This window comes from Panthera leo, chromosome A2 (genome assembly GCF_018350215.1).
Source record: "Panthera leo isolate Ple1 chromosome A2, P.leo_Ple1_pat1.1, whole genome shotgun sequence".
Taxonomy (NCBI): Eukaryota; Metazoa; Chordata; class Mammalia; order Carnivora; family Felidae; genus Panthera; species Panthera leo.
This window is the reverse complement of record NC_056680.1, coordinates 9,689,115-9,811,010: the sequence shown is the minus strand read 5'-3', so window position 1 is coordinate 9,811,010 and position 121,896 is coordinate 9,689,115. Positions and strand designations below refer to the sequence as shown.

Here is a 121,896-nt window from a genome sequence, read left to right as displayed (position 1 = left end):
CAGACCTGTCTCCTGCCCTAGCCCTGAGGGACCCTGAGTGTCTCCTGTCATGAGTGCACGCCGTCCTGGGAAATGTGGGCAAATGATCACCTCCAAGCTTCTTCCTTTGTGGGAGGGGGATTACTAATGCAGATACCCTCTGTGTCCATCATTCCCCCACACTGGGCCCTTCCTCCCACTCCCCTGATGTACTGCCGTCTCTCCGTGGCTCAACCTCCCACTCTCCCTGGCAGGTGATGTCTGGAGCCTGCCAGGCGCCCCCAAGCCTCACCATCAGGCATTTATATCTATTTAGGGCTGGGGGCTGTTCTACCCAAAGTGCCAGGGAATTCAGATCCTGCAGCCTCAGCCCTCAACCAGTGCCTGAGGGAGGGAGTTGGAGAATCAATATCCCAGCTCCCTCACCCCTCAGGTAGGACGTGTGTCCTACAAAATCTGCCAGCACTCCCCAGCAGGACCGAGCCCTATGCCTCTGGTGGGAACTTGTTTGATAATAAGCATGACAAACTGTCCCAATTTGCCCAGGACTAAGGGTTTCCTGGGACACAGGGTTTTGAGTGCTGAAACTGGCGAGTTCTAGGCAAGTTGATTACCCCGGAGACAACTCGTCATTGACTACTTCTTTCCTTCCCTCTGTCATTTCCCTGCTCCCATACAGCTTCTTTGTCCAAGACAAATGCACTCAATCCTTGTCTCAAGCTCTGCTTCTGGGAAACCTTCCCCCCGCCCCAACCTTCAACCTCCTTCATGCCCTTCACACAGCCCATCGGCTCGGCCACTTCTGAGCTGAGCACTTGTAAGGGGCAGATGTGGTGCTTAGAATTTTCTGTCCAAAATCTGGTTTTGCCTTTGAGGAAGGAAGGGTATTCTGTCATCTCTGTCCTATGTGTGGGAAAACTGAAGTTTGGGCAGGAAAACGATTTGCCTGAAGACACCTTGCGGGTAAGTGGTGCATCCTGGGAGATGGGATCTGGGGCAGAGGTTGGCTTCTTCTCCCCACGCTACTGCTCTGGTGTAAAGGCCAAGGAATGTGCCGGGAACCTTCTCACCCACCTCAAATGCGTTATCTCATTTAATCCTTATACCACTCCTGGGAGATGAGACGACCACTCCCCACTTTGCAGAGTGGGAAACCAAGGCCCAGAGAGGTGCCAGAGCCCAGGTTCAAGCCCAGGCAGGCTGGCGCTGAGTGCATATCCTTAACCACCCTTAACCACCGGGCTCGTGCTTCAATACGTGTAATTTCCTTTCAGGCAGCTGCGGCTGTGGCCATTCAGGGAGGAGGAGGAGGGGCCCAAATGGCAGGCCTGGCTGAGAGCCCCCAGGCTGGCATCTGCGCTGGCAGGCTGAGCCCAGGCCTGCCCTGACCCCTTGCTGCCAGCCCCAGTTCCTTGGGGACCCTCCTGTGGCCTGAAGCATCTTCCGCTCCTCTGCCCCCACCCCTATTTCTGCGGTTGGCCCAAATACCAGACAGGGCGAATCTTAGCTTTCCCCCAAGCATTCCATGCTCCTGTGGCCCGGCCCAGGCTGGCCGAGGTTACGCAAGCTGAGCAGGGGTGGTTGGTGGGGGTGGGACCGAGGGGACGGGCTGGCCTGTCCTCGCCGCCCCATCCGGCAGCCCTCCCCAGGGCGGGGAAGGGGGTGGGCCGGCTAGTTCCCCACCCCCACCCCCCAGCCCCTGGGAGAACAAGCCGGGTGGAGGGTGGCCTGTGCCAAGAGATGGGGGGCGGTGGCGGCCACGGAAGAGGCTCCAGGAGGTGACCGCCTGGTTTCCATTAGGGAGCCCTGGTCGGCATTTCAGGCGAGACGGCAGAGCTGGGGCTGGCTATGGTAAGGTGGGGTGGGGGCGGGAGGGCAGGGGAGGGAGGGGAGCCTGCCTGCTCCCCCCTCCCCCCCCCACGCGGGGATGCTCCTGTCGCCATGGTGACCTGGTGCTGGGCCTGGGGCCACCGTGACCCATCAGTCCCTCTACTCCCAGCGGCTGAGCCTGCTGCTGCTGCTCCTGCTGCTGCCCGGCCCCCCACCCACCCCAGGCATGGAGGACGCCGCCTTCCCCCACCTGGGGGAGAGCTCGCAGCCCCCGCCCCGGGCCTGCCCCCTGCGCTGCTCCTGCCCCCGGGCAGACACAGTGGACTGCAATGGCCTGGACCTTCAGGTGTTCCCGGACAACATCACCCGGGCAGCTCAGCACCTCTCCCTGCAGGTGGGGCCCCCGGGGGCCGGGGTGAGCACGCCAAGTGCCGGGTTTCGGGGTGATAGGGTGATGGGGGCGTTGGGCGTGCAGGTCTTGGCAGCGATGGAAGCTGGCCTGGGTGAGAGCGTCGGGGTCTGGGCATTGGAGGCGAGGGCAGGTGGGGGGGGACAGACACTGGAACTTTTAGGAGGGGCTGAGCATTTGGCAGTGTTACAAGGTCAATGTCTTGGCAGTTACAGGTTTGGGGGGGTGATGGAATATCAGACATCTTTTTGGTTTATAGGGTTGTTTGGGGTCAGGGTGATGGGTGTCAGGGGTCAATTATGGGGGCAGATGGGGTGTCGGGGGGTCAACATCTTGGCGATCACAGGGTTGTTTGTGGTGACGGGGTTGTTTTGGTTGCAGGGTAATGGGGCTTTGGGGATCAAGTGTGGGGGTGAGGGGTGTCAAGGCTTACTTGCTTAAGGCGATGGGGAGCTGGGAATCGGGGCTCCGGCCACTTGCGGAGGGCTCAGGGGTGTGAATCCTCCCCCCCCAGAACAACCAGCTCCAGGAGCTCCCCTACAATGAGCTGTCACGCCTCAGCAGCCTCCGGACCCTCAACCTCCACAACAATCTCATCTCTTCCGAGGGTGAGGGGTGAGGGGACCTCGGGAGGCGGCCCCTTCCCTCCCCTGCTGGGTCTGTGGGTAGTTCTGCGGTAGTTCCCAGAACTGCCCTTTGCTGAGCAGGATGGAAACTCAGGCTGTGGCTTTGGAGGACGGGTGGGGAGGTGTGTGGGAGGGTGCCTGGAGGAGCCCCTGCCAGTCGCCAGCCAAGAGCCCTGGGGCAGCTGGGAGCACAGACTCCCCCACTGCCCCCTCCCTGGGCCCCGGGGCCGCGGGGGGGGGGGGGGGGTCCCCTCACTGCCCATCCCGCTCCCAGGCCTGCCCGATGAGGCCTTTGAGTCCCTCACGCAGCTGCAGCACATTTACGTGGCCCACAACAAGGTGAGCACCCCCACCTGACCCCTGCCCCGGCCCTGAGGCCTGGCCCCGCAGGGACATACAGCAGGGCGCGGAGGGCACGGCGGGGGTGGGGTGGAGGGCAGGGCTCCCTGACCAAGCATGGCCGCGTCCCCACAGCTCTCGGTGGCCCCCCAGTTTCTGCCCCGCTCCCTCCGAGTTGCGGATCTGGCTGCCAACCAAGTGACGGAGATCTTCCCGCTTACCTTTGGGGAGAAGCCCGCGCTCAGGTAGCCCCTGGCCCAGCCCGGACCTCTCCGACCTCAGATATGCCTGGGGTCACTCCCTACCCCTGGAGGCCTGAGGGGATCATGAGCCTGCCCTTGAGGGTCTGCAGGGGCAGAGTCCTACCCTGGGAGGGAGGTGCGGGGGGGGGGGGGGGGATCTGAGGCAGGTCACCCTGGATGCCGTCTGGAGAACCGCGACGCCAGGCGGAGACAGTGCGCGGACGCGTGCGCATCCTCACAGTGGAGGCCGCGCTGGGGTGCAGGGGGCGGGGGCGGGGGCCGGTGGGAGGGCCGGGGGCAGGCTGGTGGCCGGAGCCTGGCTCCCCTCAGGTCCGTGTACCTCCACAACAACCAGCTGAGCAACGCCGGCCTGCCCCCTGACGCCTTCCACGGCTCTGAAGCCGTGGTCATCCTCAGCCTCTCCAGCAACCGGCTCAGCTACTTGCCGCCCAGTCTGCCACCCTCGCTGGAGCGGCTCCACCTGCAGGTGCCCCTCCTCCACCCTGCCAGCCCCCTGCCCGCCCCCTTTCCCTCTCTCCTGGGGGAGTCCCCCCCCCCTCCCGAGAATGCCAGTAGTCACAAGTATCTTCGAGTCTTGCCCACTGGCGCGGGTCACTCACGCCCGCGCTCTCGGACCCGCGTTGCCAAAGCTAGCTCCCTGCTACTCCCTTACTCAGGAGCCTTCCATAGCTCCCTGCTGCTGTCTGTCCCCCGACCCCTGGTCTCACTGTCTCCTCCTTTCCCAGAACAACCTCATCTCCAAGGTGCCCCGAGGGGCACTGAGCCGCCAGACACACCTGCGGGAGCTCTACCTCCAGCACAACCAGCTGACGGACAGCGGCCTGGATGCCACCACCTTCAGGTGGGGCCTGAGACAGGGGAGGACACAGGTGCAGCCTCGTGCTGGCAGGAGGGGTTGAAGGTTCGGAGTCCAAGCCCCACCCCCCGCAACCCTCCAGCCCCCTCCGGGGTATGACCCCCAAACCGAGGCCTCATTTGCTGAGCACCTGCTGTGCACCAGGCTCATCGGAGCACCTAGCAGCCACCCTTTTGCTCCCAGCTCCTCTGTGCCTGGGTTCTATTATCCAAACGTCATCACCGCCGCATGCAGACTTGCACCCAGAACTCTGTCCTGGTCACCTCCACATCCAGCCCCGGGGCCGGACTCTGCCCTGATCTCAGCAGGTGCCCCTCCCACCCAGATCTCGCGACTCGCCCACCCCCAAGTTGGGGTCTCTGGCTTCTATCGCGGGAGCACTCCTCAACCCTCACCTCCAAGGTTCACCTGTTCCCCCCCCCCCCACCCCCCCCACCTCCCCCGCTCAGCACCCAGCCCCACGCCAGCCCTCTCTCCCACCAGCAAGCTGCACCACCTCGAGTACCTGGACCTGTCCCACAACCGGCTAGCCTCGGTGCCCGCGGGCCTGCCCCGCACCCTGGCCGTGCTGCACCTGGGCCGCAACCGCATCCGCAGGGTGGAGGCGGCCCGGCTGCGCGGGGCGCGGGGCCTGCGCTACCTCCTGCTGCAGCACAACCAGCTGGGGGCGACGGGGCTGCCCGCAGGGGCGCTGCGGCCGCTGCGGGGCCTGCACACGCTGCATCTCTATGGCAACGGGCTGGACCGCGTGCCCCTGGCGCTGCCCCGCCGCCTGCGGGCCCTGGTGCTGCCCCACAACCACGTGACCACGCTGGGCGCGCGGGACCTGGCTGGCACACCGGGCCTGGCCGAACTCAACCTGGCCTACAACCGCCTGGTCAGCGCCCGCGTGCACCGCCGGGCCTTCCGCCCGCTGCGTGCCCTGCGCAGCCTTGACCTGGCCGGCAACCTGCTGACCCGGCTGCCCGGCGGCCTGCCCGGCGGCCTGCACACCCTGCGGCTGCAGCGCAACCAGCTGCGGGCCCTCGAGCCGGAGCCGCTGGCCGGCCTGGACCAACTGCGGGAGCTCAGCCTGGCGCACAACCGGCTCCGGGTCGGAGACATCGGGCCCGGCACCTGGCACGAACTCCAGGCCCTCCAGGTCAGGCGCCGGCCGGTCAGCCACACTGCCCCCACCGCCCCTCCGTCCCCTCCATCCCCACGCCTTGCAGCGTCTTCCCACAAGGCCCCGAGATGCCTCAAAGAGAGCCCGGCAGACGGACCCGGGGTGGGTGAGGCAGAGCCGGCCTCCGGGCCTTGGGCCCTGCCGTCCCTGCCACCAGGTCCTCGGCAACCAGCCCCTCCGCCTCCCCGGGGAGCACGGCCCCCCTGGTTCCTCCTGAACGCGGCTGCTTCCACAGAGTTTAGAGCATCTGGGGGTGCAGGCGCGGTCCTAGGCGCTGGAGAGGTGGGCACAGAGCGACACAGCTCCGGGCCCGTGGCACCGACGCACTAGTTAGGGAGAAAGCGGTTGGTCAGTAGACGGTGTCGGGAGGGTGCCCGGTGAGGGAAGTGCCATCCTCGCGAACGACTGCTTCGATCTCTCCCGCGGCAGGCAGGTCCCCGTCTGTCTGGGACCCCAGCACCTAGAGGCCAGCCTGCCCCAGACGGAACTCACTGTACCTCTGTCGGGGCTGGAGGGAGTTTGGCAACGCGGAGGGGGTTGAGGGGAGGAGGCCCAGGCTGGTGTGGAGTGCCCGGGCAGAGAGGTTTGGGGCTCAAGGCCCCGGGGCCGCCGTGGCATCATCTCTGCCCAGGTGCTGGACCTCAGCCACAACGAGCTGTCCTTTGTGCCCCCTGACCTGCCTGAGGCCCTGGAGGAGCTGCACCTGCAGGGCAACCGCATCGGCCACGTGGGTCCTGAAGCCTTCCTCGGCACTCCCCGCCTGCGCGCCCTCTTTCTCAGGTGCCCCGGAGGCGGCTGGGGAGAGCGGGTCCTGGGGGCAGGGGGCCCTGAAGGGCTGTGGTGGGCTCCAGCAGGCCTGGGCGGGCCAGGACACGGTTGTGCCCCCCCCCCCCCTTCCTTTGCACCCACCCTCACGCCTGCCTCTCGGTTACAGGGCAAACAGGCTTCACATGACCAGCATCGCACCGGACGCCTTCCTGGGCCTCCTGCACCTGAGTGTGGTGGATACGGCGGGCAACCCCGAGCAGGTCCTGGTCCGGCTGCCACCCACAACTCCACGTCAGCCACGGGCAGGGAGCCCCCGAGCCCGGAGGGGTCCAGCAGTGTAGCCCAGACCCCTGGGGCTCCACTGGGTCACGGACCGAGGAGACGGTGCCCATCCGGGGCCTCAACCAGGCCCTCCCAGGCCTCGAGGGCCTGGCCAGGAAGCTGGGGACAGGGGCGCTGCGTCCACACACAGGGAGCCCCGGGAGAGACTCAAGCACGCAGCTCGCACGCCAGGCACGCAGACCACACCAGCCCTGCCGGACGCGGTCCCCACTCCCCGCACAAGTGGAGGCGGCAACAATAAAGCCTAATAACCCTGTCAAGTGCTCACCACCTGCCAGATGCCCTTCACCTTGCAGGAGGGGCTCTCACCATCCCAGCATCCAACGGAGGAAACTGACGCTGTGGGATGCTAAGAGGGTCAGGCAATCTGGTCCAAGTCCCGGGGCCAGTGAGCGGCCGGGCTGGATTTCGAGGGGTCAGCAAGAACCACCACGTGACAGCTGACCATACGTATACACCTGAACACACCCAAGGCCACCAGCTACAGAAACACACGGCACGGCAGACGCCCTCAAGCAGGCCACAGCCCTCACACATGTCCCCGGAGCAAGTGTGCGAATCGAACACATCCTTCACGGGCGCTCTCCCCCCACGGCCTGCCCCTCTTATGGGCACCTTGCCATCAACCCCCGGGGGACTGTGGGAGAGACCCAGCTGGCCACGGGGCGGGGGCAAGAAACATCAACAGGACAGAGTGAGCCAGGCGTGGCCCTGGCTGTTTATTCCCTGTGTCAGCCCTGGGGAGCCAGCTGGGCTCTGGCTGACCTCAGTGGCTTCTCTGGGGTGTGGGTGGGCTTCAGGGTTAAGGCTGGGGAGGGATAGGAAGTAAAGTGCTTGCAGGGGCCCTCGGGGCTTGGTCCTAGCTGCCCCCCCCCCCCCACCTCTGGGGCAGGCCGGGGGCCGGACACCCCAGGCTGTGCAAACGGGACTCTCCAGGGCCCACCCAGCCAGGCCGGGGCAAGGGGCACAGGCTGGCTGGTGGTGCCATCCTCAGGGCCCCCCGCCAGGAAGAACCCAGCGGAGGACACGTCCATCTGGAGCTGACGGTCTGCTGATTGTCTGCTTGTCTGGCCTCCGGCTGTGGCCTGGTCAGCTCCTCCCGGTGCCAGGGCCTTGGGCACTCTCCAGGGGCCGCCCATCCGGCCGACCCCTCACCTGCGGAGCCGCTGCAGCTAAGGGGGAGACCGCCAGGGTCAGGGAGGGGGTACTCATGGCCACAGCCGTGCCCCACACCCCCCGGCCTGGCCGCTCACCTCACTCTCCACCAGGTTCCGCCTGTAGAGTGCCTCCTTTGCAGCCTCCTGGGGGCCGAGAGGCGGTCAGCGGGCAGCCGCGGGCAGCCCCGGCCCCCCAGCGCCCACCCGGCCCTCGCCTGGCTCACCCTGCTGCCGTCGTTGCCCAGGCGCCGGGCCGCCTCTGTGTAGAACTGCAGCTGACGCTCCAGCTGGGCCGCGTACTCTGAGGGTGGGGAGGGGTGAGGATGGGGGGCTGCTGCCCTGCCCTGCCCCCCCCCCCCCACGCGCCCATCCCCGAGACCCTACCCCTCCGGATGCCCGGGCCCCCCTGCTCCAGCTGTGCCCTCTGCCACTGGCTGCGTTGCATGATGTCCTGGTACTGCTGGGCCACCTCCGGGGGCACCGGCCGCCGCGCCTGCCTCAGGGCCAGGATCTGGGGGGTGCAGAGTGGGGGACTGTGACGGCCCTGCCCGGGGCCTACCGAACCCCCAATCCTGCCCCAGCCAGCCTGTCAAAGCAGGCACCCACCTTCCGCTCCAGACGCTCTTGATCAAAGGCCAGCACGCTGAGGCTGTGCAGGGGCCGGGCCGATCTGTGGAGTTGGGGAGGGATGAAGGGCCGCAAGGACCCCCCAAGCCTGACCTCATTAATTCTCACAGACGCACTGGGCGCTGGGGAACGGCAGGAGATAAGCTAGGCCCACCCTGGTGTTGCAGAGCCCATGACCTAGTGGGGCTGAGGGCTCTACACTCAGGCAACTGCCGTGCCCGGTGGTCAGGGAAGGTTTCCCAGGGAAGAACGCAGCCAAGCTGGGAGCCAGAGGAGTCAGAGCCGGGCAGGGGAGTGGGGAGCAAGTGCTGGGTAGGGGGGCTCACGGCATCATCAGAAGACAGAAAAGCCCAGAGGCCAGTGAAAACGAGGTGTAGATAACCATGAACGAACAGGAGGAAGTGGGGTGGGGCGAGACTACTGGATATATTGATAATGGTCCAATCACAAAAGATCCTAAAAATCAGGCTGAGAAGTGTCAGGACGTTTCAGGAGACGGGGAGCCAGGAGACGTTTTGCAGCAGGGAAGGGATGCACTACAATTCGTGCCTGATGGGAAACTGTCCAGGAGGGGCTGAAACAGGAAGAAGGGACTTCTCTCCAGCATGGCTTGACCCAGCCTACCTGTTCCCTGGCTCCCTCGAAGGGGTGGGTACGGGAGGGGCCTTCCCTTTGGGCCCAGCAACCTGCTTCAGTGGACAGAACCAGTCTTGTGATTCCCGGCCCGCTTGAACCAAGCCTCCCTCCCTGGGGTTGCTGATGGGCAGGAGTCTCACTGTGGGCGCGGCTGCTGGCACGGGGTCAATGACCAGCCACCTCTCAGTTGTGGTCTCCAACTGCTGGGCGGTCAGTGGCTCCCGAATCCGGACCATCACCTCCAGCCGCCCCCCGGTGGGCCTGCGACCATCCAGGACCTGGGTGGAAATGAGGGGAGGCTACTGAGAAGCAGGCAGTGGCTGGAGGCCCAGGGCCGGGATCAGAGAGAACCAGGGTAATTTCCAAAATCTGAGCCCCTAGATAGATAGAGCTGAGACGCCAATTGGTCAAAATGGAGCAGGGTGCTGGGCATATTTAGGGCTGGGTAGTATGGAGGTCTGGGATCCCTGGGGGAGAAGCTGGGTCAGTAGAAGAGACCCCTAGGAGGCCCAGGTCCTGTAGGGAGCTTTTGAATAACGTTAACAAGTGACACAGCCACACCAGAGCCTGTGGGCAAATGTCCACATCTCACCTCAAGGATCTCCCGGACCTCACACGCGGTCTCCAGGGCGTCCAGCTTCAGCTGGGCTGTGCCCAGCACCCGGTCGGTCTTGAACAGCCCCCTGTGTGCGTGAGGGGGACAGGACGGTTGGCCCAGGGCAGCCCCCCCTCCCCCAGAGTCCGCCCAGCACCTGCACCCCCAGCTCACCCCTTGTGGACCACTTCAAATTTGATGCCTTTGGTCTGGATGGCCCTTCGGAAGCCGCGGTGGCTGCGGTTGATGCAGAGTTTGAACTGCTCCTTGAACTCTACTCAGGGAATGAGGACAGGCCCAGGAGGAAAGAGGGAGGGGTCAGGCTATGGTTTCAGGTTCTCTCTGCACGGGGCTGGGGTGCCTCCCAGCAGCCACGGCCTCCTCCCCCTCCTCCTCCGCTCACCGGGGGAGTCTGTGTTCTTAATCACACTGGTCTTGTCTTTCTGAGCTTCTTCCTAGAGCCAAATCAAATAGGAGGCAGGAAGGCTCAGGGGCTGGGGCCTGCCCTTGGACCCCTGCCGACCCACTCCCGCGGATGAGGCTTGAGCCCATCTTTCCTCTCCTGGGCTCTCTACATACCACGTTGGGATAGGGGAAGTCAAACCGAACAAAGACATCCAGGTCGCTGGGAGACAACCCTGTGGGCAGACAACGGTCAGAGCCGGGCAGTGACGCAGTCCCGCAGCCCTGACCCCTGCCTGGCGCCCCTCACCTGGGGGCGTGGGCAAGTTGATGCCCTTCACGATGAACAGGAGCATGTCGTTGCTGCTGAGGTCAGGGAAGATCCTTCCGGGAGGGCAGGTGGGGAGACAGAGGCACGTCAGCCCCAACGCCTGCCCGCCTTCTTTTCCCTTTGTGGATCCAGGGAACACACCCCATGCTGGCCTTTGTAGCTATATGGGCTCCTGGGCTCCAGTTTTAGGATCTGGACAGACTGGAATTCTTTGTCCAGATCTGCCAATGGCTTATTTTCGAGACTTTTCTTCAGTCTGGGACCCACTCTGCGCCAGCCAGTGGCTTCACTGCTGGGGGACCTTCCCTTCATTTAACGATACTTCTGGGGGGCGCTTGGGTGGCTCAGTCGGTCAAGAGTCCGATTTCAGGTCACGATCTCAGGGTTCGTGGGTTCGAGCCCCACGTCAGGCTCGGTGCTGACAGCTCAGAGCCTGGAGCCGGCTTCAGATTCTGTGTCTCCCTCGCTCTCTGCCCCTCCCCCGCTCGCACCCTGTCCCTCTCTCTCTCTCTCTTTCAAAAATAAATAAACATCTTAACAAATTTAAAAGAGCAATATTTCTGCAGCCCCTACTATGTGCCTGCTGGTGTCCTCACTGATGGGGATATAGTGAGACAGACCCCATCCCTGTGCTCATGGAGCCCAAGCTAGCTGAGTGAAGAGAAGACCAATGCATATATAAACAGAGAAAACAAAGCAATTCTGCAGAAAATTAAAATAGGGGAAGAGAGTGGAGCATGCTCAGGATGGGCTGTTGTAGACGGGAGTGGTCAAAGAGGGCCTCTCAAGGGAGGCGACATCATAGGTGATTCCGGATGCCAAGAAGGCGCTACTACACGGAGACCTGGGGAAGAGGGTCTGTGCAGAGGAAAGAGCCAGTGCAAAGGCCCTGAGGATGAACATGCTTGGTTTGTCTGAGGGACCAAAAACAGGCCTGTGTGGCAGGAGGCAAGCAACGTGGGGACAGTGGGTGGGGACGAGGTGATGGGGAGCCAGGCTGTGCAGATGTGGGAGAGCCAAGGTAAGGGGTGTGGGGTATCCTAGGTTATTGCAGTGGCTGTGCCTAACCCCATCTGTAAGTGGGGGAAATGATCCCAATTCCCCACGGTGTGGGAAGGCTTAAGAGGAGCAGGACCAACAACAACCACGCTGAGGGCTCGCCCGGGCCTTGGGACAAGGCACATCTCTGCACTCACTCGGTCTTCCCCATTTCTTAATGTGTCACTGGCAACTCCCCAACACCGTCTTTCACTTGCACCTCATGCCTGCCTCAGGACCCTTGCATATACTGTGCTTTCACCGTGCAACCAAACTCTCCCCCAGAGGCAAGTCCTCTGCTGGCTTCTGGGGAGTGCAAGCCCCTCTCCAAAGGGGCATCTGGGCCAAGGGGCATCAGGGCCTTACTTGATGACGCTGAAGGTTCTCTGCTCAAAGCGGGCAGTGGGCGTGGGGAGACCTCGGGCGAATGCCTGCTTCAGAATCTCCATGCTCCGCTTACAGTCCTCTGCCAATTTCTCAAATCTGCCAGCAAGAGAGCCCTGTTCAGGTCCCTGGTCCCAGGGATGGGATGGGGGTACAGACGTCTGGCAGAGGCAGGGACAGGGGTACTCACTTGCTGGTTTCGGCAATGTTGCCCAGGTGGGTGAACTGGTTAGAGTGGTTCAGGCACATCTGAAGAGCAGAAGGCAGTGAGGGGAGGGGTGGGGGGCCACGACCCTGAGGCCTGCTGATCTGGGCCAGGGGCCCACCTCACCTCATGCTGCTGCCTTATGAGCTTGGTGAGTTCACCGTAGCGCCGGGCAGACTCCTGAGACAGACCTGGGCCAGGCCGCTGGACCAGAGAGAAGTCGTCTTTGTTGACGGGGGCGGGTGGCACCTAGAGAAGACAAGCCTCATGGGGAGGGGCCTGCTGGTTAGCAACAAACAGACCCACGCATGGAAATGTCACCCCTTCTTGGAGAGGCCTTCCTGGACCACTGCTTTGCCCCAGCCCTGGTCTTTCTTCTTCCCCGAGGAGAAAAGTGGTGCTCAGAGAGAAGTGGATGGTTCCTCCCAAAGTGGCACACAGCCCAGGTACTACATGTCCCAGCATCCCTTGCAGCCGGGCACAGCCATGGGATTCAGCTGCGGCCAGTGGAAGGTGAGAAGTGATGGCATTCCATGTCACTTGCTTTAAATGGAACTGCTTGCCTTGCCCTTTCTTTCTCTCGCTGCTTCCCATGGACTGAAGGCAGGAAGGGCATCAGTCCACTCTGAGCACGTGGACAAAGATGACCTTCCAAGGTATGACAGAGCAACAAGATGGAAGGAACCTGGGCCCTGGAGGGCTCTGTCTTTTCCAGAGCCCAGACTGCCCCGAGTATTACATGCGAGAAATATATCTGTCTTCTTTCAGCCACTGAGTCGGGGGGGTACTTATCCGTTACAGAAGCTTAACCTGGATCCTGACTAATATACTCCAAGTTACGTGGCTGCTAAGTGGCCACAGCCCAACAGGTGGCTGCCTGGGGAGGTCCAGCAGGCCTAGAGGGTTCACCTTGGCGATATCCACAGGCAGCCCATTGCGTGAGGCCTCCAGCATGGGCTCCAGCCCCTTGGCCTGGCGCAGGTGCATTTTGGCACCCTCCACATCATTCTTCTGCTTGGCTCTCAGTGCGGCCTGTAGGAGCTGCTTCTTGCGGCCCTCCAGGAAGGCCAGTTGCTGCTGGGCTGTGGGTACAGGGGTGTCTGTGGATGCGGCCTGGCCCACAGCCAAGCAACAGGCAGCCCAGGAAGGGAGGGCATACCTACCTCTGGCGGATGTGCCCTTGGGGGCTGTTTTGGCTGCTGGGGTGGAGCCTGATTGGGGTGCCCTTGAGGGTGGGGCCTTGGGCTGGGCCGTGGGGGCCGGAGGGCTGGTGGGCTGCTGACAGACAGGGAGGGAATCAGAGCTCTCCCAGCGCTCGCAATGGTTCCACTCCCCAAGGGGCCGGGGCCCGAAACTGACAATGGTGACTGTCTTAGTTTCTGTTTCCTCAGCAACGAATGCCCCATATAGTCTCATTCTCGCTGAATCTTCGCAGAGACAAAGACAGCCCCTGTACCCACTTTGCAGATGAGGAGGCAGGATCAGAGAGCAAAATGGCTTGCCCACGGCTGCACAGCCAGGAAGTAAGTGGCCAGGCCGGGAGGGAGCCCAGCTCTTCCCAGGCTCTGTCAGGGCTTTGCTGCCACTCCCGTCTCACCCCAAGACCCCAGCCCCTCCCACCTTCTTAGGTTCCTCATCCTCTTCATCCTCTGCGCCTTCATCCTGGTTAGCCAGCTTCATGGCGGTCTCCAAGACCCCCACCAGGCTCTGCTGGGTGGGCTCGGTGGCCTCCAGGCCCTGGATGGGGGGAAAGCCTGGGCGGCCAGTCAGGGCCCAGTCAGGAGGGAGGGACCCATGCCGCGGTGGCGGAGACGTGGGTTCCTCCCCTTCCTAAGGAGCCTCGGGGCTTTGGATGTACTTTGAATCCAGGAAGGAGCTGCTGCTGGTTCTGTGTAGATGCCAGATTATTCCAACCTAATCTCCTGCTGCCTCTCACCTGACCCTGGGCCTTGAACCAGACGCCAACGGGCAAGCAGGGGGTGAGGCGGGCTACCAGGCACAAGAGGCGGTCACAGGCCTGGAGGGATTCCCAGGGGACCAAGGTATTGAGGAATAATTGCTCTCCCGGGGGTGCGCGGGCAGCTCTGACAACCCAGAGGAGGCCCCCAACCCACTGCGAGGCTGATGGAAGGCTGAGTAGAGTGTAAGGCCGAGAGCTGATGCGAAAGGAGGAGTCGAACACAGAAGAAATGGAGGAAATCAGACAGACGATGGTGGGCCGGTGAACAGGCTCTCCAAGTAAAACCCCCTGATTTTTAGCGTCTGCCGATTTCCGTGGTATAAACACTCCTATTGGGACCCAACTGTAAGGTACCAATTATCTAACAAGTTTGCAGAATTCCCGAACGCGGAGCACACAGCTCCCTGGGCCTGTGCGGTCAGGAGGAACAGCACCTACGGAGGCTCAGAGGCCGGGAGGGGCAGGGGTGGGGGCTGTGCCTACCTGGGGGCACCGGCAGCTCGGCCACGTCTACCGTTCGGCCCGCCTTGTGGGCTCGGATGGCATCTTGGTATTGCTGTAGTGGACACGGGATTAGGGCTACCTGGGCAAGGCCCCCGGGCGCCGTCTGCCTGCCCACTGGGCCCCCACACACCTTGACGATGCGCTCATGCATGCGAGCCTTCCGCTGGTCCCCTTTGGTCTTGGCCTGGGCCGCGGCCACGTGGTATCGCTCCATCCGCTGCTCCAGTGCCTCCAGGAGAGTCCGCGGAGGTGGGGGAACCTCTGGGCCAGACGGGGGCCGAGGGGGAGCAGAGGGGCAGGGTTAAGAGTCTTGGGAGGGAGAGACTTGTCGCCCTGGCCTGCCCACCACACAGGGTTCCAAGAGCCTACCTGGCGTGGAGGGCACCGTGCTGGGAGCCGGAGGCTGCGGTGATGGCGAGGGTGGCTCTGGGGGCAGCTGGTCTGAGGGCAGAGAGGTCCAGTCCAGTGAGGGGCTTGCTCGGGGACCCCCTACCCCACGCTGGTGTGGTCTGAGGGGGTCCCCAGGTGACCAGAGAGGGTGGCAGCACCAAGTCCTGGAGGCCGGGCAGGGTGGTGGGGTCCTCACCAGGGGGAGGTGGCAGGCGGGACAGGTCCACAGGCTCCCCCCGGCTCAGGGCCTCCAAGATGGCATCGAAGCTCTGAGAGAAAGGAGAAGAGGGGAAGAGGCTGCGGTTGGGGGCCAGGACCCTGTGGGGAGCCTCTGTCCATTCCTCTGCAGCATCTTGCTTAAGCCCCTTCCAATACTGACGCCCATTTCACAGGCAGGGTAAACCGGGGCTTTAAGAGATACGGAAAACTACACGTACAGAGTGACTAAGGGTCAGGAGTCAAACTGGGGTCCGTCTGACCACAGCGCTCCTGTTCTTTGCCACCACACAAAGTCGGAAGCATCGTGTCTTCTCCCACCGGTCTGGACGCACCTTGGCCACACGGAAACGTCTGGCAGCAGTGGCAGTATCTCCCTGCTGCTTGGCGTGGAGGGCGGCCAACTTATATTCGCGCTGGCGGCTCTGCAGCTGGGCCAGGAGGTCAGGGCTGCAGGGACCTGGAAGGGGGAACAGCGTACGAACCGCCTCTGTTTAACCGTCACAACGAAGCCTGTTCCTTAGGCCTGACCTACAGATGTGAGCACCGAGGCTGAGAGGCCATGCCGTCTCCCCAAGATGGTGTGGCGGGGATTCTACCCCGGGACCTGAGAAAGAGACAGAATCCGCAGCAGGCTCCAGGCTCCGAGCTGTCACCACAGAGCCCGACGTGGGGCTTGAACCCTCGAACCGTGAGGTCATAACCTGCACCAAAGTCGGACGCTTAACCGACTGAGCCACCCAGGCGGCCCTCATCTTAACTTTAAAAAGTGGCCACAGTTGTCATTCCCAGTGTCGTGCAAATACTGACATTCACAAAACAGAACTATCACATCACTCTTTAAAACTTAATGTACTTTAAGGGCGCCTGGGTGGCTCAGTCAGTTAAGTGTCCGACTTTAGCTCAGGTCATGATCTCACGGTCTGTGGGTTCGAGCCCTGCATCGGGCTCTGTGCTGACAGCTCAGAGCCTGGAGCCTGCTTTGGATTCTGTGTCTCCCTGTCTCTCTCTCTGCCCCTCCCTCACTTGTACTCTCTCTCTCTCTCTTAAAAATAAATAAACGTTAAAAATTTTTTTAACGTTTTTTAATCTAATGTACTTTAACTACCATGGTGATTTGAAACTCACCAGTATTCACTTATTTTTATTTTTTATTTTTTTGCAAGCTCAATGCCAACTGTGGGCCTCGAACTCATGACCCCGAGATCAAGAGTCACACGCTTTACCGAATGAGCTGGTGGTGCCCCTTGTTTTCTTTAATTGCGGCAAAATACACATGAAATTTACCCTCTTAACCCTTTTTAAGTGTACAATTCAGTACATCAAGTACAGTTGACCCTTGAACAATGAGGGTGTCAGGGGCACCAACACCCCCTGCCCCCGCCATGCAGTTGGAAATCTACTTTTGACTCCCCCCAAATTTGACTACTCATAGCTTGTTGTTGACCACAGGCATCACCAATAAAGACCACCGATCGACACGTTTCGTACGTTATGCGTGTTATATGCTGTTCTTATAATAAACGAAGCTGTAAGAAATGATACCAGGAAAGCCACAAGGAAGAGAGATACAGTGCTGCACTGTGTTTATCAAAGAAACAGGGGGCCTGCTCAGTTTAAAGCTGCCTTTTCTTTTTCTTTTTTTTTTTCATACTGGGTGGGGGGGGGGAGAGAGAGTATGAGTGGGGGAGGGGCAGAGGCAGAGAGAGACACAGAATCCGAAGCAGGCTCAAGGCTCTGAGCCGTCAGCCCAGAGCCCGACGCGGGGCTCGAACTCAAAGACCATGAGATCGTGACCTGAGCCAATGTCGGACACTCAACCGACTGAGCCACCCAGGCCCCCCTAAATTGCTTTTTTAAGCAGTATGCTAGTTACAGTATTAAATGACACGTTCGATAGGTTTTCAGGAGAAGTATCATTAAATTTAAGGCAACTGGTGCAATTTTTGACCTAAAAAACAAAGGGCTATTGCACTTACGACCACCGGGGTCCACAAATCCTAGAAACGCCTGGCAAGCTGCATGCATCGTACTTTTTCAGACTGACAACTGCACCTACAGCTTTAAGTTCAGGTGTATTTGCCTGAAAAGGTATCCGTGGGTGGAAGCAAAAGAGCGTTGACATTTGATCGGTTTTATCTCCGATCACAGTGAGTCTCTCAGAGTTAAGAAAATGTCCTTCCGGGGGCACCTGAGTGGCTGAGTCAGTTGAGCGTCCATCTGACTCTTGATTTGGGCTCAGCTCATTATCCCAGGGTTGTGAGATCCAGGCCACACTAACAGCTTAAGATTCTCTCTTTCCCTCTGCCCCTCCCCTGCTTGTGCTCCCTCTTGGGGGGGGGGGGCAGTGAAAACATTCTTCCAGGTTGAATCATTGGTATTATTAGCATAGCACTGAACAAAGCCTAAATATATCAGGCTTTTTGATAAAGAATTTTTATACGCCAAGAGCACAATTTTATCGCACTGGCACCTCTTGCTGACAGGGCTGGGGCTGGGTCCGCCTTCTACCAATTAACTCCCGTTTCCCTGTTCATTGTTTCCCAACTTCCCCTTTTTCTTTTTCAAAGCACCAGGAAACCTGCTTCATACCAACAAATAGACGGGAAGACACGGGGTCCTGTTATCACCATGTTGCGGGCTTCCCTGGACCCTACCCAAGTCGTATGCCAAAACCCCATCGTGAAAAAAGCTTTGGTGATTTTGGCTGAGCATTTCGGGTGACGATTTCCAACAACCTTCCCTGAACTTTGCCAAAACAATAGCTTAGAAACCAGCCGGGCTGTGGAAAGATTTAGACCTGGTGTTTACTTTCTCAACCGGGCCAGCCCAGTTTTAAGTGTCTCTTCGTATGTTTGGGGAGCGTTTGCCCCTGGGGCAGTGCCTGTGTTGATATTCTAGAAGGGACAGAGGCGGGCACTCCTTTCGGGTAGCGGGAGGAAGGCCACCGGAGAGGGAGAGGTTGGGAAGGAAAACCTCCCGCAGGTGAGGGTTTGTTTGGTTTTTTTTAATGTTTATTTTTGAGAGACAGAGAGACAGAGAGACAGAGACAGAGTGTGAGTGGGGGGGGGTCAGAGAGAGAGGGAGACACAGACTCCAAAGCAGGCTCCAGGCTCCGAGCTGTCAGCACAGAGCCTGACGTGGGGCTTGAACTCATAAGCCCGTAGGTAAGTTTTAGAAGACAGACATGCTGAGGGCTGGGGAATTTTCCACTTATAGCTCTTACGCGTTAGCCCTCAAAAGGGACTCCGACGCGTGCTGCAAGGTGACACTAAGTGAAAGAAGCTGGCACCTAAGGACAACTCGTGTGTCGTCCCACTTACGTGAAGTATCCGGGAGACGCAGACTCATAGAGCGTAGATGGCGGCTGTCAGGGGCCGGGGGAGCAGAAACGGGGAGCTAGTGTTTCGCGGGAAGAGAGTTTTTGTTTGATGAAACGGTCTTGGAAACAGAGGAGACCGGTGCACCACATGGTGAACGTGCTACTCAATTGCACACCGAAAAAGGGTTCAAAGGGCCAACGTCATGTTGTATGTATTAAACCACCACACGTACAAAAAACGGCATTCGTGAACTCCAGAGACATGAGGACCTGGGGAGGCGAGGGGCGTTAAGGATATCTGACAGTCAGTGCAGGGCCTGCACCCCCACAGAATGGCCAAGTGCTGAGTAAACCCCACGCCTGCAACATCCCATGTCAGCCCAGCCCTGCCCCCGGCCTACCTGGAGGAAGCTGGGGCTTAGCCAAGCCTATGGATGAGGCCGGGGCAGAGGAAGGCGGGCCTTCTACCGTGACCCTGGGCTCCGGGGCTGGCTGGCTCGTGGTGGAGGCCGGCTGGGAGGGTGCGGGCGTGTGGCTGGGGGTGGCTGCCGGACCCTTCCCCACTGCCACGGGCGGTGGGATGTCCCCTTCGTCGATGGCGTTACCTTTCCGGACCGAGGCCAGCAGGTTTTCAAGTGTCTGAGAGAAGGTGTGAAATGGGTTTCCGAGGAACCTGACAGCTGGGTGCGGTGGGCCGGCGATAGGGTGCCAGCACCCTCCCATCACCCGCCCGCCCGCTCACCTTAAGCCCCCGGTCGTAGCGCCGCATCTTGGCTCCATCTCCAGCTTGCCTAGCGCTTTCGATCGCCCTCTGGTAGAGGGCCAGCCTCTCCTGCAAGGTGGCCTCCACCCCGGGGCTGGGGGCTGCGGCTTTGGGCTGCTGGAGGGACCGGGGCATGGTCTGGGTGGTGACCCCACTTGGGCTCTCCCCAGGGGCTCCCCTGGGCGAGTGCCTACCACACACCAGGCATGGTGCCCCGGGGGCCAGCTGTCCCCGCCACCTCCCCCCCCCCCACCCCAGGTAGAAATCATCATCATTGTTCCGGGTGCAGGGAACTGGGTCTCAGAGGTGCCATGTCACCTGCCCAAGGTAACATGGCTGAGGGGCAAGGGAGGGCCTTGAACCCTGTATTACGGGGAGCAGGTTGTCGGGCTATACCTGAGCCACAGGAGGCTGGGACTCCAAAGACTTCTGCTCCTCCCCAAGGACCACATTTAGTTCTGCCTGCAGGGACACACGGCCATAGGCCAGGCATGAGGGCCTGCTGCACAGGGCAATGACAGCATGGGTGGCCCCCTGCCCTGCCCTGGGTGCTCACCAGCAGGTCGTCGTCAGCCTCCACATCCTCCTCGTCGTCGGTACCTTCCTCCTCATCCGGGTCTCTCATGCACAGGCTCGCCATCTTCTCAATGGCCTCCATGGGCAGGGGACCTGGTGGCAGTGACAGGCCCCAGATGGACTGGGATCCTTCAAGAGTCCCCATGGGGCGCCTGGGTGGCTCAGTCAATTGGGCGGCCGACGTCAGCTCAGGTCATGATCTCGCGATTGGTGGGTTCGAGCCCCACGTCCGGCTCTGTGCTGTCAGCCCAGAGCCTGGAGCCTGCTTCGGATTCTGTGTCTCCCTCTCTCTCTGCCCGCCCCCCCTCATGCTCTGTCTCCCTCTCTCTCTCAAAAATAAATAAACATTAAAAAAAAAAAAAAAGAGTCCCCAGCCTCCTGTCCCAGTTACCCATGGCCCTAAAGAATAGGGCAGCATGCCCCCCTACTGGCCCTTCCATGGCACCCCACTGCCCTCAGGCCCACCAGGTATGATCCCGCTAATCCTGCCGGCCTCCTCTCGTGCTTATCAAGCCGGACTTCCAACCCTGGCTCTGCAGCTTTCTTACTGTGGCGCCCTGGGCAAGTCATGTGACCTCCCTGGGCCTCAGCCTTCCCACCTATTAGACGAGGGCAAGTTTCTCCCTCACACATGCATCGTGAGGACTCAAGGTAAATGAGGTTCTAGAAAAGCACGTCATCAGCACTTTGTCATTCGAATTATTCTCATTATTTGCATTACCTACGTCCTATAAAAGCGCTTTCAACACTGACTTAGCAAGTACTGGACCACTGCCCCTAGAGGAAATACAAGGTTAGGATCCCATGAGCCTCTGGGCATAGTTTCGTCAACCAGCCGATGCATAACCTAGTTCAATGTGTGCCTCTATCTAACTATACCTTTTTAAATACATGTTGTTGGTTTGTTAACGTTGAACTCAAGGCTACTCGTGTCTGAATGAATGAAGCTTATCTGCTAGCATATTTCCTCCATAAGGCGCATCACAAACTTCTTGCCCTTGAAGACACGAGACATCTCTAAGCGCCACGCTTTAGTGCCATTCTCAACAGCAAAACGTACCACACAAAGAGTACCCACAAAGAGTGCCAAAATGAGCAAAATGCAGCCTTACACAGACTGTGAGAAGGACCCGTGTTTACTTGAAGCCCTGAGACATGAAGGCCGACGGTCATCTTGCTCTCTCTCAGCTGGGACCGCGCAAGGTGAGCGACTCAAACTTTCTGCAGCTCTGTGCACGCCCGCCAGGAATTGCCAAACCTCCCCGACTATTGATTTTGGTGTTACCAATAAAGTTTAGCCCGTTGGTGAATTCACAAATATGGAATCCGTTAATAATGAGAATGCACTGAATTAGCTAACAAGTATAAAGGTTCCGTCTCCCCTTGGAGCTCCAGCCCCAAACCCCACTGCAGTGTTGCTGACCCTGTTGCTGACCCTGTCGCCTCCCACGGGGCGAGGGGGGAGGGCTTTGCATGCGCTGGGCCCCCCAGCCGCACTTTCTAGCTCTCCTGCTGATCATCCTTATTGTGGGTGTCTCTTGCGGGCACCTGCCCCCAGCTCACAGGTCTCCCCCATCCTTCTGTGCTTCCCTCACCCCAACCTGATCATGGGACAGCGTGTTGGAGGAAATGTGAGACCCTGTGTGAAGTACTTTACACACACGAGAAGATGAACTACTGTGACTAAGGGCAATTATTATTCCCATTTTACAGACGGGGAAAACGAAGTCCACACAGGTGCTGGGACTCATCAGTCACACAGCCAGTAAGCAGCACGACTGGGATTTGAACCCTCACTCTGGGTCCAGAGTTGATCGCTTAACCTCTTAACCCAGGCTGCGGGTTCTAGGAGGGCAGAGACCTTCTCCGTCTCCTTTCCCCCTTCTCCCCAGGGCCCAGGGCTGAGTCCTGCCCACAGCAGGTGCTCAGAGAATGTTCAGGGGTGTGTTGAGAGTCTCACCTTTGCCTTTGAGCTTCTCCAGGACTTGGGGCTGGCCCCCCACCAAGGCCAAGAACTCGGCCTCCAGTTCCTCATTGTTAACTCCGTCCTCGGGGATCATAAGGCCGTCTGGGGAGAGGTCAACCAGCAGGCCCAGCTGAGGGAACAGTAAGGGTCCAGTCAGACCTTGGAATGCACCCCACCTGTCCAGAGGCAACCGGGACAGACCCAGGTTTCCCTCAGGAAGGAAACCCAGGTCTCGGAGGGAAAGCAATTTCCCCAGGGAAGTGCCAGGAGGCTGGAATGGGTTGAGAATGCAACAGGTGTTCCAAGATGGGCCAGGCCCTCTGGCCTAGATCAACCCGGGGCAAAGGGCAGGCAGAGAGACCCTGCTCCCTGCTCCGAGCCCACACCCACAATGTGCTGCTGACTGAGTTCAGTGGGAAAGACAGGCCCTACACCCTGCCCAAAGCTAAGCCACTCAGTACACCTGGGCTTCTCCTTCCAGCATACTCAGCAGAGGGGGCCACGCAGGAAGCCTGGAGTTATCAAGAGCACATAGAAGCCCGGACAACACAGAAACTGAAAGCGGGGTTTTCATTGTGTAACAGACCTGTCTTCCTATCCCGTCCCAGCTAATGACCAATCGTGATGTGATAATATTACACTGAACTACACAAAACGGCCTTTTCTGTCGGTCAGAATGGGCAAACACTGGCTATTATGTATGGCTCCTTTCAACAGTAATAAGTTACGCTTATTGGCTCAGTCGGTTGAGTGTCTGACTTCGGCCCAGGTCATGATCCCGTGCTTTGTGGGTCCGAGTCCCGCGTTGGGCTCTGTGCTGACAGCTCAGAGCCTGGAGCCTGCTTCAGATTCTGTGTCTCCTTCTCTCTATGCCCCTCCCCCACTCTGTCTCTCTGTCTCCCCAAAATAAATAAACATTAAAAAAAATAAGTTATGCTTATTGAGTGTTAGGTTCTAGCACTTTCCATAAACTATCCAGTGAATTTTCACAACTGTGCTGTGACATAGGGACTCTTAGGGCCTCCATTTTACAGACGAGGAAACAGGTGTAAGAGCTGTGAAGCTGAGTGTCCAACATGCAGAGGCCAGCAGGGAACTCCAGGTTGGCCAGATTCTAATGCCCGGGCACTAAACTATGGCCTGAGCTCCTTCCACCAAAGCTAAGAAAAATCAAACCTTCCAGGTGCCTGGGGCAGAGGAGACGGAAGAGGGAAAAGGACGACCAGACACAGTCCCGTGGGCTCATGGCAGCCGCTCTGGATTTTGCACTTAGCCCTGGCCAAGCTGTTAATCCCTATGACCTTGGGAAGCTGTCTTCACCTCTCTGGGCCTCAGTGTCCTCATCTGTACAGTGGGGATAGAAAGTCTGACTTGGCCTGGCTGATGCGAGGTTCCATGAGTGTCCAAACCAGGAGTACATTAACTATCCTTATCTCAGGTCGGAGGCCTTCCCCTCCCAAACCGGAGAGGCTTCGGCAACAGGTGGCTCTGAGCCCAGGGCGGGGCGCCAAGAGCTGAGGAGCTGGGGAGCCGGGGCCACTAGGCCCCACTTTGGGGGCAGAACCTCATCTGGAAGGCGGGGACCGGGGCTCACCTGGGGGTGGTGATCGGTTCCCCTGGTGGGTGGGGCCCTCCTCTGAACCTGTGATAGGGGTGAGAACGGTTCTCTAGGCGGGGCCGTGGGGTATAGACTCACCTGGCGGGCGGCGGCGGCACCTCGGCCGGGGGGCCCCGGGGGTCCCTTCCTCTTGTGCATCTTCCAGGCAGGATGCCCAGACCACTGGCCACCTCGCCTGGCCTTGCCCTGCCTCCTCCCCTGGGGCCTATCGCCGCGCACGCGCACTTCCTGAGCCCCGCGCCCCTGGTTGGCGCCCCGCGACCGCTGACCCCGCGCCCTCGACCCCGGGGGTGGCCGCCCCACTTCCGCCTCGGCCTCGGCGCCGCGGCACCGGAGCGCAGCCACTGGACTTGCTGGGCCCGCCGCACTGAAACTACAACTCCCGGCAGGCAGTGCGCGGGCACGCGTGCGCACTGCCGGGCGGTGGGCGGGCCGCGGGCCGCGCGGGAAAGAGGCGGGGCGTGCGCGCGTGTGCGGGGGCGGTGCTGCCATCGCGCCTGCGCACGGCGGTGCCGTGAATGCGCGGGAAAGAGGTGGAGCGCGCGCGCAGGTGTGAGGGGCGGTGTCGGCCGCGCGGTTCGCGGCGTCGCGCGGCCACCTGCGGGCTCTGGCCTCTCCTGGCGGCCCGGGTCTGGACATTCCATATTTTTAGGTGGCCGGGGTAGGGTTAGTGTGGGTCCGGCCCCCGGAAGTCGGGCCCACAGCGCTCGGGCTTCGGGCCTTCTCCGCCCTTCCCCGCCCCCGACAGTCAGCGCCAGACCCCCGGCCTCCGTGAGGGCCAACTTTTGCCCTTTATTTTCTCAGAAAATTCTAATGCAAGTAATTTAACCGAGTTGTTCCCCGACAGATCCAGGCAGACCTACCCAGTTCCTGATAAGGACAGAGTGACCTTGACAACTTCTGTGGCCCAGGTCGGTGTCGGCTTGTCTGGACGGCCCCAGGCATCCCCCACAGGGCTCCCTGACCCTTTGAAGGGCCCCAGGTGGCTCCTTCCAGGGTCCTCGGGTGTCCCTGGAAGGGCCTCCGACCAGAGCGGAGAGGGACGGGGCTTCCCATGTTCTGTCCCGACGTGGGGACTAGAGCCGTGTCCCCAGGGCTTCCCAGGCGGGCGGGCCGTGGCCTGAGGTGGCTGTGACTCCCCCCCCCCCCCCACCATGTTCCCTCGGGGCCCAGCTTGACCTCCCCGCCCCCCCCCCCGTCCCCCCCACCCCCTGCCCCCACCCCGCATCCCGGCAGCCTGATGGGCCAAGGTGCGGGGAGGGTGGCTTCTGCCCTCAGCCAAGGTCACTGGGGCTGTACCCAGGGGCAAGGACTGCTTACAACGATGGGATTCTGCTCATTTTCAGATTTCTCAAAGGAGGGATAAAATGACCAAGAGGAAAAAGCTTCGGACTTCAGGTATTTGGACACTCAAGTTGACACGTCTTTATTGCTGCTTCCGGTTACAGGAGGACGTGGGTCTGTTTGTTGTAGAAATGCTAACGCGACCCCGGCAAGCCCCTGGGCGGGGGGAGTGACTTCATACGAGCTGGTGAGAAAAGTATGAATTGTGGAAACTGCATATGGTAAAAAAAAGTGAAAGCTTTCTGGAGTTTCCTCCACCCTCGGGTGGGATCCCACAAGCTTAGGGCAGGGGTGCGCTCTCAGAGACAACCTGTGAATAGAGCTACAAGGTCTTTTTTTTTTTAACGTCTATTTTTTTTTAACTTTTTAATTTTTTTTAAGTTTATTTATTTTTGAGACAGAGGCAGAGCATGAACGGGGAAGGGGCAGAAAGAGAGGGAGACACAGAAATCGGAAGCAGGCTCCAGGCTCTGAGCTGTCAGCACAGAGCCCGACGCGGAGCTTGAACTCATAGACCGCGAGATCATGACCTGAGCCGAAGTTGGACGCTTAACCGACTGAGCCACCCAGGTGCCCCTTTCACATCTATTTATTTTTGAGAGAGAGAGACAAAGTGGGATCAGGGGAGGGGCAGAGAGAGAGGGAGACACAGAATCCGAAGCAGGCTCCAGGCTCTGAGCTGTCAGCACAGAGCCTGATGTGGGGCTGAAACTCATGAACCACAAGATCATGCCCTGAGCCACAGTCGGACGCTCAACCGACTGAGCCGCCCAGGTGCCCCCAACTACAAGGTCTTTGATATACTACAGGGTCATCGGTTGGTGGCTAAGTGTTTCACTCTGGAACCAAAACCCTGGGTTGAGGGCAGCCTGGGTGGCTCATTCTGTTGAGTGTCCAACTCTACATTTTGGCCCTGTGCTGGGATTTGCACGGAGCCTGCTTGGGGTTCTCTCTCCCCGTCTCCCTCTGCCCCTACTCTGATCGCGTTCTCTCTCTCTCTCTCTCTCTCTCAAGATAAACAAATAAACATAAAAGAAAAAAAACTGGGTTCATTCTAGCTCTCATGCTGGCCCTGTGATTGCAGATGACTTACTTTGTGCCTCAGTTTCCCCTTTCTGTAAATAGAAGATAATAAAGGCACCTACCCTGTCCATTCAAACAATGATTCTCAACCTGGTGGGAGGATTTTTTGCTCCTCGGAAGACACTGGAAATGTCTACAGACATTTTTGGTTTTCACAACTGATATATGTGGGGAAGGTGGCAGGGACTGGCATTTAGTGGGTTGAGGCCTGGGATGTGCTCAAAATCCTAGAATGCGCAGGACAGCCCCCCACAACACAGAATGATCTGGCCTCAAATGTCAACAGTACCAAGGTGGAGAACTCTGCCCTAGAGCTCACATGTGGATTAGTATTTGTAAAGCACAGAGGATAGACCCTAGGTATACACAAGTGTATGCTGCTGTTGTGATTCTCCCCCCAGACTTAAAAAAAAAAAAACAAAAACAAAAACAAAAACAACACACACACACAAAGAAAACAAACAAAAAAACACCTTCATTCTAAAGTAATTTTGGTCTTACAGAAAACTTGCAAAAATAGTTCAGGGTTCTGTCTACCCTACCTCCAGCTTCCCATGAGGTTAATGTCCAACAAAACCACAGGACAACGATCAATCATAATATTGCATATGAAGCCAAGAAATGAACCTCGCTACACTACTTGTTTCAAACTTTCCTATATATACACCAATATAGTGTTTTCACTGGAAAATAGAATCATCACACATATCGACCTATAATCTGTTTTTTGCTTTATGGGATATCACAATCCTCTTTATTTGTCAACCTACATGTACGTTTCTTCACTCGAAAAGAAAAATACCCAACATTACATAGTATAGCACCACCTCCTTGTCATTGTCTAAGATAACTTAAACCTCGTAGAAGTTTAGAAATGATCACTTACTGGCTAATGAACATAAGGAGTAGCACTCATTTCCCACCCCACCCCCCCAACTACGTGGGACAAAAATTAGCAATGGATTGAAAATGTTTTGTGTAGAAATGAGCAACAGGCTGCTTGGAAACACAGGAATTTCACTGACCTTGGAGGGGGAAGCTGGGGACAGCCAGGCCCACCCACAGCATGTCATTTGGGGCCTCTCTTGGCAGTGGCCTCCCTAGCTCGGTGGACCCCAGGCTGGCCCAGGACAGCTGTTTCTGTGTGTCCTGGAAGGGGTGGGGACAGAGGAAGATGATTCTGGCAGGTGGTGAAAGAAGCCCTTCCCTCCCAACGTCTTTGGCCTTTGGCGTTGAACATAAGGTTCTGCCTTAGTTTTTCTTAAATTAGTCCTGTGGGGATAGATCACAGGAAGGAAATGGGAGGCTCTTCACTTCTGTTGATATTTTTGTTTTTTATTTGGTACACATGTCCATTGGATGAGTAAAGCGAGCTGGTGTTTGGGCATCGTAAGAAACCAAATAAACAAAGCTGCTCGATTTTGCCTTTTTTGGCAGACCACAGGGTGGGAATATGCTTGTGTAAGAAGCATTCGTTGGAGCCTTGCTCTAAGTACAGCACTGGCGCGGGCACCTAAGCAGGGTGCACCGGCAGGCGGGGCAAGGATGAGATCCAAGGGTGCCGCAGACTCAGGTCCTGCCCTCATGACCCTCAGGGTCTAGGCAGGGGAGAAAGAAAATTGCTTCTCGCCGGGAGCACTAATTCAAATACATAGCAGTAAGGTAAAGTTCTAAAGGGGTACACGTGAACCATAACAGAATCAAAAAAATTACAGAAAAGTCACAGTGGTCTACTGGAGCACAAACAGCCAAGTGAATGCTAACGAGGACCCTAGTGATAGATGTTGGGGATGGGGGGCTCATTCAGTGGGTTTACTTCTAGCTGAGGTTGGAAAGGATCTACCTGACTGAACTCCAGAAAGACCACCTGGTTTGCCTTTTTGTTCTCACTGGTCAGAGGCACGGTACATAGTAGGTACTCAATAAATGCTCAAGTGCACTTAAGTATGCAGGCTCTGGAGTTGGACTGACTGGATCCCATTTCCAGATTCCTTGGCCTCCAGGTGCCTCAGCTTTCTTATCTGTAAGATGGGCAGAACAGTGGGATGCTGCCTCAAAGTTTTATTACATACCCAACTTCTCAGGATAGCGTCTGTCATGGAGTTGTCTAGGTTCAACCTTTATCATTTGTTTTTTGAATAAATGAGTAGGTCGGGGCCAGGTTTGGAGAGGTACTACAAGTCAGCCACTACTGGCAGTTTCCGTGTAAGGGTGTTCCCTTCATTCAGCAAATAGGTGTTAGGCGCTTAATTGCTTTCAGTGATGGGGAAGGTATTGCAGATATTGAAGGGGCCGAGGAGCAGCTGAGATGTCACCTCCCTAGCACTCGATAACTGTAGGTCCCAGTTTTCCCAGGATGGATATTCTGCAGGCATCACAGAAAACTAGAGTGGTACATAATTTAGTCCTATCAGTGTTTCCTGGTGGTGATCTCTGTTTTACACGTGTGTTTATTTAATCATGTACCAAGTATTTATTGAGCACCAGTGGTATACTAGATGATCTTCTAGGCACTTGAGACTCAGTAGAGAGTGAGATAGACCCCTCTTTGTATGGAGCAGGTTGTATTGAGGGAGACAGAAAATAACCAGTACATCAGATACTGGCAAAAAAAAAGCTGTGAAGTGAATGAAACAGACCGTGGGTCTCTATAGGGGGTGCCCTATAGAGAAGTCAGGGATGGCCCTCTGCAGGAATATTTGAGCTGAGACTCAAGGAAGCCAGTACACATCTCTCCCCACCTTCCCAGAGAGACAGGTGGCTGGACCAGGTTGTCTTATGTAGTTTGGTGCCAGGCCACATCAGGATTTGGTCTCAGTCATGACCAGTCCTTAGGTAAAAAGCCTTTGAATCCCATGGCCACCTAAGCTCCTAGACAAGGCTCCATCCCATCTCTCTCTCCAGGCTAGTGTCAGAGCAAGGGTTTCCTGCTCTTGGAACAAGCTTGTTCATGTTGCAACAGTGGCCCTGCCATGTTGGTTGTCAGCCATGGAAGTGCCTGCTCCTTGTACCTCCCATCCCTTCATTTTCCTTTCTCTCTAAACTAGGTGGAGAAGGAATCCGTCCTCCAAAACTCCCAAAGAACCCAAGGCTAGGAGACTCTGGCAGGCCCCCCCAGAGTTCTGAGTGGGGCTGTTTGTGTCTCCCTGAAGAGTCAGAAGGCAGATCAGGACCTGTTCCCTCTGCCGAACAGAGGACAGAGGAACCAGTACAGGCAGCCTCCAGGTAGGTGGCTTGGAACATTCCAGCAAGCCTTCCCACCAACAGTGGGCACAGCACAGCCGTCCAGTAGGCAGGATGCAAAAGCGTGGGGACAACCATGACCCATCCAGTGCCATGCCTCCCTCTGCGGGTTCAGGTCCCCTCAGGTTGCTTCTCAAAGCCATTCCTAGGAATCTCCTTTCCAGGGAGAAAGGTTGATATTTTAACCACGGGTAAGGAAAACCTTGAATGTTTCAAGGTCACTTGGTAATAGAATGCATCTTGTCCTCTGCTGGTCAAATCCATGTTTATCCCACATTCTTTCTTAACCAAGAAAGGATCGATGGAATTGTGGGTCTGCGAACTAAGAAGCCATGAAAGGGGATAGCAAATATTATGTGCCAGACAGTGTGCTAATAATAAACAGTTTATGTCTGTCTGTTCGTTTAATCCTCGTGGCTATGTGAGGTAAGTTTTTATCCCTGTGTCACAGGTGAGGACTCTGAAATTTCAAGATGTCAAGTGACTTACTTGCCCAAGGCTACTGAGCTGGTGCAGGGCAGGCTGGGGTCTGGCTGTGTCTGGCTCCTGTGTTCCTAACCACCATGGTTTCCCAGCTTCCTTGTTTTTATTTTCAGGAATATGTAATTAAGCACAATGGGGGAAAAAGAAAGATCTGGAGCATAGTCTATTCATGGAGTTAAACCACATGTAACTACAACAAAGTAGAAAGGGTTAGCAGGAGTTAAGAGGAGGATTCCTGCTACCAGAAGTCTTCAAAGAAAATATCATGGATCAGCGTACCAAATTTTCTGAGTAAACAATTGCGGCACATGGTCTGACCAACAGAGCTGTTTTTGGCAGTGGGGGCTGTGTGGTCGCAGGTCATTGCAATCTTAAGACTAAAGGCAGCCCTGTGGTGTGCGGGATATGAAGAGGGGCCGCATGTCACAACTAACCCGTTCTCCCAGACAGGTAGCATGATGTCACGGTGCTTCACGCTCCTGGAGAGGCCAGCAGGGCTCATGGGGTCCCAGGCACTGCCCACCCTACTGTCTAAGTCCATAAGAATAGTCAGAACCTACAGAAGTGGGTTCCCACTCTCTTTTTTCTGTTTTTGTTTTCAAAATGTTTAATTAAGAAATTCCATGTGCATAGAAGTACAACAGAAAAAAGCAAAGCCAACAAGCTTAACACATTTATGTTGAGAAATGAAATCTTTACCAGTACGCTAGCAGCCACCCAAATAATCCACTCCAATTAAAAATTTTCAAACTCTTGGGGCAGGGTGGCTCAGTCGGTTGAGCATCGAACTTCAACTTAGGTCGTGATCTCACAGTTCATGGGTTCGAGCCCCATGTTGGGCTCTGTGCTGACAGCTCAGATCCTGGAGCCTGCTTCAGATTCTGTGTCTCCCTCTCTCTTTCCCTCTCTTTCTCTCTCTCTCGCTCTCGCTCTCGCTCTCGCTCTCTCTGCCCCTCCCCCACTCTCACTCTGTTTCTGTCTCTCGAAAATAAATAAGCATTAAAAATTAAAAAAAATTTTTTCAAACTCTTGCTGTCAGTATCTAGATTTATTCTGTCTCCATAACCTCCTGACAAGGTTTAAACCTGTTACTGTATCTTCGTACTTTTTCCTGTTCCACTTATAAAGGTGAAATCGTGAAGGTTTAGTTCCAGATTTTGATTTTTTTTAACAACACATACATCCACATTTATTTAGATATAACCATAAGTCTCACAATCTTTTTAAAAAGACCTAATATTTGGGGGGCGCCTGGGTGGCTCAGTTGGTTACGTGTCTGACTTCGGCTCAGGTCATGGTCTCGCAGTTTGTGAGTTCAAGCCCCGTGTCGAGCTCTGCGCTGACATTGCAGAGCCTGGAGCCTGTTTTGGGTTCTGTGTCTCCCTCTCTCCCTCTGCCTCTCCCTTGCGCTCTGTCTCTCTCTCTCTCTCTCTCTCAAAAATAAATAAACATTAAAAAAAAAAGACCTAATTTTTTAAGGTCTTTGGGTTTATAATAAAATTGGAAAGAAGGTAATGGAGAGTTCCCATATAGACCCCTGCCCCCACACATGCATAGCCTTACCCATTGTCACGATCACTCATCAGAGCTGTGCATTTGTTACCCAGGATGAACCTGCACTGACACATAATAATCACCTGCAATCCACAGTTTACTTTAGAGGTCACTCTGTGTTGTATGTTCTGTGGGTTTGGGCAAACATAGAATGACATGTATCTACCATTAGAATCTCATGCACAGTATTTTCACTGCCTAAAAATTCTTTGCGTTCCACCTGTTCATCTCTCCTCTCTCCAACTCTGGCCCCACGGATCTTTTTATTGTCTTCATAGTTTTGCCTTTTCCAGAATGTCATAGCGTTTCCATCATACAATATGTAGCTTTTTCAGGTCACTTATTTCACTTAGTAACACGCGTTTAAGCTTCCTCTCTGTGTTCTCATGGCTTGATAGCTCATTTCTTTTAATGCCAAATAATATTCCATTGTCTGGATGCACCACAGTTATCCATTCACCCACTAAATGCAATCTCAGTTTCTGCATTTTGGCAATTAATGAATACACCTGTTTTTTCTGACATTGTGTCTTTTGCATCTACAACTTCCTTTCTCTGGAATTTGCAGAGTTGGGGGTTAGAGTGTCATTCCAAATGTGAAATCCTATTGTTATTTCAGGAGCCAATTCCTGGGATTCTAAGGGTAAAGTGCTGCCAGAGTAGGAAGCTTGGATTCTAGATGTGAGACTGCACCCTTCTTGGCAGTCACATGTCACCCTAGGCGCAGCTCCCCTTCTCCACCCCACCCTCTCCAAGCAGGTGCTCCAGGACCTCCCTTGTAGGAGACTGAGCACTACTTTGCCTTTGGATTTATTCTGTTTGTCTTACCACGCGCACGGACAGCTTTCCAGAACTTCAGAACCACCTCTGTTTTGCCTTTCTCCACCCAGCTCCCCTGCTGAGGAAGCACAAGCTCCCGCCAGTCTCCTCGGGGAACCAGAAAAGGAGCCAGCACCCCTTCCTCTTTCCCAGGTGAGCCTATTCTATGGCCTCATATATGTACTACAAACGCTGCCTCCCTTAAGCTGGAGTTCTTATCTCCATTCAGCGTCAACAGGCTGACAGGTTGGTGAGACTGTGTGCTGGGGATGGAGTGGAGGGCAAGGACTGCATTTGAAGCTGCAAGAAAGGAACTGGTTTGGCGTTTGTTTTCTGAGACCTCATTCTGCCCTTTATTGCTGCTTTGTTCTTGTATCTGGTTCACAGAATTCAGCCAGGAGGTTTGTCCCCCAGTTTGCAAAGTCCAGGAAGACAGTGACAAGACCAGCAGAGTTGAGGGAAGAGGACCTCAGGAGTGGAACCCCTAAAATCAGCCAGGTGAGCCCGTTTAGCTGCTTGGACCAGCCTTGGCTACTGAGTTCAACCTTGGTTTTCTTTGGCATCGGCTAGACCTGCATCTGTCTGCATGCCCTTTTTCAGTGCGTGATGCTACAGATGTGTGTGGAGTGTGTGCCACGCCTGTGTGAGGCGCTCAGGACAGCTGTGCCTGCACCCAAGTGGTCAAGGCCACAGCCCTTCTCCCCAGGTTGCATGATAGTAGTAAAAATGCAGAAAGACAATCCACATTCTGTCCCTGAACCCCTTTACTTCTTGGAAGCTTTTGTGTGGTTGGGGGCAGGGGATGGGTCTTACAGCGTACTTTCTTGTCCTTTCTACCATGAGCTCCCAGGGTGATGATGTCTCTGGCAACAGGGGCCCCTACAAAAGTGAGGGATGGGCATTCCCAGCAGCCACGTTTGTAATCATCCCCAGCGGAGAACACCCGATATCCTTTAATGGGCGAATGGCTGAACACACCATAGAGCACAACCCAGCAACGAAAGAGGAACAAACCAGTGATACACGCAACAATCTAGATGGATTTCTAGGGCGTTATGTGGAGTGAGAAAAGCCAGTCCCAAGAGGTTATATACCGTAGGGTTTCATTTGCATAACGTTATTGAAATGAGAAACTTATAGAGATGGGTTGGTTAGTGGTTGCAGGGAGTTGGACCAGGGTGGGGTGGGGAGGTGAGTGTGGCTACACGTGGCAGCACAAGGGACCCTGTGTTGGAGATTTCCCATATCTTATTTGTGTGGTGGATGCACAGCTTCCACCACTGAGAGAGCTTTGTAGAACTTCATACACACACACAAACAAGCATAAGTCAAGCTGGAAAGCCAAATAAGGTCGGTGGACTTGATCAGTGTTGGTATCTGGACTGTGATATTATACTCAGGTTATATAAGATGATACCACTGGGGGAAACTGGGTAAAGGGCATGACGAATCTTTTTCTGCCATTTCCTTATAACTACATACGAATCTACAATGATCTCACAAAAAGTGTAATTTAAAAACAAGAGGGGTCGGGGGGTGCCTGGGTGGCTCAGTCAGTTAAGTGTCTGACTCTTGGTTTCAGCTCAGGTCATGATCTTGCGGCTTTGTGAGTTCTAGTCCCATGTTGGGCTCTGTGCTGGCAGCGCAGAGTCTACTTGTGATTCTCCCTCTCTCTCTGTCCCTCCCCCGCCTCGTGCGATGTTTGTCTCTCTCAAATAAACTTAATAAATAAATATATACGTGCATACGTACATACAAACGAGAGGTCGGGTGCCTGGTTGGCTCAGTTGGTAGAGCATGAGACTCCTGATCTTGGGGTTGTGAGTTCAAGCTCCATGTTGGGTGTAGAACTTACTTAAAAAAATAATATTAAAGGGGCGCCTGGGTGGCTGGGTCGGTTAAGCGTCCGACTTCAGCTCGGGTCACGATCTCACGGTCCGTGGGTTCGAGCCCTGCGTCAGGCTCTGTGCTGACCGCTCAGAGCCTGGAGCCTGTTTCAGATTCTGTGTCTCCCTCTCTCTCTGCCCCTCCCCTGTTCATGCTCTGTCTCTCTCTGTCTCAAAAATAAATAAACGTTAAAAAAAAATTAAAAAAATAATAATATTAACTAACTAATAAGAGGGGTCTTAGCTTCACTGTCGACTGAAAATGTGCAGGAAATGCTATGTGTAACTCAGCGGCTGGTTGCCAGTGGCTTTACTGAAGCCAGACTGACAGGCCATGACCTTCAATACTCTGATATTTGCAACACACACCCTCCTAGAAAGGTTGGACTTGACTGATGTAGGGAGGTATCTGTGGAGGAGGCATCTCCCTCAGTGCTGATAACTGTATGGAAGAAGCATGGGAAGGGGGGGACAATCGCTGTCTATAGGGTGCCCTTGGGTACAGACCTCAGTCCCTACCTATCAGATGTAATTACTTGTAGTCCAGTTTGAAAGGAGAGTTGATGGCATGGTTGTGAGAGGAAGGAAGGTGATGGGTTGACTCCAGGGTTTGGGGCCTGAATAGCTTGAAGGATGGAGTTGCTGTAGTTGAAACAGGGAGCCTCTGAGGGCATACTCAGGAGCTGGTGTCGGTCATGTGACATTGGATGTCACCAGGAGATACCAGAGGGAGATTCCAGATACCAGTGTCTCGACTTGGGGGAGATCCAAGGGCTGCAGTGGTTCTGCAGGTTTAGGTCTGAATGCCTGGATTGAGCTGCCATCTACCTAGGGGACAATATCTATATACGTCCCAGTCAGAACCCTCTTTCCCACCCTGTTCTGGTCATCTCTGTCTCCATTAGGGACATTTCGCTTCTCCCTCTCTCTTTTAAGTTTTTTTTTTAGTGTTTGTTTATTTATTGTGAGAGAGAGAGCAGGAGAGGGGCAGAGAGAGGAGAGAGAAAGAATCCCAAGCAGGCTCTGTGCTGTCAGCATAGAGCCTGATGCAGGGCTTGAACCCACAAACCATGAGATCATGACCTGAGCCAAAACCCAAGAGTTGGATGCTTACCCGATTGAGCCACCCAGGCACCCCATCTCTCTTTTAAGTTTTTTTTTTAAATGTTTGTTTATTTTTGAGAGAGAGAGAGAGACAGAGACAGAAAGAGACAGAGTGCAAGTGGGGGAGGGGCACAGAGAAGAGATACAGAATCTGAAGCAGGCTCTAGGCTATGAGCTATCAGCACAGAGCCTGATGTGGGCTTGAACTCACGAACCCACAAGATCATAACCTGAGCCAAAGTCAGATGCTTAACTGACTGAGCCACCCAGGTGTCCCTTAAGTTTTTATGTTGAAATAATTATAGGCTCATAAAAAATTGCAAAAATACTATGGACCCAAGTGTCCACTGGTAGATGAATAAACAAAATGTTGCATATCCATACAATAGGATATTATTCAGCCTTAAAAAGCAAAAACATTCTGATAAAGACTACAACATAAATGAAACTGGGCAATATTATGCTGAGTGAAATAACCCAGCCACAAAAGGATAAATACTATAGGATTCCACTTACAGGAGGTCCCTAGAGGAGTCAAATCCGTGGAGGCAGAAAGTAGACGCTCAATGCTTGGATGCCTGGGGCTGGGAGACAGGGATTAATGGGGACAGAATTTCAGCTTGGGAAGATGAAAAGAGTCTTGGAGATGGAAGGTGGTGACGGTTGCACAACAGTGTACATGTATTTTATGCCACTAAACTGTATACTTACTGGTTAAGATGGTGAGTTTTATATAATGCGTATTAGACCACAATTGAAAACAAAAACAGTACAGGGGCGCCTGGGAGGCTCAGTCGGGTAAGCGTCCGACTTCGACTCATGTTATGATCTCACAGTTCGTGGGTTCGAGCCCCGCATCGGGCCCTGTGCTGACAGCTCAGAGCCTGGAGCCTGCTATGAATTCTATGTCTCCCTCTCTCTCTGCTCCTCCCCTGCTCATGCTTTGTCTCTCTCTCTCCTTCAAAAATAAATAAAAACATTTAAAAATTTAAAAAAAGAAAAGAAAACAGTACAGAGAGGTCCTTGTGTGCTCTCCTCCAGTTTCCTCCAGTGGTAACATCTTCTAACTAGCATCCATTGCCAACAACAGTCAGTTGACGTTGACACAATCCACAGGCCCCCTTGATTTTTATATCCTTGATCTGTCCAAGAGGCAGTGTTGGTGGGAAGAAGGAGCTGATGGAAAGAGGGATTCCTCTGCTTCTGGTCCCCACTCCAGCCCCTGGGTCTAACTATGCCCAGCACTGGTACTGAATGGTACTGGGTGCACCATGTGTAACATCTGAGACTTTGTACAGGTATAGTTACAACTAGAAAAAATTTTAGTTGATTATTGAAGGCTCAAGGCTGGGTCTTTTACTCTCCATAGGAAACACCGCCAGGGCCCAGTAGCCAACAGGCCAGAAGCCGACTGCAAGAGGAGTCACTAGGGCTTGCTTCCTGGGAGGCCAGGGAGCTGGGAGCCCAGACCCAGGTAGACAGCACTCACCCTGAACACAGAGACCAAAACGCCGTGACACCTGTGCCTGGAAGTGGGGATTCTCCGCCCTCGGCTTCCACCAATGTCTCTCCAGAACGGGGGATGGTACCCTTGGCCTCAGAGAGGGCCAGCCAGGACCACCTGTCGGAGCAAGGAACCAATACACTGGATGGTGAAAGCAGGAAGGGATGTTGGGTTCTAGGCTATCATGGCCAGAAAGGGCTCCTGCTGAGCAGTGATGCTGAAGAGAAGGAGCCAGACCAAGGAAGCCTCCAGGAAGCAGGTGTCCAAGGGGGAGCAGAGGCTGACCTGCCGGAGGGGCACAGAGAAAAAGGAGACAGTGTCCTGGGTCCCTCCTCCACTCAGGGCCCAGAGCCCGGATCTGCAGACCAGGCCCTCTCTGACCCCATGCAGATACCCAGCAAGACTAGCAGGGAAGAAGAACAGAGCTGTAGCGGCCCAAGTCACTCCTCCCTTGGGACCGTTGTCATCACAGACAGGAGGACAGACCCCACTGAGCCAGAACAGAGGGCTCCAGAGGTGGCCAAGCCAGATGAACAGGCCAACACCAGGGCACCTTCCTCTCCCAGTGGGAAGGCCCCTGATGGAGGCCACAGTGGGGCCCTGCTCAGCTGCACACTTCTCACTGGGGAGACAGGAGGCAGAAGGGAGGCCAGGTGGGAAGACAAGCCCCCTGGCAACATCCTGGGGGGCCCTTTAGGCTCCCTGGCTCTGGATCGCAGGATAAAAGAGCCCATAGTAGGTGCCGGAGATTCCAGTCTTCTAGCCTCAGAAATGGGCCCACCTGTTGATCAAACAAGGGCGCCTAGCCTGGATGAAGAGGGACTGGGGGGGATGTGTGCACTGCCTTTGCTGTTGCAGCCTGAAGGTGAAAAAGCAGCTGAGTTAAGGAGCCAGAGCCCTAAAGAAGACCTTGACTGGTTCAATCTGTCTCTTGGAGCCTTTGCTCCTCCAGTGCACAGAGAAGCAGTGGGTGGCCCTTCCCAGGAGACCAGGGCCTGCCACGACCGCCCAGATGCCCCTGAAGATCCCACAGGCTGGTCTGAACCCCCTCCTGGCTCTGCAGACCAGGCTCTCTTGGGGGAGTCTCTAGCCATGGAACCTCACTTCCTGCCAGACAGCCAGATACAGGATGCCCTAGAAGTCCCTGACCTTGCAGCCTCACCTGAGCAGGTAAGAGCTTCTCCACATGATAGCCAGACCATCCCGAGATAGGTGTCAAGTGGCCATGAGCCCTGTCACAAAGCACCCACCGGTGGGGAATTTGGGGTGTGTGGTCGTCTGTTTATACAGCACACGGGTCTAGGGGAATGAGGTTTAGCTTCAGTGTGTATGGAGTCTGTGATTTTCCAGATAGGACAGTCCTGCCTTTCTTTCTGTAAGGAATTTTTGTGGGAACTGCAGAGCCCCAGGCAGTGACACACATGCATTCCATCAGCCCAGGCAGAGTTGATGGAGGTCCTCCATTCCTTGACTGCAGCCCCCAGGTGTGCCCACCCTCGCCACGCTTCAGGGCCTGGCCCTGGCTGCAGGTGCCTGAAGGATATAAAGAGGATGCCTGAAGCCTTGAGGGGTACCTTTGAAAAAGCCAGTGTTGTCAAAGCTGGGCATGGGGGAGAGGACTTCAGTCTCCAACTGAAAAGAGCCTTTGCCCATCTTAAGGGTCGTTTCAGGGTCCTGATATGAATTTTTTTCCAAACATATACAAGAATTTTGCTTTCCTGCTGGAATTCGTAGGGACTTTCTTTCCTTCAGGGATCTGCCTGCCCAACAGGCAGTGGGAGAGCTGCCCCAAATCACCTTTCCTGGCTACTGAGCCTGCACCGGCCATTGGCATTCACCTGTCTGGGGCAGGTGGCAGCCTTGCTTTGGCCCCACCCCCAGGGAGGCACCACATCCCTGACCACTGGCACACCTGAATCTGGGCTAAGTGCTTTGTGGTCACACCCTGGAAGGTAGGTGGTTCTGTTTCCACACACTGGGTGTGGATAAGAGGCTGAAGGAGGTTGGGCACCTGCCCAAGGTGAAGCAGCTGAGTGAAGCAGGCTGGGTCTGTTCCCAGGTTGGCCTGATTCTGCAGCTGTGCCTGTCCTGGAACACAGAACCCAGCTTGCTTCACAAACATTGGCCTCTGTTTCTTCGGCTGTCCTGTTGAAATGTTTAAAAAGTTAATTCAGGGGGCGCCTGGGTGGCTCAGTCGGCTAAGCGTCCGACTTCAGCTCAGGTCACGATCTCACAGTTCGTGGGTTCGAGCCCTGCGTCGGGCTCTGTGCTGACAGCTCAGAACCTGGAGCCTGTTTCAGATTCTGTGTCTCCCTCTCTCTCTGACCCTCCCCCGATCATGCTCTATCTCTCTCTGTTTCAAAAATAAATAAACGTTAAAAAAAAATTTTTTTTTAAAACTAATTCAGTTACATGCTTATCAAGAGCCTGCTCTTCCAGGAGTCAGCACATCAGGCGTGGTCCCTGCCCCTGTGAGGTTTGTGGTTGTACTGTTCCCACCTGCCTCTCCCAGAGTAAACATTTTGTACCCTATCATTTCAGCACTTAGTTTTTTTATACAATATGGCCCCGAAACACAAGCCTAGTATTTCATCTGGTGCCTAGCTGAAGAAAGCCAGCTGTTCCAGCCACAGAGGGGAATGTGGTTGGGTTGAGCAAATGTGAGTCTCCAAGGTGCTGCCTTCCCAGGGGATGGCCAAGGGTCATCTTTGGCCCTTCACCATGTTTACCTGCAAGGTAGCTTCAGACCAGGCCCCAGGTGCCACATGTGGGCCCCCAGTACCTTGTGCCACCCATTTCTCAATCACCAGATGAGTAAGATCATGGAAAGCCAATCGCCGTGCAGTCCACTCGTAACGTTTGAAGACAAGTACCTGGGATAGATGGGCGTTCAGCTCCTGGCACAGCTGAAATTTTATAATTGAAGCCCCATCCCTTGAAAAATATAAACCCCTCCCTTGGACAGAAGAGCAGTCTAAGTTACCCCCAGTCTCTGGCTGCTGGGCAGTGGCTAAAGGAGCAGTTGGGCTATCTAGTGGCATCCAGCAGGCAAAGAACAAGCCCTTCCTGATCGGCCACCAGTGACTTTGGGCTTTGAAAACACCAAGGAATCCGCAGTGGTGGGACCCAGCAGACAGCCGGGGTGGTCAGACCTGACAGGCCCCCCAGGGGCGGAAGCGCTGCCCTGACAAGGCTGCTGACGCCTGGGCACGTTTTGTTTTGATAATGGGCGTTCCCAAACAAGTTGGGGCGACCCCGGCACAGGCAGGTTCCCACAGAAAGCTTCTGGATGGGGCCCAGCAGGAAGGCTGCGTGGACAGGCACACTTGGGAATAGAGTGCAGGTAGATGGAGAGAGTGGCAGCAGCGGCCTGTCCACTGTCCCTCAACGGTGGCACAGCCATGAGCACTGCTTCGAGGGAGGCAACTCGGGGTGTCCCAGAGGTTACACAGCAATGACAGAGCAGTTTCAAACCCAGGTCTCCTCACAGGAAACTATGGTGTTTTCTTCTCATAGTAGCTCCCTTAGGATGTAACACTCCCCACAGAGACACTGGGGCCTCTGTAGGCCACCGCCACGTAAGTCACTTAAAAAAAGCTGATTCCACGTCCCTCTTGGGTCCTAGAGTGGTGGCCTCCAGCACATTCTGGAGGAGAACTGCCCTCACTGTGTCAAACATTCACAGAACCCTGGTGGAGGCAGTAGTACCTGTCAGGAGGGAGAATATTCCTCATGGCCAAGAACAGCACAGGGAGTTGAGTGAACATGTGATGCCAAGTTGTATTTTAAGCCACAGAGTCACTTACATGAAAGTCAACCAGATGCCTGGGAGATAACTGGACAGGCTTCCCAACTCGGCACTGCTGGCATTTGGCCCCAGATAGTTCTGTGTGGTGGGGCTGTCCTGTGCACTGTAGGGTGCTGAGTGGCCCTCCTGACCTCTACCCACAGCACGCCTATAGCACCTTCCCCAGTACCAAAGTGTGCCGACCAGCGTGAAGTGCCTAGGGGTGATCCTCCCTGGTGAGAGCCGCTGGGCTACAAGCAGCTCTTCACGTCTGTTCCTTGGGATTCAGGGACGATTTGCAGCTGTAAGCTGTAGCTCAAGCCCTTCATCCCATCCCCCACTGCTGTCAGGAGAGAGGGGCTGGGTTCTGAAAGGATGTCTTTTGGAACGGGTCCTGTCTTAGGACTTTGGTCCCCCCAGAAGAGGCCCTGGGCAGGCCACTCTGCCCAGCCTCTTTGCCTCTTTTCAGAGGGACATATGTCACCTCCATGATTGAGCCTGACATTTTCCATGAAAGTTAGACCACCGTTGACATTTAGAAACTTAAGCTTCTCAGGGTTATCTGGCTTTCTCCCCTATTAATTATAAATTTCCCTTAAAATGTATTTGCAAAATCTCTCCCTGACATGAAACCTGGCTGACCTCTTCCCCTCAACACCAGATGCCCACCTCACCCCAGTCACCATTACTGGGGGTCTTCTCTGTATCTTTCCAGATACTGCAGGATGAGCAGGAGACAGTGCTACACCTCAGCCATCAGAGACAGAGCCATCTGCCAGCACAGATCAGCTCTTCAGAAAGCACAGGCCCGGCAGGGGACACCAGGGTCAGGCCCCACATTGCCCTGTCTGCTCTTTTGGAATGGGGAGGTGGGGAGAGCAGCCGGGGCTGGCGGCCCCAGGGTCTAGCTGTTACGGCATCCCGTCCCTTCCCTACACCACTGTTCTGCAGGATTCTCTGCCTCCGTGTCCCTGACATGGCCTGGAGGAACCGAGAGGTCCCCTGCATGACCCTTCCCTGTGCAGGGCTCACAGCTAGGTCATTCATATGTGTGCTCTCTCTTCACAGTTGTTTCCTCTGGGGAGCAGGCTGGACTCTTGTTGGCCTGGCACAAGCCCACATGCTGATGGAGGCCCCCTCACTGACTTCCAGCTGAGGTAGACATGATGGGGGGAGGCTGACCCAGGACCCTTGCCCCAGTACCGGTTGTCCCTAAGTGCCTGGGAGGGGAAAACGTCACTGCTTTCCTGGAACTGGCGCTTCCCACACTCTCCCTCACCATAGGCCTGCCTTGCCCTGGATGGGCCTCAGTAAGGGAGCCAAGCCCCATCTTTCAAACTGTGCGTGTCGCCTGATCCCCATGAGTGGAAAAATCGTGATCATCGATCTACAGACAAACCACAGTCTCTTCCCAGAACCCCTGGGATGGTGCCCCCAGGTCCATGGGTTGTTGTGACGTACCATGTACTTTTTGTGGAGAGAGGTTCTAGAGCTTTCCCTAAATCTCTAGAGGGGAAGAGGACCCAGACAGGGCTAAGAACCGTTGGCCCATGTGACCTTGGGGTCTGTCCCCACTCTGGCACCTTCTGGCCCTCCAGGGTCCCTGACTGGTCCCATCGCCTCACTTGGCTCTGTGCCCTAAGACAGGCCACTTTCTCCCTCCTGCAGGCCATGGAGCATGTGTGTGCGCACGCGTGTGTTGGGGGGTCCTCTGTCTCTACCCCAGAGCCTTTCACAGTCCCATCACCTCCCTTTGTGTCCTTTCTCCCCACCCTGCCAGGCGCTAACACTGAGCCAGTCCTCTCCTGTTACCTTGTACTTGAACTGGCCTCTCTGCAGAGGCTGCAGCTTATCGATTATTCATGGCCAAGTTTCTGTTTCTGGCTGGCAAGTGTGGAGGAGGGGTGAGAGACACAGCCCTTGGCAGAATTTGTCTCCTTCCTCTTTCTCCTCCTCCCCCTCATCCTCAGGATAGAGGTGGCCACGTTCCCACCTCTTACCCATGCATAACATCTGTAAATAGTACCTGTTGTACCACGTGTTGCCACACACACACACACACACACCGCAAGGGGATCGGTGGTGGTTTAGTCACAGTGGCCCTACTATTGCTTGAGCAAAGAGGAGAGAGATTCATGTTGTGAATCTCCAGTGGCCTCTGATATGACCCACATGGATGACTGGAAGCCCCAGGCAGGTCATGGGTCTGGTTCAGTGGCCTGTGGCTGAGTGGGACGTGCAGAGGCTAAGGCAAGCCAGCTCAGGGTGACCGAGGCGGGTGGGGCAGAACTGGAGTTCCCACAGTGACAGCCCGGCAGACGCTGCCAAGCTGGGGTGTGGGAGGATTTAGGAACAGCTGTTGGCTGGAGTCCAGGAGGGCAGCCCACTGCCCACACCCGCAGGCCACGTGTGTTAGTTACAGTGGGTGCTGTGGTGCATCTACCCTTCCATAGATACTAATGCCATCCAGTGCCAGCTCTTCCAGGAATTGCTCTGGGCATGGGGGAGGCCGTGTGGGACAAAACACAAAACTTCCATCTGGTGGGGGTGGGAGGGTGAGAGACCAGCAAATTAGTCAGATGGTGAAGTGTTGAGAAAAAGACTGTGAGGAAGGGGTTAAAAATTTACAGTGGTGATCAGGGAAGGCCCCCTCCCCCCACCAGGAGGAGATATTTGGGAAAGAACATTCCAGGGCCCTAAGAAGTGCTCAGGGAACAGCCAGGAATTCAGTGTGGCTGGAACAGGGGGGGAAGGGAATGAGAAGGAGGGGATGGGGTCTGGAGGTGCTGGCAGATGGTGCAGGGCTGCAGGGAGGGGCACTGGGCCCGACCCGGTTTCCATTTTCACAGCCCACCCCGCCCCAGCACTGAACGGGGGACAGGCTGTAGGGGCAGGAACTGGGGGCCAGGGAGGCTGTGGCAGCTGTCCAGACAAGGACCAAGGTGGTGGGGAGGCGGCTGGATTCTGAGTGTGCTTCTCATGGTACAGCTAGCCAGGTTGGCCATGAGGGCTCTGCCTGTGGTGGCTTCCTATCTGTAAAAGGTATTAACATCCAGAGAAGACCGCTCCAGGCCCAGCAAAAGCCCCCAGAACAGACTTTGACAGAGCTGTCCAGTGAGGTCAGGCTTCATGTCATCCCTCCCTTCCCCCCCCAGGACCTGTGTAGGGATCAAAGCTTGCGAAGCTGCCAGGATGGAGGACGCAACAGACACCGTGCGTGGCCTTGTCGTTGAGCTCTCCAACCTGAAGTAAGCATTGGGCAGGGATCCACGGATGAGTGGGGTGGGAGGGGTGGCAGAGGGGACAGGGCCTTGGAGGGTGGTGGGGAGGGCCCAGTGCCAGCATCTGCCTGTGTGCGTGTCCATGACCCGTGAGTGTGTAGGTGTGTGAGCTTGTGTGGGAGAGTGAGCAGCCACTTGTGCCCGAATGAGAGGTGGGGTCCTCGCACGGACGTCTGGTGGAGCACAGCTCCTGCTGGCACTTCCCTGCAGCCGGCTGATCATGAGCACCCACCGGGACCTGGAGGCTTTCAGGCGCCTCAACTACAGGAAGGCAAGGCCAGCAGGGAAAGCGCCGGCACCCTACACATCAAAGGGAGCTGGGAATCTCCCTCCAGGGGAGCGATCCTGGAGGGATTTGTAGATTACTTCCAGACCACCTCAGGAGCGCCCTGTGCGCACACTTGTGTGCAAGCTCACAGTGCCTATGCGTGTTTCCTCTGCGCTGGCCCCCAGAAGTGCCTGGTACTCCTGCCAAACAGCTGGAAACAATCCCTCGGCAGACCCCGGAAAGCCTGCAGGCCGTGTGTGCCCCCTGGTTTACCCTAGAAGATGCTCCAGCGTTTCCCCAGTGGGCCCCAGAAACCTTCCCTCAGCCTACCCAGAAGTCAGCTTTCCATGGGAAACACAGGAGGCCAGGCCTCAGTCAATAGCCTCCCTTGGGAGTTGGTTCGGGAGGGGACCTGCTCCTCCCTGGGGCTGCAGCAAAGGCCAGAGGCAGGAGGCTGGAGGCTGACTGGGCCCCCAACACTCAGGAAGCCAGCTGCTCTGAGCAGGGCCCATAGCTGCCCAGACGTTTATCTGGATTTGCAAATTTCAGTTCTTTAGCTCAGGTTATGGGAGGTTCAGAATTTGTTTCTTTCCTGGAGGAGAAAAGGGTTCCCTTTGTTGGCGGTACCTTTGTTTTTCTCCAGATTTCCATTTTATTTGTTCTGGTTAGAGCATTAATAAATGATTCCCTAGTGTGGATCTGGACCTGTTGTTTGGGGTTTGAGGCATTTTCAGTTCCTTATGTTTTGCCCACAAACCTCCCTAACCACCTCTTTCTCCTTTTACTTCTCATCCTCCCCAGGAAGGCAGGTTGGGCCACTGCCGGGCCCTGTGAATCAAGGGGTCCCCACAAGATGCTAAGTGTGTCAGTCTCCAGGAGTGGGTGGCTGTGTGTCCATGTGTGTGTACACATCCAAGCACACACACACACCCATATCTGTGGGGCAACAAGCCCACTGAGACATCATAGTTGATCACCCAACTGCAGAGTTGGCAGGTTTGCTTTGAGAGCTCAGATGGCCTTACCCATCCCCCAAGGAAAAAGCTGCTTCTAGGCCCCAGACTGGAAGGAGGCAGTCCTGGGGGATTGTTACTGATACAAACACAGCTAGTGGCTGCAGGTGCTGCTGTCCAACCCATTTTACAGAACACGATGCTTCAATTAAATTGGTCACCAAAACGTTGACCAGACTGGAGACTTCATTAGTCCTTTGACCTGTGACTCCTGCACCCATTTCCTATAGTCAAGGCAGAGATCCCCTCCTACTGCCTTCTTAGACCCCAGGAAACCCCATGCTGGAGGAGAACAAGGTGGGTCATGGTCCCCCTTCTCCTGGCTGGATGTGCAGCTTCTTCCTTGAACCTGCCTGGACATGCCCCTTCTCCTGGTACCCTGGGTCTCAAGTGCCAGCAGCTCTGGCCTATACAACGAGCACTTACAAGCAGCTGGGGGTGGCTGGGATGTTGTGTCCCCTAACCCAGTTTGAAACTCTTGGGGCTGCTAAGGAGCCTTCCTCTGGGTCTTCTTCCTCCTCCTTCCCTCCTCTCTCCAAGCAGAGGGACCAGGCTGTCCTCAAGGACTATCTCCCATCCCCAGCCCTCCTCTTGGGTGGCCTCGGGTCCTGGTCCACGTCCAAAAGCCAAGGGCCAGAGGGGACCTGCAAAATCCAAATCCCGCTTCCACCCAACTCTGGGAGGCCGTGTGAGCTAGGGATGGAACCCCAGACCCCAGGCCAGCCCTTGGCTTGGGGGAAGAACTTAGACAGACACTTGCCACCTGCTGCCCTCTGGAGGCCAGGGGAGCAGACAGGGAGTGGGGATTCCCACAAGCTCAGCCTTTGCCCCAGGAGAAATGGATCACACTACCTGGTAGGGACAGATCTCCCTCCCCTGCCCAAGCAGAGCCAAAGCCATGATGCCTTCTGCCCAAGGCCTTGGCTGGCCCAACCCCCCAGGACATATTCCCATTCTTTGCCAACCCCCTCAAGAAGTCCTTCCCTGTTCTGAAGGGTCTGGCATGTGACTTCATGGCCTTGGTTGCTGGGACATCTGTGATGACCTAAACATTCACTGAGGGCCTCCTTGGTCAGGATGATTTGGGGAGGAGGGGGAGGGACAGTCTCCTATCAAGCCCCCACCTCCAGGGTGGAGGATTCTGCCCATTTGGCATGTCAGTGTGTGAGAGATGGCTGGAAGGGAGTTCAAAAATACCAAACATCACAGAAATGGCTTCAGGGTGCTAACCGGGCAGCACGTGCCGTGCTCAGGTGCTGGACTGTCACCCTGTGGTGCCCACTCCCATTGAGAATAGAAAAGAGGTGCCCCATCCCCTCTGGAGCTGTTCACACTACCTTGTCCCAAGACCTGGCCTCTTCTGACGCTGATCCATTCATAAGCATTTATTGAGTGCTGAGTGGGTGGCCAGTGCTGGGGAGGGAGGGCCAGGGTGACCGACAGCCACCTCCTTCCTCATGGGGGGGCTCTTTCAGCTGTGCTCCCAGGCCCTGCTCTCTTAGCCAGGCCTCCAGGCTGGGGGAAGGGCCCAGGGGCAGGTCCTTGCAAAGTGGACCTTCCCCAAAATACATCTTCCATCGAGCTTGGGTCCCCACACCCAGGGGAGGGCAGCATCTCCATCCTCCCTGCACCAGTCTCCTAGGCAGAAGTGGAGGGACAGCAGGAAGAGGGTGAAGGTCCAGAAGACTTCCCAGCACCTTTGGAACCTGGATTTTAAAAAGCGGAGGGAAGGAGAAAAACGATAATAGGGTATGATTCAAGGCTCTCAAAGTCCTGGTTCAAACTTCAAGGCTGCCGGGGCTCTGGCGCCACCTGGGGGCCGCTCCTGGAATAGCATCCCTGTGACCGCCAGATCAGGACAGCCCAGGGTGGGACCCAGAGCTGGATACAAAGCCCAGAAACTCCCACTCTGGCTGGCTGCGCTGCCCCCTTGCGGCTGTAGGGCTCTGGGACTCCACATTTGTTACACCCAGAATGTTACAGGAGGCTGGCCTTTCTGCCAGTATTGTGGTGAGGGCTGCTCCACCCCACCCTCCAAACCTGGGGAGTTTTCCTATTCCCTCCCACTTAAGAGGGGAAAAAAAGCAAATTGTGAGGCCATCATTTCTATGTACCCTCGGCTTCCCCCATTTCCCAGTTGGACTTCACTGCATCTCTTGGGGAATATGGTCTTCTGCTGGAGGGACTCATCTCTTTGGACAAATGTTCCCAGCACAGCTTCTGGGGGTGAGGGTGAGACGGTCCCGCCCAGTCACTTCCCTCAAGGAGCTCACACTCTGATGGAAGAGGCTATACCCACATCGGGCACCCAAATGGGCAACAATATGGCCCAGTCGGACCTGCCTCTTCTGTTAGCCATCTTCCACAAAAGCAATTAAAGTTGCTAAAACGATTTGTTTTAAAACCCCACAGGAGCTGAGGCCTTTCGCATCTGTAATAACTGCTGCCACGTAAACTCGAACTACACCGAGCCTGCGGCCTGCCTGGTCCCTGGCCTTCCTGCCTGGCTGGGAGCTCGTTAGAAATGCAGGTGCTCAGGCCCCACCCAGACCTGCAGAAATGGAATCCACATTTGATGATCGCTATGGGGTGACCCATGGGGTGAGCCAGGCAGTGTGGGGCCAGTTTAGACCTCAGGGAGGCTTCAGCCAAAGCTCTCATAAACTTATGCCCCAGCTGCCCTCCTGAGCTGATCCACACACAACCTGACGTTTCCCTGGCTGCTGGGTCTCTCCCTCCTTGCTGCCTTGACACCTCGGCCTGGAGGACCAGCCTCCTTCCTGCCTTCTAACACTCTGAAATCTGTCCCGACAGTCCAGCCTACCACGGTCTAACATACTGTTAACATGCAGACCTGGTCTTGCCCCTTCCGTGGCTCCCTAGTACCCAAGTCCAAGATTTATAAGGCTTTTGTGCTGTCCCCCCCAAGTCTCTGACACCTCTTCCACCATACATGCACACACATTCTGTCCCAGATACGTTAACTTCACTGGGTTCCTGAACGAGCTCCGATGCCTGGGCCACACTTCTCAGCACTCCATCAAACTGAATTAGACTTTCAAAAGTCACTTCCCCCAGGAAGCCCTCCTGGACCCCTCCATCCGGATCCAGGTGCTTCCTCCGGACTCTCCCATTCAGCACTCATCACACTCTCTGAAATGCCGCTCTCCCATCTACATTTTCACATCACTGACCCAGCCCAGCACTCAGCACAAAACAGACACCCAAGCTGTTTGGCGAAAGAGTGAACAGAGGAGGAGCATGAAGAAGCCAGGGTTCAGAGACGCTGAGAACTTCTCTCAGGCCACACAGCTCCTAAGTGCCAAGCAGGACTGGAGCCCCTGCTATACCTAACTGCAGATCCCACTACTAGTCCCCACAGCCTCCCCGACAGATCCCCCCCATGCCTGGAAAAGAAGGCGTTTCCCACATGGGCCCAAAGAGGGAGAGTCTTGCCCAAGGCCACAAGTTAATCCCAGCCCCAGTTTACTCACTTTGGGCAACACTTATAGAATATTGCTCTAAAGTTTCTACACAGATCATCTCCCCCCACCCCTCTAAAGTGGGTGCTTGGGTTAACCCCACTTCATAGAGGCCCCGAAGGACTCAGCCACAGCCTGGGGCAGGTCCCCTCCACAGCGGGTCTCCCCAGCCACCTGCACAGGCTGCCGCCGCTGCTCCCGCGCCCGCTGCTCCCGCGCCTGCTGCTCCTCCTCTGCGATGCCCCGAGTCCTGCATCCTCGCCTTATCAGGCCGGGATACCCTCTTGCCAGCCGAGTTGCGGGTGGTATAGCTGTAGACGGAGGTGTAGCCCTGGCCAGTGAGCGGGCAGAAACGACGGGTGTGGGCACGCTCACGCGTAGCGCCGCACTGAGGGCACACGTAGTCACGAAGGATGGGACACAGCACCCGGCCGGCCTCGTCCTTGAGCACGTGGGACTGGTAGATGGCCCGGGACTCTCCGTTGTGTTTGCAGAAAGAGCACAGGCGTTCAGGAGCTGCTGAAGATTCCGGGCTGGGCCTCTGACCCCCTGGCCCTGGAGCTGGCTGTGGCTGGGGGTCCAGCCTGGTCTCAGGCTCCCCTTCCCCACGCAGAGCCCCGACCAGGCGTGCCAAACCCAGGTAATCCGTCCATAGGTTGAAGGTTCCCATAGCTGGGCAGCGTGTGTGCCAGGTAGAGGGGCAGAGAGAAGCAGCCTTGCCTGCCCAGAGCTCCGCTTTCTAACCCGTCCTCTGCCCCTCCCTTCCCCTCTGTGGAGCCTAGGAGTCTGGGCTGTCAGTTCCCTCCTTATACCTCCAAGGGAGTGTGAAGGGGGAGGAGCAGGCCATGGGAGGTTCCTCATTGTCACAGGGGGGCTTGCTGCCGCTCCCCCATAAAGGCACCTGCCAGGGGATACATGGTCTCTAGGTGGGCTGGGGGTGATGGGGAGTGACAGGACACAGGCTGCAGGGGGCACCCACAGTTGGGAGCCACCCCCCACACAGAGGGGCATGGGGAGGGCTACCCCTGCCTACCCCTCTTGGAGGCCTGTGAGGCCAGCCAGTCCTGCCCCACAGGGAGACGGGGAGGGGAGGGGGAAGCCCCACCCCAAAGACAAGCACTGATGTAGTCAGTAACTTAGTAACTTGTGTCTTCCTTCCCCTGGGCTGGGGGAGGGGCCGGGTGCCCCTGGGCTCTTTGGGGAAGGTGGGGAGCCACATGATGCACCGGCTGTCTCTGGAAGGGGGATGGTGCCTGGTTCATGGGGAAGGCCAAGGATCAAGACCCCCAGCTCAGGGGTCCCTCAGGGAGCTTTCACACCTATTTCAGCGGAACCACTTTCATGGACGAACACCCTGAGGTATGAGGCCACCCGCCCATACTTCACAAAGACAACACAAAAGCCAGTCTCCCCCATCCAGTTACCATAGCCCCTAAGGCTAGGTGCTGGCCCTGGGGTGGACAGGAAGTGAGAAAACATTATGGGGGCAGCAGAGGCACAGGCTGGGTTAACGGAGGGGGGACCCCCCCCCCGGCACCTCAATCCCCACCCACTCCCTCAAATGAGACCCTCAAGAGTTACCCAGGTGGGGCAGAGACTCGGCAGATGAAGGGATGAGCAGGCACTGAGGTGCTAAGTGGGCAACCAAAGGTAAAGCAGAGGTCTGTGGGTGCTGGGCCCAGGACCTAGACACAGAGAAGAGGGGCTCTGCTGCCTGCCCACCCCATTCATTGGTTGACTGACTCGTTCAAGAAATCCTAGTCCTGAGTCCTCTGGGAACAGGGCTCACTATCCCGTCAGGAAGGTTTTCCAGGTGCCTCCCAACTCCCCCCACTCCCCTGAATTTATTCCCCAAATCAGGCTTGTGTCCATAAGGATCCCAGATGCCAGCCCTCCCCAAGGGGTGAGGAGCTGAGGTCAGGGCGTCGCGTGAGTGGGTCTTATCCCCTAGTCCCTTCCCCTCAGGCTGTGTCCGGCCCAGCCACAGTGACATTCATCCCTCGGTGGGTCTGGCCTCCGTCCTCACAACCCACCGACAACAATGAATGTTGATTGTGACCTTCGCTGTGGCCTAAAGGAGGGGATGCCCAGGCTGGATCTGGGAGCTACCCCGGCCCTCCAGATATAGAAGGCAGGGGTCATGATGGGTGGATGGCAGTTCCAGGCCTCGGGGTCCACTCAACGGTCGATGGTTTGCCTGAGCTGCCCAAACTCACCGACAGGTTGAATGTTCCCCCAAACCCTTGGCAACTTCTCCGGGGGGGGGGGGGGGGCAGGACTGGACAGTGGGGTCGGGGCAGGAGAGACTGGAGGGGGTGAGGGACCTATTAACTCAGTAATTCAGCAAGCAGGACCTGTCTGCTCCAGGACCTGGAAAAAGCACAGGATAAATATAAATAACTGTAGATATTTACGTAGGCTTTGCTACATAGAGGCAGCAATACTGGGCGGTGGGCTTGTTTTCCTCAAATCATCCTCAAAACGGTCCTGGAAGGTGCAGAGGACTCCTATTTGTCAGTTGGGAGACTGAGGCCAAAGGGCACCCACTGCTAGTGAGAGGCAAAGGAGGGATTCCTAGTGGCCCCAAGAGGTCTGGCTGCCAGACGGTTATTGCCCCAGGACATTGATGCAACAGAGATAAACAAGTCATTTTAATACAATGTAATACCTTCTGTGAGCTTCACTGTGTTCCCCGCAAGGCAAGATTGTTTATGAATCACAACAACCCCAGGGGGTTGTTCCTCTTTGCAAATTCGGGGCTAGCAGTAGGGCCACTTGGTCCACCAGACAGCGGAGAATCCTGAGGACTACAGGAGAGACCCCCCCCCCGCCCCCCCCCCCGGCCATGTGCCCCCTTGATGTGGGGGTACAGGGTCGCTCACCCTGGGGCTTCAAAATAGGCATCAGTCAAATCCCTGCTCAGACTCCCAACTGCACCAAGATGCTGCCCCCTCCCCATTCCCAGTCCCTCCCTCCAGGGGCCCACAGATTTGGGCTCCCACCCCCTCAAGGTCCCCCACCCCAACCCTCCATGCGCAGTCTCAGGAAAAGCCACCTCCAACCGGGGTCTGGGGACTGCCTGGGGAGAGGCCTTCAAATGTCCAGTCCCTTCTCAGTTTACTCGGAAATACTGAGGGGGTTAGGGATCCCAAGTGTGCTGAGCTTAGGTTAACCCCAAAACGCCCCTTGTCAAAGGTGGACTGAGCCAGCACAACTCTCCAAGCCAGGTCCCCAGATCCCTACCCAGAGCCAGCCCCCAGAGACCTTTGCACCCACCCCGGCCCCTCCCTAAAGCCTGACTCTGAAAGCCCACACTCCTATGGCCAGTTCCCGGGACCTGTCCTCTAAAGCCCACCCCCAGAGTCATCCCTCATAAAACCACCTTCAAAGCCCATCTTCAAAAAGCCCACATCCTCTAAGCCCTGCCTCCACACCCCGCCCTCTGAACCCACCCCTTCTGGCACCCCCATATTCCAGCTTCAGGATCACCCAAGGCCACTAAGCCCCACCCCTCAGTCCCGCCTCTAAAGTCAGCCTGCCTAGACCCCCCATAACCCCCTCCCTACAGAGGCCCCAAGGCCACCCCCTTGAAGCCCACGGTCCTTAAGTTCTGCCCCTGTAGGACCTGTCCCCAAACAGGAAGCCCTGGGAGGGGATCCTGGAAATGCTCGCTCCTGTGAAATTCCCCTACTTCATGAAGCCCCTTCCCTAGAGCCTACATTCTTGACCTTGGCCAGGGATCCAGCCACGTTCCCACACCAGACTGGAGTTCAGAGTAGGGAGCCCTCCCCCACCACTCATCAATCCAGCCAAAAGGGCCCCATTCTGGGGATAGTTTGAGGGCCCCCCTTTACCAGGCTCAGGATATCTAGGCCCTTCTGAGAGAGCCATGTGGGGTCTCCTGCAGTGAAAATCAAGGTCCTAAAGAACAGAATGCCTAAAACTATGGGGGAGAAGCATGGTTCAGGAAGGGAAGTTTATAATAATAATGCTTTACCTACATCACTATTATTAGGATACCCATTTTATCGATGAGGATGGTGAGGCTCTAAGAGTTTGGAACAGAACTCACCCAGGTTCCTCAGAAGCTTTGTTTGTGACTATGACTATGGAGCTAGAATGAGGGGTCATCTGGCATAAGGTACTGGGCACAATGGTGGGGAGACTCCTCAAGACACCCTTTTCCTTCTGTGTCTCCTCTCTGACGTCATTCCTTGAGGGCTCTGACCTTGACCTACCAAAGAGGGAAGTCCCTAAAGGGGTTGTCTCCAAGACAAGGACCATCAGAGGGTGCCTGGTCCGGAGGGTCAGAGCCCAGGTAGGAAGGCAGGGTTTCCAGCCAAAGGAAGGGGTGGGAGGAAACCCAAAGCCCCTATAGGCCCTATGGAGGAGGGGTTGCCTGGGGCTTACCCTGGGTCTGCCTGTCTCTCTGTCTATGGTGGTCAGTGCAGGCTTCTGCCCTTGTCCTTGGTGTCTGTCTGGGTCTGACTGTGCCCCTCATGGGCCAGTATTTGGATCTCCTGCTCTGTGTGTTCTCCTGTCTGTTGCTGTCTGGGTCTGCCTGTGTGCGTCTGCCTCTTTACATCTGATCTGTTAGCCTATCCCCTCCAAGTCTGGGTCTGGCCCTTGGTGAGGGTTGGCTCTGCTCTGTCTGCATCTCACTCTCTGGACTTGGGGCCCTTGGGGAGGTGGGAGAGAGGAAGCTGACCGTTCCTCCCATCAAGCGTCCTACGGCTTTCTGAAGGGCCAACTGGGCTTCCATTTGACTTTTTTTTGTTGTTTTTTGTTTTTTGACAGAGAGAGAGAGAGAGAGAGAGCGAGCTTGCACGGGGGAGAGGGGCAGAGGGAGAAAGAGATAATCTTAAGCAGCCTCCACGCCCAGCACAGAGCCCAACACAGGGCTCCATCTCACAACCTTGGGATCATGACCTGAGCGGAAATCAAGAGTCAGATGCTCAGGGATGCCTGGGTGGCTCAGAAAGTTAAGTGTCTGACTTCAGCTGAGGTCATGATCTCATGGTTAGTGAGTTTGAGCCCCGTTGTCTGGCTCTGTGCTGACAGCTCAAAGCCTGGAGCCTGCTTCACAGCTTTTGTGTCCCCTGACCCCCTCCCTGCCCCCCGCCCCGCCCCCCTCCCTGCCCCCCCCGCCCCTCCCCCGCTCATATTCTGTCTCTCTCTCTTTCAAAAATAAGTAAAACGTTAAAAAAAAAGTCAGACGTTTAATGGACTGAGCCACCCAGGCATCCCCCTATCTGACTTTGAAGCCCAGCAGAGTGAAGATGGGGGGCTGTTTCCTACCCCAACCCCAGACCCTGATGCAAGGAAGGAGGACTTTTCAGGGCCATTTTAGCCCTCATTCTGCCTCTTCCTGTTCCTTAGTCCTTGGGAGAGCACCCCTCCCTGCCCCCCCCCCCCCCAGCTCCCATCCCAACTGGGAGGATCTGTCTAGGCAGGGGGTTGGGAGTGATGGGTGAGGGGAGCCATCCCAAAACCACACCGACCTGCCCCCACACCCACCCTCACCCTGAGCTCCAGAAGGGCAAGGCAGCAAGGCAAGGCAGCTGGCATGGGTCTGGGGGTCAGAGTTGGAGGTGAGAGGTCCCAACAGAACGTGATGGGTAGAGACGGAAGGAGGCAGGTCTGTCAAGCTGAAGAACAGGGGCCAGGGGCGCAAGGTCAGAGGTACAGGGCTTCCAGAGGGTGTCTGGCAGCCTGCACGTCTTTGTGCGCCCCTCTCTGTATGTCCACGCGAGTGTTCCTGGTTGCACGGCCCCGTAGTTGCTCCGGTGTGCACATGTCCCTGTGTGTGTGCCCTTGTGTGCGTGGATAGACCCTGGTGGGGCACGTGCAGGAGGAGCTGGTCAGGGCCTGGCCGACAGAGCCCATTATGGAGTGTGTAGCAAAAGTGCACTTGGAGGTCCCCAAGTGGAGTCCCATCGATGGCCCAGGCTGTGTAGACTGGGGGGAAGGGGACTCCTCATCTCCCTGATACCTCCATGACCTCTCAGGTTCCCACCTGCCCTCCCCATGGCTTCCTCTCCACCTGCCCGCCCTTTCACACAGGGTCCTCAGCCAAGGGGCTCATCTGTCCCATCAAGACCTGGGGGCAGCCGGTGGGCTGGGAAATCCCAAGGCTACCAGATACGGGGCCAGAGATGGAGGAGGCAGAAGGGTCCAGCTTCTCCGGGGCTACGGTGGGGGTGGGGGAGGGGGAGGGGGAGGGGCCTAGGGCAGGTAGATGGGAAATTCAGACACTTGTAGTGAGGTTCATGGTGCAGGGTGACCCTGGGTCTGGGTCAGGGTGGACTGTGCCTGCCAAAACTCGGGCAGCAGCTACCAGTGGACCTGTAACTGGGGGTCTGCAGTGGGCTTGGGCTCCTAGCTACTCTGCTGGGCTATTCGGGGGGTTCTGTGGGTGTCTGTATATCCAGGTGGGCGTGTGCTGTAGTGGGTGGCTGTCTATGCCAGTGGTGTCTTTGTGTCGGCACAAGTGTCGGCACTCCCGTGGGCTTCTGTTTGTGTGTGGATGTCAGTATGACTGTGGGTGTGTGTCAGGCTAATTGTGAGTAATTGCAGGTCGACGTGTGAGCCAGCGTGTGTGGGTGTCTGTCGTCTGTCAGTGTCACTGGGGGTGACTGTAGTCTGTGTGTCATCTGATCATGGTACCCCCCGACCGCCCTCACTAAAATGTCAGCTCCAGGAGGACAGGGATTTTGATCTCTTGCATCCCAGTGCTAGAACAGTGCCCGGTACATAACAGATGCTCAATAAACAAGTGTTGGCTTTACATCCAGGCGACTGTAGATTTCTGCTTGTCCCTCTGTCATTTTCCCGTGGGTCTGTGGGCCATTGCGCGTGTGTTACTCTGTGTGTTGGTATTGTAGGTGTCGAGGTGTCTAATCAAGTGTTAGGGTAGGTGACTATAGGTGTAGGTACTGCTGAAGGGTTCACATCTGTCTGTGGGTGACAGTGTCATAATGGGGGTCTAGGAGGTCAGTCTTACCATGGGCCACCGTGTGTCCTCACGTGCAGCTGTGTTACTGGGGATCTGAACGTGTGTACGTCACGATCATGATGACCTGATGTCAGTGTCCACACAGGCCTTATATCAGCTGTGTGTGTGTGTCCAGTCGTCTGGGGGACTACAGATCCTTGCTTGGGCCGGCACGTGGATGTCTACGATGTGTACGTGTGTCTGCCCCAGTTCTTATGGATGGTGGTATCTATCAGTACATGTGGGGGGGGGGTTAAATATTTGTGGTAGTCATGGCTACCCTGGGTGACAGCCTGCGGGTGCCCGTGCAACACTGAGCATCCGGGTGTGTGTGCGCGTGCAGTAGAGAACTATGTGAATGTCCACGTTTTAGGCAAGGCGGTGTCTACACTGCGGCCACTGTCGGCGATGGCTGCATTTTTCAGCGTAGCAATGTTTTCCAGCTGTCAGCCCTGCGCGTCCTCGTCATCGTGGGTGATGTGTGTGCCCACGTGGCAGTGTTATCGTGAGTGACTGTGTGTGCGAGCGTGCGGATGACTGTTCCCGCAGGTGATGGGAGTAACAATAGGGATGATGTATGTCCACGTATAACGTGTGGATTGGGAGACTTCATCTGGGATTTGGGAATATCTAACTGTGGCTCCGTAAATGTATCTGTGAGTAGTCCAGGGCAGGGGGATGGGTGGGAAAGGAGATGGGGGGCACTTCTGAGCTCCTATCAGCCAATAAGAGGTCTTCATCCCCCCACCCTCAGCATGCCCACCAGGGCGAAGTCCCTGTGAAAGGGGTCCTGTCGCTTTAAAAAGGCTCCCCGGCAGTGGGATTCTGGGCCATTTTTCCCTTCTTCGGCCAGTTTTGGAGGGCGTGTTCCTGTTAGTAAACCTTGGCCCCAGTAAATACCCTGCAGCCTCCGCAGGTAATGACAGGCCGGCGGGGAGCCCGCGGAGGGCGCCAGGGCTCCTGCAGGCGGCGCCGCTGCAGCCGCGGGGCCACGGCCGCAGCCAGGCCCTATGGGGGCACCCCCCCCCCCCCGCCCGAATCGCGCCTGGATCGGTGTCCGCAGGGCCCGCGCAGGCCCGCGCGCCCGTGAACTTGGCCGGGGGCGCCTTCCCGAACGCGTGCGCCGGACCTGAGCTTCTCCCAGCCCTGGATATCGGAGGCCCCCACCCGCTCTGCGCCCCCAAGAACAAAGCTCGCCACCGCCCGGCCCCGGGGCCTCCCCGTGGTCAGGTGTCCCCCATCATGCAGCCCCTCCCGGCGGGGGCATCTCGGCCTGCCCTCCCCCTCGGCGGCCCAGCCTCGGGTACTTGAGGGCCTGTCCTCTTTAGGGCGTCTGGTCTCCCCGGCTCCCCTTCTCGAGGAAGGCGAGATGCAGAGATGCCGCCGGGGCCTCCCCGCCCCCCTTCTCCAGCCTCCGCAACAATGGAGGGCCGGGCTGCAGAGGCCAGGGCGCCGGCCCCCGGGCCGCGAGCAGGTGCGCGAGGGGGCCGCAGCCGGGTTCCGCCGCCGCCCCGCCCCGCCGCGCCCCCTCCCCGCGGGCGGCGCCCCCGCCCGCCTGGCGCCCGCGCTCACCTCGTTTTGGGCCGCGGCCGCGTCGCCCCTCTTCTTTCCAAACCCGCCCGGAAAAGCCCCCTGAGCCGAGGCGCCTGCACGGGAAATTGCATTTCGGCGGCTCCCGGGCTGGGCGGGGGGAGGCCCCCCCAGGCCGCGGGCCGGGGGAGGGGGCCGCGGGGCTCCGGCGCCGGCTCGAACCCGCGGCCGCCGCCTCCCGCCCGCCCGCCTGTCTGTCTCGGTGACGTGCCCGCGCTCCCCGCCGCTGCCGCCGCCCCCTCCCTCCTCCCCGCGCCTTGCCGGGCGGTGGGTCCGGCGGCGACCGTGTGTGCCCCGAGGCCTCCCGCCAGGCGCACCGGGACGCACGCGGGATACCCATGGGGCGTCAGGACGCAGCTCCCGGGGCCCGCGCGGGGGACACGGGGGCGCGAGCGGGCACACGCAGGGACCCAGACGCACGTAGACCTCAAAGGCGCACGGGGAGCACACGCGCACAAAGGCACGCGGACCACAAACACAGGGAAGGGTGCGCAAGGGGTTTCCAGACACACATACCCGCAGGAGGGGATGTCAGGACACGCGGGGACACCGGGGCACCGGCCACACGAGGATGTCCATAAAACTGAGCTACACAAATAGGCCCAGGGAGCACACAGACACATGCAAAATACAGACACATCGCTTCCACAGGACAGGATTGTTCAGAACTGAAATACACGTAGAGAGGAGCCCAGGGGCATGCACAGAGAATACCAAACGGGCACATACACAGACTCACCTCGAAGGGATGGCCACAGAACACACACAAGATGCACAGACATACAGGGATACACAGAGAACCAACATACCTCCCCACCCACCAGGTGCAGTCATGGGAACACCTGGAAACACAATACCCCAACACACATGGATATACACGCAGAATAGGAACACATCTATAGAGATATGCCAGGCACACACAGTCTCAGGGACACACACAGACACACAAAGTTCACAGACACACAAATATATGCTCAATGACTCATGTACAAAGGGCAGAGGCATGCTAGAATTCATAAAACCAACAGTCATACCCACACACACACAAAAAAACCCAGACAGGTCCCCAGGGCACAGGGGTCCATAAGGACACAGTAAATACAGGGATATCTGGGGACACGTGTACCTCTGACCATCTGGCATAGGCATGCACACAGGCCACATACAGAAGGTAGACTCAACAGTTATACACAGGTCCGGGGGGGGGGGGGGGCTCCCCTGTTCCCTCACATACACGCACATCAGGTACACAGGCACACCTGGCAGGAAACGGACACTCGCTGAGACTCCCACCAGGGATCCACACACAGGTATTCCCATATACTCCGAACACACACTCATAGTCCCTGCCTGCTGTGGCCATGATGGCTGCTGGTTGGTGGAGGGAAGTCACCTCACCTCAGGGACCGTGAGGGAGCCAGGCGGCCTCCCCATGTCCAGGGCTGAGCTGACAGATTTCTCATTCTATTTATCCCCCCATCTCAGTCTGACAAGGCGTCAGAGAAGCCTTTGTGCGCCCCACTCAAGCCCAGACTTCAACCCTTGTGAAGCCATGGCCCTGCTCTACCTGGCCATACCCCCCCCCCCGACCCCCGCCGCCCCCGCTTCGGCCCCCTCACCATAGTCCTGCCCGAGTTTCCCCTTCACAGCTCCACCTTCCCCACACCCTGCACCCTTCCTCAGGTCTGCCCGGAAAGCCAAGCTCCAGCTGGCCCAGGCAGGTGGATGTCCCTAGGATCCCCCAGAGGCTACGGGGGTCCAGGTCTATTCTATGCCTGACTCCCCCCAAAATGGGGGATAATTCCCTGAGAGGGAGAGCATGTAAGGAAGAGGACAGGAGTAAATACTAATTGGGCCTTCGTGGGTGGGGTCGCCTCCCGCGCCCTTCCCTCCTATAACTGAAAGGAGGGAGAGGGTTACTCTGAAATGTACAACATTCATTCATTCATTCACGGACAATCATCTCAGACTCTTCCCAGCAAGCCAACGAAATGAATATTGTGCTTTTTACAGACGGGCAACTGAGGCCCAGAGAGGGGCTGCCCCTTGCCCAAGGTGGCACAGCCTGGACAGCAGCAGAGCTGGAATTCTGCCCGAGGCCTTTCCCCATCTCCTTCCCTGCAAGGATTGGCCCGAAAAGCGCTCCGAGTTCTGCCCGCTGAGCTTCCCGAGGCCACCAGCAGGGGGCAGCAGACTCCAGGACCCTCCCCTCCGTGAGGGCAGGCTGGCGCTCAGCTCCCGTGGCCTCCCACACCCCCTACCTCTGGGCAGCTGGGACCCCGCCTGCACCCCCAGGCTGGAACCTCCACTGCCGAAATGCAGAGGCCCCAGAAATAAGGAGCTCTTCGTAAATAGAACCGACGTCCCCACAAATGCCTCCCTTGCACGTGGTCCCTCTTAATGGCTAGCTCTACTCCTTCTTGCTGCAACATGTTGTTGGGCGGGCGGGCGGCCTCTGCATTCCTGAACCGGGTCAGATCAGGAGAGAGGATTCCTGGAGCCCAGTCCAGTGGTCAGCACCCTTCCCCCGCTTCCTGCCCCTAGAGTCCTCCGAATATCCCCCCCGGGGACCAGCACAGGATGGGAGAGGCAGTAGGGGAAGCCCCAGTGCCCCAACCGCCTGGTTCCTCTGGGCGTGGGAACTGCCCTACCCACCCCAGCCCCAGCCCCCAGTTCCTGGGGCCCCTGCCAGTGCTGACTCATAGGGGACCCAGGGCTGTGACTCAGCAGCAGCCCTTCTTGAACTTCTTGAGAGATTTCCCACCCCATGTCACCTCCTGTCCCCCTGGGGGTCTTCTTAGAGACCCAGATGTACGCCAGGCAGGTGCCTGACAGCTCAGAGCCCCAGGCCCAAGGGGTCCCCAAGTTTGTGGCCATGCGTACGCATGCCAGGTCAGCGGGGGTCTCGGGTGGTGGCTGCACGTGCCCAGATGGGTGCGTAGCTCACACACTCAGGAGTCAGCCAAGAGAAAAGCTTGAAAAGGCAAGACCCAGACTGTGAGGATGCCTCCCTTTGCACCCCCACCAAAGACTGGAAAGGGACAGTCCAGGGCCAGGACGAGGCCCTGGGCGGGAGTTTTGCTCACTCCAACCACAAACCAGCTTCTCAGCCATCTTCTCAATCTGTGGAAATGGCAGTTCCATCCTTCCAGCCGCTTGGGGCCAAAACCCTTCTTAACAAAATGCAGCCCGTTAATAAATTCAGTTACTGTCCCTCCTAAATGCATCAGAATCCTACTCGCCCCAGGGCCCCCACCAGGTCTCCTCCTGGTCCCATGCAGTCACTAGCTCCCTGCTCTCCTGCCCCAGCTTCACACAGTCTGTCTGGTCCACCCCCAGCAGCCCGAGGGCACCTGGGATCAGCCGAGTCAGGTCGCGTCCCTCCTCTGCTCGGAATTCTCCATGCTTCCCATTTCACTCAGAGCACACTCCTCCCCACAGCCCTGCACACGCTATCCTGTCCCATCCCCCCACCCCCGCCCTCACCTCCTCCCTTGCTCGTTCTGCTCTGTGTACACAGGCCTCCTCGCTGTTCCTCAAACACACCAGGCACGGTCCAGTCTCAGGGCCTTTGCACTGGCTGTTCCCTCTACTAGGGACTCTCTTCCCCCAGATACCCACATGGCTGCCTCCTTCAGGTCTGTGCTCAACGATCACCTCCACAGTGACACCTTCCCTGCCTGTTTAAAATCACACCCCCCAGGGGCGCCTGGGTGGCGCAGTCGGTTAAGCGTCCGACTTCAGCCAGGTCACGATCTCGCGGTCCGTGAGTTCGAGCCCCGCGTCAGGCTCTGGGCTGATGGCTCGGAGCCTGGAGCCTGTTTCCGATTCTGTGTCTCCCTCTCTCTCTGCCCCTCCCCCGTTCATGCTCTGTCTCTCTCTGTCCCAAAAAAAATAAATTAAAAAAAAATGTTAAAAAAAATAAAATAAAATAAAATAAAATAAAATAAAATCACACCCCCTTGCTTTATCCTGCCCTATTTTTTCACCCATCACCCTGTCACCTTTGACCACACTATATGTTTTACCGCATATCTCATTTCTTGTCTGTCTCCTGTACTCACGTGTCAGTGTCAGTTTCTTCAGGGCAGGAAGCTTTGTCTTGATCATTGTTGTGGCACCAGAGCAGAGTCTCAGACAATTATCTGTTGCATCGATGTATTGATAATTACCATATTCCTGGCATGCTGGGGAACAAAATAGATATGGCACCTTCCCGCCACTGTTTGGGGGGGGGGGGACAGTCACATAGCTAGCTGATAGTAATGAGTTCTCAGGGCTGAGAGCTGGAGGCACGAGTGAGTACGGGGTGGGGGGGCATGGGGGCCAGCCTAAGTATGGGGTGCAATCAGGGAAGCCTTCTGGAGGAGGTGGGGCCATGCAGTGGCCAGGGAGGAGTTTGGATTATAAGTAAGACAGGAACATTTGGAGGGTTTTTATTTTTAGTTCAGTTTATTGAGGTATAATTTACAGAGAGTAAAATTCAGCCTTTATACAATTCTATGAGTTTTGATAAATAAATATAGCTGTGCAATCACTGCCTGGATCATGAAAAAGCAGAGTCTTTGGGAGGTTTTAAGCAAAAATACGTCACATGTACCAGGTCATGCACCCTGCAAAGGGGACAAGGTTGGAAGCAGAGGGCCAGCGGGGAGACCAGTGTGGCTGTCCGGGAGAAAACACACGGGACTGGATTAAGGTAGGGGTCTGGAGGAAGGTGGGAATGGGGAGCCCAGGAACTGGGGCCGACAGGGCTGAGGGAGAGCGAGAGAGGGAGAGCGAGAGGGAGAGCAAGCGAGCGAGAGGGAGTGAGGAACCAAGGACGTGCATGGGGACAGGGTGAGTCAGAGACACCTGTAGGACTTCCTGGAGGAGATATTCAGAGGAGGGGTCATCAATACATGGTGAGCACAGCTATGCCTGGGGAGGATGGCATTTGGGAGGAGGAGGGACACCAGGAGAAAGTAGTGTCCCGGAGCCAAGGCAGAAGAGAGCAAAGGTGACAGATGTTACCCAGAGATAGAGGACAGCGATGGCTGAGGAAGTCGGGTGGGCTGGGCAACTTGGTGTCAGCGATGTGCCCAGGCAGCTCCTTGAGAAGCAAAAGAGAGGAAGGGCGCCTGGGTGGCTCAGTCAGTTAAGTGTCCCACTTCACCTCGGGTCATGATCTCACAGTTCGTGAGTTGGAGCCCGGAGTCAGGCTCTGTGCTGACAGCTCGGAGCCTGGAACCTGCTTCAGATTCTGTGTCTTCCCTCTCTCTGCCCCTCCCCCACTCGTGCTCTATCTCTCTGAGTCTATCTCTCTGAGTCTCTCAAAAATAAATAAACATTAAAAAAAAAAAAAAAAAGTAAAAGAGAGGGAAGGAAACCAAGGCAGTGGTTCCAGCACAGCGCTCTTCAGCAGAAGGCTCTGGCAAACCACAAACGCAAGCTGTCACATGCGGAATTCTAAAAACTTCGAGCAGCCACATTAAAAAAAAAAAAAAAAAGGGCAAAAGAAACAGGTGAAATGAATGTTAATCATATATTTCATCTACCCAATATACCCCAAACAGTACCATTTCAACATGCAATCAAATAAAAATTAAGCAGATTGTTGTGCTTGCTTCGGAAGCACATATACTAAAAATAAAAATTAAGCAGATTGTTTACATTCTTTAAAAAAAAAAAAAATCCACACTGGGGGGCACCTGGCTGGGTCTGCCGGAGGAGAGGGGAGACTCTTCATCTCGGGGCCGTGAGTTCAAGCCCCATGTGGGGTGTAGACATTATTTAAATAAATGAAAACTTAGGGGCACCTGGGTGGCTCAGTTGGTTAAGCGTCTGACTCTTGATTTCAGCTCAGGTCATCAGCTGGTGGCTTGTGAGATCGAACCCCAGGTTAGTCTATGCTTCCAGCTCAAGCCTGCTTGGGATTGTTTTTTTCCCTCTCTCTCAAAATAAATAAACTTTTTAAATAAATAAGAAAGAAAGAAATAAAATACTTAAAAGATTTTTAAAAATCCACGTTGACGGCATATCTCAATAGCCCTGGGTGATCAGTGGTAACCTTCCTGGAAGGCTCAGGTCTACACCTGAGGGGCGCCTGGGTGGCTCAGTCGACACAGCATGTGACTCCTGATCTCGGGGTCGTGAGTTCAAGCCCCCGTGTTGGAAATATACTTACAAAAAGTTTATTTTTCTCAAATCTTACTTAATCTCCCACACAAAACTTACACAGAATGTTCACAGCAGCATTATTCATATCAGCCCCAAAGTGCAAACAACCCAAATGTCCATCGACTGATGAATAGATTTAAAAATGTGATGTCGGGGCACCTGGGTGGCTCAGATGGTTAAGTGACCGACTCTTGGTTTTGGCTCAGGTCATGATCTCACAGTTTGTGGAATTGAACCCTGCGTCGGGTTCTGTGCTGATGGCTCGGAGCCTGCTTGGGATTCTCTTTCTCCCTCCCTCTCTCTCAAATGATTAAATAAACTTAAAAAAAAGGGGGGGGGGAGGGACGTGTCCATACCACATATTATCTGGCAATTAGAAGCAACGAGGTAGTGATACATGGTCTAACACGAATGAGCCTTGAAAAGTGAATGAAGCCAGTCCTAAGTCACACAATAGGAGTCCATTCATACACAGGGATAGAAAGTTGATTAGTTGTGTCAGGGGCTAAGGAGGATGAAGGGGAAATGGGGGGTGACTACTAATGGGTATCTGGGTTTCTTTTTAGGGGGATAAGAGTGTTCTAAAATTGATTGTGGGGGTGAATATACTAAAAGCACCTAATTGTGCATTTTTTAAATTTTTTTAAATGTTTATTCATTTTTTTTTTTTTTAATTTTTTTCAACGTTTTTTATTTATTTTTGGGACAGAGAGAGACAGAGCATGAACGGGGGAGGGGCAGAGAGAGAGGGAGACACAGAATCGGAAACAGGCTCCAGGCTCCAAGCCATCAGCCCAGAGCCTGACGCGGGGCTCGAACTCACGGACCGCAAGATCGTGACCTGGCTGAAGTCGGACGCTTAACCGACTGCGCCACCCAGGCGCCCCAAATGTTTATTCATTTTTGAGAGAGAGCACAAGCAGGGGAGGGTCAGAGATAGAGAGGGAGACACAGAATTCAAAGCAGGCTCCAGGCTCTGAGCTGTCAGTGCAGAGCCGGATGCGGGGCTTGAACTCTCGAACCCCAAGATCATGACCTGAGCCAAAGTTGCACGCTCAACAGACTGAGCCACCCAGGAGCCCCCGATCCACCCAGGTGCCTCCCCCCCCCAGTTGTATACTTTAAATAAGGCATTTGTATGGCATGTAAATTTTATCTCAATAAAGCGGTTGTAAAAAATGATTCGGGGGGTGCCTGGGTGGCTCAGTCGATTGAGCATGACTCTTGATCTTGGGGTTGTAGGTTTGAGCCCCACACTGGGTGTGGAGATTACTTAAAAATAAAATCTTTTTTAAAAAAGTTTCATCTTGATTACTGAGTGTTTGGGTGTCGCTGTGAATTGTGGGACCCGATCCTGCAGAGAGAGCCTCACTCTCCTCAGCCACAGGGCCCTGCTGCTCCTTCCACACCAAGTTCAAGGACAGCTAAGGTGGGGAGAAGTCCCCACTGTAGACAAGGAGTCCCCACTGTAGACAAGGCAGAGGGGTGGTAAAGCCAAGGAGACATGGCCAGATGTGCACCCCTCTTCCTGCCAAAAGCCATGGGTTTCCCTGAGCTGCAGGTTCCCAAGCTGGGGGGGGGGGGGGGGGGGTTGGTTGGAAAGATGGCTCTTCCTGGGGTTTTCACAAAGCCAGAATCCAGGCCCCCCCCGCCTGCCAGCCTTACTAGACAGCCTGACTCAAGTTTGTCCACTCTGTGCATGTGACCCTCTGCTGTCCCCGGAATGACTCAGGCAGCCTGGAACCCCCTTCCGTGGGGGGGGGGACCCCCGGCTGCCCACGGTGACTTTTCACAGACATGGCGGAAACCGGCTGTCGCCTCCCAGGCCAGGCAGGGCTCCTTGGGGGTAGCCTGCCAGGCAGGGCTCCTGGGGGTAGCCCATCAGGGTCCTGGCCCACATCCCACCCTCCAGAGGGGCTTAAGGACTGGAGGAGGGGGTGGGGAACTCTTCTCAAAGGCCCTTTGTGGGAGCGGCTGGGGGGGGTCTGTCGGGGGGGACCCCGCCCTGCGTGACTCACTCCTCATTGCTGGGCGGTGACTCAGCCCAGGCCCCCCTCTGGCCAGCTTGCAGCAGGTGCTGCCAGCTCCGGCTTGGGGATGGGGGCCTCTGCAGCCGTCTTCATGGCATCCTACCCTGAGCCTGTGACCCACACCCATTTCCAGGGGCACCTGCCTTGCGCTGACCTCCTTGCCCTGTAGTGCTCAGACCACTGAGAAAACTTCCTACACTTCCTCCCCTCCTTGGTTGGGGGCAGACCCCTGGCACTGAGATGCGCCAGCCATTGTCTCACTATTGATTCATGGATCCTCAAACCACCCGTGAGGTAGGGAATTCTTGCTACCTCCTTTTACCAGATGGGGAAACTGAGGCTCGGTGTGATTCCCTTGCGGCCCAAAGACACAGGAGATCAAGCCGGGTCGGGGCTATACCAAAAGCGCTGCTCCGGAGTGTTAACGGGGTAATAATCCCAGCTGCCTCGTGCGCCAGAGCAGGGTTACTGCATCCTGCAACGTGGACTCCATTTTATCGATGAGCAAACTGAGGCAACGAGCACGTAACTCGAGAGTGAGAGGCGGGGCCCGGGTTCGAACCGAACCCGAGAGCTGGGGCCTTGCTCGGCCGCTTCCCCACGGGCCTCGGGCGCCCGCTTGGGGGCTGGGACGCCCCCGCCGCCGGGCCCCTCCGGCCGCCGGGGCCGGCAGAAGCCGGGCCGCCCGCCAGGCTGCCGGGCGAGTTGCCCGGCCGCATCACGCCGCTGTGAGTCACCGCGCGCGCCGGCCCCGCCCCCCGCGCTAACAAACAGCGCGTTGCCGGGCAACCGCCGCCGGGAGCCCGCCCCGTCCGCCCCGGGGAGCAGGGTTCGAGCCTCTCGCCGGATGGAAGCTGCGCGGGGCTTTGGGAGCGGCGGCCTTTCCGAGATTGAGGACTCTGATCGGGCCTGCGGTGCTGGTGGGCGCAGACACGAGGGCGCAAGAGACAGCTGCGGTTCAATGAGGGTCGGGGGACAGAGGGTGTGTCGCCGCAAGCCGGACCCTCCCTCGGGCCTGTGGAGTCCGGTGCCAGGATCAGGGGATGGCACGATGTACTTGCTGTGGGGTGAGAAGAGCCCTGAGGAGCTGGACCAGGGAATCGAAACCATTTTTGTAGAGGGACTTAGGGTGCCTGCCTGGGGTTGGGGGGATCAGGAGGAGGGGATTTGGGCTTCTCATCCCCACCCCCACCCCCCAAAGGAGCTAACACTGAATACATTCTGTGTTCCAAGCTGCTCTACTCACGTGTGTACCTATGGATATTAACTAATGTTCACAATAGCCCTCTGACGGCTCACAGGTATTATGCCCATTTTACAGATGGGGAAACTGAGGCACAGGCACATTTCTTCGCCAGAGGATGCGGAACTCCGAGCTTGACGGCAGGCAGGGTGTCGTGGGCTCCCCCTCGCGGCAGTGGTCATATCTGGGGGAGTCTGGAGCATAGGTCTGAGCTCACGGTTCTTGCACACACTGCAAGAGTGTGGTGGGGGCTGCAGAGAAGACAGTTGAAGGCCTTGGCCTCCAGAGGCTATGCCAGGCTAGTTGAGGCCAGGGAGAAGTTTCCCAGGAGTCGTCATCACTTCATTCCAGCTCCCCAGGACCCCATAATAGGTACCACCGACTGGGGCGCCTGGATGGCTCATTCGGTGTAGCGTCTGACTTCAGCTCAGGTCATGACCTCCCGGTTGGTGAGTTCCAGACCCACGTGGGCTTCTGTGCTGACAGCTCAGAGCCTGGAGCCTGCTTCGGATTCTGTGTCTCCCTCTCTCTCTGCCCCTAGCCCACTCGCATTCTGTCTCTGTCTCTCTCAAAAATAAATAAACATTAAAAAAAAAGATTTTTTTTTTTTTTTAACTCAAATGATTGAATAAATCACTGGGATGGTGAAGTGCGGACGCAGAAAAGTACAGGGTTCCTGGAGAGTCTAAAGTCAGAGGGTCTCGGTGGGAGGGAAGGAAGCCTTCCCGGAAGAGTAATGCCCTAGGATCTGAAGGATGCTTGCGACCCAGCGGGCAGGTGAGTGTGAAAGGCTGGGGAGAAGTGGGGATCTGACAAGCAGGGCCTGTGGTCAGAAGGGGTGGGAGACCCTGGAAGAATGCTAGGGTCTCCCCCCTAATCCCATCCCCCTGGGAAAGGGGGGATGGGAATTTTCGCAGAGTGAATGGTAGAGGGAGGAGGGAAGATGTGATTAGATTGTCTCCGGAGAAGGGGTGGAAGGGGTAAGGCCAGGAGCAAGGAGGCCAGGGGAGGTGTCTGTTGGCGTGTTTTCGGGCCAGAGATGATGGCTGCCAGATTTAGCAAATAAAAATACAGGAGACGCAGTTAAATTTGATTTTCGGACACAGAACAAGTAAAAAAAAATTTTTTTTAAGTATAATAACGTCCCCCAATATTGCCGGGGACATAACTTACGGTACAAAGTGATTCCTTGTTTCTCTGAAAATCAGCTTCAACGGGGTGTCCTGTGTTTTATCTGGCAGGAGTACTTGAAGGTCTCAAGCCCCCTAGCTCCCCTCCTCCCCAGGGATGGCGAAAAGATAATAGCTAACAGTACTGAGCAAACGCACCTTGAGGTGAACACTGTTATCCCATTTTACAGACAGGGAAACGGAGGCTCAGAGAGCTTTCGGTGACTTGCCTATACAGTGAGCGAGTGACCCCCGACTGGAACCCGGGCACGCTGGTCGCAGTCCAGCAGCGGGTTGGAGCTGGCACACCCCCCTCCTCCACGGGCGGGGGGATGGGGCTTGGACACGAAGGTTCCCCTGGTTCCTGGTGGCCCTAAAGCAACGGGATCCTCAGCCCCGTCCCGCGGCCCGGGATCCGTGCCACCCCCCGGCGCCCCTCCTCCCAGGACACCGAGGCAGTGGGAGGGGCGGGAGGCGGCCTCAGGGGGGCTCCGCTCCCCGGCTGCGGCTCGGCCTCGCCCTCCTCCAGGCCGGGAGGATCCGCCGTCTGCGCCCGCCGGCAGGGGGAGGGGGAGGGTTATTTTTACCTCCCTCCAGGCAGCCGGGGCGACAGGAAGTGAGCGCGCGGCCCGCCAGATGTGGGGAGCCAGGCAGCTGGGAGCAGCCACAGCTGGACTGGCGGCCGGCCGGGGTCGGGGGGGGGGGGGGGGGGCGGGGTCTGCGGGGGGCGGATCCCAGGCCTCAGGTCCCCTCTTTGTTCCCCGCCGCCCTAGCCTCGTGTCCGAGGTCCCCTCTCACCCCCACCCCCCTCCCCCCCCGCGCCCCGCTCATCTCGGTGGCGGCCTTGCTGTCCCCCATCTGTGCGCCGGTGCCTTCCGTGCTCACAGGCTCTCGGGTCCCGGGCGGGAGGGGGGACGCTGCTCGCCGACGTGGGGACCCCCCGAGTCCCAGCAGAGGGTGGGTGGGGGGGGGAGACGGCCCCTCATCGGCCCCGCCTGCCACCGCCATTGTTTACCCGTCGGCTGCCTCCTAGGAAACTTAACCCGCCCGCGGTAATTTTATTTGGGAACTTCGGCCAGTTGCCATAGCAACCCCCAGTGACGTCAGAGGGGCTGGGGCCCGAAATCCCCGGGAAAGGGGGGATGGGATTAGGGGGGAGACCCCCAGGAGGGCCCCTCCTTAACCCTGCGCCTGCCAGGTCCCGGTCTGAGGGGAGAGGGCAGCCAGATGTGACACCTCTCGGGCGCCCCCATTCTGGCGCGGTGCCAGGTGAGGGTGGCAGGCCAGGCCCTGATGTCATCCGGTGCTGGGTGGGTGGTGAGTCAGTCCTCGGGTGGGGGCTGGGCCAGGCCTGGGGGCTATTCCTGTCTGACTCACCCCTCCAGTGCCCCTGAGCAACACCCAGACGCTGCCCTAGGGATTTCAGGCGCCAGGCTGGGGGGAGGGGGTGGGGGTCCCCACAGATCCCTGGGGCCTCAGCTTCTCTCAACCGTAGGTGGGTAGGCAAGGGCTTCCCTGGTGCTGTCACCCGGGCCGAGGGTGGCTCAGTGGAAGGGTTCGTGGCAGTGAACTGGGGCCACCTCGTAACGTCGTTCCCCGGATGTGGGGAATGGCTGGAACTGGCTAGGGAGGGGGCAGGTGGTGGGATCCCTGCTCCGTCCACAACACAGCCCGTCACTAGGGCGATGGGAGGCAGGGGCCCTGACTGGCACACGCGCGCCAGGGGGGCTGGGCTGGGCGGAGCCACCCTAACCACAGTGACGTGGGACTTCCTCGGCAGGGCCTGTTTGATGTCTCTGTGTGCAGCGTTGCCATGGGGCCCGGCAGGCAGCCGTGCGTGTGAGCTGGGGTGACCTATGGGGCGGCTGGGTCTGTCAGGGTCCCTTGACCCAGCACCCCCGTCCCGGGCCCACAGGACTGCATGTACCTGGTGTACCTCCGGGCACTCGCTTATCCAACTTTTACCCCATCCTGGGCCCTGGGCCAGGACATTCCTCATCTCATCTCAGAGCCTTGGCGTAACTGCAAACTGCACGTTTTCAATATAAGGAAACTGAGGTTCAGAGAGGTGTGATCACTTGGCCAACGATATTCAGCCAGAAAGTTGGGGAGCAAAGATTTGAAATTCAGTTCTTCCACCCTGCTCCCCTCGTCCGTCCGTCACACTGTTTTCCTCATTGTTTCTCAAATACCCCAGGCATGTTTCTGCCTCGGGACCTTTGCACTGGCTGTTCTGCCTCGGGACCTTTGCACTGGCTGTTCCCTCCACCTTGAACTTCTCCTCCAGATGTCTGGACGGCTCCTCCTTCACCTCTTGGAAGTCTTCGTTCAAGTGTCACCTGGTCTTCATGCAGCCTTTCCTGACCTGGCCCCCACCTCCTCAGCCCCCTTCTATTTTCCCTTAGCATGGATCACCCAACACACAATATATCTTTATACGTATCTGTTTTGTGTGTGTGTGTTCCCTACAGCTGTCAGTCCCATGAGGGCAAAGCTTTTTTTTTCTGGCTTGTTCTCTGCTGTGGTCTCCGGTGCCCAGAACAGTGCCTGGCACACAGCAGGCACTCAGCGAATGTTTGAAGAACGAACAGACGGGCGTGTGTGTGATCCCTATGCCACTTGACCACTTAAGCTGGCCTCACCCTGGCTCTGTCCCCCTATCCCTCCCTGTCGTGACAAAGGATCTGTTGGCTAGTTTGGAGAACTCCTATCCCTGTTGGCTGCTGTCCCTGGGTAAACTGGCCAACTCAGGACCAGGGCGTACGGGGCAAGCACTGGGGGATCCAGAGGGAGAGCTGGTGGCACCTGAGGTCCCTCCAAGCTTAGTGAGCTGGGTCGTCTGGGGTTATAAAGGGCCTTGGCACAGATATCCCTGGAGGACAGCATGGAGGAGGCATTTCTGCTAAATGTGTGCCCAACTGGACTAATGCCAGGCGAGGGATGGTTCTGGATGGGAGGCTTGTTCTGGGGTCCGAAGGAAGCATTCTGGAGGCGCAGCGTGGGGGGGGGGGGCGGTTGTAATTTGGTCACTTTCTAGTTGGTCTGTTTCTGAAATGACAAGCCTCTGTGTGTGTGTCCACAGGGAGACCCTGGATTCTGAGAACGCCATTCCCCTGTGCTTAGCTGCTCAGGAGGCCATGTGGCAAGTACCCCACCCCTCTCTGGGCCCCACCCCGAGTCGGGGAATTCTGTGCCACCCCAAATCTTCCCCCAGGGCCCCACAGGCTGCTCTGCCCCCTCCTGCCCCAACCTGCCAGATCCTGCAGCTTGGGCCAGCCTGCCCCTTGGGCCCCACAGAGAAGAAAGACCCAGGAACCCCCCAGGCTGGGTCCCATGGGATGGGAACTAGGTGTGGCTTCCACCGGCTTCTTCCAATTCCCACTAAGATCCAAGGTGGGAGCCGGCTGAGCTGAACTGAGGAAATGGAGAACTCGGGAGGAATTCTGGGGTACGAGGTGACCCAGAGGCATCCAACCAGCCCCTATGGTCCCCTGCCTGGGCCTACTGCTGGGTCCCCACTCCCCAGCGTTACCCTTACTTCCCAGGAGTTGGGTGGTGAACAATCTGACCCCCCCCCCCCGCCCCCAATCATATGACTTGGGAAATGTTGGGAGTGGGGGGAGAAAAACGGCCCCCAAAGCAATGCCCACACAGGCCTGTGTGTGTGTCTCCACAGCCAGAGGAGGGTCCTCTGGCTCCAGAACCCCTCGCGCCATGGCACCATAGGGGTGGCCGTGGTGGCGATCTGGCGCCATCGGCCTCTGTCCCATCTTGGAGAGGGTGAAGTGGCAGTTAGGCATGCCCAAGGAGGCTGTCTTGGCGGTAGAGGGCACCCCGCCCCTCCTTTGGTTAGTTTTGTTCCTGGCCCCCCACCTGGGCACAAGGCCAGGCCCCAAGGCAGGGCCCCGTCCTGGGGAACAATGCCTCCGTGTTTCTCCCGGTGGAGGGGAGGCCGGTGGAGGATGTGGTGGGACAGACGCAGGCAGGGAAGGAGGGAGGGATCCAGGGAGGGACTCTATCCCAGGGAGACTCCAGTAGCTGGGGAGTTTCCCAGAGCCCCTGGGTGGGTGGGGGATGGGGATGCTGGGAAGCCAGAGCCGGAGGCAACCTTGATCCAGGGACCACCTGGACTGGGGTGGGAGGCTTCCATGGCAGCAGGAGAAGGTTGGATGGGATAAAAGGAGGGACTTCCTGGGGCTGGAGAAGGCACTGAGGGACTGGAGGAAGTGGGGATTGGTGTTTGGCAGGAGGCCAGACGCCCAGGCCCGTGCCTCCCAAGGAAGGGTACATACACAGCAGAAGTATGTCCTCCGTCTGGCGCCATTTCTCCCCCCCCCACCCCTTCCCCATCTCCCCTGCCCCTGCCCACGGCCTCCAGCGTTTCTCTTCCTGCGCGGGGGCAGGACTTTGCCAAGAGGGGTTTGGGGGTGCGAGGGGCATTAGGACCCCTGCTTCTGTCCTTCCTCCCGCAGGGAGAGCCTAAGCTTAAAATCTGGGGCTGCTTCTCGAGTCCAGGACCCGGAGGGGGGAAGCTGGGCTGGGTTCGGGGGCCCAGGTGGAGTCGGGACAAGGAGGGAGAAAGTTGGGGCTGAGTTGGGGGACCAGAGAGAGAAAGTGGGGGCGGACCGGCTCCGGGGGCACATGACGGCGGCGCCCGCCCCGCCCCGCGCCCGCCCCCTGTCCGGCCCGGGGGGAGGAGACGGGAAGGTTTTAAAAGCGATTCGGCCCCGCGGCGGGCCGGCCAGTGAGTGGGATGGAGCCGGGCCCGCGACCGACCCCGGCCCGTCTCGGGTCCGCCGCCTGCCCGCGTCTCTGCCGCCGGGCCCGGGGCGGCGGCCGGAGCCCCGAGTGCCGGCTCCCCTCCCCCGCGGGTGAGTCGGGGAGGGAACCGGGAGGGAGGCGGCGGCGCCGCGGCGACGGCGGCAACTTTTCTGCGCCGGACTCGTGGGCGGAGTGGGGGGGTGCGCCCGGCGGGTCCCCAGCGCTTGGAGAGGGGGAGGGCGCCGCCCCGCCGCCGGTGGCTGTGTGTGTGTGTGGGGGGGGTGCAGCGGGGATCGTGCATCTGGCGGCGGCGGTGGCGGCAGAGTCCCGGGGCGCCCCCTACGGTGCGGGGGAAGGGCAGCCCAACATTTACCCCCTCCCCAGGAGACCCCTGGCCACTCCCCCCACCGGAGACCCTTGAGAGCGTGGTGGGGAGGGCGGGTCCCATAGTCACGGGGGCAGGTCCAGGTGGGCCGGGAGTCAGCGGCAGGGTGGGAAGGGGGAGGGCATATGCCCGGGCTGGGGTGGGGAGGGATGGATACACACGGGTACCTGGGCTCCTAGGGTGCCTCTCAGGGCTTTGGTGGGGATGGGGCTGGAGGAGTGGGTGGGTGGGGGTCTCCCAGAGTTCCGTGGATGGCGGGTGACACGGTGGTTCAAGCTCTTGACATGTCGGCCAACGAGTGGAGGGAAGGCCTTCCATTGAGCAGATGGGCTTGGGGGCCCCAAGGTGTAGCCCCAGCTTGGTGGAGATTGGGGCACCCCTCCCCTCCCTCTTGGCTCCTCCGGGCCCAGGAGAGAGGAGCTCATTCAAGGTTGCTTAGGAAGGGGGCCAGGTGTGGGAGATTCCTGGAGGGATCACTCCCCAGTCCTGTGCCCCGCGAGCGGCCCGCAGTCCTCATGCCCTTGGGCTGCAGGCCCCTGACTAAAACCTGAACCTTGTATTCTAGCCCCACACTGACCTCTGACCCCAGCACTGGACTTGACTGCCACCAGAGCCCCCAGCCCTACACTGACTTGCCTATTCAGCCCAGCCAGGCCCAGCCAGACCCAGTGGCCTCCCGAATGCCTTGAAGGTGCAGTTGGCTCTCCTGTCACCTGCCCCGTTCCTGCCCCAGTCCTAACCAGCTGCTCGCTCATGATGACGGGTGCCGTGTGAGGTTAAAGCTGGGGGGCGGTGTGGGACCCCTGGCATGAAGGCTGTCCTCTGGCAGCTCTTCCCATGCCCGCCGGAGCTGGAGGGCAGTACCCGACAGGTGCCCCGGCTTAGAGGCGAGGTGATGTGGGACACACCCTGTCCGCTCGCCCACGCACCCTGCCCGGGCCGGCCCCTGCGCATGTGTTCACACGCCGCAGTCCCAGGAAGGCACGTCCTGGGAAGGCACGGGCCCTGGGGCCTGGTGCCAGCTCCGTCCTAGCTCCCAGAAGGGCACCCGTTGCCCTCTGCCCTTGCAGGATGTCCTCTGGGAGCTCCTTCGAGACCCCAACTGGCAGGCCTCGTCTGTGGGCCCAGAGGGGGCCCTAAAATAGCTGCCGGCCTAGCCCAGGGCTGGCACGCGGAGCACATGCGTGACAGGGCGTGTCCAGGGGGGTCGGGCCTGTCTGTGCTAGCCCGGCCTCCAAGTCTCTGCAGACCCTTGCTCGCTGGAGAGAAATCTCGGAGGCGGATGCTCCAGGGGTCCTGCCAGGGCCCCCGTACGGACCTCTGCCTGTTGTAAGTGGAGGCCAGATGTTCTGCGCTGGCCGCAGCTGCTGAGCAGCCCCTGTCGCTACTGCAGTCCCAGGGTAACTGGCATCCTGGTCCGGGTGGGTGTAAGTGGGGTGACCTGCTTCCTATGGGCCCAGATGGCACTTGGATATACCTTAAAGCATTTTTTCAGAGTGTGCCCTTCACCTTGGGAAGCTGAGCGGAGGGGCTCTGTTTTCGGTGAAGAATACTGCTGGGAACCCTGGGTGGTCGCAAAAAGACACCTTCCTGCCCCTCGCTGGGCTGTCTGGCCAGCCCTTTTCCACTCTGGATACGCTTTCTGCCAGGAGCAGACCTGGCTTTCCTTTAGATTTGCTGCATGACCTTGGGCCCGGCCCCGAATTCCTCTGGGCCTCGGTTTCTCCGTCTGTAAATGGGGAGCACCAGAAAACAAGCGGAAGAGAGTGCATTTCCCCTCCTTGTCGCGGGCGCTCGCCTTCAGATCCCTTTTGGGGCCCCCTGGCCACCTTCCCTCCTGCCATCAGGTGTCCTGGGTGGACAAGGAGATGCGTTGGAAAAGGCTGGTCAGCCGGAGAGGTCGTACACGGAGGGCAGCGGGCGTAGGCGTGTGGGAATCCTTGGGCAGAGAAGGACGCCGCCATGCTGGGCACGGCTGAGTCACGCTCCAGCAGCGCCTTGCCCCAGGGTGCTGGAGCTGGCGCCACCCTGGGTGTGGTCACTGAGCTGTGGCCCTGGGCAGAGCAGGCCTGGGTGGTCTGGGATGGGGGGCCTGGGTGGTGAGCGGCCAGGAAGCTGACTTCTGAGACTTGAAGACCTTTGGCCTTCCCCTGGCCTGGGTCTGGCATCACCATCCAGGACTGTGGTCACCCACGCCCTTAGAATGCCTTGAGGATCCTGGGGACCCCTCAGCCTTGGGCCTGGGAGTCCTGGGGGTGCCGAGGAAGGAGGACAAGGCCCAGAAGCCCGTGATTCGCCTCGAGGCTGGCGGCCTCCCTGCAAAAGGCAGGCCAGGGCTACGATGGGGACGTATGGGGACAAGGCAAGAGGTGAACATGGCAATAGGGTGTGCCCCTCAGTTAAGGGCTCTCGGTGTGGATGTTGGGGGGGGGGGTGGCCCTGGGAATTCCGTGACTGATCCTAGGGGGATTGAAGTTTAAGGCAGGGGTTGGAGTGTGGTGTGGTGTGGCTGGGCACAGTGGGGGCTGGGATGTGACTTGCACGGTTCCCCTATTTATAACAAGTGATTCAGTCCTCACTTACTCACCCCTTCCTGGGCCTGCCCCCTCCCCCCAGCCCTGGGTGGGCAGTGGGGGCCCACCCACTTGCCACTGTCCTGCCTGCCTCCACCCAGGTGCCAGCCTCTGAGCGTCGCCCATCGGGATGGTTGTTGACGGTTGCTGTGTTGGGATCAGGGTAACGGATGGGGGCTGGTGGTCAGGCGGCACTTGGCCGAGCAGCCCAGGTTGGCGGCTGGCTCTGGGCCCGGCCCAGGGAGCCTCTGCGGAGAGTCTAGGCCCATTAGGCAAAGCGTTAGTGACAGGCTGGGAGGGCGGGCGGTGGCGGGCAGGGCGGGGCCTGCAGCCCTTGGTATTTTCCGATCCCAGCTGCTCCGAGAGGGTGGAAAGTATTTGGGGACCAGGCTTGGGGGCGGTGGTGGTGGCGCCCCCGGCGGAAGCTGCCCCTGATTCATTCTTGGAGCATGGGGTTGGGGGGTGGTGACAGTAAGCCTGCCTGCTTGTGTCTCGTGCCTCCACGCCCTGTACTCAGGCATACATACATACATCCGTGTGGCTTGGGGCCTGCTCTGCTCCTCCGGCCCAGGGGCCCATCTTCCCCCGGCGCCTCCAGCTGCCAAGGACTTGGCCCTCCCTGGACACCCATCTCCCATGAGCCTGAGAGGCACACCTTTGGTAACAGGGGTCCCGGCTCCTGGGCACCTGCACGGCAGCGCCCCATCCATGAGAGACCCAGGCCTTTTGTGCCTTTGGGGATGGGGAGTGGCCTTGGCCCCGGCCTGGGGCTCTGTGCAGGGGAAACCCCACAGGAAACGGGCCTGGCCAAATGGCCGCCCTTCCCGTTCTCGTCCCTGGGACACGAATGTGCTGTCTCACTTCCGGAGGCGGCCCAGGGAGGCCGGCCGCCCTGCAGGGCCTTGTCTGCTCCCGGTTGGTGCCCCCAGACCCTGAGGGGACAGGGCTGGGGCCTGATGGGAAAGCCGGTGGCCACTGTATGTGTGTGTGTGTGTGTGTGTGTGTATGTGTGTGTGCGCGCGCGCGCATGTGTGCCCCCGCGTGCGCCTGTATGAATGGGAGGGGTCGGGGAACAGAGCAGGACATCTCTTAACACCTGTCTCCCAGTGACGGGCGCCACCATATGTGGGTGCCAGGGTCCCACCAGTGTTTGGAATCTTCACTGCCACCGTCTTTTCTGTTTCTGCCTGATGATGACAGCATGGCCCCATTCTAATTACATGTACCACTTGTGAGATCCTTACCACGGCATTATCTCTGCTTTGTGGATGGGGAAAGGGAGGCCCAGAGGGGTTGAGTGGCTTTCTAGGAGTCACCCAGCTAGGATGCTACAGAACCAGGGTTCAGAGCTGCCCAAACTGGCTCCAGAGTTGGGGTCTCCTGGCCAGAGGGCTCTTATCATTAAGGAGAGCTCCGTTTATGACGCACAGGCTGGCTTCATGGGCTTGTGATCATGCAGTTCACGGGGTCTCCCCTGCTCGGAAGGACCTGAGCTTGGGTTAATGCTCTTCTGTCAGCGTCTTGAAATTTGCAAGTTGTGAAGAAGGGACCCCGCAATCTCATTTTGCACTGAGCACTGACAATCGTGTAAGGCGGTCCTGGTGCCGGGTGCTTGTGAATGACATACGCTCTTGGTGAAACCTCCCTGTGCTGTGCGGTTGAGGCCCTGGGCTGTTATACAGATGGGGAAACTGAGGCTTGGAGGGCATTTGGGAAACTGCAGAGTGGAGATTTGCACCTTGGGCCTGCGTCCGGTGCTCTGGGGATGTGTGTGCCCACGGGAAGAGCTGGGTACCCGCCGTCGGCATCCGCTCTGATGGGGTGCAGGCTAAGGCTTGGCCACTGAGGAGACGGGGCCACGGGAGGGGGGAGAGGCCCTGGTGGTTTCCTCCTGCCCTTCAGTCTTCTAGGAAGTGGCGCCAGCTGGGGTGAGATCACTTCCTCACCCGCCTGCCCGCCACCCCATCGACTTCCTCTCCTCATGGCCCCGTTTAGCCTGCCCAGGGCTTACTGGGGGGGGGGGGGCGGGAAAAGGGGGGGAACCTGGCTCTGGAAGTCCCTGCAGCCCTCTTAGCTCAGAGGGATCCTTGGAGCATCTCTACCTCTCTGGGCCTGGGCCTGAGCGTGTGGCTGCAGTGGGGGCGTCCAGCCTGGTGGTCCAGCATTCCCTTCAGCTGCCGCCGTGTGTGGGGACAGGGCTTCCCTACCAAGCCTCAGCGGGGACGTGGAGCACAGATGTCTTCAAATCTCATTTACCTCCTTTGCTCTCTCTCCCCCCCCACCCTCAGGTGCCAACCTCCGGTCCCACCCGGTGCCCCCCAACCCCTGTGCCATGGCCGGCTGGGGTTCCTGGGGATGGGATTTGCTGCCTGTCACAAATCACATTGCCAGGGATTTCCAACCGACCCTGAGCCCTGCCTCTGGGGCTGCCGCCACCGCCTTCGCTGCTGAGGACGCTGCCCGGGGATAGGGCCGGGGATGGGAGGCCGAGAGGCCCCCCGCCCCCTGCTGCCTGCGTCTGGCCTGGGGAGCAGGGCTTAGCTGCTTGTGAGCAGAGTCCACACCAAGTCGTGTTCACAGTGGCTAAGTTCCGCCCCCCGGGACCCCGCCTCCTCTGGCCCTGCCGCCTGCCTGTCCCACTGTCCGGGCCTCCCTGGGCTCTGCCTCCCGTGCCTACTGAGCTGAAACACAGTTGATTTGTGCAGACTGGCTCAGTTCAGCAGGAACAGGAGTCGAGCCCCCTCGAAGCCTGTGCAGCCTGCCTTCCTCGGGTGGGCTGATTCCTAGGGGAAAAGCTGAGGACCCAGACCCAGACCTGTGTTGGGCGGAGGGACTTGGGGGAGGGGCAATATAGCCTGGAATGGGGTGGGTGGACCCAGCTGTCTGCTGTAGGCGCCCTCCCCCAACTCTGTACTTGGGGGTCCTGCCCCCTGCACAGTCCTACTTCCGGCTGAGGCTGGACAGAACTCCTAGGGAGAATGGGCAGGTGGGTGGGTGGCCCTCCCACTAGAAAGGGAAGCCATCTGGGTCCCTATCCCCTCCCAGTAACCCTCCCAGCCTGGAGCCTTGGCCTTTTCTCTCCCAGGCCTGGTGGGACGTGAGCCAGGCCTGTACCTTCCTTCCCAGCAGCCAGTTACTCAAGAGGAAGCTGCCCTGGGCCCCCAGACCGTTAAATGCCAACTCCGGCTTCCGGAACCAGGCTGGCCTGACCTGAGTGTGCCTGGCCTCTTCTCCCTGAACCCTGCGGCGTCCTAACTTTGGGGGTGTGGGGAGAGCTGTCACACTCTCTGGGCACGTGGAGCAGGGAGCAAGGTCCCTTGTGGGCCCAGAAAGGACACAGATGGGCCTGTTGAGTCCGCCGGTGGCCCTGCAGTGCACGTGCTAGTGCAAGACCGGAGACCGTCCAGTATCAGATGGGATGGACCCTGAGTGCGACCAGGCAGAGAGAAGCCCCCTAGGCTGTCAGGGCTGGCCCAGGGTACCCTTTCACCCAGGGATAGGGGCATACTTCAGCTCGGGGCAGGGTCTGTGCTGTGTGTTGCTGCTGTCCAATTAAATAAAACCTGCCTCCTACCTCATTCCTGAAGGTCTGGTAGTTTGTGATTTACTCCCTTCCTCCTGTCGCTGGAGTTTTGGCTTTTCAGGTGGGGAGGACCGATGGGCTTGAATTTACTGTCCCTGCACCCTGAACTCCTGACTTCCCAGGATCCCTATGCCTGTCCCACCTGTTGTGAGGAAGGTCGCAAGTTTAGTCACACAGGACAGAGAAAGCTGGAAAGGTGACCTTGAGGGATGTCCTAGGATGGGGGCGGGAGGGAGGGGTGACTCTCAGGGAGGGCTGATGCAATGGCAGGGAGAGCTGTTCTAGGAAGAATCTAGATGGGGGTCATAATGAGGAGTACCCCAAGCCCAGGGCCTATTGAACCCAACCTCAGGTGGCAGTGGGGGGTGACCCCGAGGGAAACGCTGGGCAGAGATGGCTGGGGCCCGAGGGTCTTGAGCTGGTGACATTTGGGGGTGGCGGAGAGATAAGGGAGAATTCAAGCCTCAGGTTAGACTTGACCTGCTGGTGTCCGAGAATGCTGGCAGGGAACTCGTGCTTGAGGTGTGCGTGGGTTACGAGGGAATCCCTGGGCCCAATGGGGACATTTTTGGATGACTTTGAGAGCTGAGGGGCATAAGAAGGGAGCCCCAAGTCCGAGGACGGCATTTGTAGGCAGCTGAGACTGTAAGGGGTGAAGCAAAGGCTCGGCACCGAGCCTGCCCCCTCTACCCTCAATCACGCCTCTAGGCGGCGCAAAAGAACACGCCGGCACATACCTGCGGGAACGGGGGAGGCGGGGCAGATGGGATCGTCCCCAATGGGCCCTCTCGGGCAGAGGGCAGTGCCACGAGCCAATCGCTGTGCCCAGCGCTGCCGATGCCCCGCCCACGACCGCGCGCGCGCTGTCTCGGCGCCCTCTGGCGGTCAGCTCCACCCAGCACTGCTCTGTACCCCGCCTGGCCGCGAAGCCCGTCCTCGCTTGCCCCGGCCCTGACAGTGACCCAGACACACTTGTTCATCTATCCGCCACACCCTAAAGACAAGGGGGGGGGGGGGGGGGGGGAGGCCGTCCTGCTTCTCAGGGAACTAGGGAAAGAAGGCAACCGAAGGCCTTCTTTGCGGCCCCCCAGACGGCTCACTCCATTTGGGGACTGGAAGCCTCCACAGCGGCGTAGGAATCCAGACACGCCCAGGCCGCGCCCCTCGCTGACCACACCCACCTGCATTTCTCGCCGACGCCAGAACCCGCCCACCAAGGCCGAGTCGAAGCCCGGGATTCCTGTCTTGTGTGTGTCTCCCCCACCCAGGTGCACCCAGCACCTGTCTGGGTCCCCGCTTTCAGCAACTTGGAGACAAGTACCTCCAACATTGGTGTCTGGAGGCAGGGCACCCCCTAGTGGCCATTCCCAGCAGTTTAAGGGCCATGCTGTCCGAGGTGGGCAGGGTCAGTGGCTTCACCATGGTACTGATCAGGCTCTGCCTTTCCTTACGCTTTGGAACCCCACTATTCTCGGAAATGATATTCTTCCCGACTCGTAGGGCCACTGTGACACGTGTTGTAACAGGTGACAGGTATAAAGCTCTCCTCTTGGGGCTTGCCCAGCTCTCAGCCCTATTATCTATACTACTGTGAACGGACGAAACCAGCAAGCACTCCCATTCCACCCCTCGCTTGAAGTTGTGCCGGGAGCAGCCAAGGCTGGAGTTTTTCTGTCCAGGGATCAGGTGGTCCTGGTTCGGGGCGGGGGAGGGGGGTAGGGGACACACCTCAGTCTCAAAAGCTGTGTTATTAAAAAAAAAAAAAAAGAAAAGAAAAAGGAAATACAATATACGGTTCAATAAATAGAAAAAAAGTTACAAAATGACATGATTTTGTCCTTAATTACAAGAGGAGAAAAGACAGAAGGGGTGATTGGGCTGGGACACTCTCCCTCTTCCTCCCTGGGCCAAGGTGGGAAAGGGAGACCCAAGAGAGTCAGCAGCTGAGATTGAGACACAAATAGAAAGGCTAAATGAAGGGAAATAGGGAAAGGGAGAGAGTAAGATGAGGGGAGGAGCAGGGACACAGAGCAGGAGAAAGAGAGAGCCAGAGTCGGAAATGCCAGGATGCCAACCTGTCTCCTTTCCAGATCTGGGGCGGGGAGTCCCTGGCTCTCCTGCGCTCGTCTCCCCCCCCCCCCCCCCCCACCAGGTTTGGAGGACAGTGTGAGCCTGGCTCAGTTCCTGAGTTGTATCCAGTGACTAGCAGGTAGGGGGAGGGACAGTAGTGACCCCTTGAGCCTGCCCTGGGACCTTGGCATCCTCGGGAATGGGAGTCCTGGCCGGAAGGGGGTGAGGTATGTGGCTGAGGCCTGAGGCCTCTTCAAATCCTTCAGTGGGAATGAGCCATTGGTCCCAGCTGGGCAGCCTGGAGGAGGCCCTGGGATGCAGAATGGGGCCCCTGAGGCGGTGAGGGGAGGGTACAAAAGGAGATTTAGATGCCCTAACAGGAGTCCCCTGGCCACCCAGAGTGGGGTGTGGGGCGGTCTGCTACGCTGGCTTTAAGAGCCACTTTCTGGAATGTCCCGCCTCGAAGCTCCCACCCCCACCCCCAGTCCAAGCCAGGCCTGCCTGTCTGGGGAGGGAGAGCTTGCCTATTGCTTTTGGGGTGCCCAAGGCGGGGTCATACCAGCTGCCCAAGCACACACCCCCTTCCGGGCCCCTGGGTGGCGGTATGGCTTCTGATCCTCACGTCTCGCACTCTCTTGCACACTCCTAGGCACGCGTGTGGCAGGAAGTCACCCCCCCAGCAGGCCTCCAGGGGATGGCAGGCAAGATCTCCCAGCTCCGGCCGGGCTCCTTCCCTGACTTAATACTGAAACGCCACGTGGGCCTCCAGTGCCGAGGCCCTGGATGGGGCGCTGGTGCCGCGGAGGCCGGGGTGAAGGGGGCCGCAGCCCCTCAACCGAAGCGCTCCCGCACCAACAGCATGAGCTTTTTTTTGCCCTTGTAGGTCTGTTTGAGGTTCTCCAGGAACTGGGCGAACTGCAGGTGCCCGTCAGGCGCCAACAGGAAGGTCTCACGGGCCTGGCCTAGGAACTCGATGAAGTCACCGTAGTGCCGCGGGCTGATGTGCGTGAGGCGCGAGTGGCTGGTGGCGATGTAGGCCGCCACCGCGGCGTCCAGGAGCTGGCAGAGCGGCGCCCGGTCAGCGCCCAGCGGTTTGGCGGCCCGACGGGCCCCCAGGGGCCCCAGGCCAGGTGCCGAGAGGGTCCAGCGGCGCAGGATGTCAGAGAGCATGGGGGCGCAGTGGATGCTGCGGATGATGAGGGGGACGATGGCAGAGAGCTCGTGGCGGCCCAGCGAGTGGCTGAGCGAGCAGGCCCAGAGCACATCGTTGACGGCGGGGTGGCTGTCCTGGTTGAAGGCGATGCTGAGCTGCGCCAGGGCCAGCGTGGCCAGCTTGTACGCCCGCAGTGGGAGGCCACGGTGCTCCATGTAGCGGGCCACGGTGAAGAGGTGGGCGTGGCCCAGACCGCCGGCCGCGGCGTCCAGCACGATCTGGTAGGCCGCCTCGAAGGCCGCGTGGTTCTTCTCGCACAGGGTGAGGGCGGGCAGGGCACAGTTCTGCGGGTCTTTCATGGCGCACTGCAAGGCCAGGGTCCGCGCACAGGCCCAGAGCTCCTCCCGCCGGGGCGCATCCAGCTGCAGCCGCGACAGCGTGGCGTGCGTGGTGCCTGTCACCGCCACGATGGTGGCAGCCTCCACTGGTGTGAATAAGGAGTACCAGTTCTGCATGATATTCATCAGGGCCTGGGGGCCTGGGGGGAGGCAAGAGGGCAAAGCTGGCCGGGAAGAAGGGCGGGGACTCCCAGGTGCGGGCACGGGTCTGCCCTGATGCGCCGTCCCCACCACCCAGGGCTGAAGACACAACCCCTCTGCCGCCACCCCAAGCCTGACGGAAGCCGCACCCCACCTTTCCAAAGGAGCGGGGAGCAGCGGGGCTGGGTGGGGAGAGGGCACGCTTTGGAGCCGCTGTCCCTTCTCCAAGCCACTTTAGTCTGGCCAGCTTCTGGGCCTCTGTCCAGCTCTGTCCCCCCACAACCCCCATCGCACCAGCCTGGCCCTGAGCTCGGGCTGGAGTCAGGGCAAAGGCCCGGCCTCTCTCTCATGCCTGCCTGGCGCCATAGGGAGACAGACGGCAGGTTCACTGGGGGACTCTCACCAATCTCTGTGGCACAGCTGACCAGCCAACGCACCATCTCCCTCCGCCTCCAGGTCATGGTGTTCAGGGTCATCCGCATCACCTGCAGCGTGGGAGGGGACAGGGAAGGGGATCAGGGATCCTGAGGGGCCCAGGAGACTCGGAAGTTAAGGGCTGAATCAGTGAGCCACACAATCTGGACATGTGGCCTGGCCTCCTGGGGCCTTGGTTTCCTCGTCTATAAAATGGGGATTAAAGGGGCACCTGGGTGGCTCAGTCGGTGAAGCGTCCAACCGCAGCTCACGTCATGATCCCGCAGTTTGGGGTTCGAGCCCCGCGTGGGGCTCTGTGCTGAGAGCTTGGAGCCTGGAGCCTGCTTCGGATCCTGTGTCTCCTCCTCTCTCTGCCCCACCCCTGCTCATGCTGTCTCTCTCTCAAAAATTAAAATAACAGAAACACTAAAAAAATAAAATGGGGATTAAAAATAGTATCTACCGCACAGGGTTGTTCTGAAAGTGCGATTTTACTCAGGTAAAGCTCCTGCACAGTACTGGTTGCTTCAAAGCGCTCAGCCCAACGCCAGCCATGACTGTTACTGTTATTGTTGGTGTTATTCTGAGGCCCCACGGAGCCTACCCCAGGCAACCAACCAACCTGCCCCTTCTCTCTAGAAAGTTCCATGCTCGTGTCAGATTTCCCCCTGGAGGCCCAAAGCACCTGCCCCACAAGTCCCACCTTCCCTGCTTGCCTCTCCCCCTGGCTCCCTCCCCAGGTCCTGTCTGGGAGTTCTGCCTTCTGAAGGCTCCTAAACAGTATGTCACCTCTATAAGGGACCCCTCCCTGCTCTCACCTCCCACATACCCCCTGCCACGGCTCCACTCCCCCACAGGAGGTTGTTCTGTTCGGGGCTAATCCCGCCTTCTGCAGCCCCCCTGCTTGCCAGTTCTGGGAAGGTCCCAACCCATCCTGCAAGCCTGCCCCCAACTGTTCCCTATCCTCCTATTTTACTTCGCAAGCACTCTGAGGCCCCGCCCCCTCCGGGTCCCACACCCTGCTTTTGACTCCTCACCTCCAAGCTGCACCCCTGCTGGCCTCTGACTTGCCCCAGCAGGACAGCCCTTGCCCGGGCGGCCCCTGGGGATGGCCCCAACTCGCAGGCCCGGCCTCGAAGACCTCAGACTCAGAGGTGGCTCCTTACCTTCAGGACCCTCCCCCGGGCCCCGCCCCCTCCGCGGTGTCCTTTCCTTCCAGGCCGGTTCCCAGCAAGCCCCGCCCCCAAGCAGGCTCCTTATTGGCTCTGCTCCCTCAGCTTCAGCCCCGCCCACCCAGGGGCCCTAGCCTCAGGCACACCAGCCCCAGGCCCCACCCCAAGCCCAGCACCCTAGGCTCTGCTGCTTTTTGTGGCCCACCGGCTCACCTGCGGGACCCGGGACCCGCATCCTTGTCCTCAGTCACACCTCCAGAAGTGGACTGTCACCTTCAGACTCTGCCACACAGTCCCTCACTCATAAGCCCACCCCAGCTGGTGACCATTCCCTCATTCCCAGACAGGGCTCCTCGCGGCCCCGCCCCCAGAGGTGTCGCTCACACGCAGGCGGGGCCTCAGGCAGCCTTCCCCTCTCCCCTCCCCCCCCCCCACCCCCGACTCCCGCCCACCTGCAGGCCCAGTTCCAGCGCAATGCCCAGCAGCGTGGTGTCGGGAGGCGCGCTGGCAGGGGTGGCCGTCTTGCAGGCGTCCTGGGCCAGCTTGAAGAGCAGGGCAGGTGAGTGGATGTTCTGCTGGATGGAGCCCAGCACCGCATGCAGCCACTTGGGGTCTCCTGGGGTGAGGGAAGGAGGAGGGCAGGGTCAGCACACCTGGCACCAGACCGTGCTGCCGCCTGACCTGTTCACACAGCTTCCTCCCCACTAGGTGCACCCGTGTGAGGAGGGAGAAGCACCCGGCAGTGGTTCCGTAAAGATCCAGACCACTCTTGGTACTCCCTCACCCAGCGGGACAAAGCCACAAAAGGACCCCTAATTGTCAAGGGCATTGATTCTGGACCCAGAGCACCAGGGTCCCAAACCCTGCCTTGCCATTCACTAGCTGTGTGATGCTGAGCAAGGCACTCCACCTTTCTGTGCCTTGGCTGCCCCATCTGTAAAATGGGTTAAACTAACACTATGCTACCTGCCTCACGGGATGGGGAGCCCACACTTGAAAAGCTTTGACAGGGCAAGAGCTATAGAAATGTGAGCTTTTATTGCTGTTATTGTCACCGGCCCCGATCCTATAATTCTGTCGCTCCACTTTCAGCCACACGGGCCTCCTCTGTTCCTCAAACATACCAGGCACAATCTAGCCTCAGAGCCTGTGAACTGGCTGTTCCCTCTGCCTGGAATGCTCTCCAGGCCTGGACTGCACCCTCCCCAGATTCATGGTGAAGCCCGGATCCCCAGGATGATGGTATCTGGGGGTGGGGACTTCCAGAGGCACTGGGTCCTGAGGGTAGGGCACCGTGATGGCATCAGTGTCCTCCTGAGAAGAGGAAGAACTTGGAGCTCTTTCTCTGCCAAGGGAAGACACAACAGGAAGGTGGCCGTCTGCAAGCCAGGAAGAGAGTCCTCACTGGGAACCGACCAGGCTGGCACCCTGATCTCGGACTTCCAGCCCCCAGAGCCGTGAGAAAATAAACGTCTGTTGTTTGCGCCCCCTGGTCTGTGGTTCTGTCATGGAGGCTCCAGGTGACTGGGACAGCAGATACCGGCCATAGCTCAGTCCTCTTGGCTTAAGCATTAGCCTGCTTTAGGCACTTCTTCCTCTCTTGCTTACTGAGTAACATAACTGTTTACCTTGCGCGTGGTCTGCCTGCCCCCACTAGAACGTAACATCACAGGGCGCGGGATTCGGAACTGTGTTGTGTGTCCCTAGCACCCGGGGCACTGCCTGGGCCATCTAGGAAGTGCTCAAGGAAAACTGAAATCTGATGAAGGAGTAAAAAGGAGAGGGGAGGCATGACAGAAAGGAGGAAAGAGAAGGCAGAGGGGGACAGGGGGCAGCCGCTGTCCTCACCCTTGGCAGCTGTCAGCATGGCAGAGGCCAGCTCACATTGGCGGGTCTCCAGGTGGCCAAGGATGAACCAGCGGGGGAAGCGGTTGCTCATGATGGAGTCCAGCGGGTTGGGGTGAGGTTCTCCGGCTGGAAACGCGGTCTCCAGTACAGGCAGCCTGGGGCAGGGGACGGGGAGGGGGAGAAGCGCAAGATGTTCACTAAAGTACTGCTGATACCCTTCACAGTTGATTAAATAAACGATACTCTATTCATATGCCAGGGCCAATAAAAATGTGAGGTTATTTGTGTCCTGATGCGGCCCCTGTTAGCCTTTCTGTCACCCCTACTCTGTTCCAGGCACCGTTCCCCTCAATGTCCCTCAAATACAATGAAGCACAGTCCGACCTCAGGGCCTTTGCACATGCTGCTCCCTCTGCCTGGAACACTCTTCCCCAGACATCCTTATGGCTTCTTCCTCACCTCCCTCAAGTCTTTGCTCAAATATTTTTCAGTGGGCTCTTCCGTGACACCCCCCCCCCCCCGCACCGTGTGAACTTCCCACTCCCAACTTCTCCCAGGGCTTCTTTGCTATAGGTCACATCTGACACACAATATAGTTTACCTATATATATTTTTTTAATTTTAAAGTTTATTTGTTTTGAGAGAGAGAGAATTCCAAGCAGGCTTCATGCTGTCAGGGCAGAGCCCGACACGGGGCCTGATCTCCCAAATGGGGAGATCATGACCTGAGCTGAAATCAGGAGTCGGACGCTTAAATCGACTGAGCCAACCAGGTCCCCCTATTAATTTCTTGATTGTCTCTCCTGCCCTAAAACCACAGCTCCATGAAGGCGGGCATTTGTGACTATTTTATTCACTGCTGCATATCCAGCAGCCAGAACAATGCTGAGCACACAAATGTTTGGGGGAGGACTTTACGTGCCCACTACGGCGTATTGTTAACCGGCTCGCTCTCTATAGATGTAGTTTATATTTAGAAAGTTCTTCTAAGTTGTCAGATGGGATCAACAGCCCGGAAGAGGAGTCAAGACTATTCTGGTTTCAAATATTACTGAAGTTTCCTCAACATGTGACTCTGGACACACTTTAAGTGTGTGTACGTGTAAAACGGGGGTCAACATACTTACTTCTCTAGGTTGTTAAGATTACACGAGGTAATGTGAGGCGTGGGTTTGGACCAGGGACCGGCACCGTTTCTTTGCACGAGTCTGGACAGCCGGTATTTTTGGCTGTGCAGGCCATTTGGTCCCTGTCCCAACAACTCTGCCACTGCCATGTAAATTAGCCACGGACGATACATAAATGAATGGGCGTGGCTGCGTGCCAATAAAACTTTACTGCTGGACACTGAAACCTGAGTTTCGTATACTTTCCATGGGTCGCAGAATATTCTTTTATTTTCAAACATTTAAAAATTTTTTTTTTCAACGTTTTTTTATTTATTTTTGGGACAGAGAGAGACAGAGCATGAACGGGGGAGGGGCAGAGAGAGAGGGAGACACAGAATCGGAAAGAGGCTCCAGGCTCCGAGCTGTCAGCCCAGAGCCCGACGCGGGGCTCGAACTCACGGACCGCGAGATCGTGACCTGGCTGAAGTCGGACGCTTAACCGACTGCGCCACCCAGGCGCCCCATCAAACATTTAAAAATGTAAAAACCATTCTCGGGGCGCCTGGGTGGCGCAGTCGGTTAAGCGTCCGACTTCAGCCAGGTCACGATCTCGCGGTCCGTGAGTTCGAGCCCCGCGTCGGGCTCTGGGCTGACAGCTCGGAGCCTGGAGCCTCTTTCCGATTCTGTGTCTCCCTCTCTCTCTGCCCCTCCCCCGTTCATGCTCTGTCTCTCTCTGTCCCAAAAATAAATAAAAAAACGTTGAAAAAAAAATTAAAAAAAAAAAAAAAAAAAAAAGATGTCTCTCTAAAAAAAAAAAAAAAAAACAAAACAAAAAACCATTCTCGTCTCCTGGGTTGTACGGGAACAGGTGGCAGGCTGAATCTGGCCCGTGGGGTGTTAATTTGCTGGGTCCTGCTTAGATATCCACAGCTCTTCAGAGATGATTCTTTCCAAATATTCTGGAAAGATGCACCCTAAATGGGATCGTCTGAGATTGGGGACAGACTGCACTTTATTTGTTGGGCATGGCTTAGTACACAGAGGGCCTCTAAAAATTCCACTGGGGCTTCCGGGTGGCTCAGTCAGTTGTGTCCAACTCTGGATTTTGGCTCAGGTCGTGAAATCAAGCCCCATGTCAGGCTCTGTGCTGAGCGTGGAGCCTGTCTGAAATCCACCCCCCCCCACCCCCTCTCTCTTTCCCTCACCCTCCCTCTGCCCTCCCCTGCAGGCACTTTTTCTCTAAAAGAAAAAAAAAAAGTTGCAGGTGCAAGAAAGAGATACAGGATGCATCATGGGTGTAAAAGGAAGACCAACTTTCAATTTCCAGACCATGGGTTTGCCGAAATCTTGATTCTTGTGGGTTAGATAAGAAAGTGGTGACACGGCTCGCCTCGGAAGAGATCTGGGTAGGTTGGGACAAAAATGTCTAGAAAAGGACTCTGAATTCTGTGCCGTGTGGATATCTCTCAAATTCAAGATCATAACACCCATGCATATTTAATAATCAAAAGCACAGGGCAACCGGGCTGCCAGCGTGAGGGAGACGGAATTAAGCAGGCTGTGAGTTCAGGCGGGAGGACCGGGCTCCAAGGGCGCCTCTCACCCTCCAGTCTGGCCCGGTCCCCTGGGCCAGTCCCCAGCCGCCCCTTCTCACCTCATGGCTCGCAGCGCGAGGCGGTAGGCCAGGTCAGGGTCGTGGGGCAGCAGCGCGGTGAACAGGTAGCGGGCACAGGTGTGCATGGGCACGCTCTCCCGGAAGAGCACCTCTCCGAAGCCACTGAAGGGACCCGCTGCAGGGGCATGCTGAGCTCAGCCCCCAGGTGAGGGCTCGTCTCCACCCCTCCCCAGGCTCTGAGTAGGGGGTAGGCTGGCCCCAGGACAGAGGGGCAGGGGCTGGGGGTTAAAGAGGTCCCGGAGATGGGGGTGCAGGGCCGAGTCAGAAAAGCGCAGGAGAATCCGAAGAGGAGACCCGGCCTCCCCCTTGGTAGGAGGCAGGACTCAGATACCAGACGGGGCTGCACCCGCTCCAGGGGCGGGTGGGGGCCTCAGAAGGCAGGGCCACGGGCAGAGCCAGTGAAGTCCAGCTGGGCATCAGGGACCAGGCTCCTCGACTCCAAGGTGGGAGAGGGGCAGCGCCTCAGAGGCCACAGCGGCTACTGGCTGCCGGAACTTTCTCGGGAGCAGGGCCAAGGGCCGGGTCTCACCTTTTAGGCGCTGCCTGCCGAGCTCGGAGCGAACTATGAGGGCCGAGAGCCGGCAGCAACCGACCACCGCAGGTGGGGGGCGGGACCCCGCCTTCAGGAGCGGGCTGGGGGCGGGGCCTCACCTTCCAGCAGCAGCCCGGCCTGTCTGCGCAGCACCTGCACCAGCCGCTCGTCCAGCTCCACCTCCTCCAGCAGGGCCAACAGCTGCTCCTCGCTGCGCACCACCTTGTCTTGGGCGTACAACCCCTCGGGCAGGGCCCGCTGCTGCCCCAGGCCCAGCAGTGCCACCTCGAGGGCCAGCGCCAGGTAGGACTCCCCAGGGCTCCCGGGCACCGGCACGTGCTGGTAGGCCACCTTCCGCTTCTCGGGGCCTGAGTCTGTGGGACACGGGTTTCGGGCTTCAGGACCCGCTTCCTGGGACCCCAGCGGCTCTCCACCTCAAGCGGGGGGCCTGGGGGCTTAGGTTTAGGGGGAACCCAGCGGCTCCCAGCTCTAACCAGACACTTCCTACCAGCAGACAGTAGGTCTATGGTGGCCTCGCGGTCAGGAGAAGCGGGGTCTACGGGCTGCTGGCACCGGTTAGGGGGTGTGGCCAAGGATAAGGGTGCGGCCCCACTTTCTTTTCTCGGGGTGCTGGGCCGGGGAGGGTGGGGGGATGCCCCTCTTCCTCCCAGGGGCCCCAGTGTAGGCACCTGGGTAAAGGGCGAGGGTTTCCTCCTCCAGGCGACAGGCCTCCAGGAGCGCCCTGCAGAGGCAGCCAATAGGGTCCAGGGGGTGGCCCACCCAGCCTTCCGTGTTGGTGATGCACGTGTTCCCTTTCTGCAGCAGCTCTGCAGGCAGTATGGGGGGGCTCAGTGCCTGCCCCTCCACAAGCCTAGTGTGTGTGGGGGGGGTCTGCCCTTGAACCCCTAGCCCGGCCTCCCAGCGCCTGCCCACTGCCCACCCACCCGGCAGCCATCTTCTCTGCCCCCTGAGCTCTGTAGCAGCCCTCACCTCCACAGCCTTGGCCTCCTGTCCCACAGCCAGACCTAGGCCTGGCAGGTCACAGGATGAAAACTGGGTGCTTTCTGAAACACCTAACCGGTGCCATTCTCCTCTTCTTAATCCCTCCCATCATTTTCCATCTCACCCAGCTGTCCCGACCCCACGTGGCCACCTGCCCCATCCGAACGCCCATTCTCCTATCTCCTCCCCCTCCTGCCTCTGGGATCCTGCCCATGTTGTTCTTCTACCTGAAACGCTGTCCCTCCCTCCTGTTCCCCTGGAAAACCACAATACATCCCTAAGATGTACAGCTCTCAGTGGTTCTGCGGCAGGGCGGGGTTTCTCTGTGCCTCTAGGCCAGGCCAGAACTCTGCCGGGGTCCAGATCCCCCAGGTTCCCGTTATACCCTGGGCTCAATTTCCTGGTAAGTTGCCCTCCTGCCTCCCCATAGCCAGTCCACAAACATGTTCTTTTTTTGGCCCATACACTGTGGCTTTTTTTGGTCCCCCTAATACGAATTTGAATTTGGTGCCCATGTTTAAAAAATTCAGTAAACGGGAGCACGTGGGTGGCTCAGTTGGTTAAGCGTCCAAATTCGACTCAGGTCATGATCTCACTGTTGGTGAGTTTGAGTCCTGCACCAGGGTCAGCGTGGAACCTGCTTCGGATTCTCTCTCTTCGCCTCCCCCCCCCCCCCCGCCACTCACTGTCTCCATCCCCCAAATGAATAAACTTAAAAAAAAAATCAGGGGTGCCCGAGTGGCTCAGTCCGTTAAGCGATCGACTTTGGCTCAGGTCGTAATCTTGCGGTTTGTGAGTTTGAGCCCCGCGTCGGGCTCTGTGCTGACAGCTCGGAGCCCGGAGGCTGCTTCCGATTCTGTGTCTCCCTCTCTCTCTGCCCCTCCCCTGCTACGCGCTATCTCTCTGTCTCTCAATAACAAATAAACATTAAAAAAAAAAAATCAGTAAATTTGCACATCATACAATCCAGATTTCTGGCCTGTCTTGAAAATCTGGGCACACTGGGTCCACGTTCCTGAAAGACTTGCGGCTGGTGCACCCATCCTGTTCCACGGGAGCTGGAAGCTTAAAAACTACAAGTCCCAGGCTTCTTTGTGTGAGGTGCAGAGGCTGGGAAAGGATGAGGCTCTTCTGCAGCCTCCACGAGCAGGTGTGTGACTGTGCAGGGCACAGACACAAGGGCTTGCCAGAAGGTTCCGAGTGTCCTCCTGGACGCAGCCCACAGTGCAGCCACAGGCTGCTGAGCTCAATGTCAGCAGTTTGCTGTAATCCCTGTACTTCGGAAGTTCAGGTTCTTGAGCCTAAGCACTGGTATCCCTGACTCTTAATGCTGCAGCCCTTCCAGTAGTTTTGTGAGGCCTCAATCCCCTGTATTAAATTCTTTTCGGTTCCCGACACCTTCGACTGATCTGGCTTTCCCGGTGGGACCCCGAGCGGTACCCACAGATGTCAGGGTTGCCACAGTGCCCAGCAGTCGGCATTTGTGTCTAGAGCCCCAGGGTAGTATGACAGTCGTGGCACCCACCTTTTTTCTGCTGCTTGTAGCTTTCAAGCTGATGCCGTCGCTGCAGCCGGAGTGAGTTGACTATGGCCCCTGCCAGCCGCAGGGCCTGACGGGGGTATCCATGGGCACGCAGGGTGTCCACACGGGCGCACGCGGTGGGGAAGGGCTCACCCAGCCACAGTGGGCGGCCCTGGGGGTCAAAGGTTGGCTTTTCACCGCCCATGGTGCCTGTGAGGCTGGGGCCGTAGGAGTCGCTGGCCAGGATCCTCTGCAGGTGAGTGTCGCTCCAGTGCAGCGACCCAGCCTGCAGGGCGCGGCCGAAAACGGTGTGGCGGGAACCTCTAGCGCCCACCTCCTCTTCCTCTTCCTCCTCTGGGCCTGCGGGAGAGGCGCCCAACATGGCCTGGTAAGGGGGCCTAGCACTCGGGGCTGAGGCCAGCTCCCCTGACTGGGTGCCAGCTGGGGACTAGACTCTGGGCTCAGTGATGGCTCTGTTGGAGGAGCTGTTATAGCCCTTCATGCCAATGGATAATGGAGGTGGAATAACTGTCCATTGGTCTCTCTGTCCGTCCTGCCCCTTCCCTGGACTCCATTCCTTTCTCTCTCCGTCTCTACCCCCACCCCCATTCCTCACTTTCTCTTCTCTCTCTTCCTCCGTCCCTCCATCTTGACTCTACCTGTCTCTCTCTTCTCAATAGCCTTTTTCCTTTTCTCTCTGTCCCCCCACCCCTGCCTCCATGGCCAGGAGAGCAGCCCAGAACTATAAGCGCCTTAAACATTTCACTTCCTGTGACTCAGGCTGCCTGCCGCCCCTGCCTGGGCACTCCCTCCCTCCTGCTGGCAGGGGCTGGGGGCCCCTCTGCTCTCCCCCAGAGCACCGTGATGGGGAGACTGGGCACCAGGCCAGCTTTTTGCAGGGGGAATGGCAGGGACCCCTCTCCTACCTCGGCTGAGGGTCATGGTGGGCTGCAGGCTGGGCTCGTCAAAAGAGTAGTTGCCCTCTTCCAGCGGGCACACGTCCAGCTTGTCCCACTTGCCAAGCAGCTGCAGCCAGCTCACTCGCTCCTCTGGTCTGCAGTGGGGGCTCAGGACGACACACACCCACAGGGCCCCTGGGGAGGGAGGGCGGGTGGTCAGTGTGGGCACGAGGCAGGCTCAGCATTCATGACAATAGGAACGGGCACACACCTGTGGAGTGCCTAGTGCGTGCAGGGCACTGGTCTCTGCTGACCCCTCATCTCCAGCCTCTGAGGTTGCAACTGATAGTCTTTTCACCTTACCGCCCAGAGAGGTAAAAGCGGTTGCTCAAGGTCACACAGCTGGGAAGTCAGGACTGGAACCCAGACTCTTCCTCTTTTGTTTGTTTTTTTTTTTTCCCTATAGCACTTATCACCATCTGTTTACAGGGGTCAGCAAACTACCCCCCGTGGATAAAATCGAACCCACCCCCTGGTCTGAACGGCACGCGAGCTACGATTGACTTCTATGTTTTCAAATGGTGAGGGAAAAATAAATCAGAAGAAGATTTTGGGACCTGTGAAAATTACGTGAAATTCACATAAATAGCCGCTGTAAACAAAACTGTATTGGGACGTTGCCACGCCCATCTGGTGATATGTCAGGGGCTACTTTTCCACGACAACGGTCAAAACTGAAGCTGTGACAGAGACCAGTGACCCACAAAGCCAAAGCCACAGACAGTCGCCCTTATGGAAAAGGTGTGGTCAGAGGGGTTGGTAGTATTTGATAGGATCTTATAATGTTCAGTGTCAGCTCCAAGAGGGCAGGTATTTAATCTTTGTTTTCTGCTGCAGCCCCAGCACCCGGTACAGTGCCTCTTACATCAGAGGGGCAAATGAGCAGAGAAAGGATTCAGGGGCCAGACCCTAATGTCAGGGTGGGCAAGACCTGGCTGCCAGGGCCGCCGCGGGAGCGGGAGCCCCGGGTCCAGTGCGCCGCCTCGGAATAGGCCTTACCCAGCTCGTCCCACAGCTGCCGGCACTTGTCGGTCATGCCAGCGCCCTGCTGCCGCCACAGGGCCAGGCGCGGGTCCTGCAGGAACTGCTCAGTCATGAGGATCAGCATGCGCGCCCCGTTGGAGTCCCGCATGCGCAGCATCTCCCGCACCTGTGCCGGGGATGGGGGTGGGGCGGGGTGGTGAGGAGGGGGCGGGGCGCCGGCACCTCCCAGTCCCCGGCCCCGCCGCGCCTGCGCAGCACCTTGCAGAACATGGAGCGCAGCTGCTGGCTGGCGCCGTAGTAGCCGCCGTTGGATAGCAGCTGCTTCACCTGCTCCTGGATCTGCTCCTCGTCCAGGTGCCAGCAGTTGGCATCCTCGATGCCTGCGCCCGCTGTGGGGTCTGGGGCACCTGCGGGGACGGAGGAAAAGTGAGGCCGGGGTTTCCAATCTTCCACCAACTCCCATCTGTCCACCACCCTCGGTCTACCTTGATCCTAATCAAAGCCCATCCCCCCTCACCGATGCGGTCAATAGCACCCACTCCCCATTCACCTACATGATCATTCGCTCACCCAACACCCCACCATTCCCAACGGCCCAGCCATCTCCCTACCGTCCATCCTACGCCATCCTCTCCCAGCCCCCTGTAGCTCCAAACCCTCCCGGAGCTCACAACGCCTCCTGGTCTGTCTCCCACCCGACACCCACCCACGTCCACATACCCTTCATGCCCTCCACCTACCCACACGCAGGCCTGCTCCTGTGATCTTGGCGCACCCCCACCCGGGGGCTGAATCTCCCGGTTGGCTGATTTCCAACCATTCACTCATCTGCCCGGGGCCAGGTCAGATCCAGGATCTGCGCTTAACTGGGTGTGTGACCTTGACTTCAGGCCATGGCGCTCTCCCCACCCCGACTCAAGGATCCAGGGGACCTAAGGATTCCATGGCAAATGCCTGCCTCGAGGCCACCGAGGTGGCTGCAAGCTGAGGCCGCGCCGCCCCGTCAGGCCCCCGGGTGCCCTCACCGTGCACCAGGTTGATCTCGGAGCCCAGCAGGAGGATCTCATCAGCCAGGCGCTGGGCAGTGGGCAGCACCTCGGTGTGGTGGGCGCTGATGAGGTACTGCACGAACTTCTGCAGCTGGTCTCGGTTCATCTGGGACAGCGTCTCAGAGATGGGCAGCCGCAGCTCCACCTGGCGGGCGTGCCGAATTCGGTAGAGCGACAGGGCCACCACGTGGGCGCAGTAGAAGAGGTCCCGGTTGTCGCAGCCGCAGCTCACAGATGTGATCTTGCAGCGGTCAAAGCTGATGGAGACGCGGTAGAGGCGCTCGGGCTCTCCGGGGCCCCCCGGCTCCCGGATGTTTCCGCTCAGGTGGAACCCTAAGACCAAAGTCAAACCAGCCGCCCGCTGTGTCACCCGGGAGACAGGGGTGCTGTCCATGGTGCAAGGCAAGACCCGGATGCAAATCCCCGCGGAGTGACCTAGAGCAAGCCACTTAACCTCTCTGTGCCTGGCTTCCTCATCTGTCAAATGGGAGTGAATAGTGACATCTTCCTCATGCCTTTGTGATGAGGATGAAACGAGCTAATGCTTGGTAAATGTTTAGAACACTCACTGTAGGTATATAGTAAGTCCTAAATAAATGCTGGCTCCTGTTCTAATTCTGAAGAATATTATAATGATGACGTTGAAGGTGGTTTTCTCGGCCCTTGGGTTACCGTGGATACAGCCTGGGCTCCGGGGGCCCTGTAACTTCCTGGGAAGATGACAGAGGCCTATGACAGTTGGGGGTGAGGGGCTGATGTGGCAGGCGAGGGGCCAGGTCATCCCATCACCCCCTGCCCCTCCCTGGCCCCTGGGGAGCCCAGATGCCAGGCTTATCCAACTGGTTGGGCAGCTCAGGCCCCAGCCAGCCCTGGCTGCGTCACGCAGAGAGACAGTGGCACAGAAACAGTGGCTTCCTCATACCAGCTGAAGATGGCTGAGCCTGGGGTGGGCTGGGCCATGTCCGGGCAAGGGGGCCTCCAGGCTGCCAGGGTTCAGGGAGGACCATCTTGGCCAAGCCCCTGCCTCCAGTTAGGAGAAGCGGCGCTCCCACATGAGAGGTGTAGCTTTCCAGGGCTTACCCGCTTTCTGGCTCGACCTCTACTTGTCCGCTCCTGAGCCCCGCTGCCTGAGGTCTAGAATCCTTTCACCTCTACTTCTAAACCTCTGCCCCCTACCCTCACCTGGACCCCACTGCCTGAGGCCTAAGACCACCCCTCACAGCTGATCTCAAGCTTCTACTCTAGGCCCCCACCTAAGCCTCGTTGCCTTAGGTCTGAGACCGCCAGACCTCTGGTGAGAGCTCCCCTGAGTCCCTCTGCCTGAGGTCCAAGACTCCTTCTCACCTCTGGCCCTAGATCTTTGCCTCCAACCCTCACCCGGCCCCTGTGTCCTGAGGTCTAGGATCATTCTTACCTTTGGCTCTAAACCTTGGCCCTAAAGCATCACCAGGTCCCTCTGCCTGAGGTCTGAAACGTCCCCTCCTTCTTGTTTACAATTGCTCCTTGACGCCTGCCTCAGGAGCGTCCTGGCTGAGGCCCCCAGGACCACCTTTGCCTTTAGCTCAGAATCCCGTACCCACCCCCAAGTGGACTCAAAGCCTGAGGTCTAGGGCTTTTCATCACTCTGTCTCCACCTCTACCCCGATCCCCATAGTGGCCCTCCACCTGGGATCTAGAAATAGCCTCAGCCCTCAGCCCTTAGCTGGTCCTTGCTGCCTAAGTTCTGGGACCTTCCTTCCCCTGCTTTCTAGTTCACCATCCTTCCTCCCAGCCGCATCTAAGCCCGCTGCCTGAGGTCCAGGCAGATCTCTGATCCTTAGCTCACAATTTCTTGCATAATCCTTCCCGGGCATGGAAGCCAGACATCTGGAACCTCCCCTCGCCCTGGCCCAGGCCTCCCTCCACTCCCTCCTCCTCCTCCTCCTCCGCGCCTGCTCTGGACCTCCTGGCCTCCCCGGCAGGGGTGGGGGCCAGCACTCACCCACTTGCAGCACTCGGTCTACGGCCCCGCTCTGCAGCAGGTGCAGCCCGCGGGTGAAGGGCACCCGGGCATCATGCTCGCCCTCTGGGGGCTGGTAGCCCAGCGACGAGTACATACATATCTCCCGCTCGCTGCGTGGGAACGACCAGAACACAATGCGCTTCTGGACCGGCTCTGGCACCCGGGAGAACCGCTCCTCAACCTGCGGGAAGGGCCGGTGGGTTAGAAACCCCGGCTCGAACCCTGGCTTTTGCCGCTCAGGAGTATGACTTTGGGCAAGTCACTTTGCCTCTCTGTGCTTGCTTTTTCAAATGTGATGTGGGGATGTTAACAGCACTGCCCTCCTGAGTATCACGAGGATTAAATATTCATTTACATATGTAAATACGTTTACAATAACTCCTGGCCTGTACTTAGTGTTCCAGAACTTTCTGCGACCTCCCTCCTGGATACCAGGTCCGGGGGTCCTGCTGTAACATAGACCCACCTCCAAGGCTCCGAAGGGGCAAGAGAAAGGGAGACAAAAGTGATAAGAATAGTGATCAGGTCTCCATTTTCTCAGCCTACACTGTGCTAAATGCTTTATGTATGTGATTTCCCATAATTTCCATAGCAACATCTCAAGTGAGACTAGTTATCACCCCATTTTGCAGCCTGGAGACTCTGAGGCTCAGAAGTGGGGTGAATTCACTTGTTCAGTCTCACAGCTGGCAAGCTCCAGCTACCAAGACAGACTCTGTTCTCAGTTTCCAACGGCCCACAGGAAGGGAGGGGTGTCCTCGTCACCCCGTGGGCTCTGGGCAGTGAACCAAGCCGATTGAGCCTGCGTTCCAATCTGGGCTTGCTAACTCACGGGCTTTGTGACCTTGCGCACGTTTCTCAACCTCTCTGTGCTCCAGTTTCCTCAAAGTGGGAGGGAGAACGACAAATCCCAGAGGGCTGCAGAGGATTTCATGAGCGAGAGTTTTCCTAGCACCAGGCCTGACCAGGGCAGGTACGTGGGAGACCCAGAGATGGTTTAGGATTGTGAGGGGTGGCAACCTCCCAGAGCCCCCAGTCCTGGGTTTCTGGGGGAAGTGGGTGGGCCAGTGACTGGCCGAGGCCTTGGGGATGGTTTGGCAGATGACTAAGGAGGGATTTTTCCAGGCCGTGAATCAGAGCCTGCCCCCATCCCCACTTGGCGGCCCAGACTCATCAGTCCCGCAGACTTCCTAACTCTGGAGAGGCCAGGGAGCAAAGAACACCCCTCAAAGCCAGACAGAGGACAGAACCTATGGGGGCTGCAGAAGGCTTGGTCAGACCCAGGCCACACCTCCACTCTCCAGAGGCCCACTCTGAGGCTGGAAAAGGGGACTCTAACCTCCCCAGCCCCGGGGCATCATGGCAGAGCCCTCAGAAACTACAGAGGTAGGGTTCCAGTGCACCTGTCCAGGTACTGTGACCCAGGCCTCGCCCTGCTGCTGATCCCCTGGAAGGACTGGGAGGGCTGGGGGGGTGGGGGGTAGGGGCGGGGGCAGAGGGAGGGCGAGCACTGGGGAAATAGGGGGATGTGGGAGGGTACCCTCACCCTGGAGGGGTTGGGCAGCCCCAGGTGGGAGGTGGTCTCAGAGGGAGGGGGGGCAGGACCCCAGGGAAGGACCTGGAGGAGGACGGGGGTTCCCCAGGAGACAGGTGGGTTCTGGAGGCACGGATCAGGGACAGAAAGGAGTATCTTGAGGCTGGGATCTGTAGAAATGGAGGGGGGGGGGGTTCTACTGGGGGTGTGGGGCAGCGATCTGGGGTGTCCAAGTGGGGGCGGCTTACAGGAGTTGGAAAGAGGAGTGAGGACTGAATGGGGTGCTGAGGATGGGTGGGAAGAGAGGGACTACGGGGCAGGAGGAGAAGGAGAAGGAAGTGTCCTGAGCTGAGGGCGCTGAGGGCATCTCTGTTCTTGTGGGCTGGAGGGCAGGGATGGCAAAAGGAATGGGGGCGGGTCACAGGGCTTGAAGAAGTGAAATGGGAGGATGAGGGGGTGTTTCGGGGCGGACTTAAGGATCCTGAAGGGGATCTCTCTCTGGGAGTGTCTCATGTGGGGGCAGGTCCGAGGCTGGGGGTTGGGCAAGGGGAGGAGAAGGCAAGTCGGAGAAGGGGCTGGGGGTGCGTCCCTCCCCCCCTCCACCACCCCCCCCCCCGCCCCCGTCACCTGCTCGAAGGCCCAGCTCTCGGCTACTCGCTTGGCGCTGAGGTCCAGCAGCGCCTCGGGCCGGCCCCGGCCGCGCACGGCCCCGGCCCCGGCCCCGGCCCCGGCATCGCGCTCCTCAGGTCCCACGGGGCAGCCCCGGCTCCGCTTGGCCGCAGGGGGGTCCATCGGCCGGACCGGGGCCGGGGCGGGGCCTGTTGGGGGGTCGGTCCGATGCCCGCTTTGCTTCGCCGGATCCCGCGCCCCCTACCCGCCTTCCAGTTCGTCTTCCGCGCTCGGCCGCCCCGGGACCCCAGCCGCACCCACCCCCGCCCCGCGCCGGGCCGGCCGGGTGATGCGGCCCCTTTAAGACTCTTCACAACAATGAAGCTGCCTCAGTCGCCGCTTTATCCTCCGCCGTCGTCCCGCCCCCGCCGCCCGTCCCCATTGGCCCCCCCCCTCGGCCTCCGAGGCCCTCCTCCACCATTGGCTGCACCTCCAGACTCGTCCCTAAATTCTCGCTGTTCATTCGTTGGATGTGCCGCCTGTCTTTTGGGGGAAGCCCAATCAGGGAGCTCATCGGGCTGCGCTGTCAATCATGGGGCACCTGTGGCCAATCACAGTAGGAGGACCCCCGCGGCGCAGGCCGTACGCGAAGTTTCGGGGCGGGTCCTGGGTTCATTCACAACATTCCTCTCCCGCCCCCCTCCGGCTGGACAGCGCGCCCCGGGCAGCTGGGGCTGCGCCCACACACGGCTTTGTTTACTGAGGGTCGCTTCCGGGCTCCGCAAGGGGACAATCAACAAGGCTCGGCCAGGGAGCGAGACTGAGCGGCGGGATTCCAGGGCAGCAGCTCGGCCCCTCCTCCCTCTGGGCTGTGTGATGCGAGAAACTCTCTCAGCGTCTCTGGGCGCGGAGTCAAGTTTTGATGTTTTGGGGGATGGCGGGGCGGGCGGGGGGCGGGGAGGATCACAGTCTCCTTGTGGAGCTCATGGGGGCTGCAGACCTCCTCTCTAGAAACAGAGCTCAACTCAAGCCCTAAGAGAGGAACCCCTAATCCATTCTATGCCCTGAACATTACGTTGAGTCATAGGCAGTTGCTGATTTCGACCGGTTTTGACCGACTAAAATGGCAATTTCGTAAGATTGAACTAATACTTGTCGAATCCGATCACCTCTAATTGTTTTTCCGACCCATTTTGTCCTGGACACCGTCTCTCGCCCGGAAGCCGCCCTTGGTCTTGATCGCCGGCCCCGCCCCCACGGCCCACGCCATCCTTCCTTTCCCCTGTCCTTAGAAAACCCGACGTTTCCCCTTCGGCACGCTTTTCGCCATTATCATTACATTTCTGCATGTGTTTTAGCAGCTGTTTAGTTTCTGACTCTTTCCTCTCCACCGAGACCCCCGGGGGCGGTCGTTTGGGTAATCGGTGCACTGCTACACCGCAAGCACCCGAACAGCAGCCGGCACACAGCAGACAACCCGTAACCTACCGACTGAGCCAACTCAAACTCTGTTCCCGTTCCGCTGAAATGTCTACAAAGCGGGAAACACCGAAGCTGGCCCTTAAGTGGCCCGATTGCTGTCCCCAGTCTCCCCACCCCATATGGAAACTGGCTTTTTCCTTCCAGGAATTTCCAGCTGCACTTTCTGGCCGGTGCCCAACCCACCATTCAGTAAACTCCCTCCGACCTGTGCTGTCCAGTAGGGTCACCATTGGCCACAAGTGACCTTTGAGCCCTTGAAATGGGGCCGGGCGGAATTGAGGTGTGCTGTAAATGTAACAAGATGCATTTCAAGGACTTAGTAGGAGGGCCACCTGGGTGGCTCAGTCGGTTAAGCGTGATCTCACAGCTTGTGAGTTCGAGCCCCACGTCTGGCTCTGAGCTGTCCCTGCTTCAGATTCTGTGCCTCCCCCCTCTGCTCATGCTCTATCTCCTTCTCTCCCTCTCTTAAAAATAAATAAACGTTAAAAAAAAAAAAGTTGCTTAAAAAAGAAAAGGACTTAGGAAAAAAAGGCAAAATATTTCACTAAGAATTATTTATTTTTAAAAAAATTTTTTTAACGTTTATTTATTTTTGATACAGGGAGAGACAGAGCATGAACGGGGGAGGGTCAGAGAGAGAGGGAGACACAGAATCTGAAACAGGCTCCAGGCTCTGAGCTGTCAGCACAGAGCCCGACGCGGGGCTCGAACTCACGGGCCGCGAGATCGTGGCCTGAGCCGAAGTCGGACGCTTAACCGACTGAGCCACCCAGGCGCCCCAAGAATTATTTATACTGATGTGTTGAAATGGTAATATTTTAGGTAAGTTTGGGTTAAATAAAATACATGATTCAAATTAATTCCACCTGTTTCCTTTTATTTTTTTATATTTTATTTGGTATCAGGACATTTAAAGTTACATAGGCGACATGCATGGTTAACTTCTATTGGACAGCAGTGGTCTTGAGACACCACAACCTGCCATAATAGCAGCAGCAGGAACAACGTGCATAATAATGTGCTCTTGCTGTTCTGGCATATTATCACTTTTTTTTTTTAAGTTTATTTATTTTGAGAGAGAGACAGAGAAAGCACAAGCTGGGGAGGAGCAGAGAGAGAGAATCCCAAGCAGGATCCACACGGTCAGCATGGAGTCTGAGGCGGGGCTCGAACTCACTAACTGTGAGATCATGACCTGAGCCGAAATCAAGGGTTGGATGCTTAACCGACTGAGTCACCCCGGTGCCCCTAGCATATAATCACGTTTAAGCCTTCCAACAGTGCTGCAAAGTGGGGCTCGTTGCCTCCATTTCTCAGATGAGGAAACTGAGGCTTGGAGAGGGAAGCGCTTGCCCGAAGTTATCCAGTCTGGGATGCCCTAGACTTATTGCCAGAAAAGTTGAGGCAAAGACAGACCGATGGGGAAGGATGGGGAGGATGAGGAGGGACTTCAGTGAAGCCCACGTTTCGGGTGCTCCCCTTGCCAACAGGACCCCAGAGCCACCCTTACCCGTGATCCTCTTCAGCAACTGGAACGTGGCTGTGTCAGCTAAGCCCGGGTCCCGGTCCCTGAGGATGCGTCAGTGGGTGTCCTGAGACGTTGAATCAGAGAAGTCACCCCAGGCTGCTCTAGTGGGTTAACCATAGGAGGAATGGAGACTAGGGTATCACAGAGTGAGGATGTTATTTTATTCTCTGACATTAGATATTAATACTGTCACCATCCCCATCAGGCACAGAAAGGCCAGGTGAACTTGCTCAAGGTGAACTTGCTCAGGGAAAGGATAGGGCCCCGCCTTCAAGCCCTGCGGGTGGTTCTGTCACATTGCTGGGGATCAAATGCACAGAGTTTGGGAAAACACCAACATTCTATTCCATTTCCCTGATTTTGCAGAGGAATGAGACCCAGAGAAGGTCAGAAAGTTACCCCAGGCCACGCAGTGATCCCAGGAGAATATATGAGGTCCGAAAGGCCCCTGGGAATCTCTTGGCCTGCTCTCCTCCCAGCAATGCTTTTAGGAGAGGTTGGGAGCCAGGTTCCGGACATTCACATGTCCTCCCTTCTCCACGCAGCCGGCGAACTTGGGCTTCAGAGAAATGGAAGCCACGTTTATCCCGCCAGGCCGCTGTGAGCTCATTGTCTAGGCATCCACAGCTCCTGACCCCAAACCCACATGTATTTGAGACCCGTGGGAAATAGGGTGGCCCCGGCGGCTCAGACGAAGGGGGATAAGGGCCCCCAGCTCTGTGGCCACCCCACCCCAATTTTTCCAGGGTCCCTCCCTTCTGCCAGCCCCCTGCACCAACCCATGCCCTTGTTGACTCAGGCAGGAAACCAGGCGGAGCAGTTTCACTTCCTGGTTCTGATGCAGCCCCTCTGGCCTGTCCAACTGGCAAGATTTACTTCTTACATTTCTCTTCTTCCCTTTTGGAACACAGGTTCATGGGCTGACTGTCAGGGCCCCGCCAGGAAAAACGGGCATTCAGGCGGAGGGGGATGATGGAAGCAAGACAGGAGAGGCTTGGGAAGGAATAATTGTATCTGAAAAGCCACACTTAGTGACTGCTCTGGCCCTGGGGAGAGGGCCAGGGTGGCGGGCAAGAGAGGACCGGCTGAGTGGCTAGTCTTTGGACAAAGGCAACTCTCACAGCCCTCGGGCTCCAGAATTCTCCTGAGGGAGGGGCGTTAAGATCCCCATTCAGCAGATGGGGAAACTGAAGCTCAGTGAAGTGACAGGACTCGCTCAAGGTCACACAGCCAGGAAGCGGCAGAAACTGACCCTGAACTCAAGGTGGAGGGGTTTCCCAAAGTCTGGGGCTCTTGGTTTCCGCACCGACGGGGGGATTTCGTGGGCAGGTGGAAGGAAGAGCAGAGAAGGAAAAGCCATGCCGCTGGCAGAGGCCGTTTGGGGAGGCTGCGGGGGTTGGGGGAAAGGGGAACGAGTGGGTTGACATTCCAGACCTCATACCTGTTGCGCCTGAATGCCTTTTCCTCGCCCCTGGGGTCCTCCTCACAAGGGCCGGCGTCAGAGGGACAAAGGGAGCAGGGTTACGGGAGTCCCTGGCCCGCCGGGGCGCCGCCAGCCTCAGTGGCGCTGGCCTGGATTCGAGGTGCCTCCTGGTGGCCGAGGGAGGCACCAGAGGGCCCTTGGAGCCCACCTTCCCCCAGTCCTTGCCCCTCCAAGATTCCAGATAAAGCTTAAACGAGAATTTCCAAAAGAGGAAGAAATCATGAGTCTCACGGACATATAAAGACGGACACGTGTTAAAATTTTTATTGAGCTCATGTGGGAAGCAGGCAGATGTTCTCCGCGGTTCAAAAGAGAGTCTGGAGAACAGGCACTTTTACATATCAGACTATTTACCCAAATCCACGTGCAGATGGGGGCAAATTGTTTTTTTCCACAGGGGAGGAGGGTTGTCAAAGAAACCTCTTCCGGACCGGATGGGATTTGCACGTCTACAGATAAGAGTGGTTTTATATTGCTATCAATTGGTTACAAATTACGGAGCCGAGAGGTCAAAGACAATGCTATGAATCAGATTAACCCGGAAGGGTGTGTTGTATAGAGATGATGCACTGAATAACCAGAACTGATTCATTGAAATGCAAAATTTTCCTTGCAAAAAAAAAAAAAAAAAAAGAAACAATACATTACTTCCTTCCTTCAGTGAACACCTACTGTGCACCGTCCTAGGTGTTGGGAGGCTCAGCAGTGAACAAAGGAGCAAAGTCTGGAGCGGAGCAGAGTGACCACTCCTGGGGGTGGAGGTGCGGGAGGGCCGAGAGGGGCTCCCGGAGGCGGCATCCGGGAGGCGGAGGGAACCACAGCAGGAGGCAGGACGGGAGACAAGGGGGCGGTGGCCAGCCTGAGGTTTGTTTTCTGTTCTCTCCACTAGAATGCCAGTTCTCAGCTCTACCTAGCTGTGCTCGGCACACAGTAGGTAGACAACAAATGCCCGGCGGGCAATGTGGCTTCCTCTCAAAAGGCAGAAGCCGCTCGCTGTCTGCTTAGGGGATAAACCACCGTGCTGTGACCAGATGGCAGGGGCGCCCAGGTTGACCAAATGGGGCTCAAGGTGGGGCGTGCCCTGAGGATCAGACTCCCGACCCCAGGCCTGCCCTCCATCCTCCAGCCTCCCCCCCCCACCCCGCGCCCCAGAAACCTGAGCGCTGGATCCGGGGAAACCCCAAAGTAGTCTTTCCATCAAATTTGGGTCCTGTTGCCACAAGTCCCAATTTTTCTTTTTTTTTTTTTTTTGAATAGTAGGCTTCAGGCCCAGCGTGGGGCTTGAACTCATAACCCTCAGATCGAGACCTGAGCGGAGATCAAGAGTTGGACGCTTGGGGCACCTGAGTGGCTCTTGGTTTCCGCCCAGGTCACGATCTCTCCATCCGGGAGCCTGTGTAGGGCTCCAGGCTGACGGAGTGGAGCCTGCTTGGGATTCTCTCCCTCTCTCTGCCCCTCCCCCACCTGTGCTATTTCTGTTTCTCTCAAAATAAACTTAAAAAAAAAAAAAAAAAAGAAAAAGAAAAAAAAGAGCCACCCAGGTGCCCCAGCCCTGATCATTCAAGTCGTAACTTACAATTTTTTGTGTGTGTGAAACTGCTCACAAATAAAATCTGTCAATTAAAAGAGTAGTTCAGGGAGCCTGGGTGGCTCAGTCAGTTAAGCATTCAGACTCTTGGTTTTGGCTCGGGTCATGATCTCAAGTTCCTGAGATCGAGGCCCGCACAGGGCTCTGCTCGGACAGTGTGTAGCCTGCTTGGGATTCTCTCCCCCTCTCTCAAAACAAACTTAGAAAAAAAAAAAAAAGCCCACAGCTCAGCGGCATTCAGCATGTTCATGTTCAGCAGCCGCCCCTGCAAACCTTTTCTTCCTGCAGGACGTGACCCCAGCGTCCAATGGTGGACCCTGCCCGCCCCCCCCTCCCCGGGCCCTCCCAGGAACCACCCATCTGCTTTCTGGTTCTCTGTGGGCTGGCCCGTTCGGGACGTCTCCCATAAACGAGAGCATACAGCACGTGGCCTTTCACAGCGGCCTCCTCTCCCGGAGCGTGGACTCGAGGTTCAACGAGGCAGCGAGCTGGCGCTTTGTACCTTCGCGGCAGAATGTGACTCCGTCGTGCAAACACGCCCTTTATCCTCCGTCTGCTCAGGGACATCTGGGCCGTTTCTGTCTTCTGGTGACTGAAACTGGCAGCACTGTGAACGCTCACGTCCGAGCCGTTGGTCAGGCCCCCGTCCTCAATCCTTTTGGGCGCGTGCCCGGGAGTGGAACGGCCGGGTCGTGGGTAATTCTACGCTGAACTTACTGAGCGAGGGGCCACCAGACCGTTCTCCACAGCGGTCGTCCCCTACTGTGCAGAAAAATTTTAGTCCTTCAAAAAATTTTGACCACCACTCCACGGGATCGAGAAAAGCTGCCAGCGGTGGGTTAGGCTGGCCGGGAAAGGACAGGCCACCGGGGGATCGGTCACCCAAACGTGCGGCCGACCGCACCCACAAGTGCCACCACCTCCCCTGGACAGCAGCTCAGTGTCACCCAGACCGCAGCCGAGTCCGTCAGCTGTGACCTGCTCCCCACACCCCTGGGGCATGGTGGGGGTGCTGGGGGTGCGGGAAGAAGGCCGACAAGCTCTTGGCTGATTCACAGGCACCGTGTGGTCCAGCAGGACCGCAAACAATGACCGAAGGGAGGAGGGACCCAGGAGGGAGCAGGAGAGGCGGCGAACGGGCAGCGGGGATCGGGGACCCCGTTAGCGGCTGTGCAAATCCCTGCTCGGTAGCGTTCACACCACCTAGCCTGGGCATCACGAGGGTTGGGCTGGCACGGAAAGCACTGGCAGGGCGCCTGGGCCACTCGCAGTGCTGCACACATACGAGCCGTCAGGACTAAACGTCGAGGTGGCCTCGAGCGTCTGACGAGTGCATCCGGGCTTACCCGGCACGGAGACCCTACCAGGTGGCGTCAGCCTGTCACAGGGGCGGGAAAGGAGCTCCCCGGGACGCCTGGCTGGCCTCTGGCAGAGGCAGTGACCTGGGCATGCCTGCAGGGGGGTGTCAGGTAAGCGAGGAAGCTGGTGGGAAGGGCCCAGGGTGTGAGGGACGAAAAGCCTCTTCTTCGGCTCCTGGGCTGAAGGTGCAGAAGCCTCTCCATCCCTCCCCGGGCACACGCCGTTCTCCGGTGGAAGCCGCCGGGACTGGCCTGGGTCGGGGCACCGAGGCACCAGCTCCAGAAACGGCCCACTCACAGGAGCACGTGAACGGCATGCGGGAGGAACGGCGGTCAGGTTTATTGCTCTGGGTTAAACCAGTGGAGGGAAGACCTGAGGAGGGGGAGGAGGACACAAGAAGCCGGCGGACATTTCCTCCGCTTCCGGGGTTCTTCGGGCCCTGGGAGTCTGACCGGGGCGTTTCAGGTCCGCGGCTCACCTACTCTTTCCCCAAGGAAACTCGAGGTGCGTGAACCCAAGGCTTTGGAGAGCTCGGCTCCTCCCTGCGGTGCCACCTGCGGGGTCACCGGCATGGATCTGAGCACGGAGGCTGTGCCGATGGCCTCCACTGGGCTGGCGTCCTTAGGAAGGCGTCTTGGTGGAGGAGGAAGAGGCTGCCTCCTTCCTGGCGGGGGCCTTCAGCAGCGCCAGCTTCTTGGGCAGGCTGCTGCTGGCTTTCATGACCACGTCATGTTCGATCTTCTTCCGGATCCCGACCTCCAGGTCCTGAGGGGGCAACCACAGGACGGTGAAACTGGGTCCTGAGGTGGGGGGGTGGGGGCTGACCCGTCACCCTCTTTCTGCCAAGAGCTCACAGGAGACTGGATGAGCAACTTCCCACGAATGGTACCTGGGGTCTGGGGTTTAAACACAAGTCCTGTTCTCATCTCTGAACCTCAGCTTCTAAACCTCTACGCATACCCATTTTACAGATGGGGAAACACGTTCTAGCAATGTGGAGGCACCTGCCCAGGGTTCCCAAGACAGGTGAGCGAAGGGGGACTGGAACCCAGCATGCCCAGAGCCTTTGGTCTCAGTTTCCAGGCACCAGTCCCCTCTTGTCACGTGTTATCTCCACTTGGCAGATGGTGGCCTGGGGCTCTGAGACAGAAATGTCAGAAAGCAAAGGCACACGGGTTTGGGTCCAAAACTGGTAGTTTAATCCTATTTCCCAAACTGCCCCATCCTGCCTATGAGTTCCAATGACCATGACCACCACGACTGTCACATACCTAGATGCAGGGAACAGAACAGCAAACAAGACAGAAAAGTCTCTGCTCTCAGGGAGCTGACACTCAGCATGTATATGCAGACAACATAAATACCCATAACCCACTAGGTGAAAGTGATGGTAAGTGCTGCTGTGGAAGAAAAAAACAAGGGATAACAAGCGAGGGGTGGGGGCTGTTACCAAGGACAGCCGCTCGGAAGTAATGCCTGCAGTCAGACTAGACTCAGAGGAAGGGAGCCGTGTGGATTTCTGGGAGAAGAATCCCACAGGAAACAGCGAGTGCAAAAGTGCTGAGGTGGGATAAGGAGTAGTTAAGGGGCCAGTGAGCAAGGGGGAGAGTGGGAGATTAGGGCAGGGAGGCGACAAGGGCAGATCTCGCAGGGCCCTGTGGGCCACAGAGAGGATCTGAGCTTTTCTCGGGGTCACGTGGGAGACACTGACGGCTGGGAGCAGAGGGGCTCGGCCAGACTTGGGTGCTCACTGGCGCCCTCTGGCTGCTGTGGTGGGGGGTAGGAGATCAGGGAGGGTGCACCTGCACTGGTCCGGGTGGTAGTTGATGGGGTGGGAACAGGAAGGGGGTCAGGGAGGTGGGAAATGGGTGGATTCTAAACTAATACTGAGGGCAAAAAAGGACGGGATCAGACCCAAATGTGACAGAAGGGGGGGAAACGATGATCCCAAGTATCTGGAAGGACAGAATCTTCCTGAATCAAAACGGTGGCAGGGTCATGTCGGGGAGGGAGAGGGAAGCATCAGGAGTTTGGTTTTGGATGTGCTGAGACTGAGACGCCCATGTGACAGTCCGCCTCCCGCTGCCACATGGAGGTAAGCAGGCCCTGGGGTCTCAGAAAACCTATGCTCTGAGCAAACGAAACGACTTGCTCAAGATCATGCATTAGTTCGAGTGGAATACAATTTGAACTCAAATCTGACTCCAGTAAAACTAGTTTTAAATCTCTGTAAACTTCTTTATAAGATCCACCCTAGCCACCTACATAAAGAAGTTGCATTTAAACACAACCACAAAAATGACACCCAACGCGGCTAACGTTTACTTGAGTCCCGTGCTGTTCTCAGCGCTTTACAAGTGCCCTATGGCATTAAATCCTTACGACTCTAGAAGAAAGGTGCAATCACTATGACCATGTGACAGGTAAGAGACTTCGGGTGAAGAAACAGCCGTTGACGGCTGCGATCGCACCCGCGCGGCCTTCCTTCGAAACTGGGGTTTCTACTTCCCGTGCCACCTCCCCTCCCAAGTTCCACTAACGAACGGTAACAGCGAGAGCAACTGGCGGGGGTTTAACACTTCCTGCACGTCGGGCCTTGCTTCTACGGGGTCCGGTGAACGATGTGGGAGGTTCCGGTACCCACGGCACAGGAGGGCGGAACTGAGGCTCAGAGAGCGGAGTTCCCCAGGCTCCCCCCTCCGCCCTTCGCCAGCCTCCAGGCTCCCCCACCGGCTCCAGTCTCCATCCTCCGCCCATCACCGCCTTCAGGCTCCTCGCACGCCCCCACTCACCTTCTTGAGCTTTCGCTGCTGCACGATGCGTGCCTTCTTGGGGGCGATGACACGACCTGGGAAGAGACGCACTCGTGTGAGGCCGGGGAGCCCCGGGTCCCCCTCACCCCCCATAGCCCTCAACAGCTCCTCACCGCCCTTCCTCGGGCCTCGGTTCCGCTCGGAGGCCGCCGCCGCCGCCGCCGCCGCCTTGCTCTTCCCCGGCTTCCGCGCCTGGAACTTGCGCTGTCCCTGCGCCATGATGCAGCACGCACCGGAAAAGGCGGGGCTGGGAGAAAATACAGCCGGAAGACGCAGAGCACGATGGGATACAGTGGGGCCGGCGGGGCGCGCGCAAAGACTCACGGGACACAACGGGGCAACGCATTAAAGAGACAGCCGCCCACAGACGTAAATGATATGGAGGGCTTTGCAAAACCTTCCAAAGAAAGGTAAGGCTGATGAGCTAACGCTTCCTGAGCGCTCATTTGTTTTGTAGAACTTAGTTTTATGCTCTTTGTACATAAAAGCTGGTCTAGGATTCTTCACCAACTGAGCCACCCAAGCACCCCTAAACATAAAATTTTAGTATCATAAATGTAAAATCATCAAACCACAGCCTGCAGAGCAGGTGCCTGAGACCGCAAGTAAGATTTTCTTGGAATGAGGGCCAGTGTCAGGGGTGAGGTACGGTCAAGTTGTGCAAGAAGGTGTTACTTGATTACTGAGCTTTTTGGTGTGCCGTTTAAAATTCTGCACCCCAGGTACCATCCTAGTTCTGGCCCTGAAGCAACCTGAGAACATTTTATACATGAGAACACCCAAGGCACGAGGAGGTGAAGTGACTCGACCAAGGTCACACAGCAGAGAAAGTGGCTGAGCTGGGTTTTGAACTTGGGCAGGCTGGCTCCAGTTACAGGGCTCTGAAAGCCATGCAAAGGCCCTGTGTGCTCTCCCTGCTCTAGGAAGAAGTGTAGCTGCGGGGAAGAAAGTCAGTTTTGGGGCAAGCCATTCAATGAATAAGTTTATTACAAAACCTAAGGGAATGGGGGCAGGATATGGAGAGTCAGCTTGGTTACTCCTGGGGTCCAGCTGGGGTCCCCACCCTCAGGAGACGGTGGTGCTTAGGGCTGCCCGGAGCTCCTCAGGAGCAAAGACCCCCAGTTCTGTGATGATGCCGCCGGTGATGAGGTTGTGGGGGGTGACATCGAAGGCAGGATTCCAAACCTCAATCCCTGCAGGAGAGAAGGAGGAGGCAAGAAAGCAGTATTTGGCTCTGTGACAGCTCTCAAGGTGTTGTGTCCTGTCTCCCCCATTGGGGTTCTGGGACTTCGAGAATCCTTGAGAATCCGGGGACAGTCACTCTGCAAGTGCATGAGGGGGCGGGTTTTAGCACTCAGTAACAACCTTGTTGGCATCGTCTCAGAAGGTTTAGAAGTCTTACATACATCTATCCTGCTTCTGCCTGCTCCAAGGATCGCATTAAGAACCTCACAGAGCCCACCCGAGAGCCTTTGCACGGGCAGTCCCTTCTGCCTCCAACATACGACTCACTCGCTGTTTCGTTTCCTTCAGGTCTTTGCTCAGATGTCACCTTCTCAGCGACGCCTTCTCTAATCATTCTGTCTAAATCTCCCTGCGCCAACACTTCCCGTGCCTTTCCTTGCCTTTTCTCCTGAGCCCTTGCCCGCCTCTAACACACTGTGATTTTGTTATTTATCTTGGATTGTCAGCTCCACAAGCGCAGGGATTTTATGACTTTTTCATTCCTGTATCCCTTGCGTTTAGCACAGCACCTAGCATCGGTCAGGTACTCTAAAATATTTGCTGGGTGAATAACCACCACTTACACAAGAGGCTGCAAACTGGGGGCCTGTAACAGTTTTCTCTGGCTCACAGTTCTTTGTTTTTTTTAATGTTTGTTTTTGAGAGAGAGAGCGTGTGTGCACATGGGGGAGGGGCAGAGACAGATGGGGACAGAGGATCTGAAGTGGGTTCTGAGCTGGCAGCAGAGAGCCCGATGCAGGGTTCGAATTCACGAACTGTGAGATCATGACCTGAGCTCAAGTCCGACGCTTAACCGACTGAGCCACCCAGATGCCCCGTGTAATTGTTACTATCCAATGAGCACTAAGTAAGGGTCAGGCGCGGTTCCTCGTGTCACCTGGGCTGATTCGCTGACCACCCAGGGGTTTGTGAGGCGGGTCATAGTAAGAGTGCATCTCACAGACGGTGAACGCTGGGGCTCTTGGGGATGGGAGAACTCAGGCAGCCTGCTCCAGGTGGGGTGGGGAAGCTGAGAGCATCAGTGTCTCTTCACAGGCACTGGGCTAGGCAGTATTCTTATTTCTTCTTTAAGGGAGGAAAACGAAATGGAGAAGAGCAGGACAGCTTGCCTGAAGTCTCCTAACTCATTAGTTGTACATTCCGACCTTGAATCTGACCTTCAAGACGCTTCTGTTCCAAGAAATGGGTCGAAGGAGCCACTTATGCCCCAGAAGGCCCGTGATGCCCTAAATCCACCTGCCCCCAGGAAGGGGCCAGGGTGCCTAAAGGGACGTGCCCAGGTGCCGTGGTGCCCACCTTTAAGGGGCCAGCTTACCGGGGGCTGCAATCCTGACCCCGTTGACGTCGGTCAGCTCCCGCCCTGGGCGCTCCTCGATGACGATGTCCCTGCCTGTCTCCAGATGGAGGTCGCACGAGGAGCTGGGGGCAGCCACGTAGAAGGGGATGCCGTGGTGCTTGGCAGCGATGGCCAGCTGGTAGGTGCCCACCTTGTTGGCTGTGTCACCGTTGGCAACCACGCGGTCGGCTCCTACGATGACGGCTGGGGAGCAAGATGCTGGGGTCCTAACCTGGCCCCGGACGCCTGGAAGCCCCACCCACCGGCATCGCGCCCGCTGACCTGACACCCCTCGGTGGGCCATGGCGGCTGCTGCCATGCTGTCGGCGATGAGCGTGGCGGGGATCCGCTCGTAGACCAGCTCGAAGGCGGTCAGCCGGGCTCCCTGGTTGTAGGGCCGGGTCTCCGTGCAGAAGGCGTGGTCCAGACGGCCCAGGGTGTGCAGCGAGCGGATCACCCCTGTAGGGCTCGGACCACCAGAAGGTCAGGATGAAACAGACAGCGACATGTGGGCCGAGCGGCTCGCTGTTTAGAAGCACAGCTCACCAAAGCCTCGCCAGGCACAGTCTCATCCCCGGGCCCCTGCAGTGATGGTTTCCTCTGCCCGGTACGTGTGGGCTTAGAGAACATCTTCTCCGGGAGGCCCTCCCTGATTCCTCGATCTCGCACAGCCACCCCCCCACCCCTCCGACCCCTTCTCTGCTCTTTCGTACTCATCACCCTCGAACGCAGCCTGCGTATTTACCGACTTGCTTGTGTTACTTCTTCCTACTTTCCTGTTCCTTGGGGCAGAGGTTTTGTCTACTGTTTTCACTGCTGCGTCCCCAGTGCCTAGAACTGTGCCTGGTACACAGCAGGTGCTTAGTAAGCGTTGAGTGAATAGAGGAATGCATGTATGCAGGAATGGTGGGGTACTCGGGTTCTTAACTGATGTTTATTGAGTGAATAAACGAGTATCTTGCCATCAAGGCCTCAGTCCCCAAGCACAAGGGCAGGACCCAGGCAGGTAGGCAAATCTCCGAGAATTTAGGGTCAAGTGGCATCTACTATTTTGACCCCCAAGACCTGTTCCCCACTGTCCTGGTCACAGCTATCCCAATCTTTCTTTTGGGGGGCCACTCCCTTCTCAGTCCTGTTGGAGTTCACATCGTGCCCATTCTGAGCACAAGGCTCAGTCTGGGCCCGTTGACCGATTGATCCTGGATGGGCAAGTGGCCCTATCAGAGCCCCTGAGATATAAGGAGACTTTTCCAGCACTGTCAACACAGAGACCCTTGGCTCTCTTCCTCATGATCTGAATCCTAGCAGCCTCCCTGCTGACCCGTGGAGCATGAGAATGATGCCATCACGGAGGGCAGGATCTAGGGGACAGGGATAGATGGATCCTGATGCCACTATCTAACACCTGGATCCAGCCACACCTGAAGCCAACCACCTAAGCACTTCTGCACAAGAATAACTTCACCGGGGCACCTGGCTGGCTCAGTCGGGTAAGCATCCGAGTTTGGCTCAGGTCATGATCTCATGGCCCCACATCGGGCTCTCTGCTGTCAGCATGGAGCCTGCTTCAGATCCTCTGTCCTTCTCTCTCTGCCCCTCCCCCACTCGCTTACTCTCTCTCAAAAATAAATAAATGTTTAAAAGTACTTAAACTTATTAAAAAAAAAAAGGAACAACTTCACATCTTTTTGGTGGGTAAAGTGACTAGGGTTTCTTTCTCTAGCATCCAAAAGGGGCCCGTCCCCCTTCCCATGATGCCCACTCACCCAGGGCTGTGCCATAGCCAGCAGTGGCCAGGGCACCAGTGTTGCAGTGGGTCAACACGGTCACCTTGCCGCCCCCAGGAGCCACCTGCTCCAGGAGGTGGCGGGCTCCGAGGTCCCCGATGCTCCGATTGTCTTTGAGGTCTTTCTCCAACATGTCCTCGGCACAGCAGATCACTCTGGGGCCGACAAGGGGCTCTCAGCACCAGCCACCGGGCCTTGGGGCCCAGGCTAGCCCCTCCTCCCTGCCCAACACCGCTCAGTGGGAGCCCTCCTGCTCACAGCCTCTCCAGGCTGTGGGACCTGCACTCTTCTGGACCGTCACCTGTCACACCACTTGCTCACTTAACGTATGTTTACCGAGTACTCATGGGCGCTGGAGAGCACAGCACAAAAAATCTCTGCCCCCGTGGAGCTTCCGCTAGGGTGGGGGAGGCAGGTGGTAAGCAATTAATGAAGGAGAAGGCAGCAGAGTCAGGGGACAGAGATGGGGGGATGAGCTGTGTTATGTGAGGTGTGGGGAAGACAGAAACCTGAAACCTGACAGAGAGTAAGCTCTGTGGATACCTGGCCTGCAAGAGACGGCGTGTGCAAAGGCCCTGAGACGGGAGTAAGCTGGGTAAGGTCAAGAAACATGCCAAGTGACCACGTAGCTGCAACAGAGAAGAGTAGAAAAACAAAAGGGCAGGGAAGGGATCAAGGCAGGAAGCAAAATTCCTCAAAAAGAAAAACTAGGAGAATGAATGCAGTGGCTGCAAAAGGGACCTCCGAGGCAGATGGGGCTGGGCATGTTCTGGGGAGGCAGACTCAAGAGACTTGAACTTGAGTGCAAGGACCTTGGGACCCAGCTGTCCGGTAAGGGCTCTTAGTCCCGCTTGCGTGGCCTTGGACTGACATGCCGTGCCTCAGTTTTCCTGTATGTAAAACGGGTCGCTGTGCGAAAAGATGAGTCAACAGCTTCCACGCGGAGCAGTGTTTGGCCCAAGGCCTCCCTACCTCTCCCGGACCGCCTCTTCCGTGGCGCCCTCGCGCTCGGCCTCCAAGGCTGCGGCGTCGGCCAGCTGGCTGGCCGCGCGGGCCAGGTTGACCGCGGTGGGCCGAGCGGTGACCAGGAAGCTCAGCGCGTCGCGCACGAAAGCCACCAGTGCGGCGACGCCGGGTCCCCCCGCACCCGCCTGCAGCTCCACGGCGAGGCTGAGACAGCCCACGAGCGCGATGGCCGGGGCGCCGCGCACCTGGAGGGGAGGGATCGGGGCGTCAGAAGGGGCCGCCCCCCTCCCATCCCTGCCCCGTCGCTGCGCCGCGCGGTCCCACCTTCATGGCGCGGATAGCCTCCCAGGCCTGGCGCACCGAGCCCACTGCCTCGTAGCGGCTGTGCTGGGGCAGCAGCAGCTGGTCGAGGATCTCCAGCGAGCCCCGGGAGTAGCGGATCGCCTCCAAGGCCATGATACCGCCGCCTCGCTCACGCCGCTCTGGGAGGACGGGGTGGGGGGGGGGGGGGGGGGGGCTCCCTGCGCACGCGCGGGGATAGGACGCAAGGAGTGGGCAGGACCCGCCCCGCCCTTTCGGACGGAGGCGCGTGCGCACAGCAACCCCGCAGGACGGGCAGTCCAGGAGGCCGAGCCCGCCCTACCCCCAGGGCTGAGTTTGGGCAGTTAGCCGCCTTCTGGAAACCAGAGCGCACCGTTTCTGGGGCCGTGTTGTTTCCCGTTCGGCTGACTGGAGTTAAGGGCTCGCAGCAAGGTCCCCCAAATCCCAGGTGGGCACCCTCAGGTGCCTGATTTCTTCAGCCACAGAGAATGCTGAAGGTGGTCTCCAATAAAGGCCCGCATTGGGTATTTCAGAGACTAAGGGGCTCTTACTGTTGCCCTGAAACCTTCCCTTCCCCGCAGGGAGCAAAGGCTGGTGGGCTGGGGACAGCCCCTGGGGCCACCATGCCCCATCAGGCGAAATATGAATCTGGCCAGAACCTCAGCACCAAGCGCACTGTGTGGCCGGGTCACGGCCGTATCCCCTGGGGCTACAAACCCCCACGTTTGTTAAATGCTCTTCCTTTTCCCGGTTTAAGTAAAGGGAGGTGGCCGGTTAGGTTTCTGGGTGGATGCCCTGCTGTTTCTGAGCTATTTCCTGTTCAGTTTACCAGTTCCCTCCAAAAGATGCACCATGGCAGGGAAGGGGGTAGGGGAGAGGGCCTTTTTGTGACCTTTCCAAGGCATCCCTAGAGGCTGGGGAGAACAAAAACCCCACACTTGCATGCTCGGGGTTTGACTGCTTCAGGCACGTCCTATGTTCCCAGTCCTAACTGTGCGGTTCCTGCTGCCCGGTCCCCCCTCCACCTTTCGCACTCAGACTGTACTGCCTCCTCTGGGAAGTCCGCTCTGATTGCAGGCCAACCTGAGCTACCACACTGAAACCCTCATGCTGGGCGGGGATGGTGGCTGTGGCCGTAGCATCACGCTGGCTGGTGAGGGTCCTGCGAAGCTTAGCTGGGTGGTGGGGTGCGGGGGGAGTCAGCCCCTGGGCCCATCTAGCAACCTGAGGCAGGGACAAAGAAGCAGGGCTTTAATGTTGGGATGTCGTCCCACAAGGCACAAACAGCCTCTCCAGGACCAAATAAATAGCTCCACTGCTGCAGGAAGGCGAGGTCTCGGGAGGGGCAGCGTCTGAGCGCTCGGAGGGCTGGGGGGCAAGCAAGGCTGCAGTCCGGGAGGGGCCTCCTGGCTGGGTCGCAGCCTCCGGAGCAGGTCCAGTGCCCAGAACTGCTCACTCACTCTCTGAGTCGGAGTAATCGGCCACCAGGGAGGAGCTGAGGGTGCCCGGGTGTGGTGTGTCCCGGGAGGCGGCTGCCTCCTGAGAGGGGCCTGGTGGGGACCGGGGTCTGTCCTGACGTTTCCCCGCCTGCCCCGGAGGCCCCCTGCTCCTGGGGGTCTCGGCTGTCTCCGGAGAGCAGTCTGGGGGGGATGCGGGCCTGTCCTGGGTGTTCCCCTCTGGCACCCATGGCTCCCCAGGCTTGGGGGTCTCCGCGGCGAGCCGGAGGCTCTCCAAGGCCTCTCGGGACCGCCGCCGCACGATGCCCAGGTCCTCTACGGTGATGGGGGAGCCGACCGGTGCGCATCTGCGGTTCTGGGCCAGCTTCTTCAGGACGCTGCCGGCTTTGCTGCTGCCGGCTTTGCTGCTGCCGGCTTTGCTGCTGCCGGCGCGGGGTCCCGGGGTGGAGGAGAACCAGGAGCGGCTGATGATCTCCGTCCGCTTGAGTTTCTGTTTGTCCTCGTAGGCTGGGGATGGGGAGGCAAGAGAGGGAAGGAGGTCCACAGCCGCCCTCTGCCTCGGCCTGCCGTGGCCCGCTCATGGCCGGGGACCTCCGTATCTGCCCACCCGGTCCCCCTTGCCCACTGGCCCCCCAACGCACAGTCCAGGGTGTGGAACTTGAGCAGGGCGGCCAGCTTGCGGTCGTCCTCCGTCTCGGGCACCAGCGGGATGGCCAGGCTCGCCTTAGCCTGCAACGCCTGGTCCCTCTCCTCCTCCTCCTGCATGGCTTTTTTCTTCTCCTGTGTGGTGGGGGACAGGGTGGGGGAAAGGTACGGTGGCTGTCGAAGACCCGCCTCTCCCCTGCCCGCTGACCCGGGGTGCGTGACGCCACTCGGTTTCCTCCTCTTCGAGCTCATCCGAGGCAAGGGCCTCACGCGGTGCCCGGGACGTGGAAGCCACCCAGCAAGTGGGCGACGTGAGCAGACATCGAGGGAGGACCGTGCCCCCGGGGGTGCGAGTCGGGGTCTGTACGTGTGCCCTCAGCGACTCTGCACTCAGGCACTTGTACACTGAAACACGCACGGCCACGCTTCGTCGTAAGCGACTCTCCCCTTTCAGACATTTTTTACCACAGGGTACGGCAGAGATATTTTGGCAATCGTGCGGGTGTGGGTTGATGATCTCGGGGCTCCGTTCTGGGATGGCTGCGTGGACCCGTGAAATACGTGTTAGGAGCTGAGTAGTAGGTCAGGGCCCTGCTGGGCCTCGGCTGTCCCCCTTGGCGGGGCTGGGCCTCACCTGTGCTCTAGCTCGAAGCTTTCTTTCCCTCAGAGAGTCTGCTGAAGGCAGAGCGGGGGCTCCCCGGAAGGGGCTACCTGCTTAATAACAGCTGCTGGGCCAGGGGCTTCCCGTGGGTGCCCCGAGGTAGGGACGTGGTCCGATGGGGACACTGAGGCTCACAGGGCTAACTGGCCCAGCTGGAGCTGGCATGTGGTGGGGCCAGGGCCGCATCTGCGTTCTCCCCCCTCCGACGTCGGTGGCCCCTGCCCCCTCGTGGTCCCGACGCCACGCGGGAGCCCCACTCACCCGGAACCTTTTCCGCAGCATGCTGTTGAGAGCGAAGTCATCCTTCCAGGCGCTCTGGGCCTCCTGGATGTGGCTCAGGGTGGGGAGGGCCTTCTTGAGCGTGCTCCGGTCGGCCTCGCCGTGCTCCAGGCGGAACATGGCGTCCGTCTCCAGCTTCTGCTTCTTCTCATGCTCTGCCACAGCGGGAATGCGGCAGGGCCTTCGGGCTCGGGCTCGGGCTCGGGGCTGGCCTCCGGGCCCACCCCCCCCCGTGCTCACCTGTCGTCAGCACCTGCTCGTTGTCCTCCATGTCCCAGCGCTCCTCCTTGCGCTGGGCGCCACTCACAATCACGTAGTCGCAGTTGGCGGGGTCCGTCTGCATCTCGATGTAGTTGACACACAGGTGGCATTTCATCCGGAACCTGGGTGGGCACAGGGCGCACGTCAGGACACCGCGGCGGCCCCAGGCCACCCGTCACCCCTCGCCTGCTTCCTTCCACTGGTGAGCATCATTCGGGAAGCGTTCACTGAGCACCTGCTACCCACCAAGCTCTGTGTCTGGGGTCACGGCTGTGGGTGAGACACACACCGTCCCATCGCCCCAGAGCTGACCTTCTGTCTGGAGTTTGCTCCTTCGTGCATTCAACAAACCCTCCCGAGCGAGGCTGCCCTGCGGCAGGCTTGGCAGCGGCTGCTGAGGACACGGCGGTGAAGGACGCCAACCTGCTCTTAGAGGGGCTGACATCCCAGCAGTGGCCACGCTCGCAGCAAATGCACAAGCAACCAGTGTTGGGGGGTGAGTGCTGCTCTGGAAGAGGCCTCTCTGAGAGGTGGTGTTGGAGCAGAAACCCAAAGAAGGAGAGGGAGCCTTGCAGATGTCTGGGGAAGAGCATTCCAGGCTGAGAGCATCGAGGTGGGGGGCCTTCGATGGGGGGGGTGTGTGTGAGGGAACTCAGGGGGAGAGTGGAAGGAGGTGAGGACACAGACGGGACCGGGCAGAATGTGCAAGGCCTTGTGGGCAGTGGGGAGGACTCAGGCTTTTTTTAGTCTGAGGAAGGTGGGAGCCATGGAGGGTCCTAGCCAGAGGGATGTGCCCGGACTGACAGACCAGGGCAGTTTCCAGGAAAGGACCGTTGCAAATGGCCATCAGGGAATGGCTGCCCTCCTACTGCGACTCCTTTGTGGCCCCCTCACCCTGTAGCTAACCAATGTGTCCCTCTGAGACACCCGCCAGGCTGCCCCTACCTGTAGATGGGCGTTGTGTAATAATTGCCAACCTTCTTCTTTTCTGCATTGTAACGAACACCTGGGAGGACAGGGAAAGAACGGAGGCTCAGGTTTAGGCCACCCCCAGCGTCTCTGCTGACAGGGGGCAGACAAGGGTGCTATTCTGTGTACCCGCAGGGGAGACACCTCTGGAGAGCCCTGAAGTTCAAGGTGGGAAAGAGCTGTGTCCAGGCCACACAACAGGTGCTCAAGCCACAGAGGAGTGTGGGTGGCGGCAGGAGGGTCCGGGTTCAAATACCGACTTCAGCACATACCAGCTACGCGGCCATAGTTCGGCTGCTCAGTTTCCCCACCTATTCAACAGGGACGACTATCCTGTTCACCACACGGCGCTGCGGTGACAACTACAGGGGCCGACGATACACACACATCACTTAGCACGGGGGCTGGCCTTGGCAGGTGTTCAAGGAGGGTTGGCTTTCACTAATAACATCTGCGTTTTCGGGTTTTCTACTGATTAGATGGTTCGTATTCTTGACCGGTCTAGTCTCGCTTATGGGGTGGAAAAAAAGCTTTAAACCACAAAAACAGAGCTTGGGCTGGCGGGTGGCATGGCCTGAGTTTCCCTTTCCTGGTGGCTGCTTCGGTTCACAGCCCTGAGGGTGACCCACCTTGGGTGTTAGGCCGCGTCCTGCTTTCTGTCCCCTGAGCACCCGGGGGCCTTTGGGGCAGGTGCCCCTGGCTGGGTCTGATCAGGGGGACCTACTGGGTGGGGAGGATTCACTCATCCTCCGTAGCAGTGGGGCGGCCCAGCCCCTCCTTCCTGCTCTTCTGTGGCCCCTGTGACAGTGGCCAGCCCCTACTGCCAAGGGCCACCGCTCCCGTTTACAGAATAAGCTGCTGCACCGGGCCAGGCGCTGCGTGAAGAGCTGAGGGTCCCTGTATCCGAGGAGGACGTGGAAGCCAGGTGGGTCATGTCACCTGCCTGAGATCTCAGAGCTGCCCAGTGGGGCCATGGCCCCACATCTGTCTGTCTGCCCATCTGTGGCATGGACAGGGGTCCAATATTAAAGGTCATAGCACAGGCAGCAGCGGTTTAAGTCCTGAGCCCTCGTGGGTACTCTGTGCCGTGGGTTATGCACTTGGCCTGCCACACAGCTCTCCTACCGCGTGAGTCTTACGGGTAGGTAAACTGAGGCACACAGAGACTAAGTCACTTGCTGAGGTCCGGCTAGCTAGGAAGTGGCAAGGCCGGGCCTCCTAACTGCTCTGCGACAAGGTGTCCACAACCCACCAGTCACTCGGGTGCCCGTTTCCTCTCCGAAGCCTGATCGGGGGCCCCTGGTGGAGACGGTCTCTCCTGGGCCCAGCGGCCAAGGGGCTGGCCATCTGCGGGGCTGAGTGGTCGGGGGCGGGGCGAGGAATGGAAGGGTGGGCGGGGCTCACCCATGCCGATGTGGTTCTTGCAGCCGTCGCACCAGATGTTATAGGGCATCTCAAACCTACACGAAGAGAAAAGAGCTCGTTGGCGCCCGGTGCGCTCGGGCTCTCCCTGGGTCCACGCACCCACGCCAGCCGAGGCCACGGCGGGTGGGGGGAGCCGAGGGGAGGAGCAGGGGCCCAGCCAGAGTTTAGGAAACTTGCTGCACTGTCACTGGATTTCTTCTCCGTGCTTCCATTTGCGACGCGTGACCTGGCCGTCCGTGTACGGGAGCGACAAGGCTTCCAGTTTGAGACACCGTTATGGAAGGAATAATGGGGTGAAGGAAAGACACTGTACAGGTGAGCTGAGGGCTCAGCAAACAGAGCGGCTGGAGCATGGAGGTGCGGGGGTATTTTGTGTTTTGCAGTGACCTTCAGCTCTCGGCTTCCTGAGGCCACTGCTGGGCCTCCGATCTTGATTCTTTTTCCAAAGACATTCTGACCTCTCGTGATTCTGTCAGTGGATCTGCTCAGGCCCACGATGGACCATAGAGACTGAGGTCAGAGTCCACGAAGCAGAGAAGGGCTCGTCCTTCCGAGGCAGCATAGGCTGGCTTCTGCTACTTGTCCTGGGTGGCCCGCGGGGGCACGGGCCAGAAATAAAAGGAGAGCCCTGCGGGAAGGGCCACTGTCCTGGCTCAGCGGCAGTGTGGCCGTGATTCTTTCTCCTCCCCATATCCGCGCCCTTGGCAATGTGCCTCTGCAGCACGTCCTGTCGAGAGGTGGAATGAACTAACTGCCCCTCCCCCTGCAACACGACTGGGCCATCAGTGAGACAGAAGTGACAGTGTGCCAGCTCTGGGCTGTGGCCTCAAGAGTCCTTGCCTGCCTCCGCCCAGTCTCTTCTGGAAGCTGGGTGCTCCCACGTGAACACGGCCAGGTTAGCCAACTGGGGGATGACAGACATGTGGAGCAGAGCCCGGTCGTGCTGGCCCGGGCCATGCCGGACCAGGCAGTCCCCCAGGCAGGTGACCCCCGACGCATGAGAGAGCCCAGCCCAGGTCAGCCAGGCCCAGGTAAGGCCAACAGAGACATCCAGCTGAGCTGCAGAATTGGGAGCAACACATAATACATGTTCATCATTTTGTTACCTGGCAACAGCTGACTGATACAGAGACTTTCTGCTTTATGGAATTAAGGCCCTGCAAACGGGGCAAAATCAGGGGCGCTGAATTCTCCCAGAGACCGATGCCAGGTGTCACAAATGCAGGGATCCTCAGGTGATGCCAGGGTCTTACCTGATAATGAGGATGCCTTGGGACAGCTTCCGAGCCCGCTCCCGTAGCGGGTGGCTGTTGTGGTATCGGTTGAGAGAGCCATGCTGCACGGAAAGGACACAGGAGCAGGTTAGCACAGCAAGGCTGTCTCTCGCAGGCTGAGAGAGGCCTCTTTCTCAGGTCCTGTGGGCGGTGTTAACAGCAGACTGTGAGGCACTGAGGCCTTGGTGGGGCAAGTGGGGTTGGAATCAGGAATACGTGAGTCTGAATCTTTGTTCTTC

The 121,896-nt window shown here is 57.8% G+C and overlaps 8 protein-coding genes and 3 long non-coding RNA genes across 32 annotated transcripts in view; 5 read left to right on the top strand and 6 right to left on the bottom strand.

Annotated features, from left to right (window-relative positions):
- Window positions 1-1,663: 1,663 nt before the first annotated feature.
- PODNL1 (podocan like 1) lies at window positions 1,664-7,329 on the top strand. Of its 5 annotated transcripts, none has more exons than XM_042928637.1 (10): window positions 1,664-1,830; window positions 1,979-2,203; window positions 2,733-2,826; window positions 3,119-3,183; window positions 3,319-3,428; window positions 3,756-3,912; window positions 4,172-4,287; window positions 4,786-5,443; window positions 6,099-6,275; window positions 6,402-7,329. In XM_042928637.1, the coding sequence occupies exons 1-10, from the start codon at window positions 1,828-1,830 to the stop codon at window positions 6,816-6,818; spliced, it is 2,022 nt and encodes a 673-aa protein (XP_042784571.1). In that variant the 5' UTR covers window positions 1,664-1,827; the 3' UTR covers window positions 6,819-7,329. The 5 variants fall into 5 exon arrangements, with proteins under 5 accessions (XP_042784571.1, XP_042784576.1, XP_042784573.1 ...); XM_042928642.1 differs by having other exon boundaries at window positions 6,099-6,247; window positions 6,402-6,650; XM_042928639.1 differs by lacking the exon at window positions 3,119-3,183 and having other exon boundaries at window positions 3,781-3,912.
- On the bottom strand, window positions 7,268-23,621 carry CC2D1A (coiled-coil and C2 domain containing 1A). Of its 5 annotated transcripts, none has more exons than XM_042928632.1 (29): window positions 23,346-23,621; window positions 21,644-21,779; window positions 19,664-19,776; window positions 19,504-19,569; window positions 19,087-19,224; window positions 18,746-18,983; window positions 15,358-15,482; window positions 15,003-15,075; window positions 14,786-14,857; window positions 14,547-14,677; window positions 14,396-14,468; window positions 13,573-13,706; window positions 13,116-13,230; window positions 12,862-13,034; window positions 12,079-12,201; window positions 11,938-11,996; window positions 11,730-11,846; window positions 10,305-10,378; window positions 10,172-10,230; window positions 9,996-10,047; window positions 9,767-9,866; window positions 9,590-9,680; window positions 9,138-9,275; window positions 8,986-9,050; window positions 8,341-8,404; window positions 8,119-8,245; window positions 7,959-8,035; window positions 7,831-7,878; window positions 7,268-7,749 (listed from the first exon to the last, which is right to left on the bottom strand). In XM_042928632.1, exons 1-29 carry the CDS (start codon window positions 23,403-23,405, stop codon window positions 7,729-7,731), a joined length of 2,862 nt encoding a protein of 953 aa, XP_042784566.1. In that variant the 5' UTR covers window positions 23,406-23,621; the 3' UTR covers window positions 7,268-7,728. The 5 variants fall into 5 exon arrangements, with proteins under 5 accessions (XP_042784566.1, XP_042784569.1, XP_042784568.1 ...); XM_042928635.1 differs by having other exon boundaries at window positions 8,986-9,047; XM_042928634.1 differs by having other exon boundaries at window positions 13,116-13,227.
- Window positions 23,622-23,752: 131 nt separating this feature from the next.
- Window positions 23,753-48,347, top strand: BRME1 (break repair meiotic recombinase recruitment factor 1). Of its 8 annotated transcripts, none has more exons than XM_042928622.1 (12): window positions 23,753-23,817; window positions 24,115-24,178; window positions 24,614-24,665; window positions 28,742-28,919; window positions 31,865-31,946; window positions 32,181-32,291; window positions 36,153-37,457; window positions 40,790-40,900; window positions 41,143-41,231; window positions 43,230-43,322; window positions 44,425-44,615; window positions 47,049-48,347. In XM_042928622.1, the coding sequence occupies exons 1-11, from the start codon at window positions 23,786-23,788 to the stop codon at window positions 44,594-44,596; spliced, it is 2,289 nt and encodes a 762-aa protein (XP_042784556.1). In that variant the 5' UTR covers window positions 23,753-23,785; the 3' UTR covers window positions 44,597-44,615; window positions 47,049-48,347. The 8 variants fall into 8 exon arrangements, with proteins under 8 accessions (XP_042784556.1, XP_042784558.1, XP_042784562.1 ...); XM_042928627.1 differs by lacking the exon at window positions 23,753-23,817 and adding an exon at window positions 23,849-23,933; XM_042928626.1 differs by lacking the exon at window positions 23,753-23,817 and adding an exon at window positions 23,855-23,928.
- Window positions 46,020-50,171, bottom strand: NANOS3 (nanos C2HC-type zinc finger 3). Its single transcript, XM_042928631.1, has 2 exons — window positions 48,293-50,171; window positions 46,020-46,342 (listed from the first exon to the last, which is right to left on the bottom strand). The coding sequence occupies exons 1-2, from the start codon at window positions 48,786-48,788 to the stop codon at window positions 46,275-46,277; spliced, it is 564 nt and encodes a 187-aa protein (XP_042784565.1). The 5' UTR covers window positions 48,789-50,171; the 3' UTR covers window positions 46,020-46,274.
- A 5,015-nt stretch (window positions 50,172-55,186) lies between these two features.
- On the top strand, window positions 55,187-59,078 carry LOC122214042. The gene is made up of 2 exons (XR_006199725.1): window positions 55,187-55,303; window positions 58,716-59,078. It is a non-coding gene; the product is annotated as an uncharacterized LOC122214042 (long non-coding RNA).
- Window positions 59,079-68,361: 9,283 nt separating this feature from the next.
- Window positions 68,362-69,745, top strand: LOC122213316. Of its 2 annotated transcripts, none has more exons than XR_006199476.1 (2): window positions 68,362-68,572; window positions 69,501-69,745. It is a non-coding gene; the product is annotated as an uncharacterized LOC122213316 (long non-coding RNA). The 2 variants fall into 2 exon arrangements; XR_006199477.1 differs by lacking the exon at window positions 68,362-68,572 and adding an exon at window positions 69,149-69,371.
- Window positions 69,746-72,639: 2,894 nt separating this feature from the next.
- LOC122214039 lies at window positions 72,640-78,600 on the top strand. Its single transcript, XR_006199724.1, has 2 exons — window positions 72,640-73,140; window positions 77,311-78,600. It is a non-coding gene; the product is annotated as an uncharacterized LOC122214039 (long non-coding RNA).
- A 1,788-nt stretch (window positions 78,601-80,388) lies between these two features.
- ZSWIM4 (zinc finger SWIM-type containing 4) lies at window positions 80,389-99,070 on the bottom strand. The gene is made up of 14 exons (XM_042928621.1): window positions 98,797-99,070; window positions 96,615-96,816; window positions 94,610-94,966; window positions 93,843-93,991; window positions 93,600-93,750; window positions 92,568-92,735; window positions 91,645-92,001; window positions 89,807-89,944; window positions 89,237-89,491; window positions 88,565-88,700; window positions 85,802-85,956; window positions 84,406-84,569; window positions 82,771-82,852; window positions 80,389-82,366 (listed from the first exon to the last, which is right to left on the bottom strand). Exons 1-14 carry the CDS (start codon window positions 98,959-98,961, stop codon window positions 81,507-81,509), a joined length of 3,339 nt encoding a protein of 1,112 aa, XP_042784555.1. The 5' UTR covers window positions 98,962-99,070; the 3' UTR covers window positions 80,389-81,506.
- Window positions 99,071-106,533: 7,463 nt separating this feature from the next.
- CA2H19orf53 (chromosome A2 C19orf53 homolog) lies at window positions 106,534-109,406 on the bottom strand. Its single transcript, XM_042928619.1, has 3 exons — window positions 109,145-109,406; window positions 109,011-109,066; window positions 106,534-106,983 (listed from the first exon to the last, which is right to left on the bottom strand). Exons 1-3 carry the CDS (start codon window positions 109,248-109,250, stop codon window positions 106,840-106,842), a joined length of 306 nt encoding a protein of 101 aa, XP_042784553.1. The 5' UTR covers window positions 109,251-109,406; the 3' UTR covers window positions 106,534-106,839.
- Window positions 109,407-110,010: 604 nt separating this feature from the next.
- On the bottom strand, window positions 110,011-114,848 carry MRI1 (methylthioribose-1-phosphate isomerase 1). Its single transcript, XM_042928618.1, has 6 exons — window positions 114,690-114,848; window positions 114,372-114,610; window positions 113,379-113,554; window positions 111,895-112,071; window positions 111,592-111,816; window positions 110,011-110,224 (listed from the first exon to the last, which is right to left on the bottom strand). The coding sequence occupies exons 1-6, from the start codon at window positions 114,819-114,821 to the stop codon at window positions 110,097-110,099; spliced, it is 1,077 nt and encodes a 358-aa protein (XP_042784552.1). The 5' UTR covers window positions 114,822-114,848; the 3' UTR covers window positions 110,011-110,096.
- Window positions 114,849-115,922: 1,074 nt separating this feature from the next.
- Window positions 115,923-121,896, bottom strand: part of YJU2B (YJU2 splicing factor homolog B) — a 12,389-nt gene continuing 6,415 nt past the window's right edge. For 5 of the 6 annotated variants that reach the window (XM_042928616.1, XM_042928614.1, XM_042928612.1 and 2 more), the window contains 7 exons: window positions 121,637-121,719; window positions 120,363-120,418; window positions 118,935-118,995; window positions 117,969-118,111; window positions 117,711-117,883; window positions 116,785-116,923; window positions 115,923-116,650 (listed from right to left, as the gene is read on the bottom strand). In XM_042928616.1, coding sequence (XP_042784550.1) covers window positions 116,139-116,650; window positions 116,785-116,923; window positions 117,711-117,883; window positions 117,969-118,111; window positions 118,935-118,995; window positions 120,363-120,418; window positions 121,637-121,719 — 1,167 coding nt within the window. In that variant the 3' untranslated portion in view covers window positions 115,923-116,138. The remainder of the gene's footprint in view (window positions 116,651-116,784; window positions 116,924-117,710; window positions 117,884-117,968; window positions 118,112-118,934; window positions 118,996-120,362; window positions 120,419-121,636; window positions 121,720-121,896) is intronic. The other variant, XM_042928617.1, reaches the window with a different exon arrangement.

What these genes read in the sequence shown, in the direction of transcription:
- PODNL1 (XM_042928637.1), top strand. An exon ending in GGGGAGAAGCCCGCGCTCAG is followed by an intron (nt 3,429 to 3,755) that starts GTAGCCCCTGGC and finishes GGCTCCCCTCAG; the next exon opens with GTCCGTGTACCTCCACAACA. An exon ending in ACGAACTCCAGGCCCTCCAG is followed by an intron (nt 5,444 to 6,098) that starts GTCAGGCGCCGG and finishes ATCTCTGCCCAG; the next exon opens with GTGCTGGACCTCAGCCACAA.
- CC2D1A (XM_042928632.1), bottom strand. Translation starts at nt 23,405, where the DNA reads ATGCACAAGAGGAAGGGACCCCCGGGGCCCCCCGGCCGAGGTGCCGCC. An exon ending in GGAGAAGCTCAAAGGCAAAG is followed by an intron (nt 19,777 to 21,643) that starts GTGAGACTCTCA and finishes CACTGCCACCAG; the next exon opens with GTCCCCTGCCCATGGAGGCC. An exon ending in TCGAGGGAGCCAGGGAACAG is followed by an intron (nt 8,405 to 8,985) that starts GTAGGCTGGGTC and finishes CCAACTCCACAG; the next exon opens with ATCGGCCCGGCCCCTGCACA.
- BRME1 (XM_042928622.1), top strand. Translation starts at nt 23,786, where the DNA reads ATGCGCGGGAAAGAGGTGGAGCGCGCGCGCAG. An exon ending in CACCCCTTCCTCTTTCCCAG is followed by an intron (nt 31,947 to 32,180) that starts GTGAGCCTATTC and finishes TCTGGTTCACAG; the next exon opens with AATTCAGCCAGGAGGTTTGT. An exon ending in CTCACTGACTTCCAGCTGAG is followed by an intron (nt 41,232 to 43,229) that starts GTAGACATGATG and finishes TTCCCCCCCCAG; the next exon opens with GACCTGTGTAGGGATCAAAG.
- NANOS3 (XM_042928631.1), bottom strand. Translation starts at nt 48,788, where the DNA reads ATGGGAACCTTCAACCTATGGACGGATTACCTGGGTTTGGCACGCCTG. An exon ending in AGCGGCGGCAGCCTGTGCAG is followed by an intron (nt 46,343 to 48,292) that starts GTGGCTGGGGAG and finishes TTTAAAATCCAG; the next exon opens with GTTCCAAAGGTGCTGGGAAG.
- ZSWIM4 (XM_042928621.1), bottom strand. Translation starts at nt 98,961, where the DNA reads ATGGACCCCCCTGCGGCCAAGCGGAGCCGGGGCTGCCCCGTGGGACCT. An exon ending in CTACAAGCAGCAGAAAAAAG is followed by an intron (nt 89,945 to 91,644) that starts GTGGGTGCCACG and finishes TACTGCCTGCAG; the next exon opens with AGCTGCTGCAGAAAGGGAAC. An exon ending in CGCTGGAACTGGGCCTGCAG is followed by an intron (nt 82,853 to 84,405) that starts GTGGGCGGGAGT and finishes CCCACGCTGCAG; the next exon opens with GTGATGCGGATGACCCTGAA.
- CA2H19orf53 (XM_042928619.1), bottom strand. Translation starts at nt 109,250, where the DNA reads ATGGCGCAGGGACAGCGCAAGTTCCAGGCGCGGAAGCCGGGGAAGAGC. An exon ending in CCGAGGCCCGAGGAAGGGCG is followed by an intron (nt 109,067 to 109,144) that starts GTGAGGAGCTGT and finishes GTCTCTTCCCAG; the next exon opens with GTCGTGTCATCGCCCCCAAG. An exon ending in AGCAGCGAAAGCTCAAGAAG is followed by an intron (nt 106,984 to 109,010) that starts GTGAGTGGGGGC and finishes TTGCCCCCTCAG; the next exon opens with GACCTGGAGGTCGGGATCCG.
- MRI1 (XM_042928618.1), bottom strand. Translation starts at nt 114,821, where the DNA reads ATGGCCTTGGAGGCGATCCGCTACTCCCGGGGCTCGCTGGAGATCCTC. An exon ending in AGGCTATCCGCGCCATGAAG is followed by an intron (nt 114,611 to 114,689) that starts GTGGGACCGCGC and finishes CCTCCCCTCCAG; the next exon opens with GTGCGCGGCGCCCCGGCCAT. An exon ending in TGGCTATGGCACAGCCCTGG is followed by an intron (nt 112,072 to 113,378) that starts GTGAGTGGGCAT and finishes CGAGCCCTACAG; the next exon opens with GGGTGATCCGCTCGCTGCAC.